The sequence below is a fragment of the Haemaphysalis longicornis genome, unplaced genomic scaffold (assembly GCF_048455015.1).
Source record: "Haemaphysalis longicornis isolate Haplotype H1 unplaced genomic scaffold, Haemaphysalis longicornis Haplotype H1 scaffold_6, whole genome shotgun sequence".
NCBI lineage: Eukaryota > Metazoa > Arthropoda > Arachnida > Ixodida > Ixodidae > Haemaphysalis > Haemaphysalis longicornis.
This window is the reverse complement of record NW_027526407.1, coordinates 161,105,801-161,249,979: the sequence shown is the minus strand read 5'-3', so window position 1 is coordinate 161,249,979 and position 144,179 is coordinate 161,105,801. Positions and strand designations below refer to the sequence as shown.

The 144,179-nt window shown below is 44.4% G+C and overlaps 2 protein-coding genes across 5 annotated transcripts in view; both read right to left on the bottom strand.

The window, feature by feature from the left end:
- The window catches only part of LOC144142029 (nose resistant to fluoxetine protein 6-like), a 77,937-nt gene extending 77,818 nt beyond the window's left edge, over positions 1-119 (bottom strand). For all 3 annotated transcript variants that reach the window (XM_077673452.1, XM_077673454.1, XM_077673453.1), the window contains exon 1: positions 1-119. This exon is cut by the window's left edge and continues 235 nt beyond it. The gene's annotated coding sequence lies outside the window, so the exon portion shown is untranslated.
- Positions 120-43,578: 43,459 nt separating this feature from the next.
- Positions 43,579-119,313, bottom strand: LOC144142028 (nose resistant to fluoxetine protein 6-like). Of its 2 annotated transcripts, XM_077673451.1 has the most exons (15): positions 118,936-119,313; positions 116,538-116,743; positions 109,588-109,696; positions 103,042-103,138; positions 96,524-96,672; positions 94,634-94,825; positions 93,664-93,751; positions 83,356-83,448; positions 64,000-64,168; positions 62,192-62,271; positions 54,968-55,057; positions 53,019-53,154; positions 46,983-47,163; positions 43,979-44,121; positions 43,579-43,715 (listed from the first exon to the last, which is right to left on the bottom strand). In XM_077673451.1, the coding sequence occupies exons 1-15, from the start codon at positions 119,156-119,158 to the stop codon at positions 43,602-43,604; spliced, it is 2,070 nt and encodes a 689-aa protein (XP_077529577.1). In that variant the 5' UTR covers positions 119,159-119,313; the 3' UTR covers positions 43,579-43,601. The 2 variants fall into 2 exon arrangements, 1 of the variants encoding a protein (XP_077529577.1); XR_013316800.1 differs by lacking the exon at positions 46,983-47,163.
- Positions 119,314-144,179: the final 24,866 nt, after the last annotated feature.

Below are 144,179 nucleotides of genomic sequence, written 5' to 3'. Positions count from 1 at the left end.
ACTGAAAAATACCGGTTGCACGGGATCATTCAGAGTTACACATTGCACAAAGTCTGTCCGAGAAAGAAACAGTCATGCACTAAGTGCACAAAACGTGATCCAGGCGAACCACATTTGTGAGCTCAGGTGGAATAAAATGCTTGGAAAGTGTCATGTCATCTAGGCCCTGCAGACAGGAAATATATGCGCCTAAACAAGAACCGGATTTCCTTGGATGGCTTGATCACCCTATTCTCCACCTGCAAGCAATCATGCTCTCGCCAAATATTTTCTGCTGTTCTGGCCTACCTCCATCTAGAGTGAGGATAGTGTACGACGGATACGTTTTGAACGTAAAGTACTTGGGCTGATCGTTTTTGTATGAAGTGTTTGAAGACTAACATTAAAATGTAGGAATAATTTAGGCTACATAAGCGTGAACCATCTCAAAAACGAGTTTCGGCATTGCTGTGCAATTAACAACGCCGCAGAATGGGTTTATTCTTAAAGTCCACAAATGCCGCACGCCGTCAGCAACCAAGCGGGTGCTAGCGCAGTGTTCGAAGACACGGCACTCACTTCTCGTGTCTTCAAGCCGGCTAGCTCCAAGCGGCAGCTAAGTCTCCCCGTGGACATCAGCGACATATACGGTTGAAGAAGTTTCACTGTTATTTGTACAGCCATGTGCTAACGCAGTTCAGAAATCCCCTGTCATTCCCCAGCATTCTACGTGCCTGCAAGCCTATACCCCTGTTGGCTGGATCGCAAATGATCATGTGGACGATCATTTGGATGGTGGATGGTGGACGATCATGTGGTAGTATATTGCTGCGACATTAGGTCTCGTAAGGGGTCGCATAAAGAAAGTGCCTGTTGCGGTATTCAGATGATCGTTGCCGAGGCAGATGAAGACAGAAAAAACCGTGTACCTCGCTGTTTTTGAAACTACACGGCTCTTCGAAACTCAATTTGTAAAGACTGGTTTGGTGAAAAGTTTATAGAGGGTAAAACGTTATCAGTTGGAACGACCAGCCCACAGAATAACGGGCTCTGAATCGCGACCAAGTTCACGTATCATGGGTGCGCACAGAAACTGGATTCAAAGCTACGGAACTATCACACAAGAAAAATGTAGCTATCAGAACAGAAAGGCAGCCATAAGCGCAGAAACAGGGTGGATGTTATATTAAAGTTGAAAAAATATGTTTTCCTTCGCCCTAGCAGAGCGTCCTGAAATGAAGATGCTGACAAGTGAGCAAGCTTGGTTAGCTCGTCTTGAAGTGGCCACTGAATGAAAACTTGCAAGATTCTCCAAGAAATGCACAGGCGTGATCCCGGCGAACCTTTGGAACCATGGCTGTTTGACATCAACTTGTCGCGAAGAGTGCACTTGAACGTTTTCTAGTATTAAGGGACTTCATTACGTCTATATGTCGAATGCTAATTGAACTGAATTGACTTGGTTTTCTACACTAAAAAAAATTCCTTGAGCACCCTTTACAACTCCGTTTCGCCTTTTCGGCTGCGGGTTGTCGGAGCTACTTGGAGCATATTTTGGCCACCGATTTGTTGCACGTGATATCATAAATTTTCTTAATTCATGAGGAATATGTCACGCATACATCGTACATTATATGCTCATTTTTATGAAAGAGAGCAGCTGAGAGGTGCCCGCAAACACACAAAAAAAAGGACTGCGCACAACCACTTCTTTACCACGGTTGGCCCTGCTGCCAGACGTAGTTAAAAAAATCACAAAGCACACATCGCGAAAGAAATATCAGGGTAAAACAAACCAGGAGAAAAAAAGCTATGAGATAATTTTGCCATCCCCGGCTATCCAAGTGAAAGCACCCTAAGCACAGTTGGCAAACCAAACATTATGGCTAGTCGAACGTTCCCTACTTCAAGAAATCTACTCTCGTTTTGTCAGTGACCGAAGTCGTCATTGAAGGCGAGGCGTGCATTTCCGCCTTTAAAGCTTGTTTCTGTCTTCTTTCTACCTAATATTCCCGACGCATAGTTCCCATTCTTCCATCGTTTCTTCGTGCAGCTTTGCGCGTTCGTACTCGAATTTTTCTTTTAAAACTTTAGTATTCCGAGTGACATCTAAGGATGCTCCAAAAAAAACTGGCCGCTTTTTTCGCTTGAACCGCGCTGTCCTCTTCGGAAAAACGGGACCAGCGTCCTCGCATCCTCTTTTTATTACCCGTCTAAACTGATAAACCGCCCCGGCTATAGCGAGAAGCTAGTGGGCATCAGCGAGATCGACGCCATAACCATTTCACACGGGAGGTCATTCACGTGGGTTGTCACGCGGACAGAAGGGGGAGACTCCCGGCTACAGTTAGTTCAGCTGCGGCGGAGGCGGTGAGTAGCAGGGTATATTTTAAAGTTAAATTCGTCAATCACCGCGGAAGTCGCCGAACTTGACCAATATGGCTTTCGTCATAGAACACTGTTTGAGAGTGCAGTCCGGCAGCTCTACCGCTGGCGCTGCACCTTTGGCAAGGGCCGTGCAACCGCATTCGCGTTTTACGACTGGCTTGAGATGTTGGAGAATGTTTGTCGTATTGCCGTAGCGATTATGTCATAGCATCGGGATAGAGACGGATGTGCTGGTTCAGCGTTTCTCTGGCTTTCGCTTTCTGATCCTTCAGTTTGGATAAATATTTTTTAGGTATTGTTAACATTTACTTTCGAGCATTTCAATTAAACCGTTTCCTTTTGTACACAACGTTACGCATTGGGTTACATTTGATTGCTTTAGTCAAGGTTATATTATGCTATGTTAGGTTAGGTTAATCAGCTGAGGCTACTATTAGCTAGGTAAAGCAAATATGGTGTTGTACACTAAGTAGTATAAAAACATTCCCCGCATTTCCCCGAGGGAAAGAATGTGAAAGTGCGAATGCACGAGTTGAATTTGCGCGGTTCGGTAATGTTCGCGAAAGAGAGATCACACACATACACACACACAACTACAAAGAAAGAAAGATGCATTTATTCACAGACACCTATTTGTGTTGTCGTTGTACTTGATTGCCATAGCGGATCTCAGCTTTGAAATTTCGTGTCAGTACTCCTTTAAGCGGGTGCATTAGCCCTTCTCACGCCCGATTCTTGGCCAATCCCCCACGTGGGGATTGGCCATTTAGAGCCGTTTAGAGCCGTTCACCATACCGTCTTAGGCTTCGTATTGTAGAAGTAGAATTGGGTTAGGAATGCCCAGGCTATTGGAGACTTAGTCAACTTGCACGTATGTTTATTTTGTCTAACGTGTAAGTTAGTTGCTCCGAATAATTTGTTCAATTTATTTAAGCAGAAACATAAAACGGCCAGTAACGGGAGAAACAAAACAAGAGGAGAGTTTGGAACCATGGTGCGGCTTATAACAGGCGTTTCTAGGAAAAGTCATCAGATGCAACACGATTCAGTACGCAATCCTGCTCACGGAAGTAGCAACTGGTGAGCGTTCCTGACAGTGCGTTGCAGTTTGAAGAGCCACAAAAACAACGTTAACCAAATGAACAGCTACACAACCACATTCATCATGGCGACCAGTTTTTCTTTGAAACACAGCTGGTGCGAGCACAAGCAAAACGGGCAGGGGACATATAGAAGCCCTTGAAAAGTGCAAATGCAGAAGCAGATCTTGAAAAAGAACGTCTGAAATTGGCCGAGAAAGCAGCAATTGAACTTCGAAAGACGGAATCAAAGCATCCTTCAGGTTCACCTGAACATTAGTGCGTTTAAAAATAAAAAGCTGAATATTAGTGCTTGGCATTCTGAATATACGGGAGGTTACTTGTGTGCGGCTATGGTCTATCTTCTTAATCTAAACATGCTTGGAATTGTTTACACAAATACCCACCATGGTTATTCGCTCGTTAAGTGTTGGGGTACGGAAAGTTGTTGGAATCTTGAAGATAGGGTGTTTGAGCAAAAACGCCTGTGTGTACGATATTTCGGCGCAGGATAAAGATCACCAGGTGGTCAAAATTATTCCGGGGCCTTCCACTATGGCGCGCCTCATCACCTGCGTTGCGTCGGCGCGTTGAACCTCACCATCAATCAATCAAGATAGGGTGTTTGAGTTCGGCCATAGCTTGCATAAAATATTGAAAAATCATTTTGTTGCTCTCTACAATGCAGGTCTCCAGTATATAGCGATGCTTCGGAGCATTGATTGGCAAATGTTATAATAGGATACTCAATTACGCGTAAAAAAATTGAACGCAAAACAAACAGAAACAAAAGTTTACTACACATGTACAAGAACTCTCTTGCCATAAATATTATACTCTAGTTCTCACAAAATACATGAACCGCGCTAGTACATAAAGAAGGCCCCATATAATATGCCTCATCGAAGCATACCACGGAGCCAGCAGCTTTTGTTTTGTGCACTAGGTATTGCAGTGGCCTTTATTATTATTACTTTCTCAAACTGATTTGCACGTGGTTACGGCATTTCCCGTACAATAAAATCGAACTTCTAAGATACGCCAACATTTGCCAATTGGTGTGGCGATCTTGTGTGCAACAGCAACTGGTCAAAAAAAAAATGTGAGATGGTGATCTTTAACCACGTCTGCACGAATCCTAACCAACAAGAGACTACGCAGAACATAATTTCCCGGACTGCCGGTGTTAAAATGCGGTTGCACCAGACGCACTGCAGTTTAGGTGGCTGCTGGACATCGGTAACAAAACTGACCATCCAGCACAAAACACAACAGGTAGCCATAGCTTTATATTGATATACCACAAAAAAACGAGTAAACGAAGAGCATTCATGGTTAATTGATACCACGATCAGGCTCTAAATCTGTCGAATAATACGAAAAAATGTACCTGAGAACAAATCTTCCTACCAATGTTTGGGAGAGTTATTCTATCTTACATTGATGCATACACCTCCTATAATATTGCCGTTGGTTAATGTGTATTGCGGCCTCGCCTTGTGGTTTCCCTTGCCGCTGTCTTTCCCGTTCGACTGTAGGCGTTTCTCATGATACAAGATTTCAAACTTTTTTGCGATAGGATGACCGCTGGTTTTGGGGTTATTCGCTCTGTTTTGCCACAATCGCTTCTCTTCACAGCTGCATTGCCATCGCCAACCCGCTTTTACACCTATTGACAATGTGAATACTGGAGAGCCAGAGATAAAATTCACTAATTTTGGTGGCAAGGGGGCTCCAAACTTGTTAGGGGAAGGGGTTTAGGGGGTAGCGTTTGACGAAGTGGGCTCTAGAATTGAGAGGGTGCTCGCCTTGCTGTGAGTACTCTGGGACGAGGCGATAGAAAATTCACCGCCGTATGTACCATGTCGATGAAATTTGAAAAAAGAGGGGTCACGTGGAAGGTAGTGGAATCCCTTGTTTGGCAGCCACCTTGTCGCACATACAGTGGCACCAACTTCTTAACAACTGGTTAGAAACCCCGACCCATGGTATAAAGTGTTTTCCCTCGATATGAACATTATTTTTTCTCCCAAGTTCATCTCTCTGTCCTTGGTACAAAAGCAGAACGAATAAGCAAATCTCTGTTTTGGCGGCGTCACTTGGTGGGGGTTTGAAAGGTGAAGTGCCATTTCTTGCATTTCACCTGGTTGCCCTTGGCGCGGCACCCCCCCAGCTCCCCCTTAATCGTGGCTCGCTAGTAATGGATATGGAGCCGTGTGGCTGCTGGTTAAAATAAATGGCGGATGGCTGCCAAAACAAGTTGAGAGGCGTATGTCTCCGTTTTTACGAAGCCGACCGCACCGCGGCATTTTCTAAACCGCAAAATTCAATTCAGCGAAGTTGCGTTCAGTTACCAAAAACCCCTCCAATTGATTTGCTGGAAATACTTGCCGGTTGGGCACTACCTGCGGCACTTTTGGCAAAACTGCTTTGCAATAGCTGAGTACCCACTCCTTCATTTGGGTAAAGTCGCTTTATTCTGCACCGCTTCTGCTCTTCCCCTTTAACCGCTGACCCTTGCCAGTAGCAATGCCTATTACACAAGTTCTGATAATGACGGTAAGGACGTTATCAGTCCACGTATGGTATGTCCATCATGGCGGTAGGAGATAATAATATGTGGATAACTTACGGTGAGGTGTGACGTGTGATAGATCCGATACGCGCTACAGGCCATGGTCTTTGTGCTTGGGTTCTCATGTCACGCACACCATGACGCATGGGACGCGAAATAATAACGAACAATATTACGTTTGCCCTCTAGAATAAAGCTACATCTTTGAACTCTTTACCTACCTTATTGGCTGGGAAGTGTTATCAATTGCCAGTAAAACAAACGAGTTTTTTCTTGCACATCTTGAACTTTGGTCGGCTTGGCTGGTCAATTTTCGACGCAGAGTGGAAGGGCACTTACTTTTTGTGTTCCCTTTCACCTCTTGTGTGGGGTATATCAGCAGGATTTTATTTTCAACTGAGTGCAGGCATAGGACTTTCACTACGGTGCACGCCTTTATTCCTAGTGGCTGGCTTCCCCGGAGAGGTAAGTCCACCCTAACGATGCTAAAGCAATCTTATGCACAAAAGAAGGTCTCTGACTGATCTATGGCACCATCTTTCATTTGAAACCCGCAAAATTAAAATGGTATATTTGATATTGCTTGAATTCAGCAGCTACGCAGGAGAAGTCTAAAGCCTGCTCGCTAAGACACAGAGGCCGAAATTTAGGCTTACTTAAGCAATAGATCAAGAAGACTGCGGCAGTGCTATGATCTAGCCACCAAACGCCACTAGGTGTAAAAAAAATACCCGCCCTCCACTAATTTTAACTTGAATGACGCTGCACTTCTATATGGGGCAACGTTTCACAGGAGTGGCGAACTTAAATTTCCTAGTACACAGTCGGCACCGAATGCACAAATGTTATCACCTTGGCCTTTTTCCTCTCCTTTTATTATTTTCATAAAAGGACGCTGCAGCACTTAACATCGAATTGGTGCAATGTATATGGGGGTAACGTTTGCTGTCCCAGCTATATCCTCGGGCAAAAATTATAACAATCTCTTCTCTATCCCCAGAAAACTTTCGAGGAGAAATTGCGCATAACCGTTCCCTCTCCACTCGGTCGCGGACAACGCAACAAAAGCTGCGCGTTCTCTCCAGGAGAGGGGGTGGCTCGTAGCGTTTTCTTCGGTGGCTTTGGCTATACCGCAAGACGGCCAGTTTTCTCCTTTTCTTCGGATGTGGAAAAGTGTATTCCCAGTCGAGTGCGACAAAAATGCAGGCATGGCTGCTAGCCGGGTGCTCGCCAGTGAGTGCTCAGTGTGGTAGGACGTTTTTAAAGCAATAAACGTTTGTTGTCGAGTTTTCTGGTCGAAAGGAAAGTAATTAGTTCGTCAGTCAAAACACAAAAGTAATCTCAAAGCCCTTCGTACCGGTTCAGGCAGCGACGAATTTTCTTTCTCCAATTCTAAAATTTGCGTATAAAATGCCCCTGAAAGTAATTCCAAGTGCCTGTACACGTTTCTAACTCAGAAATAGAAGTGAATAAATATAGCGCGTACACTGTAGAAACCTTCATTTAGGTACAGCGAGATGGCAAAAAGGAGTCATAAAGAAGTCCTCGAAGAACACATATTATAGTCATTATCCATATGCTCTCGGACCCGCGGTGAATTTCTCCCGCTGTTCAAAGGTAGCCACTGGACGGCGCTACGTTTAACAGAAAGAGCCCAGCCTTAAATAAGATTGAATTGGAATGAGGCTTCCCTTATAATGGGGACAACGTTTCACAGCTGCTAGTGAGGTGACGCGTCGTAAGTACTGAATGCAGAATATTGTATAGCACTTGCATTTTCGTTATTTCCATCGCACGACGACGATGATGATGCTTTTGACGTTTTATCCTTTACCGAAAAGCGTGTATTTGCCAAGGATAAATCATTCACTCTGCTCCGATGAGGAATGCCGGGCACTCCGTCTGCGAAGCAAAACTTTAACTCAGCGATTTGATTTCACACGCCTGAACACTAATCCGACCTCGAAAACACCAAACCACTATTCGCACCTTTGCTTACGAATTTATTCCGCACTGTTTAGCGAAGAATATATTTTACGAAACAAGATCGTCGGTCGCAACAAGAAAAACATTGTAATTCGTGGGGCTATAGCACGAATCGGTTTCTCCATAATGCATAATCCTATCCCAAGGGCACCAAGGAAAGAAACAGGTGTTTAACACACACTGCAGAGAATGGGAGTGTGTGAATCGAAGCCCTGGATGGTGCTGATTGGGCAGAAAAAGTCCCACAACGGAACAGAATTCCGGCACCCAGATTGGAGACCAATACCAGAAACTTACGTTTATGAAAAAAAATAGTGCGAAATAAAACATCGCCTAGTGTTTTTTTTTTATCTTCCAACTGTTACTGTAAACACCGTTTTGCAGACCGGCCAATAACTTTCGTTGTCCATAAAAATATGTTATAAGCGTGACCACACATTCCCCATTTTTGTAAGATCATGATAAAATGTCCCTGTAGGCCTTTTTGGGAGTCGGTACACGGTGGTCACCAGCAATTTGATGTGAATGACTACAACGCATGCAGAAGGGAAACGTTCATTTAGCTACAGGCAGGGGTGAAGAAGAGGGAGAAGAATTTTGGAGAATATACATTCTCGGAATCTGGCCGTCTCCCGTGCTAGCCCCAGGCCATGCCAGGCTTCCCTCAAAAAGATCCCAGCCGGTATGATCACTGCTATCAGTGCCTTCCCGCCCACTGCCTCTCCTTAACCAACTTCCCTTTTTGTTTTATTTCTCGAGATACTTTTCATGTTTTCTTTCCTTTTTTGTCAGTTTGATCACTTCCTGATTCGAACACTTTTGGAACACTCCGGTTTGAACTCCTGATTTGAACACTTTAGTTGGAACACTTCCAGGTTTGGGCAGTTTTTTCTGTTTATATTTCCCTTTAAACGCTTATTTTATATTCCTTAAATTTGTTTCTTTACATAATTTATTATTTCTCTCTGAGCGTCCTTTCCTGGCCAAATTCCCTGAGTGGGTTAGAGTCAAATCTTTTGGCACCACTACCACATCATTCCGCAGGTGGGTTCGCTGAAGTATCTTGGTGTTACATGCACGTCTGCTCTTGATTGGCATACACATAATACTTTTCAGTCACAAAAGCGGAGAGAGCATTTGGTCGCGTGAAAAGAGTATGTGGGAAACGAGCAGGAATGCACCGGGACACACTTTTGCTGTTGTACCGATCCTACGTCCGGCCAGTCATAGAGTTTGGGTGCGTGTGGTTTTATTTGCTATATCTAAAAACTGCGACACTTATACCTGTTGGAGTGGCAATTTTTCGATTTTGCCTTGGCATCCTCCCGTTAGCATCGACCGTATTTTGTACTTAGAGGCTCGCCTTCCTGAACTCACGATCCGATTTCTTTTGCTGACAATTCAACTCACCTGTGCATGTACGAAGCCATCTCTGGAGCTACTAAGCCTGTGTTTATTTGTGATCCGAGTTAAATTTTACATCTCCGTGGCCTACTCTTTCCTTTTAAGTGCTATTCGTTCAATCATGCCTGGATTGTATTTCTGTTAACCTATATGAAGTTATTCCGGTATCCGCAATTGAGCGAGACACTGAGTGTTTCTTTCAAAACCCCTTCCCTTCGGTTGCAAAACTTGTCCTTCGCTCGCTATTAGCCGCTATTTTAAATGAATATTTATCCAAGTATCCTGCTTCTTCTGTGATCATTACTGATGCATCTCAAAATGGCGAGAAATTTGGAATTGGTATTTTTTACAATCTCTAGATTGGAGTTATTCGTTTCGAATTCCGGATTACACACCCATTTTGATGGCCGAAGTTTAGGCAATAGCTCTTGCTCTATGCAAAGTACCGCAGATTGTATCAAAAATCATCATAACATCCGATTGAATGGCAGTTATATCGGCATTACATTCCCCTTCCGACTCTCTATTGTACCGCATACTAATATTTTTTGTTCCTACGCAAGTTAAGGAGGTACGCTTGTCTTGGGTCTCTGGCCACACGGACATCAGGGGCAAAAAGAGCAAGCGGACCATTTAGCCAATTTCGCTGCCAAAGTTCAAATTTAATTCGGAATTTCTAGTATGGCTGTATTTGCATCTTCAAGATTAACACGATATTTGCATTTAGGCGCTACTCGTTGAGACTCACTTTTACCATTTGAATAGTACCAACATATAAAGCTAGGGTGGAATGTTCATTTTTGTGGTTCTTGGCAATGCGAGGTGACCTTCACCGAGATGCGCTGCATGATTCCAAGGCTGTTCAGATCAGGCCTTTCAGCTCCGGAACTATGTTTGCTGTACCAGGTCCCTGAAACAATCGAACATTTTTTCTCGGCTGCCGCCATTTTCAACAGCTAGACAACTGCTTTTGAAGGGCCCAATTGAGCTTTTGCGGTTAACTTTTTAGATTACAATTATATTACCTATTGGCGCATCAAATTTGGGTTTTGCAAAAAGGGATATATATATTTGCGTTCAAAATTTTCTCACGGCTTCAGGTCGTTTTAATTGCTAATGGGTACTAATTAATGGGTTATTGGGATTTTATTGATAACGAAGTTTCTTTTTACAGCCTCTATCCTGAAATAATTTTGTATTTTGAAGTCCCCACGTATTCGACAACCGATTAACGTAATCAACAACCACGTATTTACCCACCTGGCCAAACCCCCCTTGTGGGTACGTGACATAATCTTTGAGGACATCTTCATCATCATCATCAAGGTGGTTATCAGCAATGTGCCTACGGACCCGCTTTAAAATCGTCGTGGTGTCCGTCGTTTGTGGAACGTAGCACCTCAATGGCAGCATGCCGCACGCCTTCCCCTACTCGGACGTGATGAAGTTCGAGAGGCAGAGAGAGAAAGTGTTAAACTGAAAATATTTACAAGGGGAAGTTTTGCCTCTCGACAGAGGGCACGGGCCTCGGAGGGGAGAAAAGGGAATTGAACAAAAAAAGAAATAGAAGAAAGGTACTGAAAGAGCAATGGAAAATTAAATATAAACAGGTTTTAAACGGCTATGTACAGACTATATACATACACACGCACTCACACAAACACGCACACACACGCACACAAAAAGGTTAACCGGGGGTGGATAATGGGTTCGGTCTGGCTATGACAGTTTATGGGCGGGTGTGGAGGCCCGACTCGTGGAGGTACGAGAGGAGCAGCAGCAGGCATCTCACTGCAGCATGAAGTCACCGAGTAAGCATGATGTCCTCTGCAGTGCTTAGGGGTAGCGCCAGCCTTCGGTATCCAGACACTAGTTTGTTCCATCAACCAGAGTACGCAGGGCAGGAGCAGAAGACGTGATCCAAAGTCTCGAGGTCGGGGCAGTGGGTACAGGTAAGTGTGGCTTCGCGACCCTGCCTGTGGAGGCGTGCTGCTATGATGTAGCAACCGGTGCAGAGACAGAAGGAAAGGGACCACTCTGTTTCGGATATCCCACTGGTGGGAAGGAGACGCGGGGCCTCATATTTGGCCACTCGCTTGCAGGAGTGGCGGGCGTAAAGAAGTAAATGACCCGGCAGGGCCTTTAAACCCTGTAAGTAGGTTAAACATTCCTTCGATTCATCGCACAGTCACTTAGAAACCAATAAAGGCTGCATAATAACAACGCGTGTAGAAAAGCGATCTAAGCAACCCGCAGTAACCGGAAGCCTTACCGGCAGAGCCAGCTGGGTTAAAAGAAAAAAAAAATATTAGCAAAAGGAGATTATTGGCACAGCTACAGAAAACCTCCAGCAGCATCTGACGCTAACTTATGAAGAAGAAGAATCTAAACAAATTCAGGGCTCCGTGAAGAACGTCGTGACCGTTCCGGTCTAGAAATTGGACGGCGACCGGGGTGACACCTTGAGCTTCGCTAAAAATTGAATAACACGAAAAGGCCTAGGGACACAGAAACGTACCGCCCCTTGTTCGGCCCACCGGAGCAAGGGCTTAATAGTTCTGAAGTCGGTTGTTAGGTAGAAAATAGGAAAATACAGTGTTTGTACCCGTGTCGTCACCCCAATATTTCCAGGCCTCACAGACCACAGGGCTGCCTGCCATTTGTGCTTTGAATCTTGGGGGAGCACACGATAAACAATTTTTCGGCTGAGCATAGCTATAAAAGTCGAGGATGGGCTCTAATACAACTTCAACGTCATTTTTGGCCAGCTTAGCTTGAAAGTATACATTTGGTCGTAGCTATAAACTTGAGCGCTCCAGTCGTCTAACGTTCCAACGCCCAGACGTCAGATGATCGCAAACTTAAGAATGCGTCTTGCCTATTCGTGCAGAACCACGCGTATAGGAAGCAAAACACACAAACGCTGGCTTCTATGAGTCAAGGCGTACGAGGCAACGTCGCCCGCGTGAAATTGCTTGCGCTCTCTCCCTCTTTTTTGTATGGTGCTCTGTGCCAAACCCTTGGAGGTAAGGAGTGCTTCCTGCTGCGGATTGAATCATAACCCCGGATACCAAAAAACCTACACCTGAAAGGTTCTACAATGCTTGGAAGATTCTTTAGACCATAAACCGCGCTCCTTCACCAGAGAAGGATCTTGCCACCCTAGTGTAGCGTTCGGACGCCACCTCTCCTGACTGACCAACTAAACCTCCCCTGCTCAGTTACCAGTAGCTGTAGAGCATCTATTCACGGCGATGGACAACAGCGATGTAGCAGAGGCGGGTAAGAATATTTTTCCCGGACAGGCCGCCTTCGAAACTTGACTCTGGCAATGTTCAACGCTCACACCTTGTAAGGGAAATTAAGCTGTGCTACTATAGGCGCTCTCCGACATTACGTGGGTTATATACGGTTAGGCGAAGTGAAAACAACCGGAGTATGGTTCATGTAGCTCACTAGCGGGCATATTCTGTGCTACAGTGAATCCTAAGAGAAGCGAGAACATGGGTTGTATTTTATTTCACACAGAAATAGCAGAAAAATTGGAAGCGCTTTTTGAGCATTAGTGATAGAGGCGGGTTTGTTGTGACTTTTCTTCTGCTAGCTTAACAAACGATGCAGGTTAAGGATAGTACAGGCCTATGCACCAACAACGAGCTATGATTGTGAAGCCGTACACAGCTTCTACAAGTACGAGGAACCAGCCACGAAGAAAACAACAACGCAGTTCCCGATCCTGATGGAAAATTTCAAAGCAAAAGTTTGCAAGAACCAAATGGGAGAAAGGTGAGAGGGAAACTTCGGAACCGTCAATTTGAACGGTAGACAAGATACACTGGTGGGGTTAGCAAAGGCGAATAACCTGAGGTTTATGAACACATCCTTCTACAAAGGCAAGAACGGGAAATGGACATAAAGAAGTTCTGGAGGTAGAACAACAAATGAAATTCACTTCACTTTAGGTGGCAAACCAGCTATCGAGAGTTGGTAACTAAGATTCTGAGCAGCGATCATAGGATAGTTGGATGCAAGCTAAGAGTGGATCTCAAATAGCAAAAACAAAACTTGTCAATGTAATAAACCCCACAGGGAGTCAGTCAGAGCCGGATTGTAGGATTTTAAAACAAATCTTCAAAACAAATTGGAGCTCCTGATAGAGCTCAGCGAGGTCCCTGAAGACAGGCTAGCTGACAACCTACATCGGCACTCTGTAAATAAACAGCAGCTGTGGGACACACAAGTGGGTACCAACATCGAAAACTAATTCATAAATCTTAGGAACTGTTTGCCAAGCATAAAAACATGATTGAGTCAAGTACAGCCGAATGGGTTGAAGTATCCGAGCAGTCCAAACTGATCAACAACTGTAAAACAAACGACATCCTTGCTTATAACATGGCAGTGGTCGAAAAAACGCTCCAAATAGGAAAAAGAGTGAAAGGAAGCTTAAGGAAAGTTAGCCATCCGCAAAGAGAGGATGTGCGCCGTCCGAGACGAGAAAAATAACAGTACGCACTACTTCGACTAGAAAATGAAGGAAGCAGGAACATCCTATAGCAGGCTGTATGGCAACGGGTGCTAGACCAGGGGAAGCTACTGAGAGCACGAGCTCAACTGGTGGTGCTTCAGTAGTAAAGGAAGTTATGAGGGCTTTCATCGGTGAAGACGGCATAAACGTAGGGGTTTTAAAAAGAAGGGAGGAGATATTGTACTGCAAAAGCATGCTATATCATTTATTTTTAATTATCAACCACTTAAAAGGTGCAGATACCTAGGAAAAACGCCAAAGTTTTTCTAATTATTAAAAGTGAGTTCCCAAGGACTTCAAGAACTGCAGATCCATCAGCGTACTCTTCGTTGTTTGCAAGGTTGCTTTAGGAAAGCGCACTCAATCGTGGATTCCATTCATGGTGTCAATCAATTGAGAGAAAAATCCGCAGAGTACACAAAACCCGCATATATTGCACCAATTCAATATAGGAAACCGCTTGATTCTCTACTCACTGCACCAGTGCTGCAAGCACGGAATAGAGGAAACCTACACAAGACGTCTAGGAGACATTTATAAGAAATGCATGGGCAGGATAACCCTACACAAGCAAAACGATAAATTTGCAGTGCGAAAGGGAGTTATATAGGGCGTTACAATTCCACCAAATCTTTTCACAGCCTGTACTAAGGGCGTTTTCGTAAGAATAAAGGCAAAAACATAGAAAAAAGATAAACCAAACAACTTTAAAATTTGAAGTGACCACAGCCAGTGTAGTTCAGTACTTCCACAGTATTTACTTTTTTAAGCGCTGGGGAAAATATATGGTTCTCTGTTTTTCTTTAGCTGTAACGTGCTCCTAGAAGCGTGACGGTAATGAGGGATATAATTTCAGAAGCGGGAAGGTTTTTTTTTTTGATGATTTGTTATCGATATCGTGCATTCCGGTAATGATTGTTGCACACTGTTTACACCGCTATTTTATTATGTAAAATCATTCAGCGTACAAGCTTTCGCTTTCTTTTGAAGTTGTTTTGAAGGCTTATATATTGATATACAATATATTTCCGCAGAAACGCCGTACAATCACACAGTTGATTTTGGCTAGTTGTGATTGATTTGCCTGAAATCAACCTTTATGTGCCGCCGATCGTCCTTTCGTAGGTACGATACTAGCTATTGCTTTAAAACGAACGCCCGAAGCAGGTCGGAAAACATCATTAAAATACTGCAATGTAAATATACGGAGAAGACTGATATATGAACTTAAAAGCAACATGCAGGAACGCATGTCAAAAAAAGGTTCATGTACAATAGGGAAAATAACCATAGGTACCAGAAGTGTTTTGTCGAGGCGACATTTGCAACAGTCACTAAAATCTGACACAAAATAAAAATGCTGTAGTTGGAAGTTCTCACGTGCGCATCTTTCATATGAGTAATGCCAATGATGAATATGAAGCTACCAGGATTACTGGTCCGCAAGGATCTGGCGTGAAGGTACCCGCTGCGTCATCGCGGACGCAATCGAATAGCTAAAAACAACATCTGAGACCTAGTGGCTTTGGTTCCCCATAGTCATAACGTTTGTGATACAAATTCTTTCCCAATATTTTGTACTCAGCATTTTTGAGCTACAATATTTCGCACAAAACCTGAAAACTGGTATAAAAACCCCGAGCGAGCTAGGTTCGTTTATTCTTTCAAAAGTGTTCGCCGGAGGATTGAACCTCGAGCCCCAACAAATAGAGGTCCCAGCATCTTGGCCACACTCATTTGAGACGCATTGGACACGTTCACGTTCTTTCATGAGCATTACAACATTACTAAAGCAAAGGTTTCAGAACTTACTAATGTGTTAATTTAACACACAAAAACCTAACATATAACAGGGACGCTGATCTTTAGGTTCTAGAAAAAAGCACCCACTAGAGCTGCAGTGCTATTCCCTGAAGGGGGTGTCAAACATTCAAACTAAAATTAAGAAGTGTGAGATGCCGGGTTCCCATTTGGCGCCAATTTTGCTCCTTCCTCCAGTTGGTGATGAAACAGGCTGAAGTCTTGAAGGCACTGGATGCTCAAAAGAATTGGCACTCATCGTTTGCGTTCTTTTTGGTTGGGTTCAATGATTGGCTGTAGCTAACTCTTTACATTGCATTTTGCTGGACAGAACTCCAGGACGACAATGCTTATGGTTAGAAAAATGACTGGATTAAGAGGCATTTCATGCTGCTGTTTTATTTGTATTTGTACTTCCCTAAAACTTAATTTCAAGGGCAAGCAAACGGGTATACGTTTACCGAGGAACGCTTCACTCGTACGTTTTGCTATCGGGAGAGACGATCGGAATCCAGCACTCACAGTCGAGGACAATACCCCCAAAAATCGCTGATAATATTTCAGTTGGAAAAACAACGGCTGGAATAAAATATCCCTAGACTTGTACATGTGACGGATGAATAAAACCAGCTACGTTTCAGACATCCTAAAATCTAGGCTAGAAGCTTTTGTTTACTAAGTCTAAATGCTTCGACGTCCAACACGTGTGGACGTCGTTCCCCATAAACGTGTCTCTATTGGGGTTTTTAGGACTGCCACTGCACGTATTGCGTTTTTGGGTCATTTGTCTTTGTCATGCTTGATTCCAAAATCCTGTAGTGTGCAGAAATACCCCCGGCAAAAAAGACAACCACAATTGAAGTTACTTGGGGTGTAGCGGATGAAACTGGACATGAACACCTTCAATTACCTTGGGACATTGAAACACACCGCGACCGAGGGCACGGCCCTGCCCGACATCGTTACGCTTGAAAGCTTCGTGTACTCCGTCAACCATTCTCGAGCCAAGAAGTGAAAGGTATTTGAGCGAGGCTATTCGCAAAATGTAGTGGGAAAGCTCAGTTTCTGGGAACAAAAACCTAATTTTCTCACCAACGTACACGTAATGCGACGTCGGTTCTTTCCGATGACCATAAACGTAGAGAAGCCGGGATATATATTGACAGTTACATAGCTTCTCTAAATACGGCTTCACTGTAGGTTGAACAATCAGGTGCGACGTGTACACCCAAAATCAAGACATGAGGGGCCTAGGAATGATGATATAATATACTCTTGCTTCGGTTCGTAAGAAATGCTTATAAAACAAGCTTAGACGAGGCAAACACATTGTGACATGAGTAAAGTTTGGTGTATGGGTAAGGTAGGGTGGTGTCTGCCGTGTACGAGATTGAAGATACGACGCAGTCAGAGAGATAGGTGATGACAAAATATCTTAAACCTTAAAGGACTTCACCATAATGACATTGCCGATGAGCCAGAACAAACGATAACTGAGTGAGAAATAAAATTAGCCACCACGAACGAAAAATCGCCGCACCATTCCTTATGGGGCCTTTTAAGTTCATGCCCTTCACTCATTAATACCGCCCGGCAGCTGAGTATCGCTTTCTGCGAATAGCGTGTTTACGTGTATTGGGTTTGTTGTCACGCCAACCAACGGCATTTGGTGTGCTAAGCGTAAGAAGAAACTCTGGAGGCTTCTTTGTTATTGGGCGCGATTTTGCGTCCACCCGGCCTGCGGGCCCAATGACGACGCCTACAAGCGCGTCGGTTACTCCATATTAGCTGAAAGCGATGTAAGCTTTCGAAGAAGGGTTTCCTGGCCTTCGTCTGAGAATCTGGTGGAGGGGGATCGTTGATATTTTAACGACCGCGCTTACCGCAACCAGAATCTCTGAACCGGACCGGAGTTTAAGGTCGGCCAAGGAGTCAAACATTGGGTCAAACAGAGAAAGAGGTCACCAGACGTTCTGTCTGTCATAGTTGCACTGCTCAAAGTTTCTGGACGAAGTTGAGTTCGTCACGTGTCTGAACCTGACGACTTGGCGGCTGGGATGCGTCGTTGTATAGACCGCCAGGCTTTGTTATGCGATCCACTTGTTAACGAAGGAAAGGAATTCTGGCGGCGCGGAGCAAACACGTAGACGAGCACGGTAAGACAATACTTTAAGACGTGCCACCCGAGAGCCGATTCTTGTGGTTAGGTCTGCGTTATGTTGGTTGGCTTCCATTTCTGTTATATTTGTGTTTTGCGGAATACTTCTGGGGTTCTGAATGAGAGCAAGAGAAGTGGGTGACGTGGATGTTTCGAATCCGCCTAGCTTTGTTTGTCACGATGGCGAATCAGTGGCCTAGTATGTGCTAACAAATGAGGCATCCTCGATCTCAAGTTGTGACGTCCATTTTGTGGGTGAGGTTTTTCCGGTATAACCGGCGAGTTTGATGTTTTGGGTGCAGAGAGAAGAGAGGAGAGGAGAGCGCCGAGCTCCCGCTCGATGCGGGCCTTCCGCGACCTCTTGTTGTCGATCAGTTGTAAATACGTAGTGTAAATTAGGTGTACATATTCTACATTCTGTGGTTGGTTAGATTTGACCATGGTGATCTATGTGCAGTCAGCAAACGAGCCAGCAATCGTCGTTTCATCGGATAATCTCTTCGACTATCGTCTTCGGCGGCCGATCCCAACCTTTGATAGTTAACTTGTGCCGTGACCAGGATCGGTCGACATAGCTTTCGGCAAAGGATGGGAAGGCTACGCCAAGGCTGGAGCGACATCTTGGTGAGAGGCTCCGGGGAGCAGACGCTCCAGGCTGCAGCGGCGACACGCGGACAGAGTCCGGGGTGACATCTTGGTGGCAGACCCCGGAGAGCAGAAGCTCCAGGCAGCAGGGGTGAGGACGACGCGACAACGGGAGAGGGCTGCATTCTCGAAGGCAGCACCAGGCGCGGCGTTCGAGGGTCCGAGTCTAAGTTCGGAAGCTGGGGCGACAACTTGGAGAGAGGCCCCACGGAGCAGACGCCCCAAACCAGCGAGGCGTCGCCAGGACCCGGAGAGAGCTCCATTCGCTGAGACGGCACCCGGATCCAACGGCGCGAGCTACACAGCATACCCACGAGCGACAGGATTGGAGACACCGCGACCTGCCGGACGCGGAGTTAGAAAAGGTGGCCCCTGATGTGTTTACTCCGCGTTCACCTTGGCCAGTATGCTAGCAGTATGTCGAGGCACCGAGCCGAAGGTTAGTGCCACTGTGCTAGAGATTGAGGAGCTGAGAGCTGAGTTACCTCTCAAAAATTCTCCGCACGTTTTAGAAAAAGCAAGGCTAGTGGGTAGCCAAGGCGGGGTAGCCCGTCCGAATGTATGGCTGAGGAGCGTACGCGCGACTACCTCTAGGAAAAGCCGCGATCACCTATGAGAAAGCGACTCTCCGTGGAGGAAATGCAATCGGAGAGAATGGCCGAAGGTCTGTCAGAGTCTGCTCTGTGTTCGTTCCTTCATGGGCTTTTGGAGCTCCTCGAAATAAGCACGGTGAGAAGGTGGTTGAGGTGGATGAAGCCACCGCAGTTGTTGAACAGCCCCTCAGAGTACCCGCCGAGTCGGATGAGATCAAAGGATCTCACTAGACAACTGCCCTAGATTCGGCATTTCCTCCTGTGTAAGCGGATAATGTAAAGCTCTCTGTTGCAGAGGCAGCACAAGCAAGTGTTGAGAGTAGCACCGCCCCGTGCACTAAAAAAGAGTCCGCGGCTTCACCGCGAAGAGCTTCTCGTAAATGAGCAGGCGCAGAGATCGAGCGAAGCTGTCGAAGGCAGTGCCGTCTCGGAGGGGGCAGAAACGGTGCAGGGGTCGTGGAACGGAGCGGAACGGTGCAACTGATTTTTGAGCTTGCGTGCGGAAAGCATAAATGCGCAGGCGGCCCGCGGCGTCGAGCGCAGAGGTCAATTGCGACGGGTCTGAAAACGCGGAAGGCGCCGGCACGTGTGCCGGCGTAGCTGCGACAACGTCGTAAGCGTTACCGTCAAGCAGGCTGTTCTTTTTCTCCCGGGAGCATAGGAGACCACGAGATACAACAGGGTTTGTTTAGAATGGGCTAGTAGTGCATCAAACCAACTCAGCTTCCATGCGATGGTCGGGGTGTGCCACCGTGAAATGTGGTGTTGGCGCTGAATAGTGTGTAGTGCTAGACAGGAAGGGTCAGCATTTTTTGGCGCACACTTAGCTGTGAGCATGTTTTGCTTTGTGTGTATTAGGATCGCAAAGGTGAGGATAATTGTTAGGTTTGCCGCTACTGCCATTCTCCTGCATTGTTGTTACTTTTTTATGCATGTGGTTGTTGCGTTTAGCTGCCGTCAGGTCTGTGATATGTGAGTAGGGTAGCTTGGCGGTTTTAACGCTGTCTGCTTGAGAAGTAGAACACCTGGTACAGCACAGTAGAGAGCTTACCTTGGGGTACGAGGACGATTGGCTCCCGTTATTTGCGCTCGTTGGCATGTGGTCATGGTGGGCCATGGAATGCTCGAGCGGTGACACACCCGTGTGGTGTTCGTGCGTGACGCACTGAAGCGTGGTCTGGGCACCGAGGTGACTTTAGGAACGCTGCAAGCGTAGAGTGTGTGAACCAGCATAGGGACAAACACTTTTCAGTTCCGTTGTGCATTCTTAGAAAAGATTCGTGCGCGAGAACGCAAACAGTTTTTGAACGTTTTTGAGACGTTTTGTAACTGCCACAGAAGTAGCAGGAATTCGTGCCTTTGGGTATGTATGTGAGTCTCTTTCTCTCGTTAAAGTGAAATGATGAATTTTGTTTTCGTTGTAATATGTATTTATTAATTCTAATTAAACTCTGTGACTTGACCTTTGTCCTCGGCGAAGGTGGAAATGGGGGAAGGGAGTTGTAGGATGGGGGTCAGTGATTGTACTGGCTAAATGTGGTCCTTTATGGCGGCTTCTCGAACACATACAAGAGAGTCGAGTACCATCTTCGTTTGTTCCGTAGACCCTTCGGGATGGGTCCTCTCCCGCAGCTTTTGGGGCCTAACTTGTGGAGGAATATGAGCATGTGTGGGGTTTATCTGGTCCTTCAAGGCAGGGTAGCTCTAAAGCAGACGGTAAAGGTCAGCGACTTTTTGGCTGTCAGTTGATCCGCACTGTTTGCAGGTGCCTTCGCTGGGGTGTAGACGAAAGCGTGCCATGGTGTGGGGCGTTACGCCAGTGTTCGTCCCAATACGTCGGAGTGTGACCGTTGCCCACCCGTTATAACCGGATGGGATAGGATCATCCTCTTCAGGTAGACGAAGTCGAAGCGCTGCACGTCGCTTAGCACGCGCTTTGGCAATAGCTTCCTCGTAGTCATACTCTTGGTCATTCCCTTCCTCTTCCAACTCGTCAGCCAGCAGGTCCAGAGATAGAGGTGTCGACGCTTGGAGAGCGAGGAAGACCTTCGTCGGTCACGACTGAGGTTTGTGGCAAATATCGGGGTTGGAATGTACATCTCGTGCTGCCTTGAGTGCCTCATCGTTGCCCGGTATCCCGTTATGGCCAGGGACCCAGCGAATTGTAATTGTGCGGCCGACTTTTCGAAGGTCTCTTGCGACTGCACAAATTTTTGCGGCCATCCGACTGCGCGTGAACTTTTTCCGCATTCTCTCACGGCTTCCTTGGAGTTCGTACAGAGCAGGAAAGTGGTTGTTACCTCAGGGGGGCTTAAGGCGGCAATTCTGTGCACTTCTTCCGTCGCTAGTAGTAAGGCCCCCAGTTCCACTTCGTTCACAGATGGGGTACCACGCAGAGCCTTGGCTTCTTTAGTGTTGGTCTTGTCGCAGTATCACGCTATAGCGATCTGATAATCTTGAAGAACGGCGTCAGTGTAAATCCTGCGCGCCCCTTCGTCGTCGTCGGTACGCTGGAGCTCTTTCAGGTGTGAAGTTGCGGCTCGTTGGCGGCGTGTCGGATGTACTGTGCCTGTGTTTTTGGGAATGGGCCGGTGATCAACAATGGCTATTCGTTTCCATGGTTCAGGCGGTTGAAATATCGGAATCTTCGTGTCCAGCGAGTGTACAATTCGGTGAAGAATCGCCCTGCTGGCTTGATTGCTTTCGAGGCGCAGTAGTTGTGAGGCTGCTAAGTTTTAAGCTCTGCTTTCAATGATGTTCACCTCTGAGGTAAAGTGGAGATTAAAACCATTGCAAAGCGAGGAAGACAAGAGACCACCCGCAATGCTCGCGGTTAAGGTATTCTACAGACTATCGTTGTTTTTTTAAGTCTATAGAAATTGTACCCGTACGTCCACTTTTGAACCAACGGGCCCTTTATCAAATTTCGAGGATCGCTTTCATTGGCGCCCACTTTTTTAAAGTAACTCGATGGATCAGGCCAAGGGTGCTTTTCCGTTTAGAGGTCAATTTCATATGCCACGTGATGGCTCCCCCATCCTCGTCTATGTGAAGACCGATAATCTAGACTGTAGGTCGTTCTTGAAATTTCTCTCAATTCATGGTGAGATTAAACTGCTCTTTATGTTTTGTTTGTGTAGCCGTTTTTTGCCACCACTACAAAAACATGGTCAGCTTAAACTGGCTCTTTATGTTTTGTTTGTGTAGCCGTTTGTTTGATACCACTACAAAAACAGTCTTCTCTGGAGATGGAGTAGTCCTACCTCTGGTAAGAAAAATTTTGCTTTTAAACCTTGCTGCATTGCTTGTTCTTGTTTGCACATCGCGCCTCCCTTCATCGAAAGCGGGATGTCATCTGCATATATCGTGAAACGTAAGCCTTCATTCTCATCCAGCACTGGGGGAAGGTAAGCCATGACTATAATAGCGTTGGGGATAAGACTGAACCTTGAGGTACTCCGACGCAGTTTGCTGTTTTGTGGTCGACTGTGTAACTAACTCGTTCTCGATAGTGGCGGTCCTGCCGGAAATCTTGCACAAAGGTGAGTGGCTTTCCGTCTAGTCGCCGGTTGCGTGCGCCTTGGATAACTGCCTCATGGAGTACCGAGTCGAATGCTTTTTTAACTTCGATGGCTACAACTAGACGGGGATCACATGATGGGATCGAGCTATAACATATTTGGACAGCATGTTTAAGCTGTCTAGCGTAAAAAAGTGCCTTCGGAACCCCGTTTGACGTGGGTTCAGTTGGCGTGTTGTTCCTAAATGCCATTAAATTCTTGCGAGAACCATTCTCTCCATCAGTTTTATAATATTAGATATCAATAAAATTGGCCTCAAATTTTGTATTTGAGTCAGTGCCTTGCAGGCTTTGGAATGGGTACAACCCAGGATTCCTTCCACTCATTAGGCAGCATAAAAGATTCCCAGATAGCATTAAAGAAGTCGAGGAGTTGCTCCTTGTGCGCTTCAGGCAAGTTGTGAAGGGCCGCGTAAGTACACCCATCCTGACCAGGTGTGCTCGTTATTTTGTTTTCTGAAGAGCGGATAGAGGCTCGAATATTGTAAACGGGTCATTTAGACAGGTGTTCATTTCGGGAGGCGTCATGCGTGGGATAACCGGCGCTCTTGGCTTCACCCCAAGAGGGGGTGGTGGAAAGAAATGTTGGCCGGCCTGGATCGCTAGATTGGTCCCTGTGATGCCCTGTCAACAAGCAATGTTCTGGCTCGCCGTTTTGTTTTTCTTACGTAATGCAGGTCGCGAAATGTTGCCCAGACCTTGCTTAGTCCGGTCTGCGCATTGAAGGAGGCGCAGTCCCAATGCCAGTTATTCCGGGAGAGCTGCAAGGAGTAGTGACGGGCCTTCGCAGTTGCTTGGTTAAGTCAAGATCGAAGCAGAGGTGTCAGCACTCTTTTGGGAAATTGCTGGAACGCTTGCAGACGGTTTGCCCATAGATTTAGCAAATGTAGGTCGGTGGTTAGTTGCACCGTCTTCACCAGATCCGATTTTGTGGATTCCTGCAGAGCAGTATCAATGCGTGTGTAGATAGGATCTGCAGGATCGGTTTCATTTGAAATGGTGCGAAACGTATCCCATTTTACGAAAGTGGTCTGTCATTTCTCTGGTATCACTTGCAATGCTTTGAGTGCTATTCTTATTGGCAGGTGGTCACTTTCGAGTGTGTCTGGTCTGGTCTGCCAAATGCCTCGAAGGTTAGGAGAAGCCCAAGTAAGGTCCGGTGTCGTGTCTTGCAGCGACGGGAATGCTGCTATGCGCGTAGGAACTTCAGGTACGTTCAAGAGTTCGAAACGTGTATGCCGCATAGCAGCAAGCAGCTGGGTTCCTCTGATTTTGTTGCGGCGACATCCCCATATGGCGCGCCAAGCGGTAAAGTCCCAACCACTAAGTACTGAGCGAACATGAAGGGTCTGCATGAGGGAGTTCACCCATGTTGCTTTTTTGCTGCTGCGCACGTCTTCAGTATACCGAAACGAATGTAACCGTCTGCCCCCTTAGCTCAGTCTTCAGCGGTACGCCTTCCCTATTCGGGTCACACATATGAATGGTGTCAAGCTGAGTTGACACTACCGACATGGCGACAACAACAGCAGCTTGACCGCTGCCGACATCTGGCTGCGACGTGTCACCGTTGTTGCCCCCTCTGTGCCTTTGTTAACAGGGTTTGTAAACACACTGAATCCTCCCAGCTTAATAGTAAGAGCTTTTGATTCTTGTAGAAGCAGAAATATTGGCTTCTCGTTTCTTGCGAAGCGTTGATTTAGTTCAGCGGATAGTGTTGGCAGCCCGCGGCAGTTCTATTGCATCACTGTCACAGGTTTAGTTGACCCGACCCGTGGCGCTTACTTGTCGGTCGCAGCATGAGGGTGCACAGCACTGGCGCCTTTGAGGGGCTCAGTGGTCATGGTTTTGCTCACGAAAGCAACCTTCGAATCGAGACGCATGCCCGCGACAAGGTGGGATTGGCCTGATAGGGCTTCGCAGAGGAGTTGAGGCAAAAGTTCTACAAGGGCAATCTCTATTCCTTCCGCAATAATGGTCTTAATGGTGGCTTGTATCTCGAAAGAGAATATGGCTCTAACTTCATTCAGTATTGATCGGCGTAAAAGCGAAAGTTGGTGACTGAAGTCCACCCGCGGTTGAAACGTGGTCTTGTGGTGATGAGACATTAAAGGCATGGAAGGGCGAAACAGGTTAGGCGGTTGAGTGGGTCCGGCAAAGAAGTCACTTTCCTGCACCGGTGTTTTAAGCTGCAAGCCAACGACGCTGTGGTTTGCTGTGATTGTGGTGACGGCAGCAGCCGTTGCCGTCATCATAGCGGAACTGATTTCAGCACTCGGTGCCCCCAAAGTGTCCATTTCGTCACCTTCTCCGAGGGGAACAGGCGCTGATGGTAATGGTGATGACATGTTAGAGTTCCGAGGGTTCTCACCTTATGACGAGGTAATAACATTTACATTCATTGGGTTGTCAGCCGCACAGCCCACACAGAAGCATGGCGGCGAAGTTGACGTGGTCGGTTAAAAGTCCTTGGTTTGGCTGACACCTTGCTACCCGGTGGCGTAGAGCAACTTCCGTGAACTGATTAGTGTTTTCTGGGGGTACAAAGCCCCCCCCCCCAAAAAAAAAAAAAATCTCACAAAGACGAAAAATGCAGAGCTTGATGCAAGCGCCCCTTGCTCCTTCATGCGCCACCTGGCGGATCAAGGATGAATTTTATATATATAAAAAACAATAATGATTTTATGCGTATGTGGTGGTATTTTGGCTCGCAATATTACGTCGTTTTCTTTCTCAGGGTTCGCACATGTGTGCTGAGTATAAAGAGAGATCGCTTTTGTGTGTCAACTTGTAGAAAGATTTCGCCTTTTTGGAGGCTAGTGTGTAGATTGTTGATGCTTTTTTGTTGTTAATTACTGTCTTCTGGGACAGTTTTAAGTTTACAATCTGTGCTTGAGTTCTCGTTTGGTGTTCGAGTGTGCGAAAGGCAAACCGTCTTGCCTGAGGATAATGAAGAGTAGGTTGTTGTATTTGCTTTTCAGTGTTGCAAGTGTCTTTTGGGACAATTAAGACTTTACGTTTTCTTCCTCCATAGCGTTTAAGCTACAGTATCTTTCAGCTACAGTGTAATATGTAGCAAGTGTTTTGAGTAAGTTTTTAGTCGTTATGCCTTGTGTTTTTAGAACCCACGGCCAGATTTTATGTTGTACGTACAGCTAGTGTACGGACAACGTTCTTGGTGGGAAGGTATTACGTACTGGCACCTCACTTATTAATTAATACCGCCCGGCAGCTAGGTATCGTTCGGTGGGCATAGCGTGTTTACCTGTATTGTGTTTGTTGTCACTCTGACCGAGCTACCTTTGGCATGAGAGGCGTACGAAGAAACCGCGAAGGCTTCTTTGTTATTCGCCGCATTTTTGTGTCCACCCGGTGAGCGTGCTAGGGGATGACACATACAAGCAGGTTGGTCACTCCATAATAGCTGAAAGCGATGTAAGCTTTCGAAGAAGGATTTCCTTGCGTTCGTCTGAGAATCCGGCGGAGGGGGGTCGTCGATATTTTAACGATCGCGCTTACCGCAACGAGAATCCCCGAACCGGACAGGAGCTGAAGGTGGGTCAAGGGGTCGAAACTCGGGTCAACCAGAGGAAGAGGTCACCAGACGTTCTGTCTGTGACGGTTGCACTGCTAAAAGTTACTGGGCGAAGTTCAGTACGTCACGCGTCTGAGCCTGGTGACTTGGCGGCTGGGATGCGTCGTTGGGTAGACGGCAAGGCTTTGTTAGGCACTCCACGTGTTAACAAAGGAAAGGAATTCTGGCGGCGCGGAGCACAAACTTAGGCATGCACGGTATGACAATACTGTGACGTGCCGCCCCAGAGCCGATTTCTTTCGTTAGGTCTACTTTATGTTAGTTGCTTTAAGTGCGTCGAACCAGAACCGAACCGAACCAAAAACCAGAACTCAACCGGTAATTTCGCCGGAACTGATCCCGAACCCGAACCGTTATTTTTTTAGCCGCAGAACAGGAACCGGAACCAAACCGAAAAAACGAAATAACGGTTACCGGTTAATGCCAAAACAGTTCGTCTCTCCATTGTTGATATTGCACAGTCAATGCAATTCAGGCCTTTTTTTCACGTACCATCAACTTCCTACCCACTGCCGCACTTTCCCCTTTAGACAATTGAACACTATCACGCTTGATTTAACAACACGGCAAATGAACGAGCACCATTGTAGGAAAGCTCTGTTGCTGCTGTAACCGCGAGCCTAGTGCAAGCTGACAAAACGAAATGTCATTCTCGGCAGCTTGCAGGGGATATAAAACCCGTTTGCTCTTCCTTAGCTAAGACTTTATTGGAGCAATCAGCCTGCAGGAGTGCTCCACTCCCCAACAGCGAAAACCCACACCCGATGTGTGCAAACGTTTTGAATTTCATCGTTTGTTTAAAAGGTACTCCACCTTCAAGTTGTTAATACATGACAAGTGTGACCGCAGGAGCTGCTCTGTGGCTAAGCCGTTTGCTGCTCACAGCAAGTGGTCTCGATCTCCCTTCACCACGAGCGTTTTTCTCAAGCTGATACAAATGGAGAACAACCGTGTATCGAGATTTTTATATACGTTTAATATTACCAGCTGGTTAGAATAAGTCAGCCGGGCTGCAACATAGGCTGTGCTTCGGGGCAGAGATATACCACGGGGCATCAAATGCGCGACTTTTTTTTGGGTGTTTACACGAAAAACAACAAAACAGAGAAGGGGAATCAGGGTATTTTAAAATATTATGCAAAATTAAGTAAAACCGAATAAGTAAAAAAAAGCACTAAAACGTGGATATTGCTCTATTCTTTTCTTTGCCCTGCCTTTCACAACCAAATGTGTCATCAATTCAAAGGAAGTGAGCTCCATGGTGAGTTTTTGAGGACAGTACAGTGGACAAGTTCTGTTTTTTTTACAGATACACGTAACAACAGATACGTTAGGGAAAACTGTTAAAGTGCGAATTTATTCCCTTGGCAAAAAACTCCAGCTCTCGACCTTGTCTTGGAAGCAGAAAGAGTAATAAAGCAGATGACACGTGCAGAAAGGCAGGCCGGTACCTCCCACTGTCCCATTCGACAAACAATCATCTCTTCTGCGCGTTCTGCAGTTTTGCTTCTTTCAGATATGCTTTATTTTTCAAAATTGCAGTTGTACTAACTGCCAAACTTGCTACATTACTTCTACTGCTAGTCGTTCCGGATAGAAGTACTGCTGTGGATGACCTAAAGAGCGCCTAGCGGAAAACGTCCCATCTCATGCTCCGCGCGTCAATTTTTTTTTTCATTTTGTAACAGCATAACCTGTTTTAATATTCCGCAATGTAGCAGATAGAACGATGGCCGGGGGTCAGGCGGTACGATGGCATACTGATTCTAATGCACGCATCCGGTATAGCTATCGCAAAAGGAATCGCAGTGGTCAGAGCAGTAATGCAGTGACTGATCGTTAACTAAAGCTTACTTTTGACGAAACTGTGGCTAACACATTCGATAAGGTGACAGCAAACAAATTATTTAGGGTGACCAAATATTCTATTTCAGTAGCAGTATTTATGCCCCTGTTGTAGGATTTTTCGGTTTTGTTACAAATATAAAAAATGTGCGCCATTTGTATTAGGCGCTGTTATTTGAACGCGTCAGTACGCATGCCTACATTTAAGGATTCAAGTTTAGCGTGATGGGAGATTCTATAGGGACGATAGCGATTTCAACAGAAAAGGAAAGGGCAGAAATATATCCCACCGTCATATGTCTTGGCGGTGGCTTTAGCTGCTAGGACACCATAAAGTCTGGGCGAGAAAGCAGCTGGTAAATCGTCGCGACTTAATCTTTTTTTCTAATATCTCGTAATTTTTAAACGTTTCCTTTGCCACTGCGCTACTGGACGTGGGGAACAGCAGCAATTTAATTTTTCTTTGTATTTTGATTTGATTGTCATTTTAAACTACTGAAGGTTTTTTGTTTCTGATTTTAGTGATAGTTCAACGCATCTAGCCGGTTCGCGGACCATTTAAAGCTCCCGAACCGGTTCGCAAACAGGTTCGTTACGTGATTTTGTAGAACGGGAACTGAACCGGAACGAAATGATCTCGCCTAAACCAGAACCGTAACCGAATCGGTATTTTTTTCGGTTCGGCACAGTGGTTGCTATGATTTCTGTTATATTTGTGTTTTCCGTGCTACCTTTGGGTTTCTGTATAACAGTGAGAGAGTTGGGTCACGTGACTACTTTACATCCCCCTGCCTTTGTCACGATGGCCAATGAGTGGCCTAGTATGGGCTAAACAATAAGCCATCCTTACCCCCAAGTTACGCCCCTTTTGTGGGTGGAGTTTTGTTGGTTAAACCAAGGAGTTTGATATTTTGGGGACAGAGAGGGGAGAGGAGAGCGCCGACCTCCCGCTCGGCACGGGTCTTGCTCGACCTCCTGTTTGCGATCACGACCTACGAGTTGGAAACAGGTAGTGTAAATAAAGTATACATATTGTACATTTTGCGTTTGCTTGGTGTGTACTGTCGTCAGCTATGTGCAGTCGTCCAACGAGCCAGCAATCGTCGTTTCATCAGATCATCTCTTCGATTATCGACTTCGGCGAGCGATCACACTCTTTGAAAGTTATCTGGGCCCACATGCCAAACGTAATACAAAACAACCTCCCGTTTGGCCGGGTACAAAGCGTGGGGGATTCGCGCACAGAAACCATCTCGAGAGTGAGTCTCCCTTGCGTCCTTTCACAGCCGCAGCACCACAATAACCCGTTCACTTTTGCGCATTCAGTATCGGGTTTGTCTCTTTGAACCACTCCTCGCCCAGAATCAAAGCTTCCACCTCCGGCTCCCTCCATCCTTCTGAAGATCAGGAAGGAAAAGTATTCCGCCGACGTTTCTCAGGGTGAAAACACTCACCGGCAGTGTCGATTCTTTTTGCTTCTGCTGGATAGGAAGGTTAGGAAAAAAATACGCCCAAAGTAAAAAGGGAAACACAGTACCCTTGCAGCCATTCGGCGCTACCATCTCTGAAGCGGCCCACAGAAAAGCCCGAGCCCGGACTGCTTTTACTTCTACAAGCACAACAAAGACATTGCGCCGCAAATAAACCTAAACAAGAATAACCCGCAAGGAAAGTGTCTTGACAAATTCACGTATTTGAGCAAAACCTTGGTGTACAAACAAAACAAGCTAATTACTTGTTGAGATAAAACAAACGCACAAAAAATTAATCCGCGCAAGCAGACTCCCCACAGACCATCAAAATACCCGCGTGCCAAAAGCAACAGAAAATATAAAGGCCAAGTAAAAGCATTATTCGCTAGCCCGCCCAAGGGGCAGAAAAGGAAAATAGCCGACAAATGCTTCACTGAGGTAAACAAAAACAAAGCATGGTAAAACTTCGTCGCAATCATTGAATGCGCAAAGTAGCCGCTACATAAACCGTGCTTGAGACTTCAATCAGTTTACACAGTTTTCCCTTCCTTGAATCGCTCGGTTGCAGCTTCGACGTGAAAGATCAAAGCGCGGTTTTTATACCAATCGCTGTTTCTATACCAATACCAATCGCGATATTTCTTGTTCGTGAGACAACCTGTGCTGTAAGCCCCCTACGCCATAACCACTCGTATGACAGGGAGCATAAACCTCCAGATGTATACACGCTAATTTCCGTGTTTGTCGTTATTCGTTCCAAAGCTTGCCGTGTTGATTTCCTCCGCCCATTCCTCGGCCTAACGTATCGTTGTGCTCTGACTCATTTACTGCTCCCGCAAGTAGAGTTCCCTAAAGTTCCATGCTGCACCATTGCGTCTTGATTTAAGGGGATCTTCAAATCTTGTCCATAACACTATGCGATGGTTCGCTGACGACTTCATTACTAGATTTGACGAAACAACGCTTCCCACGTGATAAGGCGCGTCGTAGTGTAGGGATCGATATTATTTTAATCATCTGATGATCCTTGACGCGAACCGAAATCGTGAGCAACATGCGTTCTAGCCTTTTGCCTCCATAACAAATGCTGGTTGGCGAATTGTGAACAAGAATGAGTACTGCTGCACATTGCCAAGAAGGCGCGCCAGCTTCTGCGGACGCGGATCAGTGCCGTTGTGGTGCATTTTGCTCGTAAGAGCCTCCGCCATCTGCATTAGCCCGCTGCTGCCGACAGCCTTGCTTGATAGAATTCCGTCGTGAAAATGTCCGAGGGAGCGTTTGCCACACGCCACCAAACGCGGGCATAATACTGAGGCCAGAAAAGTTTAGGACTTAATCTTTGACCGGTGCGACCGACTGATTTTACCTGATCACCTTTTCTAGGGTGATTATCTCCCAAAATCACACTTTGTTCCCCAGGACGGTGCGGTTTGAATGGCAGGCGGTAATCCTCTGCCCCACTAGCCGACCGCCAACCTGGGGTAGCAGTCTTTTCAACATGTGCGACACTGCCGCGGTGGCCATTTGCGGTTTTTCGAGAGATTTTAAATCACCTACGCAAACCCACTGTTACGAATGTGGGTGGGTAGACCTAATGATCAAGATAAATATAACGACAGCCGTCAGGAAAGAATTTGTGGTTTGTCCACAAATAATTTTGATTATTTGATTGGGATTTTTAACGCACCGGCGCAACGCAGGCGAGAAAAAGCGCCGTAGTGGAGGGCTACGGAATAATATTGACCAGCTGGTGTGCGGAAATCTCGTACACACGGATGTTTTTGCTTTTCACCTCCATTAAAAAAGCGATCTCCGCGGCCGGTAATTGAACCAGGGACATATTGCTCATCAGCACAACATCTTAGCCACTGGGCCACCGCGGCGGGTTTGCCCCCAAATGAAGAACAACCACACTAACTTGTCACTCTGCGGTAGCGCTGAAAGTTATGCTTCGGCCTATTTTAAACGACTTTGCAATCGCCGTGTTTTCGCGCGCTGCGCTACAAGTTTATGTCTAGCCATGCTGAGCGCTCGGGATGAGAATGTTTTCCCTGACAAAGGAATGAAGCAGAAAGCAACCACACATCCTCTCTGATGCGGCCACAACGCTGCACTGCTCACAGCGGTAAACCTTGTCGCCTTTGGAGATCGGAAAGTTGAGGGTGTAGTTTTCCCGGCGGAAAACTGCGCATTCGCTGCTTTTGGCGGCTAAGACCCGCCCCGCTTCGTCTTTCAATTATCTTATACTCGACTTCCTTCACTCTTCTACTCTCGTGATCACACGAGTGTCACAGCACCGTCACGAGTTTGCTCTATGAAGTGCACTTGAAATCCACGAAGCTGTAGAGTTGCTATAGTAAAATTTAGTTCATCACTGAGGTTTGGGGTTGCCCGTCATGTATGAGCGCAACGAAGATACAACGCAGACCATGCGATAGATGATGAAAAGATTATTCAAAAGTATTTTAAAAGAATTTTCGTTATAGACATTTAAGACAACATAAAACAACAGATAACGGAGTGACAAAAAATACACCGTTGCGTAAAACGTTTTCCCCGTATGATCCTTCATGGGGTTCAAGTATGAATTCGACCTCTTCTTCTAAACACATCCGCTGGAAGCGTCGTTAGCCTAGAAGGTATGGCGCTAGGTACGCAGGTGCCGTCGATGCTCAGTTGTGTTAGCATAGCTGGGTGTAGAGGAGGCCAAAAGGTTCTCAGCTTTGATAGTGCGCGGCAACAAGAAGTTGAAGGCATGGTGATGGTAGAACTTGACGTTTATAGGGAAAACGTTTCACGAAACAAAATACAATGCATGCATAAAAGGGGTTGACTCGACACAAACTCTCGGCGTAGTCGAAGGTACACATTACCTGCTAACGAGAATGGAGAGACTTGGTGGATCTTATTGTCAATCGTTGCTCGCTTTAGCCGATGACGCGTGCAGCCTGCGAAAAGTACGAGTCCGACCAGAGCCAATGGGGTTCTTCGCATATGCATTGCTTGGGCGACGCCCCGACCGGAGCCATCGTTCAGGTTATGGAAGCCGGATATCCGCGTGATTGCAAGAAATGACATCAGGTCCCGAAGTTCAGATTTTCTCCCAAGCAAACAGATAGCGCACAACGAAAAAAATCAATACAACCCGAAACAGCAAAGAGAAGCTTGCACGGGTGCACACCACGCGAATAAAAAGTGGTGCTGGATTCGTTAATTAGGGTCTACTGAGCTGTTGCCTATCACCCTCGAACAAAGATACCCGAAATTGTAAAAAAAAACTCCGCTTCTGGTGTACAGCCGTGCACAGGACAAAATTTTGCCAAACCACTGAACATTTAAATGTGCAAAAAGCTTAAGTATCTTGGGGACCACCGCGGCAGCGCGAGTTGCTTGTGCACACTCAAAACCACAGCTCCCGGCCAACTCGCTAAATTTTGCGCATTGAGTCGCAGGCTTGTATCCTTCCAACGGTGCTCACCCAATACCAGTGCACTAAATTTTTCAGGGCTTTGACCTCCGCTTCTTCCTTCCTTCAGACGGTAAGGGGAGTGCTCACTCAAGAAACAAAACACTGCAACTTCCGGCGACCATTTCTTTCGCTGCTGACGACTAGGAGGGAAGCGAACGAAACCCGCATAAGGGGAGGGAAGACAGAGCGCCTTTGGTTCCCGTTGTTGCTGATAATATTGCAGCATGTTGTAAGTGTTAACGCACAAATAACACGCCTTGGTACGAGGCCGCAGCAGAGAAGACATACATATAAAAGGCAGCGTTTCCAATATATATTAAGCCAATCCACAAACAGTGTGAGGGGACGAAGCATGAAAGCGGTAAGGGAAGGACGAGCCATTTGACACAAACAACGTGCTAGTCTCAGCGATGGTGGAATCCTCTGAAAAGGATGCGTGCGTCGAAGGGAAGGATGTGGGATAGGATGCAGTACAGGCGCGTCAGCGCTCTCCATTTGAAAGCCACAGTAAAACGGAGAACCGGAGTAAACTGTAAATACAACGCCGAAGAACTTCGTTGTTGAAGAATTGTAGGTCACGAGAAAGCTCATTTAAGGCTCTTGGTAGGAAATGGAAAAGAATGAAAGCGCTAATACAAAGAAAAGCAACTATACACACACAAAAGGCTGGAGTCACCAATGGTGTCAACCCTCAAAAAGTAGGCGTACGTCGCTTGCAAGGCCCTTCTATGTAAGCTGATCAAGTAGGGCCGCGCGCTATATTTGGAAACGAAGGTGAGATTGAGAAACGCAGCACCCGTTTTGCATCGCGGTAGTAGTTCCGTAGGTAGGGCAATGTTCGCTTCTACCAGGCATCCTCGCCCTGGGTATTCATTGGACTCAACTGGCGCAGCATAGTTTATAACCCCTCGCTCACGAGTATTGGCCAAAAGCTGTCTACCTCTCGACAAAATCACCGTCGGAGCAGTATGTTTCACCACAACATTCTGTCCCCCTTGAAAATGGCTTATGGGGACGGCTCCATCGACGTCTGCTCTTCCCATTGGAGAGGGCAATCCCATCGATCGCCCCTGCCCTCAGCACGAACTTAGACTCTGCATATTGCACGCCAAGGTACGGCCAGTAGTCACTGGTAATCGAAACGTACTAGTGACGTCCCCTGTTTCACCACTTATTCGACCCCGCAAATTCCCTTCGCTGTCACAGGCTTCCCCAGCATTTTGTTCTCGCCGACCTTGCTATCAAACGCTTTGACCTCTTTAGCGACTGAAAAACTGTTCACGGCGACATTCGAGATGGCATACCCACAGGTAAAACTAACAAAGAGCCGTCAGCGATATTGTGAAATTGTAAGAAAAGCGAGAGTGTGCTTGAGGACAGCATATCTTTGCCCTGCACTTAACGTTAGCTGGGTTATAAACGGCTACGATGCAACTACGTTCTGTGTAATTACACGCCCTATTACGTTTCGGGAAATATCTTTTGAAGCCGCATAATAAAACGGAAAATTCTTTGATTGCCCATGACTTACAACCTGCCGCGGAACATGTCCTAACAAAGATCAGAAACTGAACCACTTGTTTATAATTATGGCGAGATATGCCCTGTAGACTTTGTCGTCCGCCAGAACTGTTCTGCAGACGTCGTACCCGGAATTACTTTCCGTGACAAGAGTACTAAAATCTACGTTGCTGAGAACAGCATTATGCCTCAAGAACCTGATATATCATCCGAAATTATGCTGTCGCTGATTACGGCGGCACAAGTTTTCCAGTGAGGTTGCCGACAAGTTCGCGAAGATTCGTGCTCATTGGCTCAGATGCACATGCTTGCTATGAAGCCCTGGTTGAATGAAATATGGAGCTTTCCTTAAAAAATACTATTGGACTGCGCTGGTGGGCCAGAAAAAGCTAAGTTTAATGAACCTAATAATCTTTACTTTTCAAGCTTGGCAGGTTCCAGTCATTGTAAGACGGTCATTATGAAAGCTAACTCAAACATTGAATATCGCAAGCAAAAGACTTTTTTCAATCTATTCCTGAGGCTAGACCTAGACCTAGTCAGCGCCTTGTGCGATTGTGGATCGAAACATGTAATTGCATATCCTTTACAAAAAGTGCTGGGTGGATAATGGAAAAAAAAGAGGAAGATAACCAATGTTCTGAAAATATACACTGAGATTCTGACTTTAACCAAGTTCAGTGAGGGTTCGCCTCTAGACCGGAGACTGCGCCGAACAGGTGCTTAGAATGCCACTTACACCACTATAACTGATTCGTTGATAAAAAAGAGCTGTATAATGAAGAAAACTAAGTAGAAGCGTGCGACCCGGTTGCTATGTTTCTGCACTAAACTTATTATGTAGTATTTGCAGCTCGGGGGGATTGAAGACAAGCTCTAACACAAAAAACAGGGATTATATGCTTGCAGAACGAGATATTTGCGCCTACGTTTAGCGGCGCATTTTAAAGTAAAAATAACGGAATTCACGATTTGGTTACTCACGTAAAAAAAACCATCACAACGGACTGTACACACTATGTCGGTTGTAGCTGCGCAGCCGTCTGGCGCGTTGAGCTTGTCTGACACGACACTGGGCATACTCCGTAGGCGACTTCGCCTGACGTGACCCGAATTTTTAAACGTACCCTATGTTTGACGAAGCCATTACAATTACTGTGACAACAATTACCCAGTTGCAAATATGTAAAAACAGCGTGTGGACAGCTGTCGTTGAGCGGTTTCGTCCACGGTGTGTGAGAACAGAGGTAAACAAGGCAACAGAATACGTTTCATCGCTGCCTGCACACTTAATTAAGAGAGAGAGAGAGAAAGAGAGAGAAAAATCACTTTATTTTCCAAGCAAGTTGGCTAGGAACGCGTGGTGGCTGCCGGCCGAAGGTTGGTGGCGACGGTGGCAGCTCGGTCAACCAGAAGTAGCTGCACTACCGGTGGCGAGCTGCCCAGCGCGTCCTCCCACTGCTAGACGCTGGAGATGGGGGGGGGGGGGGGCGGGAGTTTGTTAAGAGGGCAGGCCCACATGGCGTGGGTTAGAGTGGCCAGGGAGTAACAGAGGGGACAGTTGGGTGAAGGGAACTCAGAGGGATAGATCTTGTGGACGAGGGACCGACTGGCGAGGGAGTTTGTCTGAAGGAGTCGCCATAGGCGCTCCTGATCGTTGTTGAGGGATGTGTGGGCAGGGGGATAGCGGCGGCGGGAGACGCGGTAATGCTCCGTGACCTCTTGGTACGAAAGCAGTCGATCGCGAGCCGACCGAGCACCATGGTAGGGAGCAGGAGCGAGCCCATCGCGGCTGGTGAGTTCTCGTACTGCTGTGTGGGCCGCCTCGTTGCTTCCCACCCCAGTGTGGGCCGGAGTCCAGACGACGTCGACTGGTTGATGAGGGGGATTTTGGAGGATAATTTTAAATGCCGTAGATGAAATGTTACCGCGAATGAAGCTTTGAACGGCCGTCTTCGAATCAGTGATTATAATTTGTGGTTGCGGCCTACTGATAAGGGCCAGGGCTATTGCTGCCTCTTCCGCCGTTGCTGGGTAAGGTGTCCGTACGGTAAGGGAAGTGACCTGGGGAGAGTTGGGGTGAGTGACCACTGCGAGAGCAAATCCTTCCGCGTGTCGGTACTACGCGGCGTCTATATACATGGTGGTGGGGGAGATGGGGTATTTATCTGAAAGGGCACGGGCGCGCTGGTATCTGCGCTCCTCGTGGTGCACTGGGTGCATGTTGTGTGGGAGTGGACGTATGCAGAGGAAGTCTCGGATGTCTCTAGGCAACCAAGCTTCGTTCTCTACCATTGCCGGGATGCCAATTCGTAAGCGGTGAAGAATGTGCCGCCCGGTGTTAGTGGTAGAGGGGCGGTGGAACTGATTAATACGATGGGCCTCTAGTAGCTCGCGGGCAGTATTGTATACTCCCAACGAGGTGAGTCTGGCAGTGGACGAGTAGAGGGGGATTTGTAATGCTGCCTTGTATGCCTTTCGGATGAGGCAGTCAATTTTGTCTATGTCGGAGGTGGTAAGCTTAAGGTAGAGGAGAGAGTCCGTGAACTAGACGGATTCGTTCTCTCTCCGTGAGCCCGTGGTGACGGCTAGGGATTCGTCGAATAATGCCAATTGTTTGATTTACTTGAGAGTTAAATAGGGATATGAATTTAGCGTTCCCTCGATTGCGTTGTATAATTAGCCGAGCACCTTAAGGGTTTCCACCTCTAGGATTATTCGGTTGCTGAGGGAAACTTGTATGTTGGGCGAATCACGACAAGACCGGGCAGGGACAATGAGCATGGCAGATTTTTCTGGAGAACAGGATAACCGAGCGAGTTCCGCCTCAGTGTTCACGATATGGGCACCCTGTTGAAAGATGGTTTCTATCTGAGCATCGCTACCACCAGGTACCCAAATCGTAATGTCGTCGGCATATAGACTGTATCGGATTCCAGGTACCGAATCTAACTTTTTGTTATGTTCAGGATTGCGAAATTGAACAAAAGAAGGGACAATACTGAAACGTCGGGTGTACCTATGGAAGGAAGTCGGGTGCGATCAGAATGGAGCTCGCTTACCTGGAGTGCGGCAGTGCGTGCTGTGAGAAAATCGCGTACGTAGTTGTAAGTGCGCTCTCTTGGGTGGATAGACTCTAGGCCTCTGAGGATTGCAATATGGGAGACTGTCGAATGCTTTTGTGAAATCGAGCACACGGATCACCGCTGCGTCGGGTTTAGGTGGATGGGAAATTATCTCTTGGTGTAGCTGCAGGAGGACAACCTGGGTGGACAGTTTAGGTCTAAACCCTAGGCCTGTAGGGCGAAAGGCCTCCGTGCTCGTGATGTGAGCGGTATGTCTGTTAAGAATTACGTGTTCTATTACCTTGCCCATACACACAGTGAGAGATATGGGTCGAAGGGGTTCGAGAGTAAGAGGTTTGCCTGGCTTAGGAATTAATGTTATGGAGGCATGTTTCCATTCTGGGAGAAGGGTGCCTTGAGACCAGTAATAATTAAAGTAAGCAGTTAGAGCCGTAATAGAAGGGTCGTCTAGGTTGCGAAGAAGTTTGTTGGTGACGCCATCTGCACCTGGTGCGGGTCCTGGCCGAATCAGTAGGAGGGTGATTCTCACTTCTTCTTCCGGGATGGGTGCGTCCAGTGTTTCGTTAGGCGAGCCGCGGTATGACGCGAGTGGAATCGAGGGACCGGTCGGGATGTAAAGCGTGCTCAATGTGCACAGGAGCAGTTCGTTATCCCCCGAGAATTTCTGTAATATAACTGTGAGGCGATTGCGTTATTCCGTCTTAGAGCCCGTTGGATCTAGAAGGTGCATTAAGAGGGACCAGGTGCCTTTCATGCCTAAGGTGCCTATAATGCCGTCACTGATTTCAAACCATCGGTTACGGGTAACCTCAGCCGAGTGTCTGAGAATTTCCGCTTCGAGACGAGTTACCCTAAGCCGAAGTTTCCTATTGTTTTTGCTTCCGCCATCGGCGCTGTATGCCGCAGTACCCTGCCCAAAGATGTTGTAGGTGTGGGTCGACCGTTTGCGCCGGAATGCATGGATCAAGGGGAGTACTGGTTTATCGGACATCAGCTACCATTTGCTGGACCCAGCGCTCGACACCTAGCGGTGAGATTTCTGGGTAGTCATGACCACGGCGCACCTCTCGGTATTTGTCCAAGTTCGGTAAGTGGGTCCTGCGGAGACGAGCATGACAATGTTTGCTTAAGGAGAGCGTGGTTTGAAAGATGAAATGATCGCTGCCTAGTGTGTGAGTCCGGTTGACCCAGGCTGTCTGAGGGGCGTTTAACGTGAGCGTGAGGTCTGGCGAGGAGTCGCTCTGAACGCTGTTACCCACACGCGTTGGGGTCTGCTGATCCGATTCAATCACAAACGGAGTGTCTGTATGTGATCTCAGAGGTGGTGTCCTCTGAGGCTGCTGTGGTGATTCCCCCAGGCGGTATGTGGCGCATTGAAATGCCCCGTGACAAGGAGTGCGTGGGGACCGGCGTCGCGTTTTGCTAAAGAGAGTAATTGGCGAAAGAGTGGTTGACTGATCTGGGAAAGCTCTAAAGGTTTAGTACGTACAGTTTGATGTCTCCACACTGCGGAGGGTATACCACCACTAAATCGTGAGGGATCGCGATGCTGTCAAATTGTATACGCTCTGCCGACACGTTGCGATGCACCACAACGGCAGTGGTTAGATCGCGCGTTCCTCGATAGGCCTTGTAGCCGGCAAGCGAGACTTTGGAGCTGCTTCCTGAAAAGTGATTACAATGGGGGGAGTTTCTTGGGCCTGTAAGAAGATCTGTAAGGCTCATCGCTTGTTACGATACCCCCTACAGTTCCACTGCCGGACCCGGAGAGTGTCCGTTTTACATTTCGTCGGTGAGTGCATCGCAATCCGGTAGAGGTGTCCGAGAGGGAGTAAGAGCGTTTACTGCGGCGAATAGTTCCCGGATGGTTGACTGCATTTCGGCGCGCCATGACTCAATGTTGCCTTGAATAGGGCCTATATTGGCGAGGAGTGTCTGGTGGAGGCAGATGAATTCAGCCTGTTGCGCCGCAAGGGCTTGAGTACATTTGCTCTCGACTTCAGCGATCTGGTCTTTCAATGCAGCGTCATGTTGGTGAACGGTCTCGAGGGCGGATGGGGCATCAGAGACTGCATTCCGTTTAACGGCAGTAGGGGAAGGAGGGGAGGGGTCATCACGCGAGGGGGAAGCATGTGTTCTGAGCATGTGATTCTCCTGACGGAGAGCTTCATTTTCTTTTTTTAGGGAGACAATTTCGGCTTTGATGGCCACAAGCTCGTTGAGGACTTCCGCGTATGCGACCGAGGGGGAAGAGGAAAATGGCCCGGTGCAGTGGGTGGATGGCGCTAAGCAGCTCACCTGGGGCGTCAAGAGATTGCTGGCTTGGTGGGTCGTCCCTACTGCGCTCTGCAGGGGTGGCCAGGTTGCAGCCACGGCTTGGGATCGATAGGACAGTACCGGTTCACGCCCGGTTTGTCTGGAGGAACCGGGCCTGGGGGGGTGACGTGTGGGGTCCTCTTTTCCATGGCCAAGTGGGGTAGTAGCGGACTGGAAAAGGTGCTGCGATGCGATCTGGGCGTAGGTGGGTGTTCGGCGATTGGGTTGATATCTCCTGGCGCAGTCAGATGAGCCGGTCAGATGGGTACCACCACACACGATGCGTTGGGCGTGACATGGGTGTTGCTCTGTGGGGTTGACTTGGCCGCACCGGGGGCAGCGGGGGGGCAACATGGTAGGGGGGAGACGTCCGGCCTGTGGCCTGAAGACCAGCACAGGGGCAGGCTTCGGTTTTTCGTCGAAATGGGCGGCAACGGTACGTCGTTGAGCGATATCGTATCCAGAAATGTACCCTTGTTCCGTGGAAAAGTATCTGCGCCATGTTCGACGTGTTCCGTCTTTTAGCGTCCAAAATTGGAAGGTCACGGTTGAACTCGCAAATACTCTTGTAGACTTTTTCTTCGTGTCGTCCTCTGGGATATAAATATTACTCCCGTGACTGTGTTGTACGGAGCGGCTACATGGGCCGAGACCGGGAAAGCCTGGTTCTTGATTTGAAGGGAGGCTATCGCCGCGTATGTTTTTGCGCGTTCTTCGGAGGGTGTGCTCACCAGGATATAATTGGCGATCCTGTGCGGTGGTATTTGGTCTGCGTGGCAGAGGGGGGGATCGGCCTGAGTCAGCACTGCATCGGAAATCGTAGCGGGTGGTAGCGCGGAGACATCGAGATCACCGCGCGGCCTGAGAACGATGTTGACATCCTCGGAGGACAGAGGGATTAGTGGAGGCGCCGTCGCTGCAGGGCGTCGATGACGTAAGGGCGAAGGCTTCTCCTTGCCGGCATTAGGCTTGGAGGCCGCAGGAAGGTCAGCCTGGCGATGGCGTGCTTGGAGTGAACGTTGGCGGCGGTGGATGTCCATTCAGTCAGGGTGATTGAACTCTTCCGGGTCCACATCCACCCCTCGACGAGATTCTCCATGGCGACGCCTCCGACGGGCTCCCGTGGTGGAGAGACCACGCCGGTTGAGGTGGCGAGCACGTCGGGGTCGAGCTAGGCCTAGTAGGTCTAGCTTTTGGAACACCGTGGTGGAACCTTCAGGCGCCGATGATTTAAAAAACTGAGGTCGAAATCACCAAAACGTAGTGTCAGGCGAACACTCACGTTGTCGGGGACTCGATGGTATGCCACTCAACGCGGTTGAAGGCAGTAGGTACGGTATGGGAAGAGGTTTTTCTGGAGTCGACGTGGATTGCGAGAGCATTCCGCGGCCCCCTAGTGAAGAAAAAAACTCTCGTTTAAGGTACCCGCTCTGTAGAAATCGGAGCAGTCATCGTTGCGTAACAAACTACACAATGAAGCTGTAGAATTGAAATTTGTGCTAAATAATTTGGTTTCTCGGTGAACATGAAATATCCCCTCCTCCAGCCCAAAGTTTGAAACGCCAAGCTTACTTGCGCGCGGAAATTAAATCACGAAATTCAACTGACAAGGCCGCTCCAATCAAAACCAAACCGCCATAAATCGAAGGGCAAACCGCGTGCGAAGCAACTTCCCAAATTTGCCGAAAAGGAATCCTACAAAAAAAGCTGAGCGCCCCATCCCTACAAATCGTCGTAGTTAGGCCATCGTCGTTATTAAACTGAGGGGATTTCTACTTTGTAATGTGAATGTTGGACCATGTGGAATAAGGGCTATTTAAACGCAAACTCCTAAACAAAAACACCGAAAGAAAAGGCTCGACTACCAAATGTAGTGATGACAAAAACATTACAAAGCTTTGCTCTGGAGTTTTTTCACACTTTGTATTCGCTTTTCTTGGATTTTATTATTAGTATGCCGAGGACAGCAATAAACGAAGCAATTATGACGCAACCGTGTATAAGTCAGCATCATTTCCCAAGTGAGCCAGGCTCGATTCCGATTTGGAAATCATTTTTTTTTCTTGTTTTAGTACCACCATTTTCCTGTGCGCACTTTCGTTGCGTACGTTTGGCTTTCCTGCTGTGTTTGTTGAACACGACACCACTTTAAGTAAGAGCGGGGAAGGTTGCCTTTTTTAGAACATTTGTTGCCGGACAAGCCCGACGGCCATTATAAAATACGCAATCATTCGAACAAAGCAAACGCATTTTTTCTACTTGCCCCTTCACAACACTTCGCTAAAAAAAGGAGTTCACGCATACCCAATTTTCTGACGAGGCTTTTTCACATTTTCCAGTGTGCTTTCCCGCGTTTTCGGCTTCTCTTGTACGCGAGGTGTTCACTTTGAAAGTCGGCGTAACTTAAATTCTGGCCCCCTGGTGCAGAACTGGGCGGCATGGCAAGGCGGGTAAGCCATGATGAAGGGTTTGTGCTACGTAGATTCCGAAATTTGCGTGACAGTTTGATTTATTTGCGCTGGTGCAGTAGCTATTTTTTAGAATGCTGAGACTAGCGATACGGCGAATAGTACGGTACGCATGTAGAAGCGTTCTACGTTTCCATTTGTTTAGGAAAGATGCAACAGGTACAAGCACAAAGAACGTTATACAAGCAATATGCAAAGCTTTGTCATGCACCTCTAGACCCCTCCGCACATTACGTCTTCGTTTCAACTCTTGAAAGGTGCCAGAACACTACCGTTTTCTCGTGTAATTTTACCAGGCGCTTCCCATCCCATTATGTCAGTTACCGGGCCCCGTCGTGTGCTATAGGCGTAAGCTAACCACCGTTTTCGCGTGAAATATAAAACCAGCCAGCAAGAGAGATTATAAACTAACCACCGCATCAACAGCAGGCGCGACAGCTTCTATAAAAACGTAGAAAAGAAGTCAACACTCGTCGTTTCAAAATACTCTAGCATAACACAGGGTGTACCTGCTTGGAATCCTTGTTGCTGTACAAGTTTTCTTGTTTGTGTTACAAGTACGATGAACATTTTACCGGCCTAAGACATCATCTGTAATGTTTCTGCGCCATGAACCTGCCAGAGCAAATGCTTATCAGAGGTGCGATTTAGCAAGTAGAGGACCGAAGAAAATGATCAGGCTACGATTTGTATGATGCCATTCTAAACACCAGTTTTATAAACATTTGGTTGCTTTATGAAGGTGGAGGTAATTGAAGCTGAAAACAACCAAAATTTCATTACCCAACTAGTCCCGCACGTTCTGCCAATATTTGACTCTGGAGTGTTGACCAGACAGAATGTCCGCGAAGGTCATACAAGTTTGCTTTGCTTCACTTTTTATGGTTGCATTTGAAGTACTTTAATCTGTAGAAAACTTTTTTAGGGAGTTTATCTTACTGCAGATGAAAACTTACAGAGCAGTTACTGTTTTATCATAAAGAACGCACACAAAACAGGCGACGTTGTGTCCCAATGCACTTTAATATTGCAGCAAAGCAATTTGCAGGGAGTTTTCACACTTCGATGATGCGCGAATTTCTCCTCACCTACTTTTTTCGAGCCACTATTACAGTTACTTGCTTCCAAGTATTAGCCTTTCGAGGCCGGAAATAGGCAGCTCAATTATCATGCACAATACAATGGATACAGCATACGACAATAGCAGGTGTCCAGCGAAGAAGTAGCTCTGAAAGACAAACACAAGCCACTTTTTAATACTTTGCGAATATAGCTGGCAAGAAAGTGCAGATTTCTGAAAATATTTAGGAAGAAGAGGCTTTATTGTGGCATTGAAGAAAGAGTAAATGCCTATTAAAAGAACCTGCCTAAAATTTCATTATACTGAAGTAGTCATAAATAATTCAGCGCTTGTAATAATGGAATGTTTACTTAAACCAAGGGCGCTTTACCACTGGGAAACCGCCTTTAAAATAAAATACCCAGACTCACCATGAGAAAAGAACTGTAGTAAATGCTGTCCTCCAGGTTGGCAAAGAATACAAGAAGGACAAATTCATGAATGACGTAAGTGGAGAAGGTGAGCTTGCTTAGCGACTCCAAAGCATGGCTGGCAAGGACGCAGGTGAAAATTCCTAAAAACGAAAAGATAAGAAGCGCGAAAGTGTGTTTAAAGAGGAGGCATAGGTTTTTAGGCATGCACAAAAACACTGTCCTGGGTACAAATCCTTTTAAAGACAATGACACTGCTACTTAAGGCTGTCTGCTCTTTTCGGGCGTTGAAAAAAACATGCACTTGTGAGAAGAGAAGGTCCAACGGGGATGCTGTGGATAGTAAGAAGAAATGGTGTGGCAAACCGATATACTATAGCTGAGGAGGGCTTTTACCCCGTTTGATGGAACTCTCTTAAACCTCGCACTAGTTGGCTTTTCATACCGCTTTAATTACACAATATGGCTGAAGAAAATACGCTACTTTCATGACATTGGACGATGACAGTGCAGCCATTATAGAGTAGCGGGTAAGATACTCAACAAGACAATTTTGCATTGATGTTGCACAAACTCGTTCCTGCCAATCAAAATTTCGGGAGCACCCTAACCATCTGATGAGAGAGCACGATGTCGGGGTAAAAACAAACTATTCCCAGCCTTCACAGTCGAAGCTGTTGGACGGAAGAGCAGCACTTTGTGCAAAAAAACGGACATTTTGGAGTTGTAGCGGTCAAGAAGGAAAGTATGTTGACTGGGTCAAACGTCTGCAAGAATATAGTGCACTGACGTTTTCAGTTTTCGGCACCGCCTCGCCGATTTTTATCGACGCCTTGCTACTGCTTTTTGTGGCCGAGTTAATGATGTGTCCCGGTTTTGAATAACCCACTGCAGCATCCGCGATTATGTTCTTCCGCCCAGAGATGTACGTGACCATATTTTCAGGTTGTAGAAGCCGTAAAACACCGGAGTGGAGGCGCACGTGTGGTTGTCCTAGCTGTGGCAGCAAACATGAGTCATGATGGATCGTGAAATAATCAATTGTAGGCTTTAGCGGTAGCGTGGAATTTTCTTATTTCTGAATAAATCGACAATACCTCTTTGCATCTCACGTACGCAATCCCTTAGTACTTGAAGTCAGCTTTACGTTCACGTGTACAGCGGCTAGGGTAATTTCATTTGCAGCGGCGCGGATTTTGGTCTTTTCACATGGATTGAATATATGCAGTATTGGTCGAAACGTTAGAGGAAGCAAAATGTCAAAGGACATTTATTAAAGTAGGACAATGGTCTAGAATTTTTTCTTCCATTAAAAAGTTCTCTAATGGCGAATTTACGGGGGCAAAGTTGTTTACGAAGTGCCGGAGGGTGAAAGAAATTGCGGTGAAACTCGAGGAAAATTCTTCTGGGCCGGTAGTGCAAATTCTGCCAGCGTAGGTATCTTCACGCGGCCGGGAATAGCACTGTTCTTGAACACCATATTTCTAACTTGGTATGCTTGGAGCTGCACAAATACCTTGAAGTTAAATTGTACACCAGGGAAGCGACTGAAGTCGGGACACCGAAAAGGAGTGTAATTTGTGTTACAAAATGTTAAGAAAATGTGTAGAAGTTGAACAGAGGGCGGGATTTTCTATTCGCTGTAAACGTTGTGCACTAAACACTGGAATGTATGAGGTTTATTGCAGACGGAATACACACATCGAACACAATAGCGTAGTCTTGCATTAGCAACGTTCATTTGGGGCAACCACCTCTTTGCATGGGCACTTGCGAATTTTCACGTGCCAGTGAATAAAACAAAAAAAGTATTTCACTATGACATATATCAAAGCGCAATTGAACTACCAGGGATGTGGTGGCCGTCTTTACGCGTTGCCTCATTGAACTGTTGTAGGTTCATACAAAACCTTTGAACCAATCTTTTGAAGCAGCCCATTCAGCAATATGCAACGAGCTTCATTATAGAAAACTGAATGCAGCCACATTAAGGAAAAGGAATAGTCATGCTAAAGTTGCTCGCACCCAGGCACTGTTAGATGAACAGTGTCCTTTGGTTTCAACGCGATAATATTGAGTCTTCAACCTACGCAAAACCTGGATCAAACCAATGTGCACCAACTTGGAGAACACGCGCTGACACAAAAAGCCAGGCAGTGATTTAGCGATAGTTTCGTCTATTAATCAAAGTATAGGCTGAACCATATAACAATAGGCATGTACATTGTATTTTTAGATGCCGCGACAAGAAGTAGGATACTAGTATATATAATTTCCGGAGAAACCTAATGTACTACTGTTGTTGTAGGCTATAGAGGGTACCCTGCTTATCAAAAACCTGATTGGTTGTTTTAGCCGTTTAGGTTTTTATCGCCGCAATGCGCTATATCCCCACATAATCAGCGGTATAAGGTGATGCCTTGACATTTCTTTCTTGCTTTCCATCGCACTTTAAACGACTCCAATTACCGCGTTTTGTATGCCTTCTTGTCATAGAGAAGAATAACACTTCTCGTTTGCACACTCCTCGGAATAAGCGAGAAGGTTGCGTCCTATAATACACGTGAATACTAAGATATCACCTCTTAGTTACCTGGAACTAGTTCATTCAAGCGTTACTGATGAATGTTCGAACTTAACCACAGCCTTCTATAAAATTCGCAGTCCACTACATATAGCTAAGACTTGGTCCACCATCGATTAGCACAAAGCCCAATATACAGAACCTACTTGATGGCCAACTACTATTGTCATAGGTTGTGTCATAAACATAGGAAGATCGCAAACTGCAGACTCCAAAACAACACGAATTATATAGCCATAAACAACAGCTCCATAAAATGTAAAATTGCCTTGGATTGAACATATTTTATGTATTTTGCTTTCCTAGTTGTGACTTACTAGAGAATATTCCCATCCAATAATTAAGTGGCTAAGCGGTACGCCATGCATTGGCCTCCTTACTATAACACCCTTTATATAATTTGCAACCGTATGCTCTTACCTCCACAGCCGGCTATGCAGGCGTACACAATCCATGCAATTCCTGCTGCCCACAAAGAGGACGCAATGGCGGAAAAAGTGCCATTCCAAAACGTTGGAGCTACCGGGTCACAGATCCAATACCCATAAATGCAAAACAGCAGAGCAAAAGCACACAAAATCCACCCGAGGTTCACGTAGCGCTGTGCAAGAAATACAAAAAAAAAGAACACCAAGTAACACATGAACCTAACCTCGGCTGAAAACACTGATATGTTGCGCCCCGTAGAGTATTCCGAATAGGTTATGCAACAGGTATCCTCCTCTCCACATTCTAGGCTATTGTTCTCATTGACCATTCCTGAACTGTGGTGTTGGTATTTCCAGCATCAGAAGTACCCAAACGACAGCTAAGATAACCAGATTTTGGGAAAGCGGGCAGGTTTAAGTTTTTTATGGTGTACAAATGATAAGTAGCACACCAAGGTTTGGTACATATATTTGGTGTATAAGGCGTATTCACAGGGCTTTGGGCCGCGCGGTGGCGCTACCTGCGCAGCGTCGACGACGCCATGTTTGAGGTGGCACCCCGCCGCGCAGGCAGCGCGTTTCCCGACGCCAAACGTGGTTTGCAGTGTGCTGCTGGCACGAACGTTCGTGTGGACGGTGTTTTAAATGGAGAGCATTTCTTTAACTCACGATGTCACCCGTTCTTGGCGTCCGTAGTTGTCCGCATCGCCAGCAGGTGCGCCCTGTCGGCGCGATCGTGGCGTGATAAAGGCGGTTGTCGGCGAGGCTGGAACGCGCTCATCGCCGCACTATCTCTTCAGCCCCGCTCCTCCTCGCCTACTCTCCGCTCGCATCGCGCGTTCTCTCCGCGGTCGGTTCGCGCCCAACAGGTGGGGGCGCGCGCGTCGCGGGATCAACAACATGTGTGGCGAGATCGTGACGTCAGCATCGCGCGCGCGTGGCGCGATCGTGGCGTGATAAAGGCGGCTGTCGGCGAGGCTGGAACGCACTCATCGCCGCGCTCTCTCGTCAGCAGTTGCCACAAGTGCAGCAACATTAACGTAACGCAAACTACTTAACGTCGTGCGCCCCCGGAAATGCTCTGCATTTGATCGTGCCCCTCGCGAGGGGGATGTTTCTTCCATCAGGAAAACGGCTACCACTGGCGGGAATCGAACCCGCGACCTTGGGCACAGCATTTCTTCCACCCGTCGTCTTGTCATCATTCACTCAGTTAGGACGGTGACGCTGCTGATCCCAGAAACGGCCGCCAAAGGGCTGCGCCCTAATATTTTTTTTCTGCGGTATTCGTGGGTTTGCGAATGCCTCGTCATACCAAAAAGCTAGCATTGTTCTCGCTTCGAAAATCCGGACTGCGGTGGTCTCCTACAACCGCAGACCCGGAGCAGGCCGCACGACAAAATAAAAAAACCGCGCCCTGTATTTTTTTTTCCTTCTGCTGTTTCGAAGCGACGGCTAGGGCAGTGCTTGAAGGCTGTCTGTCTTCATTCGACGAATTCCAAAAGACGTTATCGATAATATGGCTAATCAGTATTGAATCTGTTGGAACCCGTTTCATCCAGGTGGGCCCCGGGACGACGGGCGTCGGAGCTTTCACCTCACACCTCGTCACATGTTTGAAACATTCGCATGATTAAAATGTTCACAAATTAAGGTAGCCGGCGTACTTTATGGATGAGACGAACCATACTGCCCTCCCAGCCTCAACATGGGCTACTTCGAGTGTTGAGGTGAACGCACGCGTACATGCAATATCGCTTCCCAGGTAATTGCGGGCATCCAAATTGATCCAATTCTTCTTCGTCGCCTTCGACTATTCTCTAATGACAGAGCGTGTTACGTGATCAGACACTAAAGCTTGACGCTGGGTACACAGTTTGACTACTTCAAAAACAGCGCAGAGACTAAAAAGTTAACGTATGCAGGGACAAACTAGAGCAGCCCTTGTCACATGTCTCTGTCCTGCTTTCGATGTAGCTAAAGCTACGTGTTCCATAATTTTGTTCTGCTTATAATTTTCGCTTCCTCTTTACCGAAAGGAAAAGACTTGAAAATCATCGGTAGGATCTTTGTCGTCACCACCATACCTAATTGTATAACGTACTTACCTCGCGATGGCTTCCACCCAGACCGTGTGCGTAATTGTTCCGATTCATTGAGAGCTCAAATGGACGACCTTCGTGCACTCAACGCACAGAACACTGTCGCCACAGCACCTCACCGTCTCTCATACACCTCAAGAAGCGCGCAACATGCCTGGGTGGCACGGTAAAACCAGCTCCTCTCTCACACGCCACCACCACATCAAATATCCTCGTAACCTTGGGTAAAGGAATTTTCTCAACTCGCGCCACGGTCGCTTCAAGCAACGGAGGAAATAATAAAATCGACGCACGAGGATGACACCGAGATTGCGTGAAATCGCGAAAACGGACCGGGTTATGCACGCCGCTGGCCGCGCCTGTCAAACCATCGGACAGTTGCATTCGTCGCGCGAAATCATACTGTCTTCAAGCACTGCCCTGGCCTTCGCTTCGAAACAACAACAACAACTACAAAAAAAAACGGCGCACTTGATTTAGTCGTTCGGCCTGCTTCGGGTCTGCGGTTGTAGACGTGAACAGCGCACCCTGAATTTCGCAGCGAAAACAATGCTGGCAACTCGTTATGACCAGGCATTCTCAAACACACGAATCACGCAGAGAAAAACACCGTCCACACGAACGTTCTTGCCAGCACCACGCCGCAAACAACGTTTCGCGTCGGGAAACGCGCGGCGGAGTGCAACCTCAAATATGGCATCGCCGCCGCCGCGCAGGAAGCGCTGCCGCGCGGTCCAAGGTCCTGTGAATACACGCTATAGACTTGCAGCAAATACAGACATGTAGGAAATTCAAAACAAATCACAGCCCAAGAGAAGGGACAGACAGAAGAGTAACCGCAGAAGAGGCGCAGATTTCCCGGGTGTGATTCCCTACGTGCACCGTAGGTCGCACGGTTTGAACAATGATGGCAGTTGGTATGGTGTAACGGTGGTTTTTTTTCGCCCCGCGTAACGTGGAGGGAATGAGCGCTGCCGTACAAATAAAGGCTTCGTTGACAGGAAGAGCAGCAAAATCACGGTGGGGCACAGAGCATGAGCACAGATATGTGGACAGCCAAACCGGCGTTGTGCGCCCAGTTCCTGTGTCGTGGGATGCGTCATGCATAGGGCAGACTGGCAGGTGTGAAAATGTTGAATTGCGCGAGCATGCTCTCTCTTTCTACAGACGTCGGTGACCACATTTGCCCTCACGGTGCAACACGTGCGGCTGCCGCGTGGTGTTTGAGGAAACTGATATTTTCAAGAAGCACCCGGAGCAGTTACACCGAGGGATACTTGAAGCCTATCATATTAGCAAGAGGGGCTCAGAGTGCGTGAGCCACCCTTTAGTGGTGCTTGCTGTTTAGAGGTTCAGTTCATGGATAACGACGAATAAGTCGTTTCCCTTCTGTTTCTGTTTTTGTATTCAACTTTGACAAGTGCGGGGTTTTTTCCTTCGGTATAACTGTTTGTAGCGGTTTTTCAATAAATTTCGTTTAGAGTGAGTGCCTGTCCTGTGGTTATTATTATGTGTCTCTCTTGTTTCGCACTGTGATTACTTATGAGCACCCACCAACTCGACCAACTTGCAACTGTGGTACGGGTTGATCTTTTATTTTATATTATAGCCCTTTAGCTTTATGTTTATGTCCCTTGAAGCAAATCTCTGGTTCTTGGTTTCCCTTTTGCTGTACATTTAAAACTAAGAAGCACGTCTGCTATAGCAGTGCTTACAGGAAAATTGCGCCGAAGGTCACATTAGCCAAAATTATTTCGGGTGAACCACATAACATAAGACCATCTCGGAGAGGAGTAGATTGATTGATTGATGGGTTTAACGCGCCGACGCAACGCAGGTGATGAGGCGCGCCGCAGTGGAGGGTTTCGGGTTAATCTTTGAAATCTTGTACACACGGGCGTATTTGCCTTTCGCCTCCATCAGAAAAGCGGAAGGCGTGGCCGGGAATCGAACCCGCCACCTCGTGCTCAACAGCGTAACGCCTTAGCCCCTGATCCACCGTGGCGGGTTGGAGAGGAGTAGCCTGGCAGCCAACTAGCAAACAGTGTTTAATGTTAAAAAACGATATAATTAGCTCCGTTTTACACGACGCAGCACATATCGACAAATACACTAATTTGGCACAAATTTAAAGTGACCTTTCAGTTTTCTGCCGGATGCCTAAAATACAATGATTAATCTGATCATTCCAAGAGCGACACTGCAAGGTAACACAACTGTCTGTTGTGTCACCAATGTTTATCATCATCAACAACAAAAAAATTCAGGCCGTGCTCCTTTAAAAAGCCAAATACGTAGTAACATTCACGCAGCCATGACCAATAGAAGCCTCTGCCAAGCTCGCTCGTGCGAAGTTTCGCTGACCTCGTCTTGTTCCTCCACTTAATCCGTGCCTATATTGGGCCGATCTAACAACCTCATCCATGCGCACTTCTGCCTTGAAATTGAATAAGATGAAAATTTATTTATTTCTTGCGGCCGGTTCTTCAATCATCAATTAAGGTTGCTTGAGGATCTCCCGGGGCGTCTCGGACTGCCAAAAACTCCGCCAGTGCTTTTGTATTTTGTGTACAAAAAGCAAGGCCACTGCCATGGGGATGTTTGTCTCGCCATACATTCCTATCAGGCTCTCCTATTTCCCTTTTTTCACTTTCTCTTTTGAATTTACACACTAATGTCGTTCTTCGGCTGTGCTGTGTTGCCCCATCTGGATGTTTTGAATACAAATGTCATTTTCGCCAATCCCCCGGGGAGGGTATGCTCCAGGTAATGGGCCTCCACCACCGCACAGACAATGCGGATGAATGGAATCATGTCACTCGTAAATTACCTTATCCCATATGTCTGCTTACCTAAATGGTAACGCGTTTGTTAAGATTGAGGCTAGGTTCGAGCAGCACAAGCGTGTTCCTCGTAACATTAGCCGAACGTAACAACAACGCCACAACACATTGTCCATTTCACCGGTGGGCACTTTACGGTGCAGTTTCAAAAATGACGAGGCAGCCATAAAATAGTGGAGGCTGTTGAAAAAAGTACAGCATGCACCTTCTCCAGAACCCCCATAAAGGTCCTTAGGTCCTCGTATAAGCGCATTTGTTGTAACTCGTATTGTTGCTTGTTTTCTTGATATTCATCGAGGGGCACGTTGCAATTTTTATCTTTGAGACCCTCGTTTTGGTTATGTTGGTCATGTTGTTTTGGTCATGTTGGTCATCACAAACTGATACGGAACTGAAAGTAAAAGCGCCATATCTTGATTGTCTAGTGAATGTACCACTTTGATGCACGGGGTTCATATAAACTTCGCTGTTCGGACGATATTGAAGCCACTAGGGAATACGAATTGGAGAAAACATCCATGGTTATATCATGCGCCCTTCTGACATGTTTCTTAGGGCAGTTCCCTAATTAGGGAAATCAGTTATTACTACCTACGTCACCTATACCAGTTGGCAGCTTATTTTAGAACATAAGCCTTCAATCACATATTATCCTGCAAAAATATTTGCTGTTTTGTTGATGTACAAATGTGATAAGACTACTCCTTTTTCGTTGCCACTTATATAAAAATTTTAATTTGTTCCATAGGAAAAAGCGAGGTTCTTGTTGGGAGAGGTAATACTGAGGAAAGTTGGTTGCACCAATTGGCATGCCGTACAACTGAAGATTGAATAAAGACAATACAAATTGACGAACTACGGGGGGATGTGGGAATCCTGGTACATTGTATCCTTTCTACGCATAGTTTTGCCCTCACTGTCGAATACGGGTTGCTGTTCTGTGAATCTGTTTTGAAATTTTTTTATTTCTCATTCGGGACATATTTCATGTCTGCAGCAAAGAATTTTAATTTTTAGAGTGTTCCCTTTTTATATTTTTATAGCTAACCAGTAGAACTTGAGATTAAGGGAGTGTACACGTACCGTCCTTGGTGGGCGCATAGTCTTCTGCCCTTTGCTGAGAAAGAAGCCCATGAGCATACCGAGAAGGTATGGGCTACAGCGGAAGTAGGGCTTATTATACACATCTCTATAGTAGTCGAAGTCTCTGTCACTAAATCTGCAATAGGCCAATTAAAAGCGGTCGCCTGTGAGACACCCTTGTTTAGCAAGAGTTGAAGATAAAAGCTTGCAACTAGGAAGCTGAAATTACTGATGACGAAAATAACAAACACGGGGTTTGCATGCATATTACATTTACTGCCGCCGAAAGTGTTGTTCAGTGTGGGGAGACGACAGAAACCGTATACACAATAACAGCGAATAAAGTTATGAAATAAAATTGTTTTAAACTAATCTACAGAACCTAATCTCTATGATCAAAAGAAAATGGTGTTTGCTTAACATTTATTTTAATTTCTAAACACCAAATTATATATTCTCTCGGTTGTGTACAAAATTCGGTTGCACAAACGTGGTACCTGTTCAGGTAATTTTTAAAGGCAGCGCGCGGCACTTTTTGCATTTCTGATTCTTCAATGCTTTAAATTACGCTGAACGTGTGTATCTAGCACATAGATTAGGTAACCACAGCGGAACCAAGCCAAGCACTACGGCTGTACTGAAATTACAAAACTTTTACACTTGCTAGAAATATATATTTTTTTTGTTTCCAGGCCAAGCATGTCTCGGCTCTCCCGTTCATCACTCGATTTATATCCCTGCGGCTGACTCTTTCTTGTTACTTTAAAATGACATAAGCAAAAGAAAGGCCGAAAATTTAATAAATGCCTGCGCTGACACGTAAAAGAAGCAGTGATGGTCTGTTCAGGATCAAACTCTAATTATCGCGAACATTTCAGGTACGAAGAAAATACTGAAGTTGTCTATCGGCATCTTTTCAATGTCTGTTGAGGAAATACTGAGTTGTTATTGCTCAATATTTTGTTTTAAATTCCTTCATTCATGCACAAATATTTTGATCAATAGAATAGATTACAAGCGAGACTCAAATACAGAGGTAAGCATTTAGGAGGCAGCCTAGTAATGCGTCAGGCGTATTTGGATGGCGCAAGACAAAATGCCCAATCTATTCTTTTGAAACAAGTGTAAACGTATGTGACTGACTCTCAAAATATAAATTTGTCTCAGGTATGCGAATCCCAGTAAACTGGGCATTTTAAGAACACGAGAAGGTTAATAAATATTCAAACCTCTTTCTATACGTAGTGGGATTATGTGATACGCAATCCCAATAAAACGAACGAGTCAGATTACACCCTACAAGAAAAAAAGAGAAGGCACAAAGCTTCCCTTTCTTTAGTTTAAAAGCTTCAACATTTTGTCCATATTTCGTTAGCCCTCCTGATGATTTTATTATAATTCTGTACATTGCCTCCTCTCCAAAAATAAACTCTACACGTTGATGCAGTAGTGGCGTCGAATACACATTAAATTTTTTTCATGAACAATCATACAACAAGTGCTATTTAAAACGTTCTAGGCAATTATGTTTAGTGCAAGGGGTTACGAAATATTTTAATTATTAGTTCTCAACCATTACCCCAATGTGATTAATTGTAAAATATGTACCCGCTGGTACAAGTCGATCATAGCATGTATTCTCGTGGTTTGATTCATTATAGCCATGCACACTATTTTTATACCATTAAACTGGGCAATTCGACTTAGTGATCGGAAATTTCAAGAAAAGCACATTGCAGTCGCGTATATGTACTTTGCGTATGTTAAGCTTCTTAGGACTCGTTCTTGAAAAAAAATTAAAACATTTTTAAAAATTTATGTTCTTGGAAACAGGGGATACCCCGTTGAAGAATGGCATAAAAAATCCAGTTTTTACTCAGGATAACAATCGCTAGAAAGATTTCCGGCAAACACACTCGTGACTCAACAAATGAACCGGAAGGACTCACCGCACACTCATGACGCTTGAGTAGGCGGCTGAGAGTATTGTGGAGGCCATTGCAAGAGAAATGGTCATGACGGCTCCCAGTCGAGGTTTCCTGCAGTAATGGTATAATGAAGAACAAGGAGGATAAATGGCCGTTTGTTTTATGCAAAACTAAAGAAGCTGTTAAGTCCATCCCTTGGTGACGTGAAACTAAAATATTTACTCTCGAAAAAACTAGTTCGTCTTTTTGATGTGCCTTATAGATAGTGTGACTTAAAAAGAACACCTGTAAACAACTGATATTCTCACGCAACTAAAGATTACGGGTGCTTTGAAAGCATTAACAAAAGTCAAGGAAGCAGTACGAAAAGGGACGTGCAGAGAAGAGCATCGGCAAATGAAAAGCAGTGGCTGTCAATAGGGCATTAAGGTCCAATCGTATTCTTTCAAGAACCATCAAACTGGATGGAGATCATCTTTTATCTATGCTACAATCGACAGCGGCAAAACACATACGACAGCAGCCGAAACGTTTTAAGCCAGGGCAGGCGCCCCCGTAAACGACAGCAAAAGCCAACAAGCGTTCAGTTCTAACAAGTTACAATAGTAAGTCAGTAACTAGTAACGAAAGTAAAGAGGACACGTTCGCTGAAATATATTTTGATATTTCTTGTTTTCATTTAGTGTTTTTAAATAGATTGTAAAGCAAACAAAATTCACACGGGAACACACTGAGCACTTCGGGGCAGCTCAATGCACCAATGTTGATAACCTAGGCCTGAATGGTTTCCCTTCAGTGACAGGGCGCTTTCAAACAGGTTGCAACGCACTTTTATTGCAACCGAGTGCGTGGTACTCTCTTTTTCTTGAAATATATTTGTTTCTCTTAAAAAAACCGAAAAAATATTCTTTTGCTGGACTTATCTCTTACGGCCCGCATACTGACAGTCAAGGTGATCATCTAACCCACTTTGTTGAGCATGTTGTTGGATCCCTTATGGTAACGCGCTCCCCTCCATGGCTCCCCAGTTGTCGGGCGATAGCGGCGCGGCAAGAAAAATTTACGACGATGGTTTTTTGTAGCAGCAGGTAAATATATATCTCCTTTATTTCAGACTATATCCAGACGGAAGCGTATCAGAGTAACCTGCATGGAGGGACGTACCTATAACAAGTGCTTACCGCAATGTGGGTATGTGCCGTTGAGCAAGGCATAAACGTCATCCCTCTTACCGTTCTTGGTACCCCTTGGTGCAACTATGTGGAAGGTAGGCCGACCTAACCGTCCCACGAATGCTTCCCTCGCTACAAAATACCGCTCCCTCGCCGCCTCCGCTGTTCTTTGTTGTGCGACTTCTAGCACTACCTATTATTATTGGATAAGCGTTCCTCAAACATTCTCACTACATATAAATACAGGGTGTCGCATCTATCATGCACCAAGATTTTAAAAAAGAGCAGGAGCGTTACTCGAACAAAATCTAGTGTTTATTGCTTGCAGTGGTGTGGAGAAGCGCAAAGTAATTTTTTCATAATGAGGCTCAACTAATTGACTGCAAATAAATATAAATATAGAGAATTACTTTCGTTATCACTAAAATGTAAATGAGGCACTTGCATGTACCCGCGAGGGGCATCCAACTGCGGTATTTTCAGCAACGAACTAATTGCGTATTCTTATATTATCACTGATACAAAAACCCGCGAAATATGAAAAATGCCATGTGACGGCGCTTACGCGCGCGTTTTAGAGCAGCATCCCCAAATAATCTGATTGAAAGCAACTGCTTCGCCTGTCACCCGCCCGAAGACTGAAGAGACGGCGGATCACCTTGATAATGGCATGCATGGAAGGAGCAGAAACAGCAAGATTCGCGGGGAACGTGTGCAGATAAGGCCCAAACTCGGTGGTGATTTCTTCTGTCTTTCTTTTGTTTATTTATTTCATTTTTTGATATTTCATTCATTTATTTCATTCATACGGAATTAGTTCGTCGATGAAAATACGTAGTTACATGTCTTTCGTGGGGACCTACATGTGCCTGATTGACACTTTAGTGATTAGGACAGTACTTCTCGAGTTATATAAATATTTACATCTACTTATAATGGTCTCATTAACGAAAAAAATGCTGCCCGCTTCTTTTCAGTACTGCAAACAATATGCACTAGGTTTTCTTGGAGGTAGACGATTACAATCCATTACAATCGACGGTTACGATTTATTTATATGTGTATATATATGTATAAAACTTGGAAGATCGTAGAGAACACAAGCAAATAAAACTTCTTACAAGGTAAACACAACGATTGTTGCCAACGTTTCAGCAGACTTGCCTTCGTCATGGAAAGTCTTCTTGTACAAAGCCAAGTATTTTTGCTGAAATGTTGGCACCAATCATGATTTCTACCTTGTTCTTTCTACGTTGTTCGGTTTTATTTTCCTTATATATAAATATATATAAACATATATTTAGGTTTATTCGAGCGAACTTCTGCTTCCCTAGCAACTCAAAGAACACACAGGCGGCAAAGCAGCATTCACCAAAGTGACGTGCGAAGACGAGCGTCGACGGTTAGAATTCAGCGGCATCTGCTCTGCGGGAATTTATCACCCGGCGCGAGATCTTTTCGAATAGTGGAATTTTATCCAGAACACTGTAGATGAACTAACAATATTCTAGGCGTTTCACGTTATTTCGGAATGCTTTCCCTATCAGAAGAGATAACACATGCGGCACAGAAGTAAAGAACGGAACACGCGCCTCCATTGGCAAAGAGGCAGCCCCTAGAACAAGACCGGCGCAGCCGAGCCGCAAAAGCGACGCACAAATAAACAAACTCAATGCATGGTTCGCGGCATTACCACCCTCAAAGAGTGCATCGACACGAACCTTACATAAGGGACAGTGCAAACAAATACAAAAATAAAAGTCGTCATCGTGCGTAGAAAGGTTTTAAGCGAACCACATGGACGACTTCGGGCCGTGTACGTCGTCGTGATATTTGGGAATCACCGTCGGTGATCACCTTGAAGGTAATGTAGCCAGCACGTTGTAGAATACGTTAGCGTGCGAAATACTGTCGTCGAAGCTTCTCCCTGAGTCCTCTTTGTCGGATGGGAGTCCGAACCCACACACGATCCCCTGGTCGGTACACGGCGTCTGGGCGTCGGAGATTGTAGCGTCTCGCATCCACCAGATGCTGGTCCGTTGTGGGAACTCGAGCGAGCTGACGGGCCTCCTCCGCACGCTGAATGTGTCCTTGGACGTCGGCGTTGAGGTCATCATCTTTCACGTGGGGAAGCATGGCGTCAAGCACCGTAGTCGGCCGTCTTCCGTCCTCGCCCTCTTCCTGGCCAACGACCACGTGAAATTGACGAGTACCTATCTCAAACTGGCCGTGGACCAGCGCATTTCCAACGTTCGCCTTCGCCCTACCCAGCACCTCAACCAGACATCACGAAGCCAAAGACGACGCATTTGTATTCAAAGGAAACAAGTGTATTGGAGCAAACTTGCGCTTCCCTAACAACTCAAAGAATACACAGGCGGCGAAGCAGCAATCAACAAAGTGACGTGCCAAGAAAAGCGTCGACGGTTAAAATGCCGTGGCATGTGCTGTGCGGGAATTTATCACTAGGTGCGACGGTTCCTAGGATAGTCAAATTGTATCCAGAACACGGTACATGAACAAAGATTATGCTAGGATGTTCACGTTAGTTTGGAATGCTCTCCCTATCAGAAGAGATGACACATGTAACGCAGAAAAAACGAAACACGCGCCTCCCTTGGCACACAGACAACCCTGATAACACAGACCGTCGCTGCCGGGCGGCAAAAGCAAAACACAACTAAACAAACCCAATGCTGCAATATATATATATATATATTAATATATATATATATATATATATATATATATATATATATATATATATATATATATATATATATATATATATATATATATATATATATATATATATATATATATATATATATATATATATATATATATATATATAAATATATATATATATATATATATATATATATTTTGCACAGTTACTCAGTCTTATCGGATATCTTGTCCTGCACTGGTCAATCTCATTACAACCTGAACCAGCCAGGAACACTCCCATTACAATCATCATTTCGCCGACGAGCGTGGTTGTTTCGGGCTCCATCTTGGCTGGTCTCACACCAAAGCCGGTTGCACCGTTGCCTTGCAATACACGCTTCACCACGACTCCTGGCCGACATCTCTCAATATATATATATATATATATATATATATATATATATATATATATATAGTCACAGAACTTCTATGTGGTCAATACCCCGTAGCCGCAAAACCCTCAAATGAAGCCGAGGAGGAGGTGGCTGGCATTGACTGTCTTATGTGCGTCATGTACTATTAAGAGCAATAAGAAAAGGAACACAGGACCGCGTTGCTAAGAGCCTCGAACCAGACTCGAAGCGATACGCGGATGGCGCTGTGAAAACAATGGGGGAAAGGAGGGCGCTGTTCCATTAACTGTTGGCACTCTTACCACGCTGGCTTTTCTGCAAAGCAGCAGCTTTTGTCATTTCGCCGATAATACGGTTCGTTCGACAGCCGATAAGACGGTAATTGTCACAGTGGCGTAAAGCAATTCATTTTCTTTTCTTTCATTCATTCTTTTTTTTTTCGCAAACCACTTGATAGCACCGTTAGAGCAAGCTCGTCCAGAACAGATTGTTATCGACGCACCCAGTTGTCAGTGGCACCTTGAACAGTGGCGTCGCTCGAACCAGTGACGAGACAAACAGAATAAGAAAAAAATGCAAAGAATTATAGATAAATCGTCTGCCGTGCAACTTTATTGCCCAAAGTTCGTTCAGAAAAAAGTACGTCGCACACCACAGTGACCCACGCAAAGCAGTGCAATGTTATTTTGTTGCATCACGATGCCTCGAGTGCTCTTAAACAAAGGGAAGATATAATATAAATGTCTAAAAGAGGTTATACGCCGCGCAACGTTGCTCTCGTGACAGTCCGCCCACTGAAAACAGTCAAGCCAATTATCCCGGCTTACCGAAATGAAGGACGTATAAATGATGCGCCGCACCGTAGCAGACCCCGATCAACGACGAATGACCAAGACCTTTGCATCGTGGGTGCCATCAGCGACAAACCATTTCAAAGTGCAAAGAATGTTCGAGGTGCTCTTGGCCTGGCAAACGTGAGCGACAGCACTGTACGGCGAAGGATTAGAGAAGCAGGACTGTGAAGTCACATCGCCGCGCAGAAACCTCTGCTCACCACCGCCAATAAAAAAGTTCGCTGGCGCTTCGCTACTAACTACTGCAGCTGAAGTGAGAGCGAGTGGAAGTGTGTGGCCTTCTCTGACGACTACATGTTCGCGAGCCACTGGGACCACCAAAAGAAAGTGTGGCGGACCAAAAACACTCGCTTTTGTTCACAGAATATCCAGGAGGTGGCCGCCAGCACACGCGTGTGTGTGACGTCTGGGGGCGGATGGTTGTTATTTTTCCCAGCAGGACTTGTCTCCCGTTCACATATCGAAGGACGTGGCGCGCCTCTTGGAAGAGCGAGGGCTAATGCAACTTTAGTGGTGTATGAACGGCGCTGACATAAACATTAGAGAGCATGTTTGGGGCCGTATGAAAGTGAACCTTTCGAAGCTGTCCCTGGAATTGGCGAACTCCGACCAACTATGGGAAGCAATAAAACTTGAGTGGTTGCGTCTTCAACGGGGTACCGCATTCATCGAGGCTATCTACGCGTCTCTGCCTAAAGAATGGAGGCCGTCGTTAAAGTCAGCTGTGTAATGACGCGTTATTAAGCCACCAATGAACAAAAGGAAGGACAAGCACGAGCTTATATGACGCTATTGCCTTATTTCATTAGCTTTTTTTTATAAGCGGCAAGCACCAATAAACTTAATTTCTACTCACCCTTACCGCCCATTTTTTATGGCTTTACAAGCTTTAGCAGAAATCAATATTGAAATAAGGCCGGGTTTAGACTGTTGCCGCAACTGTCATAATAACGTTAAATAATGACGTCATTTCACCTCTCGGCCAATCGCACTGGGTCACATGCCGTTTTTTTACGTCCATAGATCACGATGTGGCCGTTGCGTCGGTCGTCTGAGCATGGCCTAAGTAGCAGCGTTACCGTTGTAAAGATTCGGCGCAAGATGTTACCAGTTGTGCCATATCTAACAGTGTTATCACTGTCTGCTAGCGATATGAAGGGCGGTAATGCGAACAGTTGTTAGAACAGCGACACCCTTTCCACTTTGTTTTCAACGGCGGCCGCGGCGCATCACCCATACCTGGGTACGAGGGTGTTTTCTCGACATTCCTGTGTTCCCTTTCATATTGCCAATAATAGTACGCAGTGTAAATAGATCGCTCCTCATCTACCGTGGTTCGTCTCATATCTGTCCTGCCGCCTCGTAACAATATATATCCACGGACAACTACATGGCTCTAGCTAAGCATACGCCAAAAGAAAATTTTGCTCCTTTCCGCAGCTTATCAAATAAAAATGTCCCAAAAAATTGGTAAATTTTAAAATTTTCGTTTGATGAGCCTGTTGCGAGATCAAATATTCCCCGGTTTGAGTAGCTTCAATAAAGTGTCCGTAACGTTGGGCGTTACAAATTGCCAAGAATGCCGTAGTTATTCTACCTCAACCATCGACCGCTTTTCGACGTTGTGAACTCTAAGGCAGGATGTTACCACCAAGTCCGCTCTTCTGATACTCTCCTTGCCCCTTTTATTTGTAAGGGTAGAACATTTGCGCAGCGATTATAATAACAAAGTTAAATGTCCTCAGATATCAGTCTTTCTGAAGCTGCATGCTTCACGCAAAATGCTTCACGTTACAGGCTTCGGTTGTTCCACTTGAAATCCGCCCAGTATGGTGACTAGCGTTCACTATAAAGGAGTTGCGGTTTTGTACCAAACTACTTCATTATAAACAAGATCAAGCAAATCCTTAAAGCACTCAATGTGTGGTTGTTGCAAACATTGCTGAGCAAACATTGAAAACATATGGAGCTTTTTTATCTCAATGCCAGCTGAAATGTAAGAGTTTTTTCTCCCTCTGCCAAGTTATAAGGGAGGGACTAAAGAACCACAGGAGACCGTGCATAACAGGGTCCCTAATCAATATTGGCCTATGAAATGCGGAGTAAATGCTTAAATATTCCCTCCACGGTACTTACTTGTACAGGGAATACAGGATAGGTGGAGATATCAGGTAAATCTGAAAGTCGGCGGCTGAGTACCATGTGTGAGCAAGGCACTGAAAAAAAATATGGTAGCGAAATTAGATTAGGGTCACAGTTGCTGTGATGAAGCACTAAGGAACGATTCGGAAGGCAGGAGTTGAATATTTTGCGCCACACTAGCACAATTTTCTAAATTATACCTCAGATATTACGCATCTATTCTTCCAGTCCCATTAAAAGAGAGGACGAAAGACTAAACTTTATTCCCAGGGATTTTAGTGCTTCTTCCACACATGATAACTGTGGAGCCGCACAGTAATCCTTTGTGATTCCGCACAATGTGATTTCCGTACGCATGATGACTGTTCATGGGAGTCACTTAGTTCCTGTGACCACGCTTCCTTTGTCATCAGCCACAGGTGATCCTCCGCAGCGTTACGTAAGATCCTCATTCAATCACGCTCCTTCTTTTGGAGAAGTTTACGGTGATGTAAATGGGTGGAGGTACCGATAGATGTGGCGGGTTTGGTTTAAATCAAAACTATTTTTTATGCATTGCAGAGCGCTTAAAGTTTGACACAATCCAAGAGCTTCTTAATGCTGGAGTTGTAACGTGCGGAGGAGCATTCAAATTCGGTAAAAACAAGTATGTATGTGATTTTATATATATCGCATATATATGGTTCGTTGTTTTTAGTAATTTGTGCTCGTGGTTCTGGTAGCGTCGACTTTCTTCACTGGTATAAGTAATTACGGTCTCGGATAGATGGTGACGTGAAGATTTGAATAAAAGGCGAGTGCATTCTGCCGTGCCAGGAAACCGTAGTTTGTTCGGTTATTGCGGTAAAAAAAGGCAGCAATGTGTATTCGGAAGCTAAAGTGGGCGTCGCACCGAATGGTTTATATGTTCTGACGAATAGTCTGCCGAAAAACACGTTTATTCAAAATATACAGATAACATAACTTTCTAAAAAACCTACACACAGAGATTATAAGATTGGAAAGGATTCAATCATTTTTACGTCACACAGAAGCTAACAAAACCATGATAGTTCGCAACTGTGAAGCTGTGCTCACGTTATTTCCCGTTTCTAAGTATCACTAACCTTGTCAATCCTGCACTTATTGTGCGCGGATTGCAAATATTTATTTACGTCACCTTTTTACAATGAATATGTCTACACTGGGAAGTGGTTGTTCGTTTTTAGTTACCAGTCCTACCATATCCTTTTGAAACTATTGGAACACACAAAGATTGCCTTCGGGCTGAAAGTATCTTTACATTTTGTAAACGCATGGTAGTTTCTTCTCAATAACCTACATATTCATTATATTGCTGAGCATTTTGGTTCCTCAACTGTGGCTTCCAATATTAATTTGGGTAGTCTACTTGCTGTCCTGGCCTGGAATGGCGCCCATTTGGACGTCTGTTCTTTAATGCACCTTGGTCACTCGGAAAAATGCTAAGACGTGGGTATCCTTTTGGTACACATGATACGCCTCCCCTTATTTCGCCACCACAATGCTGCCCCTCAAACGCCTGTAGTATTACCACTCCGTGACGCGTAGTTCCTCCATCCAACTTCATCTTCAAGAGCTACACACAACTCTAGTCTTCCAGAAAGTTACTTTTCGAACCATCTATTTCATCATATCAAAATTTGTAGTTAGTACATTTGTTCCAGCGACTGAACGAGTCTGTGACTCTTTGGCTGGGAAGAGTGCAGGGCTTGAAAAGTTCGTGTTTATACAAACACAGGCAGTCGGAAATAAGAAGCATTTTCTGCGTTTGTATGGCTCACCTGCTTATCTAGAAGGGCGAAGTTCTGCACGTACAGAGGATACGTCCACCAGCTTATGCGGCAGTTGGTCTCGAACGTCGCAAGGAAATCGCCCCAGCGAGGTCCATCGCCGAAGTGACGCATCAGGAATGCGCCGATTGCGACCACTACCATTACGACCGGCACAGTTCTAGGAGGTACAGGAGAGCGGCTCCCGGTTAAAATAAACGAAACTTTAAAAGAAATATAGCTTCCGCAACAAATTGAAGTGGGTTAAAACCATTATTCTCAGATTTGTGCCTATGTGGAGTTTATTTCCGAAACACCGACGCCAGAATGCACCAGAATCATTTAGTGCGTTTGCATACTTCTTATGGAATTCGCAAGCACCGAGAGTGCATTACGTGCTGTCTAAGGTGGGTTGCACATGTAGCTCAGTTCAGGCCGCGACACTGAATTACAGCTTTCTTTAAACAAACGCGTACCTCGTAGCAGCTACGATATTGTCATATACAGAATTCTACTTTTACACCAGCAGCCACCCTTTTACACTTTTTAGCACCTTTAGCCAAGAATTGGTGGCTGCGTTTAGTTTGAGTACTGCAACTGCAATTTAGAGACACCAGGTTCAACTCGAAGGCCCAGAATCACGCACTTTTTTCGTTATTTTCATGCTTAAGGTGCCGTGCGCCATGTTTGTAGGCTTAATTTCCACACGCAGAAATTGTGCCTGTCTATATTGAGTAATTAAGGCTTTGACACCAAAATCTTAAGCAGATTGTGAATTCTCTATTCCTGCCAATTTTTCAAGCTTCCAGAAACAGTTCGTTTTACTCGCAAAGGTTTCTACCACCATGGCCAAGCTATCTGTATGAAGCCACCGGTCTATGCTAAAATGTTGCGCCCTGTTCAACACTTCGAAACATTTTATTGCTAAATTCAATAGTTCCCAAATGTTACTGTTGAATCACATCGGCTCACTTATTCCAAAAGCATGTTGTTTATATGCAGATTGTTTACCTTAGCAGCCGGATTTACTTTCGTGTTTTTAACAAAAGCGGTGATAGAGATATGATATCATGTTTTACACAAAACGAGGATCCTACCAAAACGTTTTGCATAAAAAATTGTTCAAATGACAATATTTTTCTTCATCCACCAGCAATTTAATGGTCGCCTAAACTACCACCTTTGAATGAGATGGGTACTCTCAGACGTCAGCCTTTGCGTATTGACAATCACACTACAGTTGTAGTAGTACAGCGTCTCCAAATATACACCTAAAGGTTTCCATACAAGTTTGGTCGCACTGACAAAGACAAGGAGGAAGCGTTTGTACACACAGAACTGGTGTGTGTCTACTCGCTTTGTCCTTGTCTGTGTCAGTCCTCCAACAGACCCAAACCTGCGACCTGGAGAAAGTTTGTTGTTGATTTTCTTCGTGAAGTAGCGTGCAGTAACTAACTTCAGAAACTGTTGTAACGCGTCATTCAGCCCGTATCAATAATTATTATATACTCTTTGTTTCTCGCCCCAAATAAAAGAGTGTATTGAAAATCTGCTGGCAGATCAAACTGTCTTGTCATATATTCATCGCTAAACGAGTAGCTCATAAAGAAGAAGTCGGGAACTTCAGTTAGGCTTCAGTATTAAAAGGGCATTTGGAACGCCGTACTTGAAGTAGACGAAGTGCAGCTTTTTCCTGCACTTTGCCGTATTTTTATTTTTAGTTGGTGGACACATCCGGCACATTTCAAAAATTCAAATGCGCTCTAACACCCCTCTGGAGCGGCAAGTTGCTTTAAAACGTTTAGCACCTTGTTCACTTCAATATTAGTGCTTGGTCATTCCCTTTATATAACCGCAAAAGAAGTTAGAGGGGGGTACGAAACGGAATGACAAGATTATGGCAGTTGGTCGCACAGAGACATTTCTCAAGCTATCTTGGGGAATCTACTTGGTTATTCTACTTATCTTTTTAGCTTTTTCGCCTGTACAGTGCTCGCCAAACAATATACCAGAAAAAATCACTGGTATCGTTTCGATGGTGTTGAATGAGAAGTTGCAATAGCAAATTGATAGGCGCAGGCAATCCCGCTGGAGGAAGCCAAGAAATTATGGAGGATTAAAGTGTCTTAAGAAGGTGCGCGGTTTTTACTCAGACGGTACTGCACAACACCCGCTCCAACGAGGTACGGCGGAACATACCACACGGCTCTGGGAAAAACCTTGACATTCTACCTGCAAATGTGCGCTTCAAGATTGTTCCGGCTCCTGTTCCGTTTCCTTTTTGGTGTCGTCACACTATGTCTGCTCGCTGAGTTTTCTGCTTCTCGATGCACACTGCCCTCTCTGGCATACTACTCACGACCATTATGTTTTACAAAAAAGATTTCGCAAAATTAGACTGTCTTTTTGTAGCCGTGCAGTAAAAGTTCCGGTTGGCGGAATTTCTCTGTTTCCAGTTTATGAAAAGAAATAGTAGCAAGGAATAGGAAGCGAAGCGACGATCACAACAGTACTCCTTAGAATCCCCAGTAGCCCGAGAAGCAATATATTGCTAAATTTTAAATGTCAACGCGGCACAGCCACTAGCTCACCGTTTCTGGCTTGTACTGTATGAGAACATAAGTGAGCAACTCAAACATTACTTGCAGAATATAGTTATCACGCTTAGTAGCGCGGATACTGAATGGCAGCGGCGAGGAGGCACTTTTTGTAGCCCCGAAAGAAGCGAAGAAGACGAAGGGCATGACGACACACATGGCAAACCGAACAACAAGGAAGGCGGACAGGCGTAGCGAGTATTTGAGGCAGGTATTGACGGTATGTTAGGGGAGCTACCGACTTGGCGAGAACGTCGAGAAACGTCGATACCTCACAGCAAGTTCCCCCTGGAAGCCCTCCTGGAAGTCCTCCGCTGGGCGTAAACGCCAAGAATATTTTGCGTCAAGCTACGCCGGATCTCTCCGAGTCATTTAGAGGAGCAGTGTCGGCAAGGCGCTTGCATTTTCCAATCAACGAACCAATCCCGTCGCCCGGCAGCTGCGCTAGCAACTAGTGCCATACACTAGCCCACCGATGAAGCACAACGTCCATCGCACCGAGGGGCATCACCGAAGGCATGTCCCGGTGATGCGACAAAGAAATATTTTTTCTGTTGTGCTTTTTGTTATAAGGACTCTACCAACAATATAAGTGTTGCTTCCAAATTTGTATTTGAGTGTCTCTTTAATATTATTTACCTCTGTTAATCATCTAATCGTCTCGATCCCTCTCCGCCAGTTCAGTATAATCGTGCTCATAAACAAAACATTCTGATATATACCCGCCTTACTCGTAGGAAATCAGTCTCACTACGAAGGAAAAAATTGCGCCGCGAGAAATTTAATTACGGTCTTGGTCTTGGGTTAGCCGACATTTTGCAATAAAGTGGCAAGTACTTTGGTGCTCCTGAGTATCCAAAACACAGTGCAAACCTTACCTGAAACGTTATTCACGCTAAAGTTTACCCAAAAAGCACTCAAAAGGTGTACTTTTTATCTCGAAAATTATATGCAAATAGCATGACGTAATGTACTTGCACCCCGCTCGAATGTCTCCTAAAACTCTTCCGGTATTACGCTTCCGAAAATATTGGATCTAATAAATTATATTATTTATTATTTCTTATCAAGGAGTACATATAGAGGCTAAATGGGCCCGCCAAAGCCGACATGTGTGGTTGTGCCATGTCCCCCGGCCACAGCGGCATTCACTTCTGTCAAAAGCACTTATTGATAGCAATGACTGAATACAGAGAGAAAAGAGGAGAGAGAGGAAAGATTATACAAGCAGTAAAGGTATATAAAAAGACACAAACACAATAAATCAACCACGGTTATAGCTACATTCTTGATATTGTCCTCATCATCAAGGAGCAATTACAAGTCAAAGAACTAACCAAACGGTCACGGCGCACACATATACACTTCGGCAGCATTCCAATGCTAGAATAGCAGCACGCGAGTGTTTCCGCTCAGTTCAAGAGAAAATTTCACCAGGCCATTCAATAAAAATATCAGGTACCTAATACGGGCTTGCAGCCATACCGTAATGGGTACGGACCCTCGGCGTCGTATAGCAAGGTATGTGCCGGTGGGGTATAGGTTTAAGATAAGGAGTTCGGTAATGCCTACATCAGAATTTTGGTATGGTAAACCTCTTGCCTTAAATACACTGTGCGAATACGAAACGTGTGACATAAAAAACACTTTAGCCTATGGTATTAAAATACTAGTTATTTTTGCAGGTAGAGGTGGAACTGTAAAAATAGCCCATGCCCTTACGAAGAACACTGCAGCCTAATGTTTGAGGGAGCATTTAACAAACAGAGAGAGGCAGAAATAATTTTAAGTTGTACAATATATAGGCAGTACTTCTATGATTTTTACATATATAAGCCATGTGGGTGTGTTCCATGAAAGATCCCCATTAAAATATACACATAGGCATTTACCAGACCCAACACAGAAAATACGGTTGCATGAGCAAGATGCACAATTAAATGTGCGTATCGTAATAAAGCAGTCATTCGGTATGGTGTTCTGTAGATTACCGGAACAACATAGCCGACTTTTTCCAGGATAGCGTGTTATTATATTCGCTTTGAACTAATCGACTTATTTCTGGCATCGTCGTGAAGATTTTAGGGAGCGAGTGAGTGACCTGAGTTGCCAGATATCAGCAGGCTGTCATCAGGGTATTGATAAATTTTCTAGTTTTTAACGAAAGTAGCTAAATCATTGCGTACAAATTTAAAATATGAGGTGACAAGATGGACCATAGCGGCACACCTCTCTTAAGACTTATGGTATAGCTCAGCACTGATCCTAGTGCTTCATCAGCCGCATATGCACAAGAGATCAGGCTCTGTCAAAAACTGGATAAATGAGGACGATGACACATGATTGGGTATTAAATTCCGACTTGCACACCAAACTGATTCGTTTTGTTCCAATGAAAATGTTCTATTGAATATATTGGCTAGGTCGAAAGTAGCGGAACCAAAGTTACGTTCTATTACGTTTCTTTTTAGATGCGACGCATCTCTTTAACCGCATTGTCCCTCCGGCGTAGTTCGGCGGCGTCAGCATCCCTCCCCCATTCTCCTCGCCGCGGCAGCTGCGCGCTAGCGCCGCTCTCACCGCAGCGCCATCTGCGTGTTAGCGCTCGGCTGTGCTCGCTCCGTCGCCGTGCCAGCTGTGCGTGGGTGCGGGTTAACACATGCGCATGCGCTGCTCGGCGCTGCTCTCTCTCATTCCCTTCACCGTACATATAAACCCGGTAAATACGCAGCTCCGCTCAGTCGTTCCGCCGGCGCTCCTGCGATGGCATTCTCCGGTGACCACCGATGATTTGAAATGGAGACAACAGGCCTGATAACGCAATGGTCGGCGCAACCGTAACAAGCACCGGCCACCCCGATAAAAAATTTACAGCATCTTCCCGCGAGGGAAACCATGGGGTGGATGCGACGCATCGGGGGTGAACATGCTGCATAAATAGGACACACAACAACAGCAATGCACACGGTAACATAACGGAAATGCAACGGCGACCCCCGATGCGTTGCATCTACCCCATGGTTCCCCTCGAAGGAAGATGGTGTAAATTTTTGTTGAGAGAGGTTGATTACCTCAAAAACTCGTAAGCTGTGCTCCCCGTTCTCTGAGTCATAGAATGATTCTTGAAGTTCTTATGGACTTTGAGGTATATTTATTGTTTAGGTACCACACTTAACTAACAGCTATTCATTGTCACTGCATTCTATGGTGCCGAAAGTACGGTAATTTACTAGGATCAAGTTGCTATTGCTATTTAGGTGGAAAGTTTTTAGTTTCGCTTCACTTTCTTTTTCTGTGAAAAAAGTTTGGTCTGCAGATGTAGGCTTCACAAAACGCTTTGTAGACTATATTTTATTAAAAATTACCATACAAATTTGCACCTCACATACAGCAACCGTCTCCGCTGACTCAGGGATATGGCACTGACCTTTCATAGCTAGTGGTGTTAGCCGAAGCGGCTACGCTGGTTTAGCGCTCCAGGTTTTACCCTGAACCCTGCGCAGTGACAGTTATTTTGCATACAAGCATAAATACAACCAAGTAACTGCAAATGCCTGCAGCGAACTATTACTATAGAGAATACTAATTTGCTCCTCCCTAATATTCCGTCTTTCTTAAACCTTCTGAAGGTACATTGTCACTCTTCTACATCAGATATTTATCAATATTGTGTTCCTAGATTAGTGTTACAATGAACGACTTTGTGAGTGCTATTTCATGATTGAGTACAAAAAGTCTGCAGATTTACACTGGAGAGAGTACGTTGTTGCCTGAGTTATTGCATGGTTTGCCAAAGTTTTTCGTTACCATGTCTTGTAACTAGCCCTTACGTCTACACAAGTGTGTATGGGTATAACTATGTTGATATTGTATATTATTTTCTGTTATATAGTCAATCGAGCTGTCTCTCCCGTCGCTATTGTTTTCGTGAATGTGTTTCTACAGCGTTTGTTCCCTCCTGCCTAAAGCCTGGCAATCAGGCTAGAAGTCTGTCAATAAATCGATAGATAAATATTACCATAAATTCACGCTTTATTCTCATGGTCTCAATGTCTTCCCGACACGACTTCTGTGCCATAACTGGTGATGACTATAATCAAGCACTTTTTGGTTCAAGGAAAAATAAAGGCAAAGAGTGCCAAGAAAAGGGATTGAGAATGGTTGAAATTAGTGTACTTAAACCTATCAACAAGAATATACATAAAATTACCTAAAGGCAATGAAGGTAGCTGCTGTATTGGGCCGCTTGGTGAACTTACCTGATATGAGATGAGTTGTAATGATAATTGTGTTCAATGGCTCAATGGCTATGGGGCAGAGAGGGCCAGACAAGTTAACTTTTTTTATGTCTCTTTGACGCACGATGTATCGATTAGAAGCTGAATCGGTAAAATTGCTGTACAGGGCCACTGATTACTATGTAAAAAGTAACGATACAGCGGTTTAGAGGTTCTAACAGATTTAATTCATTCTAGCCAGGGTGACTCCTGTAGAAAGTTTTTACATTGAAAAAACAACCCCCTGAAATCCACGAAAAGGACCTCACAGGTATCGTCATCACTCAGAGATAGGTTGTAGTTATGACTCAGAATAAGATTAAAATCAAACAAAGGCTATATAGTAGGGTATACGGCCAGTTGTGAATATTCGAAGTACTAAATAGGGTATAAAAACCTAACACGTGAAAAATATCTAAAAGAGCGTTCCTGAGAAACTTCGGTATCGTCACCTAGAAGTAAAGATGGGTGTTTTCTGAAGTGTTCGCGTTGCGTTGTTCCGATTGCCTGGCGTGGGATTAGGGTTTGGAATACGATTAGGCGTCCTCCCCACACCTCATACTCAGGGGTCTTGGAGACCCAGTGAGCCGGTGTGAGCACGTCGGATGTGCGTGGCCTATCTGTAACCTGGCCAAGACAACGTTCGTAAGTCGGTTGTGTGTGTGGGTGGAGTATGCTCCCAAGTGTGGTTTATTGCGTGCAGTTGGTTGTCTGTGTGTTCACTCCAGTGTGCTTGCAATGTTTTTCGAAGGTGCCTGTTATGTTGCCGCTGTAGGGTACGATTGTTATTGTATTCCTAACTTCAGCAGTAATGCCCATGTGATCCTCAGCCTCATTACTATCCCAGAGCGACCTAGCAACCAGTAGATGGTACAATATTGTTGGAAAGCCTGTACACATATAAGGGCATTCAAAAGAATACTGAGATTTTTGCAGCATTTTTAAATGAAAACCTATGCTCAGCACACAGAAAATCGGAGTATGTAATGGATTGTAGGATGCACTGGAATTACCAATCATAGTTATGCGGACATTCAAATTGTGTCCGTTCTCAGCCTAGGACACAGGGGGCAGTTTTTGAGGCTTCAGTATAAAATTCGTGACAATGGTATTTCGGTTGCAAAGGCAAGTGCCGCAGGATCGTACTTCTGAGGAGCCCGTTTTTCATTTGTGTGAAGGATACGTCGCATAATAAAGGGCGAAGATTCCATTGCGCTCGAAATTCATCACAGAAATTTTAACGGTGTTCAACAAGGAGGCATCAAGCTCCGACACTTCTCCAACTATAAGAGAAGGGTGAACATATGGATGGTCGATTCAGCATGAGTTGAGATATCGATGTAGCATCAAGCTTTGACTTAAAAATATGTTGAGGCAGTTATGAGGTTTGAAATGCATAAAGCAGACCTCTATCTGCTCGCTGACCTTCTAGGTTTTATTTATTACACTCCACATATAGTCTTTCCATTTTTTTTTCTCATTGGCTTTCCCTCCAAAACTTTGGAGGCTACGCTCCCTTTTATTTTATTTTTCTAATTGGCTTTAACCTGTTATAGCAACGCTGGTACAGGTTTGTTCCCATTTTTATTTAATTTTTTTGTTTTATTTGGGAACGTTTATTTTCTAACATGGGCTAGTGCAGAATGCACCACATGCCATGCGGAGCCCCAGGTGAAGCCCTGGTTCCAGAATGTTGTGACATGTTTTTTTATACCCATGGACAACCCCGCCATAGTCCAATTGTGAATTTATGTGGATAATAAACGCACCTAGAAGAAATTGTTTGTCAGCACCATGAGAAGTGTGGGAGAGAGACTTGAGTATGGTCATAACCTCTAAGAATATGTATGTGTAAGTTTTGGGATATCAGGGATAATGTGAGCTTATCATCAATGACTACACCTAGAAACTCCTGTTTGATTTTTACTTAAACCGATATGCCATTGAGTTTGATGTGTGGATCCAGTCGAATGTCATGCCTCGTAGAAAAAAAACACAACTTCACATTCCTGGATTAAATTTAAAACCGTTTCTATCCACCCCGCCATCTATGTTAACGCAAGGCTCGACTTGGCGCTCGCAGACGGACAATTTACCAGGTTTGAAATAGTTTTACGTCGTCTACATAGATTTATCAGGTCATTGAGGGTGGCAATGCCTCCCTAAGAGAACTGGTTTACAATAAACAAAGTGCAGCTCAAAACTTCACCTTGTAGAACGCCATTTTCGGACGAAGGTCCCTAAAGTGTGCAGAAGTTTGAACTCTTACGCGAAAAATTCTGTGAGCCCAGTAACTGGAAAGCATTTATGATGTTACCCTACATGCCAAAAGACTTCATGTCGTAGAGAATTCTATACCGCCATACGGTATTGTACGCTTTTTCAAGACCGAAGAATACCGCCCTACGGAACTGCTTATGGGGGAAAGCACCTTTGATATATGACTTTATTGCAAAGAATTATTGGTGGTGGATCACCCCCCCCCCTGATGCGTGCCTGGAAGCCCTACAGAAGACCGCTGTACTTTAAATACACGAGTCCCTTTTTATCATCTTCAAAAAGAGCCTGCGCACGCAGCTTGACAAGGTTGTGGGTCGATAGTGGGCCGGAAAGAATGGGTCCTTCCAAAACTCTGAGAAAGCCCCCACTACGGACACCCTCCCAGCCTTTGGAATGCTCCCCTAAGGCCATATTTGTCGCATACGTGTAAAAGTGTTCCAGACGTGTTTTTGTGTAGGTGTCGTATTATTGTGTATGTGATGTCTGCGCCTGGAGCGAAAGGTTTACAAGTGCCGAGGGCTATCTTCAACATATGAAGAGAAAAGTAGCAGTTATATGAGGCGGGCGATTTATTATTATCGCGCAGTGACTGCTTTTATAATAAGTCTTCTGTATCATTAAAATGGTTATGTAGTGTACAGAACTGGACACGATTTCGAAGTGTTTTGCTAGTGCATTGGACTGGCATTTAGCTGTGTCCCCTTTCGAACTAACGGGGGCCAAGATCAGTTTTTTTTTAGTTTAAGCATGCGTGTACTAGGCTTGCGTCTGTCCTTGTATGAGTTAACGTATGATACGAACGTGCGCGAACTCTATCGTTTCCCTGTCATTGTGAGCATGCTCTCCAAATGCCTTTGCCCTTTTAAACAAAACATGGTTACTGACCGTGAGAAAACAATGGACACCCCACGCGTTGTTCGGGTCCTCTCGCGCCCTCCCGCCCTCCGAAAATCCCTATTCTTTCAAGGCTTTCTTTTGTTGCATGGAGCTCCGGAGACCTGGGCAATGAACTTTTCGCCGAAAATAATGGCGCGCGCCTTGGACATTTAGGCGACTTCTTCCACGTGTAGGTGTGTTATGGAGGTGTAGTCAAGTTTTGGGTTTTGTGTAAATGTACTCCAATTCGGTCTAGCTTCACAGAACCTTTTACGGGAAGGTAAACGGTTTTGGGCCTTTACCTATGTAAGCTGATACGCTTAGGAAGTGGTCACTACCGAATGAGTTAGTGCCAACTTGCCACGGATGATATGGAAAGAGAACTAAAGAGGCAGTAGCTAAGTCGTGGTGAGAATAAGTGTTTTGTCCTATATTATGGTAGGTCGGCTTGTTTTTGTGGACTAGACATGCTGCCAAATATTTTTACAATTTGTCGATAAATAGACCTCGGGCATCCTTGCAAGAAGAGCCCCAGAGTGGAATACGTGCGTTCAGGTCTACCAAAAGAATGAAAGCTTCGAGGTTCGTGGAGCGGACCTATAAGAGCTTCCAACTCAGTGTTCAAGAGCTGGAAATACGAAGGTATTTAACCAAAGCATAGTGGTATTATCGTAACGCTAATATGGTACGAATGGCAACCGACTGAAGGACAGTTTGAATTTTCATAGTGTTTCACGCGAAGGACTTTCGAGCGACGATTGCAACACCTGCGGAAGATATGCCGCCAGGATTCTTTTCGTTCGTCAATACCAATAGACTATTCAGGAAATTTGATCGTTTGGAATTTAAACATGGTTCTTGTAGGTACATGACACTTGTCTATTTTGATTGAAAATCTCGTACACATCATCACGATTGTTTGGAAGGCCTCTACAGTTATATTCAATTATGTTTTGTCTCCCCATTATTTATTTAAGATGTTATGTATTGTCTTTTTTGGCAAAGACTCTATAATGGTTCAGCTTTTCTGGGAGCTTTGGCATCGGGGCAAGTTCTTTGTGTAGCGCTGCTGTCAAGAATTTGCTGACCCAAGTCCTCAGAGTACCAGACGAAACGGGCTCCTTTGACAGCGCACCCTTCTGGGTGATTTTTATTGCAGCCTACAACGACATTGGTGTCCGTGGTGCCACGGCTGGCACAGTCGTAGTAGCAGGGCTTCGTGCCGCCTCCACCTGCTCCATTTCCCCGCGTGCTGTTTGGGCAGCTGTAAGAGGAACGGTGGATGCAGCAGCACTCTTAGGCATCCCAGTATGGGGTGCGGGCGGGGTTAAGGTCAGACTTGATGAACTGGGTACGCGTGGAAACCAAACGCCAGTCCGCCGCAGGTGAGCTGAGTCGGAGCGCCTACCATAGGAAACAAGGCAACATCTTTCGTGCCTGTGGAAAGGTAAGGTTCTCAGTGACCTTATCATTGATAATCTGCTTCTTCGGTTGGAACCATTCGCATGTTGGAGAGTAGGCCTAGTTGGGTGCCTCGCCCTTGGTCCCGGTGGTGGTTTCCAAAGGCGAGATTTGAGTTCGGTGGCCATACTGGGCACACTTTGCTCAGCTAAGTAGGCCACGGCAGGATTTTGTACCATGCCCAAACCTCTGTCACTTAAAATGGCGCCACAGGTTTTGTTTGAAGGCTTTAGGATTTTTCACCGGGCAAGGTATAGGATCAGGTGTTTGGTAGGGCTTTTGTCTACTTGGCGTATGGTAATGCGGCCAACTGCTGGCCCTCTACTTTGCGCTCCCTCGAGAAGGTCGGCGTCAGTTTTTTTCATCATGAGGTCAGAATCTGATATCAAGCCCTGTGATCTTTTAAAGCTTCTGCGGGGTGTCCTGCTGATCCCATGATCTGCCATTCATGTGTCTTAGGAGATTTGTTACCTGCTTCTGACCGGCACCAACAGTTCTCCCGTTGGACTGACATTTCTCCAGTTCTCTATTTCTTTATTTGTAGGACTCTCGAAATATGCCTTCTATGAACTTCGTCATCAAGAAAACGGACGATCCGACATCTGGCCTTTCTTTGTTAAGAGGTTCAATGATTAGGAGCGGGAGTATTTGCACGGTATTTTGGAAAGAAATGGTTGGACGAAAATGCTAGTTCAGTGCCGAATCTTTTCAAGGGTTCGATCATGTATGGGGGGTCTTCTTCACGCCACCATCATCATCAACAGCCTCCTTACACCTGCGGCAGGGTGAGACCTGTCCCATTTACATCCAACAGCTCCTGCCCTGCGCCGCTCGAGTCCAGTGTTGGCCACTTAATTTTCATCATTCTTCTTTCCTTCATGTTTGTTTGTTTGTTTGTTTGTTTGTTTGTTTGTTTGTTTGTTTATTTGCCATGTTATTGGCCATCTCCTTATGTAGGACTATCTCTCGGTACCCATTCTGTTACCCCAATTGCCCACCGGTGTCGGCCGTCTCACTACATGGTCTGCCCAAGTAAATTTATTTTTGTTCACTTGAACAATGATATCATCTACAAGAGTGGGTTACCTAATTTAGAAGCTCGTTTTCTATCCCTAAACGTTACTCGCAATATTATTCATTCAATAAACCGTTTAAATGATCTAAGTTTGCTTTAAATTTGGTTCTTAAAGAACCAAGTCTCAGCATCGTACGACATCCCTTGCAGTATGCGCTGGTTGTATAATTTTTGTTATGAGAGGCAGAGGTACCTTACTTTTCATTATTTGGGGGCGCTTGCCGAGTGCTCGCCACCCAATCGGTATTTTATGCCGGATTTCTCTCTCTTGGTTATCGTCAGCGTATCTCCTTTGTCCCAGGCATTTATTTGCTTTTTACGTCTTTTACTTCTTCTAGTGCTTCGTTTGCTAAGCTCAACGGGGCACTTCTGGCATGCTTGTTCCTCATTTCCTTAGGTTTGTTTTTTAGTAGTTTTAGCACAACGTCTTTCCTTCTGACTGTAGCTCCTCAGGCAGTTTTTTCAGGTGTTCTGCAGTCCCAGTTAGCAATGATACGTCCCCCGAAATCCTCCACTGACTCACATTATTGCCGTTTATCGTTATTCTGCTGTTGTATCAGTGAAGCTTCCTCAGTACTCCCTCAAGACATGCGGTGAACAGTTTCCGCGAGATGGTGTCTGCCCATCTAATTTCCTTTCTAAACAGGAATTTATCGCATTGCCAGTGAAGTGTTATCCTGCCCTCGAATTCCCTATACCTGTCATCTAGAAGACTTTATAACCTCCTCCATTGTTGCTTTTAGCAAGGCGGCACTTTCTACTGGTAGGAACGTTTTCTCACAGTCGATGAATAAAAAGTAAAGGCTTCAATGTAGTCAGTGGATTTATAAGCACTTCATTTGCAACATCGAGCTGCTGCATGGTTTAGAAATTTCCGTATACCCAGCCTGCTCTCTTGGCTGTTGGGAATCGAGGTTGTCTCTAACGCGGTAACGATTACTTCGCTAAATAGCTTGTAGGCAACGGAGAGTATGCTGACTGGTCAGCAATTGTTAACGTCCTTTGCGTGCACCTTATTTTATTAACAATTATGTTAGAGCTTTTCCGGCTACGGGGACATTACGAGTCCATAACTTTCCGAAAATAGCTTCTCCACTATCATATCTCCTCCCTACCTCAAAAGACACATGGCTATGCTGTCATCGCGTGCAGATTTTTCTCTTTTCGTCTCCTTGAGAGCCTTTCCCAATTCCTGTACAGTGACTAATGGGCCATCCCAAGTTAATCTTGCACTCCCCGTAGTTTCCCCTGATCACTGGCATACAGTCTGGTGGTATCAGTGGCATACAGTCTGGTGGTGTAGCGTTTTGCTACCTTTATTATCTCGTTCATCTCCTCCGTAATGTTAGCCTGTTCATTTCTAAGTGCGTACATGCTGCGTTTTGTGACGGCTGGCTGCCTCAAAGTTGATTTGAAACTTTCTCCAATTTAAAGTGTCTCCTACATCTCTGCCATGTTATATGCACGAATGTCGTTGATTTTACCTATGTTAATTATCTTTGACAGCTGCCTACTCTATTTGACACACCACACGTGGCATCTTTATGTTGTTGCTTTTTTCAGGTAGTTCATTCCTTCTTTTAGTCATTTTTTTATTTCCGTTCCTAGGTGTTGCTTCTCCCATGGCGTGTCCGCTTCCCTTATGCCCCTGGTTTTTGGGGTGAATCGTGGTATCATAACCAAAACCAGGGGCAGTGGGGAAGTTGACACGCTGTGGGAGAAGCACCGTGTAGGAACGGAACTACAAATCTGACTAAGAACATGAATAAACTACTTCAGAAAAGTAAGCACATGAGGATGTCAAGTGTGTTGTCCAGGCCTTCGTTGTGTCTAGGATTACGTTATACTCTACGCCCTGCTTGAACCCACAGAGCTCGACAAAATAAACAACGTGATCAGGAAGGCGTACAAGCAAGCCACGGGTCTCCAAGCAAGCACTTTAGCCGAACGGCTACTCCAACTTGGCATCCAAAACTTGGCCGAGGAGTTAAAACAGGCGCACCGGTCGAGCCAAAGACTAAGATTAGGAGCCACCAAAGCGGGGAGGGTCATTCTCTCATGCCTGGCGCTGTCGTGCTCTCATGCCTGGCACCTGGGTGTTAGCCGTACTCTAGCGAGGATTCGTCAGAAGCACTATTGGCCCAAATTGTTGCACACAGTTCAGCACTATGTAAAGACCTGCCGCAACTGCCAGAGTAGGAAGACTCCACCTCTGAAACCGGCAGGGCTTCTTGAACCGATCAAGCCACCTAGCGCCTTTTCAACAAGTCGGCATGGACTTGCTGGGGCTATTTTTAACGTCGACGAAGGGTAATCGATGGATCGTGGTTGCGACTGACTACCTCACATGGTATGCGGAGACAGCGGCTGTCGTACGAGCAACCTTGGCTGAGTTAGCACAGTTTTTTGTGCACAACGTCGTTTTGAGGCATGGGGCACCACAGGTCGTCATAACAGACAGAGGTACAGCTTTCACGGCGGTCCTCATGCAGTCCGTTATGATGCTGACGCACACCACCCACAGACAGACAACTGCATACCATCAGCTGACCAACTACTTGACGGAAAGACTAAACAGGACCCTCGCCGACATGCTTCCCATGTATGTAGACGTCGAGCACAAAACCTGGGACGAAATTTTGCCTTACGCCACGTCCGCCTACAATACGGCGGTTCAGGAGACCACAGCAATTACTCCTTTCAAATTAGTTTACGGCCGTACTGTTACTACTACCTTAGATTCCATGCTACCGGTTCATGAAGACAAAGAGAACATCGACCTTGATAACTTCGTGCAAAAAGCGGAGGAAGCATGCAATGTTGCACGGCAGCGGATCCAACATCAGCAGCGCACCGACGCAGCTCGCTACAATCAGCACAGGCGGTTGGTGTTTTACGAGCCCGGACACGCTGTCTGGGTTTGGACACCAGTGCGCGCGCGGATGTTGAGAAAAACTACTGCGTCGGTACTTTGGCCCGTATAAGGTCATGAGGCGCCTAAATGACGTAAAATTACGAAGTTATACCGGACAGTAGCGCTTCTCCCTCGCGACGCAGGACAACTTCCGAGGTCGTACATGTCGTGCGAATGAAGCCTTACTATGACAGAAACTGACCTCACCTTCATCAACAAGAGCGATAAATTTTGGCTGACGCCAAAACTGTCGTGTTACGACAACCCGCTGCGCCATCTCGTTTTGGCTATAATCCTCTACAGCCACAGCCTAGCATCGAGACGATGCTATCTTAGAAGAGGGGGCAATGTCACGGCCCATCGATTGAGCGACAGCCTACTCTGAAGACTATCAATGTCGCCAATCCAACCACAACACGAAACCAGATGCGCGTGTTCTGGCGCATGGAAGTGAAAGAAGAGGAAACTCGTTTGTGTGTGCCGCTTGGTACTGGCATCGCCATTAGCTCTGGGATTTAAGCCTAATTCTGGCATTAAACTAATTGCTTACGAGTAGCGAACCCCTACAATACGCTACAATATTATATCATCAATAAAAAGCTGCGTGATCCTTATTTTTGTCTAAGAATTGCGCAAGGCCGCAATGACGTCAACATCAACGTTTCTAATGATCAGCCATTATAATGTTGCACATTATGTTTCTATCGACCGAACACGCCTGGAGGATATCTAATGTCAATACGCATCATTCGTATCGCCATAAGGGTGTTTGCTTCGTTTTTTCGATAAACATGAATCAGATACTATGAATTATCACACATATTCGCCTAAGTAAAATAATATAGATGCAACAATTATAACCCCATGTGTTTCTTGACCACATTTTTTAAAGAATATGTGGACGCCTTTCAATCGGCAAAAGTGCAAAATGACTGCGTTATTGGATTTGCACTGCTCAGTCCATACACTGTCCCGCGCTACCCAACAGCTCGGCTTGTACTCTTCCCACCGCACCCTATAGAATTCATGTTTTGTGTGACCGTACCCTGTGTATTATATTCCCACGCTTCTCGGCACCGCTACCGTGGTTTGTTAAAAATCGCGGGCCATCTCCACTAACGGTAAACCTAAGGAGCGGCTGAACATGCAGTGTTTAAACATATTGAAACGTTGTGGGTCTGTTGCACGGCGGGTGCTGATCGGGCACCTGAGAAACGCCGGTGGAAGGAGTCATCCCGATCTTGGTGACGCGGTGGCACGCTCTTTTGCGTTGAACCAGATATAAGCAATTTGCTTTCCCCATCTGCACCAGTTTGGGGCAGTGCTGATGAAATGCCCATGCGTCGCTTTGGGAGGTCCTCATCGGTGATCAAAAATGCCCCGGAACCAGGTAAATATAAATTTTCTTGCTTCAACCGACCACCAGACCCGATCAGGTCTAGCGGCGTTAGGCGATGGGTATATAAGGGTAAGACACATGATAACCCGTCAACAAAGAGCTTGTGTATGTGCTTGACAATTGCTGTAGCAAAGAGGGAGGTTTCTAGAAATCTTTAAATCATGTTAGTTTATTTTAAACGTGAATACATTTTTATCTTAGTACGCGTTACTTTGTAATGCGAGGTGGTGGAAAACTAATGCCCAGTTTTTAGTATCGTCACTACAGGAGACGACGACGGCAAGCGACGCCCATAGCTCGAGCCTTAAGGTGGTGCGCCCCTAAAATCGGCCTAGTTTTCTCGGACGCCCCCAATCTGTTATCGCCTTACACGCAAAACGCTCAGACTGGTCAAAACCGGCTTATGAATAACGTGCGCCCGCCAGTAGTTTTTGTGACACAGCCACATGATTGCAAAGATCGCGAAATGTTCATAGATGCGGGAAGCACTTCAGAATGATACATAACACGAGAACAACACCAGATTTCACACGGGTACCTCCGGGACCTTGCTCAAACGGGCACCTCAACCATAAGGAACTCGAGGCTTATGCAAGTTAACCCAAAAGTGCGGACTTTGAAATTTGCAAAATTTCTCTATTCATTCTGGCCGGTTTTTCTGAGAGTTGATCATGCGTATTTGGCATTGCCAATTACTTTTATACCTTAGGCCAAAATCTGGAAACTTGTTTTTGCCTCCGGTCACCTGGTTTTAGGTGCTTGTGTTTATTTTGTTTTTTAAATTCACCCTATTAGTGATTGCACATGCTTTCTAGGAACACCCATGTCTCTCTTTTACTCTTTAGAACATAAAAGCAGTGAGAGCGTCACTTCGGCAAGAATAACGCATGTTTCCTTAACATGTTCATTTCTCTGTCTATAATGAATAGTTGGGGGTATGCTCTACGTGCACAGCTACATGAGACGTAGGATTCAAAAACGAGGAACGGAAATACTGTAGAAGGAAATAAAAACTTTAGCACAATTGAAAAGGCCTGCATGTGGGATGCGGAAAAGTTGGTCAGTGGGAATGGTAATGCCCCGGGAAAGGGAGTTGTGTGGAGCTGCAGCAAATTTCTGGCTGCTTTTACAAATATAATTCACAGTTAATAAACAGGCATTTGGGAATGGCTTTACTTCAGACATTTTCAAACCTAACGTTTGTACAAAAAAGGACGACAATGTGTCTAGATTTAGAATCTACTGTTTGCCAGGCAGCCCTCATCAGGCGAACACCAACGACTTGGATGCGGCATGCTACTGCTGAGGCTGGGTCATCGCATGCAGAGATTAGACATGAACCTGTAGAATATCTGTATTTGCAGCCGCCTGAACGCCTCGCAGCTAGAAAATAAGACATGCGTGTAGGCTGGTCTTTATTTGAATGTGTTTGAGCCCGAAAGATGCCCGCGCTCAGACAATTTGCGTACCTAAATGAACACTGAAACTTCTTAGCAGTGCGAATCAACCCGCCCGACCATTAGATTTCACTGCCAGGAATACCGGTGCCTACTACTACAGGTGTGCGTAAACCGTTGACACGCAAATTTCTGTGAAACCCGCAAGAAAGAAACCGCGATCTCTTCAATTTTCCTTATTATGCACCATATGCAGCGTTCTAAGGGGATCATTTTTGCATAGATGTCCTATGTTTTTGTCGCTGCTTAACATGACGGCTTATTCCTAGCATTTCCTGTTACGATCCGCCGTTGCCCGCGCTGCGCACCCATCTGTTTCCTGCCTAAGCCTGTAGAAATATTTTGGCTTTTCTTTTGTGTTTCTGGTGTGCGCGTAATTCGAATGACGAACTGAATTCTTGCCTTTAAGCCACACACTCGACGACATTGGTCTATTGCTTCAAAAACGCCCTACCAGCCTGAGAGCGCACTTGCCAAAAGGCAGCTATGCGTGATTTTTTGTTTCACCAGACCGGAAATAACCCCTATTTGCTACGGAGAAAAGGATAAAGCTCCTCAACCTCTGACATGCCGAATGCCACCGAAGAGAACGCTACAACCCGCTTCCGTCTCAGGGAGAGAGCGCACTGCTATCATTGCGTTTCCGCGGTTGAGTTGAACGGAAACGATTATGCGCGATTTCTTATAGCGCTTAGTTTCAGCGATAGTGAACAAGTTTTCATAATTTTTGCAGGTGGTGATGGCTTCGACAAAAAAGACTTTACCTAAAAATACATTTTGAGTAGTCGAAAGTAAGTGCTGCAGGGTCGATATACTTCTTGGCTGTTGAGTAAGTTCCGCCAGTCGTGTTTACCGCTGCCGGACAAAAGCGTTCATCGCTAAACATATGCTTGCTCGACATATTTTTTCGGCCATGATCTAGTCACAATCCCGGCGAATTTTGAAGTACAGGCCACACAGTGCTATCATTTTAATACTAGTCCTTATTCGAGATTTTGTTTTGATGCGGGGAGTTCATTTTCAGAGTCTTACCTTAGGTATCGGCGGATGTAACACAGCAACCAATTCATCTGGCCTCCAGTTTTGTGAAGCTGCCTCAAAGTAGAATAAGCGAGCACCAACCCCCTGCAAAACAACCAAAAGAGACTAATTAAGGTTTCTTTGTAAAGAGAAATTTTTGTGGTAGCACTAAATGCACAAATGCGAACCAGTTTGACTCAAAATTTGCTTCAACACAAGCTATTACTATACGCCGCTCACGACTATGATGCTATGTGGTTCTTTCAAGCGAATGCCATTGTTTCGCCGGCACCCTCAGAGGACAGTGAAAATTAACTGCAGGTAGTGCGCATCTAAAGAGTCAAGTATTCAAAATAAAATACACTAACTTGAACATCACCAGTAAACATTCCTAAGATCATAATATTTCCTCCAAGCGGACGGAGCAGTAGTTTTATTGACCGGTGCCTAAAACGCTTGGTTAAAACTTTGATTTGTTTAATATCATGCTGGGAATTTGATTTCACCGTTTTACGTTTTGCTTTGGTGTATTTATGTCTGCTCCGTGGGCTTGAAGGTTCTCCGAAGTGGCGCACGCGTGATAAATTAAAAAAACACCGGAACCACATTTCTTTCTGAAGGAAAGACGAAGACGAGAGCTCTGTTGATTACCCAAAAACTGTTATGGTGATGGAAAACACACTTTTCTAGCACTACTTCCTATCAGTTCTTGTTGGCGTGACCTGCGCTAACGAGAACTGTAAGCTACCCAGAGTCGACAGCAGGCAGCTGGAAGATAATCTGAGCTCCATTCTGTGGATGTGAAAGGAACGAATATCAAATCCAATGTGTGAACGTGCACGAGAGGATACATCAATCGGTTCGTAAACGTCCAGTGATCGTCACTCCAGAGCATGTAAATTGGCCTCTAGTTAGGAAGACATGACTCGAAATCTTGGGAAACGCAGCTTCACCGGATCTGCCGCGTGTGTTCTTCCAAGAGCTAAGGCTCGCGGGCAACATCAACTTTCGGCGCATACAACCCAAACCGCGTCGATACCAGACTATATTGGCTATTTTAATACGAAAATCACGACCAGATAAAGCCTACAGAATTCCTGACACCGATGATGAAAGCTTTGAGCGATCACCACGAAAGAGCAAATACGTGGATCTACTCCGTAAAGAGAAGCCAGGGCGCTATGGACACTGAAATTGGAGTGCAAGATTTCTGAGATCTTGGCCACAGTGCTAAGGAAGAGATCGTAGAAGGGAAAAAAAGAAAAAAGAAACAAAGAAAGAAATGAAGAAGGAATGGACGAAAGAAAGGAAGAAAGAAGAAACCATCCCTGCGACGTTATTTCAGGAGGCGGGCAATCGCAATGGCTGTGACACTCGTAAAAATGAACAGGAATGCACAAGTTTCGGTCGGCAGTCAGCGTTTGCGCCATTACAAAGCCTGCCTCGCTATGTGACCTTACTGATACGACAGAGGTTAACAAACAGGACTGCTTATCAGGCATCCATGTCTATTTATATCGGTCGTAGCTGCCCGGCGCTATAGCAGAGTCCTTTCATATGGGGAAGAAGTGGCAACACGACATGTTGCCTCATGCTGAGGCTATCCGGCGAGCAGCACGGCTGACTAAAATGCCTCTAGAGCATGAAATGTCCACGGAAAGGCATGGTGGCCCAAGCTGCGGCCACGAAGACACGTCCCTCGGTGCAAAGCTGAGGCGCCTCGGGACAGACAGCCCGTCGTTATGGTTTAGGCCACATTGACCTGAGGAGCGCTGGCCGCATTTCAGCAAGGTAGCACAATGGTATCAATGGAAGAATTTTATTTTGTTTTCAAAGATTATCCCGAGTTTTATGCGCACGAACTGCCCAATTCTCTAGGAGCTGCGGCATCGTCCGTTTATAGCAGACGCTCCACTTTTAGGGGCGAAGGTCCTCTTGCTCCGGCCCTGTCCAGTCCCTCGTTGCGCCGTGTACATGCCGCTGATGATTATTGTGGCAGGATGCCCCTAGGGATTGGCCAACCAAAGATTGTACGAAAAGGTCAAAACGTTCAACGCGTTCAATGTTATTCAACAAGGAGGAGAGGAAGAAGAAGAGGTTGTGGTTCGTCGTCTGCGAGCTCAAGACACGTACCAGGGGTGCGCGACACAAGTCGCTCTGCAGAAGGCGACGGCGAAAGGGGGTAAAATGTCACACACCAAATTCGCCAACTTACCCATGGAGATTTTCATCGACCCAAACAAGCCTTAATGATCACCACAAATATCTTCGTCGTCGACGGGCTTGTCCACAGAGTGGTAGGAAGTTTCAAGCTTTGCAAGCGAGGAGTGGTGGTCTTGAGGCGGTGGCGCCCGGTTTCAATCCCACGACTCTCTGGCCACTACAGGAGGTACGTGGCGCTCTTCCCACTGCGCTACAAACCGAGACGCGAGCATGTCTACGAGAGCGCCTTATGTCCTTCACTCGTTCAGATGGTGCGCACCGTCAAGAAGACCCATAACAACGTGTCGAGTGCGATTACAACGGCGGTGCCCGGTATTGATCCCAGGTCTCTCTAGCCACGAAGGGTGGTACGTGTCGGTCTTCCCACTGCACTACAAACCGAGACGCGAGCATGGCTGCGAACGCGCCTTATGTCCTTCACTCATTCAGATGGTGCGCGCCGTCAAGGAGACGTACAACAACGTGTCGAGTCTTTATATGATGTGTGGGCGAATGTTTCACGGTTTTACCGACAAGCATTTTAGCTTCGCCCCTCTCATCATCATTCACTTCGTGAAGTTGGCGTGATTTTTTTTTCCGTGCGTATACCCACATGTGTATGAGTTGCCGGGTTTTGTCCCATTCTGAATGCATTCTCCCTTTAAACACTTCTTATCATCCTACTGCACTGTAGATTACATTATGTATTTTTCGGAACGTCAAAGAATCAACTGCTCAGTGGCCCTCATGCTGGATGCGCTGAGGTTCAAATGATTTGTCGAGTCGGAAGGAATCGGAAACAGTGAGAGTCGTATTCCAAAAGAACGTTGCATCCAGAGGCCAACAAGGCAGGATCGATTTGCGATATGGTTCACGCTTACGAACAACCATCCATCCGGTGCCATCAGTCCCCAGGTTAGTTAAACTGACTTGCTCTTCTCTCAAGAACAGCGACCGTGTCATTGTGGCGAAGCACAACGTAAAAACGAGTTCAAATATAGCACGCGCTGTGCCAGTTAAGAAAATTGGCTCAGCTATCCAACGGTGATGTTCAGCATGTCGATAAAAAATTGGGCGTTCGAGGTATCGCTTCGATTAGCTAAGACTGCCCAAAAGGGGCAAAGGAGGCCACACAGCGGAATCAAGCTACTCCTGTCCGAGAAGGCAGGGGGGACGCAAATCAGGCAGCCTGATTCCGATAAGTCTTTCCATCCAGGCACTGTAGAGGATTATGGTAAGGAGGTTTCGAACAAACGTTGCAGAAGCTCAGCTGGGCGTAGACCTCCTTATTCTACACTGTCTCAGGCAGGTACTACCTATCATTAAAATAACCACGTGGTGGAATCTGTGCAGTGCAGATTTCTGAAAGGCGAACGGAAACCGCACATGGATTTTGAGAAAAAATCACATCTCCAAGGTTCAACCTGTTCCTTAAAGCGTCCTGCGCCATGCTATTTCTCATTCGAGCACAAATACTGGAATCGACTGTTACTTTAGTTAACTACAGCAGAAACATGGCTTAGCAGTTGATCATGACCTACTAAAAATGCTGTGGACGAGATCCACGAACTGATCCTATTATTGCACAAAACTGATTCTACGATTCCTCTCGCTCAAAACCAGCCTCAACTGAAAACGCGCTCTGCTTTTATGACTTTACAAGCCTGGAATGACTTTGTCGTTAGAAGAAAAGCGGCTCACCTTGGTTGAAAAGGAGCCTAGCGGCTACACATTGGAATACCTGAAGCCTTACATATCCGAACAGGGAGGTAGTAGCCATCGCCACAGTGTTAAAAAAAGAGGGTTATAATAACGGTGTGTATACTCGATCAGTCTGTCACATTTTTGTCCGCCCTCAGAGATGTATACGATGAACAGGATACATCTCGACAGAATTATTATACTAATAGGTGCGGATTTTATTGCTTTCCGATAAAATTAGGGACTGCAGGATTTTTTTTACTTACGAAAAGGGGCGGACTTAACGGACTCATACCACTCAACCACGGCACGCTGACTTGTACAGTGACACTCCTAAGGAATTCTGCGATTCTAGAAATCCCATGGGCCTTCAAATATTGGGCATATTGGTCGGTGTACCCAAATCTTAAGCGTAATCAATACTCTCTGGACGTATTCCTCTCGACGTATACACAACAAAGTCTAAAACACCAAAACAGTAAAAACGGGTTATGCTTTGTGAACTACGTCCACGTGCGAATCTACAAGTAATGCGTTTTGTGGAAGCAAACGGTAAATACACAAAAATTTGAAAGCTCTGCCGTCAAGATCCTGTTTCCCATAAATATGAGCTCGATCACTCGGGAATATGCGTGCGAGCTCAGCAACTCTGACTTCTGCTCTACATGACCCTGTAAACAGCAATAACCATAACAAACTTGCACTAATCTGAGACAATACGCCAGACCCCTGAAACGGCTGCATAAGCATGAGTTCTGTGGACACTGTACGATTTTACAATCGAATAAATGGTTGGTAGAAGTCGTTCCTGCTGAGCTATAGACTTGCTCCTCTTTACGCTGGGTGTAACAGCTTAGAGACCGAAAGAAACTTTTGCGAACACTGTCTTTCCATAACGCATAATAAATAGCTTCCTACGTCTACTTCCTGTGAACAACCATTCCGGCATAAGGAATTAAACAATGGTACATCTTCACTATATTGTTCTGAGTCGCCATCGCGCCGAAGAACTTTTAGAAAGCACAAACAAAATCCTTATACCTATACAAAGTGTGACCGGCTTGCCTACACACACCATGTGTGCTTCTCGAGCCACTTCTCAACACAAATAAAAGAAACGTAGGTCGGTGAAATTGTTAATATTGGTAAAGTCTTGGACGGAGTTGCGGCCCTTTTCCCATCTGTTACCTTAACAGCAGAAAAGGCTTTCGAGTGCGCGTTCTACCGATACCTCACTTACAAATATAAAAAGAACACGCATTTGCGCCTAATAATAAAGCGAGTTCGAATTACAAATTACTACCGTGAATTGCTTCTTATAATCGCGGGAGAAATAAAGCAGTTAAAAAATTGTGGGTCTTGGGCACCTCATTTTTATCGCGTCAGCCTTCGGTAACGCCTCAGTGATGACTATCATTTGGATTATGCGTAACAGACGTCTGGGCGGAGCGTTATTTCGTTTGTTGGAAAAAAAGTTCGCTCCTTGTAATCTCCTAAAGTTGTAGTGAGACGACTGTTCCAACTTAGATATGATCTTGCGAGGGTTCTATTGGGGACAATTGTAATGCGCGCGTATATTAGAAATCGTGTCGGCGGACCTTCTTCAATAATTTTGCAGTGCTCCGTAAATATGAACTAGCGCTCAAGCGGATAATACTGGTACGACAATAAAACTTGTGCGATATTCTTGGGTGACAAATACCTCGATCCACCCTTCGGATGAACAACCTGTTAATTTGATGGCCGATATTTAATTCAGTATTATACACAACGTTTAAAACGAGTATTGACGCAGGCATTCCTGTGCTTGTTTTAGACACTAGCCTGCTTGTGAACAGTCATCTCAGATCAGTTCTGAGCAAAAGGTTAGACCGTCGTTAACGTTAAGTGGCGGTGCTGGGCTACGTTGATGCTAATTCGTCTCTGTCACAGCTTTTCTGTTCTTGATTGCTTTGCGCAACATCTTTGCTTTTAATGACAAACAGTCAAGAAACCGAGCGGGACGTTTCTAAGAAACAAAGAATATACACCATTTTCATTTTTTGCAATACAAACCTAGTGGTGCCTTTTACCAAGAGTCCGACACCACTATTCTACTAGCACTCACTTCCTATAGGCTCCATAACAATAGCAGATTTTCCTAAAGCCAGCTGTCCATTGCATTCCAAAACAGCAGGTCAAAGAAAACAGATTCTGACCAAAGAATGAAATTGCACACTCTGCAACGCCCTATAAGCTTCGTATGTTGCGCCGGCTCTAGGTGACACTAGGGGAATGAATGGTTGCACGAACATCAGCGTAAGTGCAGGGCATGTCTTATAATGAAGAGGCTCCTGAGTATTCTTAGAATTGACAGCTATGTGGACCTAAACAAAGTACCTGCGAAGGCAGAATTCGCATGTGTAGAAGAAGGCTTGAAACAGAGAATATCTCTGTTCAACCTCCAGATAGAAGAATTCGCCGATATATTATCCACCCGATGGGATCTCTTGCGGATTAAGACTAGGTAAAGATGCAGACTGCGTGTTTACCACTATCGGCGTGAGTGTGCTTCCAAAGATTAAACGTGCCGACAAACCTTCTTCCATAAATGTAGATATGTGTTAACTCGCCCGTGGCCATGCAATAGCGCTCTTCGGGGCTCCGGAGGTTCCTGACTTGTAGGTAAATACGATGTACATTGGGTAGCTTGAAAGAAAGTTCCAGGGCACTCTGCACAAATATTGTCAGAAAGATGCCTGCCCCTTTTGATATGTGTCCATTCCAATATTCTTCACTCTCGTTATTTATCTCCGCTTAGTCAGGAGCGAAACAATGTGTAACGTGGCTCCAGTAAAGCAAAAGCTGCAATATGCGATAATGGATCACTTGTTCGTAAAAAAAGACGACGCATGTCTAAGGTATGGGTGCTGCATGGGGAAAGAGATTGGGGCATTATTCGCCGTTTTTCTCGGAAGCTGAAAACACCTATTCAAAGGATACCAACTGGATCGGCCATAACGCAAACCTCCGAGAGACACCTTCGGCATAGCAGGGGACCCAAATTGAGGCGACTCATAATTTCGCTCAACAGAGAAAATGAGTTCTTAACAATATCAGCATGTTTCTTTGGCCTAATTTTTGATCCATAATTTACAAAGAGCAAGAACCTAAATTTTGCAGTGTCGTCTATTTCATGAATTTAAAATCTTGCCTAGGTCGTGTGGCCTTTATACATTGCCTGTAACCCCCCCCCCCCCGACATTTTAGCTTTCCGTTGCCCTTTCCGGTTTACCTTCCTCCGTAAACTTTTCCCATGCCCTCCGATACCCTAATTGCCACAGCACGACATCGATTCTCACTCGAAAAATCCGGTTTTATTACTACCCCGCCCCCCTATTCCAAAACGCATAATGATCTATATCACAGTTCGGTATGAGAACACGAAAGACTGTCAGGTAGCGCGCTCTTAGGCTACAAATAAACGATTTTTTGTGCGGTAAACCACCTGAATGTGTCCCAAAAGGTGTTCTACATGTGTTTCAGAAAGTGCCTGGAAATACCTGAACATATAGATATGAAATTTTGTATACCCAAAACAATACTAAGCGCAAGAGATTACTTTTCGGCACAGCAGGAAGCAACCATTTGTTTCTCGTTGCGATATTCCCAAATATTCACTTTTATGCGGTGTGAATGCAGTCCTCGATTGACACATTTCATGTTAAAAATAAACATCATCATTTCCAACAAAAAGAACAGCCTTTTGAGGTCCACTGCAGCACGAAGGCGTCCCCTATTCACCTCCACCCGCTTTTGTCCTGTGCGGCCCAAGTCCAATCCTTCCCTCAACGTTTTCGTATATCATTTCTTCATCCAGTTACCGGCCTTCCCTTCTTCTAGTCGCTCCTCTAGGTGTCTGGTCTGTTACCCTTGAATGTCGCCAATTTAAAGTTGAGGAGGCTGCCTGTGCGGATGTAGAGGTTCTTCGCACCCTCTGCTGTACCACTGGCCTAACAGCCGCTGTGTGTATCTGTTCTTCAGCGGCTGGTGCTCAGGTCCAAGATTTGGGTTTGTCACTTCTGAGGGGGCTGTCCCAACGGCTGCCCAGGATGCCGGAACCTTCTCTGGTGAGAAAATGCTGCTTGTGTCCCAAAGATATTTCCTAGCATAGTTGCGCCTGTCTAGTTTTACCCCTGAGGTTTCCAAGATGGTTTTTACTTCGGCACCAGGCATTATCAACTCTCGCGATAGTTTGCCAAAAAACAGGAAAAGTAAACACAAAAAGAACAGCAAGACCAAAAAATAACCGAACGAAAAGAAAAAAGGAGGGTTTCATCGCGTGTGTGCGATATAAGAAATCGGCTTCTAATATGGCCAGTCACACACACGGACGCTGCTACAGAAACATTTTGCGTCCACATACAAAAAAAGGTTAAAATTGTTTCGTCGCTACTGTTTTAGGGCCTTACATGGTCTGGGGTGAAGAAAAACTGAGCGAAGGAAAAACTTAGAAGCCACTAGGGCTGCTCTCCTGAGAAGAAACAGGCCGGAGTGAAGCACTTTGATATACCATAATTACTGAGTGGCACTTTGGTTTATTGTATATTTTAGAGGCGTTTCGTTGAGGCAGAAAAAAGGAATAAATGCTGGTAGCGTTTGCCATACAAAAACCGAGATGTAAAAGTAGGAAAAAAAGCGCCCAGTTGTACTTTAACATGCTTAAAAGATGGGTACGAAGCCGCATTTAGTGGCAGCAACAGTCTGCACCTTTTACAAGTAGGCCGTCTGTTCCCTGAACATTAGAAGTTTAACATCAGCTACTGAAAGGCTCTGGACGTGAAGACATTCATTAAGGGCAGCGCCAAAAAAATGGCTAATGTTTGAAATCTTCAAGGTTCGTCAATTTTTTTTGTTTCTCTTTGGATGCAGAATGCAGTACTTATAAATGTCAAAACTGCCTCACTAAGCATGAGTTTGCGCCAGCTACCTACGCAAACCATGTGGCACCAAACATGGACTTTAAAAGAGCCCTTCAAGCTCATGTATTACACGACAGCTTTTTCGCTTGCTCTGCTGTTTCTCCACATGAAATCCTCGCTTTGTACACCCGTCTTCTGAAATATTGTATGGTTTAGAAAGTGTCATTTGCTTTGACTTAAAACAAAAAGGTTCTTTATAAAAACAGCATGTGAGCATTGCATCTGCGCTATTCCGGTTTCAAAACCTCGTGAATGACTACAAAATGCTGTCATTTCCGAAATCAGAAGGCAAAAATATTTTGACCTATTTTTGAAAAAAAAACGAAGATAACAGCTCACAGAAACATCCTATGCAATCCCAGGAGTAGAAAAAAATTTTACTACTTCCTAAACCACTCGAAGTAAAAAAAAAAATGAGAAGAGCCTTGAAGCAATCACCTGCATTACTCAAAAACGTTTCCAAATACCTCTTACTGTTGCATCGCACGTCGTCCAATAAATTCCGACTGCAACGTTTCATTTATTTTAACTTCTTTAGAGGCACAACAACTTGAATCGAATTTTACATTTACCAAGGAACTTAGTATTGATGGTCTTGGCCCCATAAATGAACCGCGCTAGCATGAAAGAGTGGCGAAACATTTTAATAATGACGTTTTAGCTCCGCAATTAAATTTACAGTGTGCCTACTCACAACACTACCCATGTAAAACCCATACTAGGTGGGGATAAAATGATGGAGGAATACTCGAACGAAACTGAAAGGCACAATAAAGGTGCGCGTGGTGTAATTAAAAAAGCGCCCTCGCGTGAAAAAACAATCATGAGTTAAACCTAGTTTACGTTTTTACGATGTTTACACGCTGAACTATGCTTTTATTCGACTTCGTCGGACATACGACAACGGCAAACATTTTGCGCAATGATACCAAACTTTACAAGAAACAACACAGGTGTACAGTGCAGAAGACATTGACCATAAGACGAAGCGAAATCAAGCCCTCAAGACGGTGTAAGCGAAATTAGCATTGCAATAACAAAGTGGCGTATCCCAAAAGCTACCCGACCCTTACGACGCCTGCGTTCTCCTTTTGCGTGAAGTCGTCGCGATCACATCTTTTGTATTCACACGTTTTACACCTGTGATAATGTAGAAAAGGTGCCCCGTATTGTCACACATCAAAACATGATATGTTTTTTTGAAACATCTCATTTTTTTTACCCTATTGTCTGCCATATTTGCTTAGCAAAGCCAAGTGGCGGGCTTTGAAAACGTGTCGCAGAATATATTCTAGCGGTCAGTGCACCGTCATCTCAATTGTGGCTATTGTACATAACATTTTATTTCGCAGGTATAGTCATGGAGGAGCGGTTCCAAATTTAAATTCGGTGATCCAGAGTGTTCTTTTATAAACACTAAGAAAGGCAGGAAAACCACACGGTAATCACAGCTTACCCAATGAAGAAGAATGTGTCTATCGCAAGTGGTGCTCGATTGGCAAGTTTTTTCTTGAAGTCCATGCGGTACACGTCGTCCACGTTACCTACGCAAAAAAACACTGAATGTTTAAAATTCACTAGTAAGTGGCTTGTGAAATTTACTCTAAAATTATTGTCAACCAGAGGAATCTGTGACTTTTCATACTACATGAATGAAATTTCCGCATGGCGAAAGCCTAGGCATTGTGTCGTGCTCCCTTTGCTCCCACGCCCTTTGCTCCCAGTGGTAGTTACGTAAGCTGGTTGTTGTGCGACCGGACCATGTTCTTTATAAAACACCTTGGGGTTCTTTTTTACCACCAGCTTCGTATATTTGGCTTATTTACAAGCTTTCGCAGAAAATGTAGCGGGGGATGTGTTGGTTTGCTGGTTTGAGAATTATTTAGCTAGAGTACGTCTTGATAAAGAGCCCTTCACTTACCATTTGCCGGGTGGCAGAATCAAGGCACAGACAGACAGACAGACAGACAGACAGACAGACAGACAGACAGACACACAGACAAGAAATTTTTCGGTTATGGGTAGCTGAAGAAACGCTATCGGCTCCGAAGATTCTGCGTTTTCCTCAGCAGCATGAAGTTCAGGATGCGCCAGTCACCCGGGTTTTCTAAGTTACACAGCATATCCTCCAGCAGTAAATCATAGATTAGGTTCCTAGATGCAAAAACTGAGAAAAAGTCTCAGAATTCGGATATATAATTTTGTTCGGTCGTGAATATGATATTCGAGGCTCTCCTAAAATCGAATGCTCTAAGTACAAACATACTTGATTTTAAATTTATTTACCTATTCACCATAAAAATATGTTAGTTCTTTTAAAAGCAATGTTGGTTCTTTTACCTCATAGATGCGTTAGACCAATGAAATACCCGTGCGGTGGTAATTCGATTTTACCAAGCTACAAGAATAAAGAATGAAATGCGTACGAAACAGTCCCAAAGCTTTGGCTGTGGTTGGGTTGTGGACGCATATGACCCACGCCAACGAAAAGAACCGCATGCCATGCAGAACACGGATGGAACCGCTTTCTCGGCTGTCGCTCCCAAACACCTTTTTCGCATTTTGGAGCAGAGAGAAGCAAAGAAGTGCCTTCTTTGCGAAGTTCATTGGCTTCAGTTCTGAAAAGGCAGCATAAAATAAAATATACATAACACTGTCGTTTCAACAACACTTTTACAGCTCACAAGGCCGTATTTTTGGGCTGCCAATAATGCGGATAGCAAATGTAAATTACGCGTTTCTTTCATACATAATAAACACTTTGTTAGTCTTCTGCCTGGAAGTGAATGAAAGGCCCAAGTTACGAAATGACCTAGCATGAAGTAAGAAGTGCAGCTTTTTGTAGGGGAAAGACTGTACTTTTAAACTTGTAAGGTATCACCCATTTTCCTTTTTTGAAATAGTAGCATAATCAGACAACAGTTTTGTGAGCACTCTAGAGCTAACTTTACGTTTTAAAATGCTGTAAATGTGATATTAAAAGAACATACACTGGAAGATTGTTCGAGAATATATTTTCTGCCGCTGAACACAGGATATAAAGGGCGTATTCCAGCGTACGTGGGGGAAGCCAGTTGTTTTTAACATACTTTCTTGATGCTTCTCAAAATTGTTTCCCTCTCTCAGTACACGTTAATGATCGCGCTGTTTTTGTACCTTACAGGTAAATTTGTTGTGTGTGGTAGATGAAGAAAGAAAATATCACTTTTAAAATGTACCCACGCGAAATGTGAACATATATAATGTAATAGCTGTAGTTCGTGCAAAAACCTCCCTGCTCCGACCTTAAAAAATCTCTTTTCAATTTATTATGTCGGTTGTGTTTGCTATATCACCAGAATCATCCATTTCTGGTATACCTCATTATGATCAACAGAAATGAAGATCGGTATAGCAATTACGGAACTCAAAATACTGCTGCACTGCCTTGAGAAAGCGTCACTACATAAAGTGCGTTTTATTTACTTGATCTACTGCACCTCCTGTTTTCTGTAGACGTGTCGTCTGCCATTGAGCGACACAGTTGTACTTCTAGGCGTCGCAAATCAACCACTTCGGTTTTATGTTACCGCATACTTTTTGGTGGAAACCTTATAACAGAAATCTCCTCTGGAAAAACGGCGCTCGTAACACTGGCGCATTCAACCCAACCGACACTTTTCCCCACGCAGCTGTATTGTCTCACAAACTTGCTCTCAGAATGCACAGAAAGAGCTCGTTCGTTACAGTACCTTGCAATATTTCTCAATTTGTTTTAGTTTTATTTCAGTTTACTGTTGCTCTTGAAATTTTACCGAGCATACGGAAAGGACCAGGTGCAGCCGTGTTTTAATAACAAACAGATTGCTTTCTTGCGAAATCGTAACTAAACTTTTTAGGCCACAAGTAGGACCACCACGTGAAGAGACACAACCGAAACAATCCCATGCATCAAAGAACACAGAATCAATGAAGAAATGCGTCAAAACAGAGTACTGCGTAAGCCATTTTGGCCGGCTTCTAATAAAATTAAGGATAAACCAGCCGTTTCGTATATTCCGCACACTCTTATCCGTTGTAGTTCTGGACACATCAAGCAGAATTGTCGCGGATTCATACCTAGCTGGAATAATCATTCATGGCTTGCACAACCCGCTCGCACACTTCTGCGCCAAGAGCGTTGTTCTCCGGCACACCTCGGTTGTTAGTAGCCTAAGTAAAGCTTAACGTCCCCACCAAACCCTTATTTGCTGTACCCGTCAAGATAAGAAAATATTCGGTTCCACAGGATGAATAGCTGGTAGGAATGCAGAGAAAGAACATGCGTGAGCACGAACCTGGAGGCCCAATGCGAGGAACAGAGTTTTCCACGTGGGGCACGTGAACTGGTGCGGGAGCAGTTTCGCCCATGCTCACGCTCTTCCTTCTCTTGCAATCAAACAGTGTTGCTCCTACAACTACTGCTGCCACAATTGCCAAAAAAACCCTGTTGGAAGGACAATCATTTGGCAACGACTCTTGCACAGGTTTATCACAGGCACAATGCCTTTATTGTACATTATGTTCCACAAAAATGTTTGTAGTAAAGTGTTGAACGTACACATAAAAGACTGGTATAGGTAACTTCCGAAACATTCAACTTCTTTTCTAGCACAAGGGGTATTTTATGCTTTTTTGTTAGCTACATAAATTCCCACTGAACGTGGTAAATTTTCCCCACAAGCCAAACGAGCATAAACTAATTCTTTTTGGAATAAAGACGGAGTTGCAGGTTCGCTTCGACCGTATTATGTGAGAATATTGTACTAATAGCGTATTATAATTACTGCCATATTATCTTCATTATACATAATTCTATTGTTACGAAGATCACAGTATTAGTCGTATTACAACCATCATTATTTATTCATTCATTATTTCTCAGCCTAAGACACTTGTTAGGGTTATCAATACTTCAGTGGCACATTGAGCAAGAATGATTGAAAATAAACATTTTGAAACTAAATAAACAAACAAATAAACAAATAAATGTACATGAAGTGCTCAGAAAGAATGGTCACTGGCGAGCTTGCTTTTTGAACAAAAATGCGACTAGCACACAGTTGCATGACAGATACAGCATAGACTACTGACAGCGTCCCACAAAAGAAAGAAGATAACGGTGAAACAATAACCCACACAACCCGCTGAATAGTTAAAGGCGAGCGTACGGAGTGAGAGGGCACACAAACGTTTAAAATACAGCAAAGTAAGGATTCATGCCTGTTGCAACAACAAGTTCAGAACAATGCAGGATACAAGGAATCTAGGAGATAACAGCAGTGCGTTCGAGAATTCAATGTAAACTGTAGGTTCAATTGCCTACCGCTTTACGCAAAAAACTTGTGCGGGTGGTACGGCCGTATGCGGTGGGTGGTACGGACAGTGTCACGGACAAGGAGCGCGTATAACGTCGTATTAACGGCGTGCAGAGCGCAATACACCTTTCTAGCTTAGCGTGTTTAAAACAAAGAAGTTACATCTGGAAACTGCAAACTAAACATTTTATTTCAAACTCTGTTGAGACAAATTGCTTGCTAAGAACTGAGAACGCTGCAGTGATGGTTCTCAATTCCATTTTGGGCTGGCGAGAATAAGGCTAGAAATAACAATGCTGATATGAAGCAATGCGGGCCTATAAAAAGGGCCACAAGACTACTTGTGTGTTTTCCTGTCGCTAAAGCTTCACACAGCCTCTAAACATTTCCAGGGAGCAGCCGAACGATGCATTTGAATTAACAATAAAGCGAGAACGCTCAGGGCTCTTCAAGTTTGAAATCGCGAATTTTGTTGCACTCTCAGCACAGAAAACGGTAACACCTTCTTCAATTACCAAGAAAATAAATTACTTTCAAATAAATGTAACTAGCACTGACAGCTCAACTTATAGTGAGGGTATAAAAATGGTAAATTTCGGTCAAGGAGAATTTCGTGCAAGGGACACGCGGCCTGCAAGACTAGCAAGAAAATCCGTGACTAGTAAAGCTCGGCTACTCTTTTAACGTCCCGAGGCCACTGCTTGAACTTTCTAGTGACCAAATGCATTTGTACTTGTTCTGAATTTCCCACGTATAATTAGAGCATCATAATAAAATAAAATGCAATTACGTATCTCGTAATACACGACGTTTGAAGTTTATATTTGCTGATCATTGATCACATGTTTTGTTCCGAAAAAAAAAAAACGGGCACGATAAAAAGACAGAGGAAAGCAAGAGAATAAAATTATTATGGAAAATTATCTCGGGGTTTTTTACCTAACCCTAGTCTTCTTGCACTAAAAGTGTGTTCCGTTGCCTACAAAAGTACTTTTGATGGTGTAATTACTGGAATATTAAATAAAAAGCACCAAAGTAGATTGCACTAGAGAACACAGGTGTTCAAGCTGGAAACTACTCCTCTTCAATTAAAGTGTCAAACACAGAAAGCAGAGAAAAGACAAGTACGAGCATGATCTGGCACCCAATATACTGATCCCAAAAAAGAAATATTTGTGAAAGTAGGGAGAGCGTGCGCTCAGTGCGAGAGAGAGGCGAAACAAATATGATGACCTAACCAACACTCCTACGAAGTACACACACACCATAGGCCACAGGACTTGTATTGGATTGTAGAATAATTTCCCATCTGCACATTTATTTTTTTACAGCAGCATGCTCCTTCTCACTACAGCATTTATGTATCACAGGGTACCGGAGTGTCTGGTGAATGCCGACGAATTCTCCTTTCTGGTGTGGAATGCCTTTGTAAATTTCGTACATAACTGTGTTCAATGGCGGTGCAAAATGCCCAACGTCATCGACTTTTTCAGGCACAAATATTTTATCACGGCAGGGAAACCGGCTAAACCTAGAATGAAAGTCCCCATCCATATCACAGAAAAGGGGGCACACGCATCAATCAATACAGAATAGTTCAGAGTTATAAAATGTTTTACTTAAACTGAATCTGCTCGTATTGCGAATTGTGGGGTGCCATAGTGGGCTAACGAGGCGTAGAATAAGCGACACAGACAAAGCGCTGACTAGCAACCATGGTTTAGTGCGTGCAAGCACCCTAACGGCATAGGTCAAATCCAATTATAATAAAAAGGTGGAAAATAAAAAAAAACCATAGATGTCTTGGAAACACAGCTATAACCCAGATAGTAGAAAAGGTAAGTCTTGTTCTATAGTGAAAAATTGCTATTTTATACACATGCCGGAGTGCTTTGCTTATCCACATGTCGCTCCCTAAGTGATGCCAAAAATTTCATGGATATCAGATGTGTGGTGGTTGCATATTGTGCAATATTACGACACTGATAACATTTGGCATTGTTACATAAAGGTGACAGTCCCTAGCTCCACGGCGGCAAACATTTGCTTTTACTGCGTACGCGCTACCCTGGCGGCGAATAACAATGCACGTTTATATCTGACCAACGTAGTTTCCGTGGGATGACAGGGGGGCTGCGTATACAGGGTTCTTATTTGTCCGACTTTTTTGTGCGAAATTTTGGAGGATGTGTTTTGGAATATAATTTTCAACCCAATTTCGCTGTTTTTGGAGAGTATATCTCAAATTTTCAATTTTCCGCTTTTCGGACTTTATTCCGCTTCCATATAATAGACCAAATTATGTGTGAACCGATATTTTGACACAGAATCACAGAATCATTGGAGAAAACGTTTATGGTGTCAAAGGTTTGAATGGCCGACACATATATATGCACCCAAGTACGAACAGTTGCAGACTTTGTCCAGTTGCAGTTACAAACCTGAACGTTTTGCGTGACACAGTCATTGACTCTGTTTATTACTACCTTGAATTCTCTGAAAAAAATTTGTAGCCCGTGATAGTCCGCTCCTTTCGATTTATATTTCTAACATACAACATGCGCGTCCCACTTTTGTGCTACAAAATTGGTAGAGTGAGATTCCCCAACGCAGGCCGTGAAATCACCGGTTTTTTGTTTTGTGCTGTTTTTTGTGTTAATTCGTAAACCCGGATCCATAAGTATATAACACATTGACGGCCAGTCATAGTCCTTGTGCTTGTGTTTTGTTTTATGTGGTACGTTTTTACTGTCATTGTTTAATCTAGGACAGAGGCTGCTCATTTTCATGCACGGGGAACTAAGACCTGTTTTTTGTTTTTATGAAACCTCCAGCACAAAAAAAACCCACAGCCCTGCTGAATCTCACATTTTAGGATTCTCTGTTATGTACCGATATGTTCCTTTCTTGTTTGTTCCCGTAGCATGGATGCAGTGATACTCAATAAAAACTGAAGCTGAATACGACATACTTATATTCTTGTAATTTCAGCATCAAATGCTGTTTGCTGATTGCGGGGCTCACCAATTAACTGCCAACTTGAAATATATTGTAGCCACCCATATATTAGGCAATGTGGCAATATCCCGAATTCATACGCAGAGGCTTTTTGCAAGCGGGATCCGAAACGCCAAAACACATTCTCGTTGCGCGGCTTGAATGAGATGTCGAAGACATAAGCATTGCTCTCAGGCAAATTCCTCGTCAATACTGGCATTTTAGTTGATCTCGAAACACATAAGAATAGGATAAACTGAACATTTTGTTGGTCTTTGTTAGACAGTTGTTACAGAACTAAAAAATTCGTCCACTCAGAGACACACTTTCGCCCCCTTAGTCTGCTCTGAATCCGCCGTCGCGGTTTGGTTGACGTGGACTGAAAGCAGAATATTTAAAATCGGTGTTTGACCGAAGCGTTTACAAATGCCCTCCCTGAGAAAGAATACGCATCCTTTGTGACTGATTTGGTAGAGCGAAGATATTACTGCAGCATTTTCAGTAGACTTTCTTCGAAAACCTCGCCGCGTTCTAAAAATTAACTTCACACTGCCGGTCTCAACTTGTGCTAACATCTTCACATAAGAATTTTCGTAGCAGCGAATATTACGGCTTTTTCACGTATATTGAAAATGCAAAACGTTTTAGGACATTTAAAAAAGAAAGTATTGCTAAGTAAGGCTTCCCCACAAGGAAACTCTCGTGAACTTAGGAGAGCAATGTTTGAGAGTAACTTTTTCAAGAAGGTTCTCATGTGGCGTTGTAATGTCCCCTGTTCCAACACTATAAATCTGAAGGGGCAGTCGAACTTCTGAGATTTTCACACTTGAAAACCTAGAGTGTGTCCTTATCAAGTTCTCGTATCACAGCCGCTGGTTGGCAAATAGGGATCCTTCACGTAGCCACGTTGCTCTAGACTCTAAGTTTGCTGGGTTGTCTTGAGTAACCGCAACTCATTTTCCTTCACTATTTCATTCTGCACATCAGTGGATGATAGCACAAAGCCACCTTCCTTTTCGTACTCGAGGAGACGAAATTATGGTGTACGCGACAAGGCTGCTGTACACTTCAGTAGGTGTGGGCTCCCCTTTTTGTGGAAGATAAGAAGAATTTCAAAGGCTTTCTGCTTGCAACGACCCACTCTTTCTTCTTTCGCCTTGCGTGCTGCAGTTCTCACGATGCCGAAAAGCTGCGCCCTGTATAGGTTCGGGCTGACAGAGAATGTCGGCCACATAATAAGTATCTTCTTACAAAGAGTATGTAAGGTGGGCTCCCGCGAATCCACAGCGGCCCTGCTGACAATGGGCGGGAATCTTTTTTTCGGCAGCTCACTACAGAAACAGTAACCCATTTAAATATAAACTTACAAGCGAATAAGCCTCTTTTCGTAAGCGTGACATGCAGAATCTCCCAATCATGCAACCGAATCTCGGACAACCAGAATGGGACGGTTCAAGAAGAGCGCTAATTCTCGTAAAGCCATACCGGCGTAACTCTGCTGCGCACTGTAGCCAGTTTCAATGTGATACGAAATAGAATCAGCATAGTATCATTTGATAATATGCTTAGAGGGCCCGTGCCAAATCTATGAAGCTTCAGGCATCAGTCAGTGTTTCGATTTCTCTGAAGCAAAGTGTATGTGATACAGCACGAAAGAAAAATGGCTGCCTTTTCAATGAACAACTGCAGCTGTCTTCTTTGAGGACATTGTAGCGACTTTTTCGGAAAATTATTTCCCGCATTTTGTGGTAACTACCGTCCTTTTCCCTTCCCGTTGCCTTGCAGGTCGGTAATCAGGCCCCTTGCAAGCAACAACACTAGCTTAGTTAGCAATGCGTGTGCGTGTCTCCTACTTTGCGTCGTGTTTGTTCACCCTCCCTCCTAATGTCTTACCATGCACCAATAATCTTTCGTGGGCCAAATTCCCGATATCGCACGTGAAAATGTTCAACTTCCAGGCGGTCAATTATTTTACTTTAACCCTGATTGATTTCACACACATAACAATCATATTCATCCGACCGTGGCCACCTGCGATTTTTTTCTGCCTGCCGTCATCAGTATGCACATAATCCTTTGCGCCTGTATTTCCTAATTTATCCCGAACAAAAAACGTTTCTTAAAAGCCACAGTGCATGTCTTTGGTATCATATGTTGCTTTTGTTTTCCGCTTTATTATAACATGCCAGGTAAGTCCACGATGAATGTCTTTTTTTCGTTAGGAGCGCTATACGCGTCAAGTGGTTTTATCCAAAACAATCAAGGACGCAAAAAACTAATATTAAATCTGGTACAAAAATTGTTACATATAGATATTCATTATTTCAACCGAACTAAGTCAGGACGATAAGGTTTGGAACTGCCCACAGATGCTTCCTGATTAACTATGTCAAAGGGAGAACTTAGGTGTGTTAATTTTTAATATAGCACAGTTACATTGAGTCCGCATACCTTATTCCTATGCAACAAGTCTCAAAATTAGAGAATTTATTAGAGCTTACGCAACCATTATAGCAGCAATATCCTTCCGCAGAGGTTTTATAGTCTTTCGGCATACTGCAGAAGTCACGTTCGCAGAGCATCCTGATTCACGTAAGGCTGGAAAAAATGCAAATTTTCATGAAAATAAACCATCATAATTTGTTGAATGCAAATACTCCAGACAGGTTACTTAAAACTAACTGAACTGAGCTGAAATAGACTGGGTCAATTTTGTCAACTATCCCCACTTGAACCCGTGTGCAAATCTTCGTCTAACCGAAAGACAAGACAGAAAGATTGTACATAAAAACACCCCAATGGCAATATATACCCAATATTAAAAAAACATCGCAGTAAGCGGTCGGAAATCGTAATTGTTTCATACTGGTTCACAGAAGACAAACCGGAAGAAAACACTGCTGATTGGTTGGGCCCACCTTTCTGTCCTTGACTGATCATGTAAACGTACCGCATAATGAAAATAGCCTTCTGGACCAAGTAAAAAAGTGTCACTTTTAGTTTTATTGCATTCGTTTGCCCCGCATCTTATCAGGCGTGACGCAAAAAATGGACGAATCACAAGAACAGAAAAAGGCGGGCGCTAACTTTCAACAAATATAGTTCAAGTAGCTTGGTCATATATTCCCCGAAATGAGAAACAAGACACCCAAAAGAAGCGAATCATCCACCACACATTTTTTTGCGCAAACATGGTAAGCCTCGTAAAGTTAACATTTCATATAGCCCAATTGAGGGTGTGCTGAAAGAGTCTGACCTAATATGCAACTTTTTTGCGCATTGAACATTTTACGTCTTACCTGACTTTTTCCCCTTTGTGAGGGTTTTATGGAAATACATGTAAAATCACACGTGCTTTAATGAAAAATAAAATCCCATCACCACTTTTATTAGGGTAACAACCTTGCTCTCTGAGCTATTTATTTAAAACTCCGGCCAGTCTGCCCTACGCCGTCCTTGCCACATGAGAGCGACGTCTGATGGATGATATTTTCTGCCTAATTGGTGGTTCAGCTTTGCCTGTTATGTCGCTTTACCTTCTCCTAAATCTTTCTTGTCTTGTCACCTAAACTAAACACCAGGACGAGTGAAACACGTTGTCCAAAGTAACAAAACGCTGGGTGGGCCTACAAGGATAATAAAATATTACGCCCACCTCCCCTCTCGGGAACCCTGGTGTGATGCGACGCTGAAGGGGGTTCCATTGTGCGTTTCCGTTGGGTCGATTACTCGAATTGCGTGAGCATCGTCGGGTAATGCGAGAGAGAGAGAGAGAGAGAGAGAGAGAGAGATAGAGAGAGGGAGAGAGAGAGAGAACCTTCGTAGCGCGGACGACCGTCGACTGAGAGACCGGCCGGAGCGTGGCACTCCGCGTAATGTGCAGCGCGCCCGAAGGAGAGGAGACCGCGGAGAGAGAGGGCGCTGCACATGCGCACAGCGCGCTTGCGCCGCGCGCAGCGCCGCCCACCAGCGGAGTGAGAGTGCGCGCCGCACTGCGCGCGCCACAGATGTTGGGGGGGAGGACGCGCTATCACGGCGAGAGGAGGAGTTGCGCAGCGGTGCGGACAACAACAACGGACGCACGTAGGAAGGACAGGGCCACCGGCAAGATATGCTCTCAGCGTCGCATCTAAAAATCTTCACCTACAATCCAACATTGAATGCAATAAAAATAACACCCACAGAGGAGGGTTTCACACGCTCCATTGTTTATCCTCTTCTAAATTTGAATGTGACTGACTGTATGACAAGCAGACCATTTAACGATTTACGTAAAGCTAGTACTCCACGTAGTGCTACAGCCTGTTAATTACATTTCGATTGTTTTAAATCAGTAATATTAAATCTTCGTTGAAGTTTTGCGTCTATGCTTTCATTCTTCAAAATGTTTTATAGACGAAGAGAGTTAATTGCGCCTCAATAGAGGCAAAAATTATCAATTTGCTTGTACGTGAAGGACATAGAAATATGTTACATCTTTTAAATGTGCATACCAGGTTCAGTCCTCTGAGGAGCCGTGCAAATGTTAGTGTAGGCTTCCAAATAAATGTTGTTTACACATTCATAAAGCTGCGATTTATCTAAAGCAGGCAGAAAAACTGCTACGCGTGCAAAAATCATCTTAACTGATCTTATAATCCCACTACTATTTTCTTTCTCGCCAAAAATAAAACCAGAGAACACTAACGCACACGCATCGTTTAAAAGCGTAAAAGATGATACACAAAAGGACGTCATCCATTCGCAGCACCACTAAACAAAAGTGGCAATATTACTTGAAGGGGGTGAAATTATTGAAAATGTGATAAGGTACTCTAGTATTATCGAACTACCCGCAACATTCAAATCGGTGGCTTGGAAAAAAATCATAATATATGTTCTAATGAAGCACCAGCACTGGCAAGCGTTTTGGTAATAACCTCCCAACAGGCCATCCTCACTTTCAATGGTTACGTGTTTTGCACCACATAATATTTTTATGCCTGCAGAAACATTTGCTTTAAATCCAATAATGTTCCTGCCCTCCAAATATAATATCGATTTCACGTAGAGAGTATTGTTGCTATGTGACGGTTTTATTTTTTGGATTTAGTTGTTGAACATATTCTAGCATGTAGGTGTTTTAAAAATCGGACTTTTGGTGCATTTATTTCTCGACGCACATCCGCTCCAGGAATATTGACAAGTGCAGCTGTAAGTGAGGTTGTTACTTTTTATAACGTTCGTCAAGCTTGCCTTGAGCCAATGAAGCCCTAATCGGTCGGAACGCTTTGAAATGCATACAACTTACTTTGCTACCACCGTTGGAATGACAGCGGGCATCCAGATGATTACCAAATCCTGGCGAGATAAGGTTTATATAGCTACAATTCTCTCTTAAATAAACGTCGGTGTATTGACAACCTATCGAAAATTTTTACGAGGTAACGGTCGCCTCTGTTCGCCTGCAATGTTGACACAAACATGAAGGTTTGTGCTGCGATTTCCTTAACTTTGGAACAAAAAGGGTACCTGCCGGCTTGTTCAGAAAATCAACGAAGATACTTTCGCACTTACAAATATATCCAACATTTTTCACGTTTATGACTAACGTAGAACGGCGGCGTCAACTGCTGTACGCAGGGCAAATCGTTCGGAGCCAAATGCGATGGAAGTTAAAGGAAATCTCCGTCGCCTATTTACGACTCGCACACATAGTTTACTAACACCGCATACTAGATATAACTAACATCTCTATGGTTCATGGTTCTTCCAATGCTTTTGGTCGTATGTTGAGCAGATTTCCCAAGGTTCCAAAATCAGGCTCACGACTGTTTGTTCAAGTTTCGTCACGGTTATAGGTTTTTGTAGTTTTGCCTTCGTTACTCTGTACGTGTGTGCCCGTGTTTGTGACCTGCCGTTTACAATTATTCACCGCACTCAGACGGGCTACCTCTTGGTGTAGAGTAGAAAGTTTCAAAGTGACCCGCCACAAGGACAGACACGCTCGTGCACAATCTAAGCAGAACCAGAAGAAAACTACGAAGAGGGCTTCGCAAGTGTGATTTCGGAAAGTTCGGAAACTGAAACTTTTCACACCAGATGAAAAACGACAATAGACCTTTTCTGAAAACCGTTCTTGTATTGGCAGTCATGAACCATCCAAATACGGACTTTTATGAACGCTTGTGTTACAGTTGGTGACCTTCATAAATTAACGACAAAAGAGGATTTCTGACCTCCTGGTACCTTATTTGGCTCCTTCCTATCCGGATCTGTCATCACTATTTTTGTTTTGGTAACGGAAAGGGGCGCCACTGCCCTAAATTGTGCAAGAACGTAGAAATGGGGCGCCATTTCTCCACTGGCGAATTTTGTTTTTAATTTCTTTGTAGCGATAGAAATGCCTGCTTTGTATTAGTTTTAGGCAAAATAAATCCAAAATTGCGACATTCTTGCATTGTTTGCCAGTGAGCAGGGTAGAAATTTGCCCAAAAAATTTTTGAAGGCACTCATTTATAGATGCAAAAGCTATGTATGTAGTTGTCATGGTGAGAATGAACGGTGGCTTTCAAATACGGCCACTTTAACAATCAAAAGAACGTTTTCAGTGTTTTCCTTCTTTATTCTAAAAAGTAAATGCTATTTTTGCGTTTGCAACATTGGCGGCTGCCTTACAGCTGCAAAATAAAAAAGGAAATTCAGTAACAGCAGCACATCATAGGTCAGTGTGTCGTCAATATCAGCGTATATCAAAATGTTTTCATTATTGAGTTACTTTTTACAAAATGTCGGATAATAGAAGTCCAAATTTGATTTTTAAAGAGGACTTCAGTGTGCATGCAACAACCTACTTGCAATCTGAGTAAAATGCTCTCAAGTTGCTTGCTGAAGTGGTTGCTATAATTGTTGTCCGGGGCACGTTGAAAACGCATGTGTTATTATTCAATCGGCTTTGATGCTCGAGGATATTGCACACGTGCCCGCTCAGCGTGTTGCATGTGTAAATTACCTATTTTGTGAAAGCTCTGAAACCTTCAGTACAAAAAGCCACGAGTAAAAAAAACCAACACAGGATGGAAGCGCAAAGAGTATATAATTCATTTACGAGAACTAAACACGTTCAGGCTGCCTATATAAACAAACAAATATTAAATGTTCGTAATTCAAACCGCAACGTACATCTGTGGAGCACATACTTTTTGCGAAGGCAATGCTAACCCTCCTTCATTAGGCGTGACTGATGCTGCACTCACGCAATTTTCTTGTTTTGCACACTATTGCAATTTAAACTGCACTTACCAAATTCCATATATTCTCCACTTTGGATGCTGATGTTAACGTGTCGTTTTTGAAGCTTCAGTAGCGTTTGCAGTGGCATGGACAAGCCCGTGCTGTGAGATCTCATATAACACAGAGCTTCGGCTTCATATTGGGAGCCAGGCGAGAACGTGTGAATTCAATTTGATTTAAACGTTACTGTCACTGATGTTATAACATAGCATCTTCCTCCGTCACCTACAGAAAATGCCTTGAAAATTGTTTTACAAAAGAATGCGATAACCAAAGTTTGGTTACTGATATTTTTATGATTTTTTACCTAATGTTTTCACCCTAAAAATTGCGCCCTTCTGAAATTCTCTTTTGATGCGCCTGCAGAGGCGTATGTGAAAGCAAACACATTTAACACTATTACTTAGAATAACCATTACGTGTACGAGTACTTTTTTGGTTATTTTATTTTTTGGTGCTATTGTCACACAGGTCAGTGCCTACGCAACAAAAGTACGTTTTGACGACTACTGACATAAGGCTTCTGAGCAAGCTCGCTGCAAAACCCCATCAACAAGTTTTTCTGTGGCTCTAAAACCTCCACTATTTCGTCACGATATTTCCGCTATATACAATCAAAACCCATGAAAGACGTTCAAAGTTAACAATAACCTAACATTAAACACTTCAATAGGAAAGTATGCTAATGTAAAATATTCGAGAGAGTTGTTGTGTACATATTTCAAAAGCAAAAGTGTTCGGATATCACAGATTTATTAACATAATCGCAAAGGTCTCACGATAAGAGATATTTCACGAAGCTACTTTATGTATCTTACATATTACCGACGTCTACGATTTCAAATGGGTTTATTATATCGTTGAAACCTAATCAGATACCGCTTGTTAACTTTTACTGGGACATAAAAAAATTACGGTGAAGTCGAAACTTTTTTCACAATGCATTCAACTTCATAGGCGACCTTCCAATTTCCCCTTTTTATCTGGAAACGTTTGTTCGGGCGCTGCGGATATCTCAATATGTTAACAGAGATGGCGCAAGCAATGTCTGCAGCAAACAGCTGATAAGGTCTCTGTTCCAACGCTAAGCTTACCCTACGCGCCTAACGTGGTTATGAACAAAACATTTACGGTGTACGAGCCCGATGGTCTGGTAACGTAATTCTGTCAGATGCTTACATCGTGCACAGAGGTGTGGTGAACGCAGCCGAAAATGAGGAGAAGAGGAGCCCAGAGAAGCTCTTAAACGACAGCAACATTGATCAGCTCAAGAACGCTTGTCTCGGAGCAGAGGTGAATGCTAAACAGGCAACAATCGCGCAGTTTTGTCTTCCTGTATAAAAAAATTGTTCTTTTTTCTGCGACATGTTTTGTCTTTATACGTAAAATCTCCTATTCAGTAGATCTGTTGCGTTCATTACATTTTTTTTTCAGTGACCTGGCCAGATATTTTCGGAATTTCGGTTTACAACACTCCGAATATATGCGAATTCCAAGCTGATTATAAAACCTACAGTTGACGACGGGTCACTGTACATCTGAATTCAAGAGGCGATGCTGACGGCAGGTGAATATAGCCTCTGCAAAAATATATAAAAATTATGCTTTAATAACACCTCATTTTTTGGCAGCAGTGTAATTGAAAAAAAGTAGCTGTGGGGTTTATTTGTCGATCAGAAACTGTTACCCACTGAAGTCGTGTTTGAATCCTCTGGTCTACATGCCAAAAAATCTGCACAATTATGCCACATTTTCAAGTGCTGTTACGTACTTACACAATACGGATATCTTTCCGGCGTCATCTTCGCTGCACGTCGATGGCAGACATACCGCAAACGTTAAGTCCACACCTCCAAAATGGTCACACAGTGGTCTGAGTTGTACCTGAGAAGGTAAAAAAATATTGCATCTCTATGACGACGGGGCGCCGTTCGTCGCAAGCATTGAATACACCGTTTTCATTCTTGTTGTTCCATTGGGTTCGCTACATTATGTTTAGAACTCCTGCAGCCCCATATATATATATATATATATATATATATATATATATATATATATATAGTAAGGAAATGAGGGGCTCGTTGAGGAAATACAGAAATATAGGTCGGCAGTCTACAATGCCAAAGGAGGCATAGGGGTGTGGTTAGGCTCTTTTCTTTTTCACTACGGGTAATTAGGTAAACATTTTTTTTAAATATACAGAAGAAAGAAAGAAAAACACGTGCCCAGAGTTGGGACTGAACCCACGCCTTTTGATTATATGTCAAATGCCGAATTGGTAAGGCATTCGACATGTAATCGAAAGGCGTGGGTTCGGACCCCACTCTGGGCGCGTGTTTTTCTTTCTATCTTCTGTATATTTAAAAAAAAATGTTTACCTAATTACCCGAGTGAAAAAGAAAAGAGCCTAACCACACCCCTATGCCTCCTTTGGCATTGTAGACTGCCGACCTATATTTCTATATATATATATATATATATGTATATATATATATATATATATATATATATATACATAAAATCCAGGGAGTAATAGAACTTTGAAGATGGTAGAGAACACAAGAGAAGAAAAACTTCGAACAAGGTAAAAGCACGATTGTGGCCTACGTTTCAGCAAAGAGAACCTTCTTTCCTCAGGGATATATATAAATAAATATATATATATATATATATATATATATATATATATATTGTGAGCGTTATTTGTTTTCTTGTTTGCATCAGACGACTAATGAAAATGATTGATATTCGCCAGTGAGACCAATCTCTCACCTGTACATACCAATTAAAATCAACATTTGTGCATAGTCATCATTGCCGGCCCTTCTTCCGCGTTGTCACAGAGTTCCCTTCGAGATGAGTAGAGGCGTGCTTTCGAACTACCCTGTCCTTGTGCCAGTGTGCTTTCGCATTACCAGTGGTGTAGTTTGCGTTCAACCGTGCCTTCTACATGACACGGCCGCGACTCTGGAGCTTCGTTCCGGACGCTTCGTGACGCCTGCCGTCCCCCCTCTGCCTCCCTCCCACTCGCCCGATGGATCTAGAAGGAACGCAGAATGCCGCCGCTTCTGCCCCGGCATAGATGGTGACCCGCCGCTAGCGCGAACCTCTCTTCTTCGCTGGCATCTGCGGTGACGACATCGACGAGTGGCTTGAGCAGTACAACCGAGTTAGTCAATTTATTGGGTTGAATGCCCAATTTAGGCTACGGACCGTCGGGTTATACTTAGCAGATGTTGCCATGACGTGGTACAGAAATAACGAAGGCGGCATTTCTTGCTGGACTGACTTCACATAAAGAGCTGCGTCGAATATTCGGCGCGCGGTAGTGGGTGTAGAGGTCATATTGCTGCTGCCCAGGGTGTTTGAAGTGCCTCTTGTGTCAACTATATTCCGTGCCGTATTGCGACACCGGAGTTAACGTGTCCCGTTTCCCGCTAAGAGACGTTTCTTCAGTCATCCGGAAGCTTCACATTCCTGAGTGCGGAATTGCTTTTTTCGCACAGGCCTCCATTCTTCTTAGTCGGATACCTATGAACGAGTCTTACTTAACTGGCAGTACAAGCAGTCGTGCAGATTGCGGGGTGAAATTCGTAGAACCATAAGAAAATGCACGGTACATTTCTGCAGGCAAAGCGGTTTTCTGAGATTACAGTGACGTCTGGGGCCCTTTGTGGTAGTTTCTGCTCTGCTGCTCTCGACACTTAAATTTGTGGTCCAAAATTTCTAGACGCTGCTTACATGCCCGCTCAGGGTTTTTTCGGTGTCACCTATAATTTCCGAAGAGCTGGAAGCCATCGTTGCAGACTTGCATGGGTGGAGAAGTTTGTAAAAAGTTAACACCGTGTCGCATAGAGATAGTGTGAAGAGGATACCCTGTAACGTCGATTTGTAGTTATCTGGATTACTGTGAAATGCTTAAGCTTTCTGACGGGCTCCTAGACCTAGTAGTATGCAGCAATGGAAGTTTCAGCAGCTTCAAAGATGTTGACACCGATCAGGTCATATGGAGACAGGCGAGCCTGGCTAGTTTATTGTGTCTTCCAGCTCGTCCCTTGTATACCCCCGAAGACAACAGTGTCTTCCGTCGTGCAGCACAACACCGCTGCACTGTTTAGCACCTTGTCTCCATATTTAGCGCCCAACCACTCTCCTTCGAGCCAGTCGGTGGCGTCATGTGAACTGCGTCCGTTTGCGGTTTGTCTTTATCGGTTCCACTTGTATTATGAATTGTCACAATATATTTTGGGCGTAAAAAGGGATATATATTTGTACTGAAGCTTTTCTTTCTGCTTCACGTCACTTGAATTGCTGAAGTGTAATAATTATCGGTAATTCAGGTTTTAGTCCTGAAGAAGTTTCATTCTACGGCCTTGGTCTTTCAGGTAATAAATTATATTTTGAGGGCCTCGCAAATTTCTGAAATTGACTTAGCCCTGGCCAATAACATGTTCATTTAGGTTCCAAAAACGTTCAGAGTATCATCAGCATCATGATTATTGAGATTTCTTTTTTTTGCTTCTCGTGGACTGCCTCGACTACTTGAAGTATGCTCACCTCGGCCAGCGAGCGTCCTTTTCCTCACAATGCCACAGGTCTCCGACTACGATAAGTGGTAGAACTAACATCACAGAGAAGGCCTGCATGCAAAATTTAAGTATTTGTTTTGTTTACGAACCCATTAATATTGTCTTCCTTTGGACACTTCAGTTGCCCACGTCTGTATAACAGACTGTGGTGAGGCGTACTAGCTGGCCAACACAGTGGTTGTTTCGGATTGATTCCATGAAATACTTTCGCGGAGTCTTGATGATCACGGCCAGTAGCGGGCACGAGGCACAGAAAGAAAACTACAAAAATATCATGAATATACCATTGCGTTAATTCTATGCAAGGGTGTACGAGGGCAACGAGATCACAACAATGGTAACAATGATTTGGCATGTCAACTGCCGGTGTTTAGTGCGTTTTCATCTATTTCGCAGGCACATGGACGTAGCTTTATCATGGCTTCTTGCCGGGCCCTCTAAAGGTTTGGATTTATGTTTTACACTGAGGGGATTATTGTAGCGGGAGCTGCACTGGCCGAGGTAGAGCAGTTTCTCGTGGCTCCTGGAGAGCCGGGCTGCGCATGCTAGAGGAGCAGTGACGTCCGCACAGAATGTTGCTCGCTGCCCGGCGTCTCTCAGACACCTCAAGCGCCCAGCGTCCTCACCGCCCTCCGTTCAACACGTGGCGGCCCGAGGCACCTCATGATCATGCTAGGCGTGGAAGGGTATGAAACCGAAGTCTCTTGCGCTGCAGCATTAGTGACGCTGAGGCGGAGCCGCTTGATAAATATACATGTTTCACATTAAACTTCCACCGCGTGTGTGTGTCATTGGAGCAGCGTAAGCATGATAATGAAACTAATCCTAGACCAAAAGGAAAGCTAAGACTAACCAGCTGAACCTTAGCTGACGCTACGTATATCCTGGCATAGCCAAGCTAAACCACTGCTATTTTTTTGTTTCTCCAAATTTGCTAAATCGGTGATATGCTGTCATGGCACACAGTCATTGTTTCCCTAAAGGAGTGCCATAGGATTGGGACGGGCGATACCATGGTCCAGCACTATTTCTCCTATCCCAATCATTCCCTTTGCGCTAGGAAGCTGCTGTCTTTGGTTTATTGAAAACTACTACAAATGCTCAATTTAGGAACCTTGTCAATTTTTGTACCAATTTTGAGGCTGAACGGTGCCTTGTATGCTGTCGTCTTGACTGCTTTTATTTGATTTCTTCGGCACAGGAAGGTTTCTTGTCCCTTTGGCTTACCATATCCGGTCATGGTAAGTGCCTGTACGTTTTTTTTCTTCCTTCCCTTAACCCAGCTTAATCTTGTCAAATTATAAAAGTATACTTCCAAGTATGCGATTGGGAATTCCGCTCTGCCACATTTCTGTAAGGCCGTGCGAGGGTGTTAACGCGACAGCCTATACTTTCTCGTTCTGCGATAACGCGCCGCGTTTGTTCTCCGGTAGTGAACCAAGTGCTGTTTATTGGCAGCCCGGTTCCCTCTTTAATCTGGTAACCCTTCTTTTGTATTGCATGACAATCTTGCAATCATTATACAATATAAAAGTTACCACTAATGAAAGAAGAAGCCAACCACTGGAGATAAAATTAGGCGCTCGCCAAAATGCCGGCAAGCAAATCCACGCGTCAAACAGATGTTGAGTTGCATACGGCGCATAAATACTTCGCAGCAACGCTGCCTTCTCCCAAAAAAAAGATTTCATTACCAGGAGGGTCCCGCATGCTAATTAGTCATGCGGCAGTTACACAAGCTACATCATCTCATCACAAGAATTAAATCACAAGGCAATATATTATTATCTCGAAAAGAGAAGAACACGACTTGCCAGGGCATCAGAAGAGTTCTTGGCGTTTCTGTTCTTCTATTTTAATTGCATGCATACCTCGCTATCGGCGACAAATCAGGACCGCTGAGGAATAAATCTAGAAATTCAAACGAAAAGTTTAAAACTATCCCTGCCGCGTCACATTTCAAAAGATTTCTGTGACCAGCGGAATGCCCAACAAGCACAACGAACCTTACTACAGAACCGATATAACGTGTGCCAGTCTGACTTCTCGCGCATGTAATCCTGTGAGACAAAAAACGAAAGCAAAGAAACAAATGCATACAAAGAGACGCGGAAAAAAAGGCGGTTGAAATAACTTTTAGGGAAGGCAAACAACGAAAGACAAGAATGCGGTTAAAAGCACATGCTGCTCCAAACATTCTTACTAATTATCGCGCAGATTTTGCCTTTAAGTGCTGTTAGCAAAACTAAGTACCCAGCGTAATTTTTACGGCAACGTTTTTTTTTTCGTCTGACAACGTAACTGTTTTAAGGAGATCTTTCAACTTTTTTGGGCATCGAAATACATATTGCCGTACCCAGCTTCATTATGTGGCCGCCAAGCACATTGGTCGATAAATAATATAACAACTTGCATAAACAGACGCTATATATATCTTTTTAATTCTGAGTAGGTCGTGTTTGAGGTAGTTCCTGGTCGTATCTCAGGCCTACCTTAGTTTAATGAGCAAAGGGTTATTACGTCAATCTTTTGCGCTCATTTTTAATGGCGGCAGTGTCCATTTCGTCCGGAGGGGGGCTTTATAACCATGGCCTACGTTGCGGGTCCTGTAAACGGCAGGGTCGGCAGAGGATGCGACTACGATGGGGCGAAAAACGAATTTTACTGTGTAGGCGCTGCGTCTGCTGAAATCCTGTCGTAATTGTCAGCAGTACCAGTGCTCTACCTTCACCAGTGAAGTTGTCGCAAAATTATATCGCTGCCATATCCGATTGGTGCTTGAATTGGCAAATGGAACTTAACACTACTAAATGCAAAGTTTTGCATGTTTCACGGTCGACGCTTTCTTCCCCCGCTTACTACCTCAATAACACGCCGCTCGAAAACGTTACATCATATCGGTGCTTAGGTGTAAATATTTGTGATAATCTAACCTGGTCTTTGCATGTTGAGAATTTAATTAACAGGGCTAATCGCATGTTAGGCTACTTACGCCGCAACTTTCGTTCCACACCGGTCTCATTAAAAACACTGTTCTACAAAACATTAGTTAGGTCAAAACTTGAATACGCAGCTTCTATTTAAAACCCCAGCTCTGAAACTCTCATTAAATCTTTAGAACTAGTCCAGAGCAACGCCGCTCGTTTCATTCTTCATAATTACAGCAGAGCAGCTAGTTTTACATCTATGAAAAATTCCATGCAATTACCTCATCTGGCTACTCGTCGCAAATACAGTAGACTTTCCTTGTTCAATAAAATGTATTATCACAACTCTATTTTACGCACAGCTGTCATTTCCCCACCTTCGTATGTTTCGTCCCGCACTGACCACCCTCAAAAAGTAGGCATTATGACATGCCTCACTAACACTTGTTTTCAATCATTATTTCCTTGTACATCGAACGAATGAAACCACCTTCCCCGACCAATTGCTGGCATTCAAGATAACGAACGCTTCCGCACTGCATTATTAACAATGTAACAGATGTTAAGTATACATGTTCAGTTGTTGTTGCTGCTGTACTTTGTTTTATTTCTTTGTTGTATTGCTCCCACTACATGAACGCCCACTCCCCTCTGTTAAGCACTTGGCCTTGAGGGTGAACTAAATAAATAAATAAATAAATAAATAAATAAATAAATAAATGTGGCCTATATAGTCTTGTTTCCGGTTGGCAGGAACGACCACCTTCCACGCACGCTTTATGAGCGCAGCGGATACCGGACAGCCAGCTGTACAGAAACACAAAACATTCAGCAAGCGCATTCGCGTAATGCTGCTATGTGCGCCTCAATACAGATATCATGCTCTGGTGAAGAACAGTGTTTGCAAGTAATCACCAACAAAAATAGGTTGTGCATGTTGCTCGGGCATTGTGATCGAGCTCGACTCATAACACTTTTATCGAAGTAGCTGAATAAAACTGTCTAATTGTTAGGGTTTTTTCCCACACGAGCCATGCGACTTCTTTCTTAAAGAATAGGTTGTTAGGACATAACAATGTCACGATTTGTACCACAATGTTCTCAAGAAAATGTTTGTAAGAGCAGAGGTTGCTCTAGAGCGTCCTGCGGAATTGCCTCTTCGTGTGAGGCTGCGTAAAACTGAGAATTACAAAGCGAGATTTGGCATACCTTTTCGAAAACGTGGTGCTCAGGTGCCAAACGAAGAGTTGCAAGGCAGTAGGTACTGGAGAAATTGGGCTCCGGGGCTGAGTTATTGTTTTTGTTCTGAGTAGGTGTACTCGCTGGTAGGGCATCAATGCATTCGGAATAAAAGCCCAGAAAGGTGTGGCTACCTTTCAGCACGCCGCTTTCGGGCTTGGCAGAGCTGTCGAACACTGCGAGATTCATAGGTTTGGTTTTGAATGATAAGTACTTTTTTAATGCAATCGTGTACTACAACGGCCGTCAACCATACACGGTATGAATAGACTATTATCCACGACGCCACAAGGCATTTTCACCAGCAAAAACAAGGTTATCAACGGCACAAGCCCTAACTGCAGGATATTATATCATAGCACAGAGTTACGGATAACTCAAACTTTTTTGCTTCCGCCCGTCGCGTGGATTGACATCATATTAGTGGTACGATATCTCTTGCTGTAAAATTGCAGTAAAAAACTCGCACAGAGGGCGCCATTGCGGAGAGTTGCTGGCTTCGTATAATGCCGCAATAGCAAATATGCTGATTTTATCTGGCAGCTATGAATGATTTGCTTCATGAATTCTCCGTCAAAACATGTTTCGCAGTATTTACCTGATGATGTTTGTCTCCAGATTCCCTCGCCTAGTTGATGCTTTTAACCTCCTTTGTGCTCCAAAAATAAACCGCACATTTCTGGGTTCTTTTCGTGTATAAATGTGTGCTAAGATAGTTTATTCCAATCTCAGCGAAAGCAGCTGATTTCTTTGAACGGAGCCGTTAAAGTTTGAGCTCTTCCGTGACCAACGTTAACAGAAATCGGCGACGTAGAGAAGCGGAAACGGTAGGCCAAGAAGTGTGAGGGAAAGTGTCAAGAAGAAAACAAACCCGTCAGCCGGTATTGGCAGTGCCCGCCTGAAAAAGCACCATTAGGAAGGTCCCGGAAATTCCAACCGTGACGTTTATGTGCACAACCGGCAAATTGACTACTGACCAACACTAATTACCTAGAGGTAAGGGGTCAGAAGCTGCGGAGAACAAAAGTGTGTGCAGCCTATCGTAAATGAAAAAAAAACGCTTTCTGTGGTCAGAATGGAGCCTGGGTCCTTTGTGTTATAAAACCGGCGTCAGTAAAATTGTCGTATCATTGCATTCGCATGGCCTAGGAATTTATTTTAGAGGTAGATGGGGCGTGGCTTTGGACTTTAGCACCGTAAAAGTAGAATTTGGCTTCGGAAAATATAATTGTGAAATGTGGACATTGGCAGGGTAGAATTTGGACTGTGATTCAAATTAGTTTGCGAAAAAGAGGATTTTTTAACCAGTTTCTCATAAGTAATAGAATGGCGGACCCAAGAGAAGCAGTTAGAGCTGGTAAAGCGAACCAGCTCCGCTATTTGAAGTGTCTGCGCATCTCACATGTGAAGGTTGCCGACTTTTTTTTAATTAGGATTGCTATGACTTTTTTCATCATGACACTATCTCCTTTTATCCTATGACATCTCGCAGCCGTTTGAGACATCGGGCCATCGTATTAACGTGTTTTCTACCAACTATCGTCTCTATATTTGCAGGATTACAATATCGCGACGTTCGCGCTTGTGTAGCCAGGAATATGTTTTGTAAAAGCTCCTCTTGGGGCTTTGGCGTGAATGTGATTTTTGGACCGTGAATTTTTTAGCTAAGACAAGCTAAGACAATAAAGATGCGATGCGAGCCATTGCCATTCCTGAGCACCCATTATCCACCAAGCGTTCAGCCTGTTCTCCTAGCACGTGGTGCGTACCGCTAAGGACCGGCGTGTCTCTTATCGTGGACTCTTCACTACCGCCTCTTTCTCTACGCCTGTCCTCCCTCGTACGAACGTTTAGGAAATTGGAAGCGCACAGAGAGCTTTTACTTTAAAACGTGACTTTCCAAAACCATGTCGTGCCTACACACATCCCCCTAAGTTTATAGCCTACTTCAGCATGCTGCTTATGTGGTGGACATGCCACAAGAACCCATATCGGCCGATTTACCCCATAAATCGTGATACCAAAATGCCTTCACAAAAACGATTGGAGGCCACTTTGCGTATCAGTAGGCTGACCTTCAGAAAGCAGTTATAAAAGCTTCTTTGATTACACGGCTACCTAGGTCGCTAATCAGTTTATACAGTGAGCCATCAACGTGAAATATGCCGCAGCATCGCTCCCAGAATGCATAATTATGCACCATTACTTCAAATAATATTTGGTTACTGTCTTCGCCAAGTGAGCAAAATCACACATCCCTGGGGAAGAATCGAAAAATATTTCAAGGGTATCCGCTTGCTTGGAAATAGTGCTAAACACAGGCTAAAAGAACAACATAGTCTCGAAGTAAGTAAAGCAGGTATCTTACTTTTTAAGGCCCATTCCGTTCCCTCCTCGAGTTGATGCAGATAGAGGTTGAAGTCTGCGAGGCATGGTTGGCTTAAATCCTTGAACGCTGAGGCTGGACGCTCTTTGAGTGCGTGGTAGTAAAGGGGCCTCATGGGCTGTTTTTTTGCAGATGTGGTCGCATCTAAATTAATATAAAGTAAAGCTACAACGATGTACACAAACATATTTGAGATGCCTGGCATGCTTTTCTTGTTAAATTAGGCGTAGTCAAATATATATTCTCGGGGCTGCAAAATACGGCCAAGGTGTTAATGAAAGCAGGCTTCAAAATGATAGTATTGTGTCCAACGCGATCCACTGATTCTAGCACTCGCAAAAATGAAAGAGAACACTCACGTCGATTCTAAAACGCAGGACACTGCAATGAATAAACCGGAAACGTACGAGGTCGGCCATCCAGCGTGCCGAGGACCGTGGCGTGCCTCAAAAATACCGGATACCATTGGCATCGCCTAATGGCTGTAACATTCGTTATCTAGAAAGAAAAACCGTTTGTGATTTTTAAACCTAGCCGTCGAAGTGAGTGCTTCGGACGTATGGCGAATGTGTTTCCTTTGCACTCCGACTTGTGATGGAAAGCTGTTTGTTCTCGATGTGTTTGCAACCTGTATATCAAAATCAGAACTGATGTTCACTTTTAAAAGCAAAGATACTTTGCCAAATACTTTGGTGAATAATTTTCCAAGTGCTATCGTTTTCCTTACGCCCGAATGGAATATTTTGTCTACAACCTTCTTTCGCATCGGCTTTATTCAACCGCATCTTGGAGTTCCTCGCTCGCTGCTTATAGGCCGCATGCTTGCACGGGGCAACAGTTCTTTGACTCCCTCTTTTCTTTAAAAAAACATTTCTCCGAATGTTTCAGAGACTAACAAGGTGAACCAAGGGGTACATCTGCACTAGGCGGCCGCTGCCACCGAAGAGACGATAATAGGAAGGTACACGACGAAATGGTTAACTTGCTACAAGCTTTGCACACTGCGCATACAGTGTGGAAAATTTGTGACGGGGCATTTACCCATTCCTGGCCTCCGCTGTAGCTTCACTGTCTTGATCAAACGATGCGGAACAGCGGGTAAACAAAACATCCTGACAACGTGTGAATACGTGGAGAAGGGCGAGATCACACGTGCCAGTGATATCTTGCGGTGCCTTAAAATTCCTCTCATTCACACAGGAAGAATTCTACTTTCTCAAAGAAGCATATTCATACCCATGCAGCGTGCAAAGGAGCAACGAGCTCAAGAAGTGTTATACGGCAAAACGCAGATCCGTGACTTCACGTAGCGGTGTCCTAACAAAACTGTGTTATATTTCTAATGAAGTGGCAAGTTGCCTATTGTGTCGTGTGTCTCACTATAATCCTGTTCTTTTTTGCGCAGCAAATCTTTACTATGTCATACATCATTCACAGTGATATCTTGTGAGAGAACTACTTAAAAGCCGAAATCATTCTAAGTAAAAAATGAAAAAGGAAGCTCACACTAATGCGATATATCTGAAGATAGGGAAGCTGTACGCAACATTTACGACTATCATGGGTGGTCGCCGTTAGCGAACTACGCAATATTTACGAGAAATAATTTCCATACATCTGCAATTCAAGTAGGTCACAGTTAAAAACGGGAACCTGTAGAGTTGGTCGGACTACATGCACAGTTCATGTAGGCACGCTACCGTGACAGGGATCATTTGGATGGTTTTCCGTGCGAGTGCGGTTAAATACGATGATGAATGATTGTTGCTGAATTGGATTTAGATATATTGTTGGTGGTGACTCTTGCGCCTGGATACTTCCAGGAGTTCAAGATAGACTACAGATGGCTTAGGGCAGGACGTAAGTTTCCTCGGTAGCCAAGGCGTGAAGATATTTCCGCTCGACTTCAATATGACCAAAAAAACCCATGATTTTTTTTCTATCTCGTACAGAGCGGTGTACTTGCTTTTGGGTCGTCAATGGTCTCTTGAATGTTTTGCGCTTGTAGTAAGACGGCTGCCAGAACATCGGTTACTGCCTTGAGCAGTGCAGTAATTACTCCACAAAAAAGGCATTGCTGTTGAAGTAGCTTATCAGTTGTGTAAGTGCAGTCGGTAGTCACTCCAAAGCCAGGGACAGCCATAGTGTTCTCACGCTGAGGGCGGCATTTTGAAGAAAAGGGCAGTCAAAATAAAGGTTAAAATAGCTGGCTTCTTTATAGCTGAAGCCTCAAGTGAACTCGGTCCTCTGTTTTGCAGCAGATGGTCGTCCTCCAGGCTTAAACTGCCCCAAAAGATATCCGAAAAATGACGGAAGCGAGACCCCAAGCACGGCTGCCCAAAACATGGATAATAACTTGAATGACAGAGCGACTTTGTTAGCGATGATGATCATGATTGGCGATGTCCCGAGCGGTGTATTTATCACTTGCTTTGTTGCAGATTGCACGGTATATACATTCGGGTATTTGATGTATTATTTTTCTGTTCGTCATTTCTGTCAAGGTTTGTAAATCCATTCAAAGCCTCAATTTTTCTCTTTCTAAAACAAGCGACCAGAAAAAATAAGCATTACTTTTCCTCGGTTTTACCATTTTTGCTATTCATAATCTAAGCAATATTTTCTATTTATTTCAAACATAATTTATTCAGTATTGCCAAGAAATATGAATCATTCAAGGTTAACAAGTACCATTTTTTCGGGTTTGAGATTCTTTTGAAAAGGTGTATATACACGCATCACACGCATTCTTCGCTGTTTGAGCAGCGGCATTTTAGTCCTGTCGTAGCCTTTGATAGCGATCAATTCTGGCATCCCTCAGCTGTCGATTCGATTTGATGGTGGTTTATTTAACACAAAGAAGCAACATACAAGGGTATATACAGGAGGAGGTCACGAAGTCAAAGACTGCAGGGGGACCTCCTATAAAACAAGCATGAACAAGTAAAAGGTTTAACAAACAGTGGTTAGTGTATTATGATTAAACAGACAAAACAGATATTACAAAACTTAGATTGCACAATAAAAGTAAAAAAGCAAACAAACCATGTGATAAACGCAAGCAAAATGAACTCAAATTGACTGAACATGAGCACGTAAGCTATTTTTGAAAGAAAAAATACTTGAAGCACTATTTGTCAAGTGTGGCAAACAGTTCCATTCGTAAGCAGCAGAAAAATGAACAGCTTGTTTACGATAATTAGTTTGAGCTTTGGGAAGTAAAACATTGTTATGAAGGAAAAACGAGTGCAGCTCTGAAGTGGAAGCTGGTAAGCAGTGATAATTTCGATAGGAAGCCTACCGCTGAAGAATTTTAATTCTATGGTGTAAAGAGAATACTTAACCAAATTAAAAACCGATAAAATGTTATGTGCACGAAGCAGCGGTAAAGAACTGCAACGGAAATGACTATGAGTAATAATCCGTATGGCTTGATTCTGGATATGTTGCAAGGGGGATAGGTGCGTCTGGTATGTATTGCCCCAAGATGATATGCAATAACTAATGTGACTATAAATGAAAGCTTAGTACACTGAAATTAGAGTCTTCATCCCACAATAAGGACAACCCTAATAAATATTCGTATTTCATATGCTACCTTTTTTAGTTAACAAAGAGATGTTTTTTTGGAATTTGAGATGTTTATCAAGATCAACACCTAAAAAAGTGGCGTAGTCCTAGCAAAGATGTAGAGCACCATTTAGGCTGATGGAAGAGTTTTCTGGGGTTATTTGTGTTGTGATCTAAAAATAATAAATGGAGATTTGGACGAGTTAATGGTTAACATGTTTTCCCGACACAATGCAGCTGAATTATTACTCTCAGCATTAAGCTTCACAATTAGCGATTTTAAATGGATCTCAGTTGTAAAGATATGGTATTGTCAGCATAAACTCCACCAGTTGAAATTTAAGGCATTGGGGGAGATCATTGATAAAGATTAAAAATAAAAGAGGACCAGGAAGAGATCCCTGTGGTACGCCTATATTTGTTTATTGGAATTCGGAGGAAGTACCAGAGATGCATACGGTTTGTTTCCTATCAAATAAATAACTTTTTATTTGCGTTAGAGCAGGGCCTGTAATTCCACTTGCATTCAATTTTTTAAACAGAATGGTATGCTTCAGAGAGTCGAAAGCCTTAGACAGGTCAATAAACAGCGCACCAACCAGATATCCCACATCAATGGTGTCTTTAAATTTATCAGTTAGAAATATTAAAGCAAGTTCAGTGGAATACCCAGCCCTGAACCTGAATTGATTGGCCGATAGTATGTTAAATTTTGAAATATAACTTGTGAGCCTCAGAACAAGTAGCTTTTCGATAATTTTGCTAAAGAAAGATAATACCGCTATGGGGCGGTAGTTTGATATATGAAGTCTCTCACCTTTCTTATACACCGGTGTTAGCTTGGTGTTTTTAAAACGGATGGGTCTTAATATTTACAATGTGGGCGACTGCTCCAGAGACGAGATGAGCAATCAACTTGATATTTGAAGGCCTAAAGTTGTCTAATCCCGGACCCGTGTCGTTCAAATTGTGAATAACCCTATACACTTCTTCAGGCGAAGTGGGTAAAAGAAAAAAAACTGTGAGGCAAACGTGGAAAATTTGTGTTCAGCGATTCAGGCGGAACTGGTCGGTTGGGTGTGAAAGAATCCAGAAAAGCGTTTGCGATTTCAGATGGGTTTGTCAAATGTACTGTTGTCTGAATGTATTTTTGTTACGGAAAGATTCACCGATGTTTTATTTAGGAAGCAGTTTATAACTTTCCATTGCTTTCGCACGTCATTCCCCGAACTGGTGATTTCGCTCTCATAGAAAATTTTTTTAGCGTCTTTGAGCAGCTTGCACAATACTTTAGAGTATGTTTTGTAGCGAGCTAGCCGACGCGAGTTAAATGGTTGTTTTTTTATTTTTCTTATAAAGATTGCCTTTCTTTCTAAGACATTTCAAGAGACTACCTGTTAACCATGGAATATGTGGAGCCGCAAATCCTTTTTTGCAGTTGGCCGATCCAGCTGGCCGAGGGGGCCGCTGGGGCCCACGGGCTCCTGGCCGCCACCTGAGGAAGAGGAGAAGTTGTACATCCTCCTTTCGAAGTGGATTCAAATTAAAGTTATTCTCCATCTCTCTTTGCAGTTGACAGTGGTACATGATATTTGAAGAGCATTCGACAACGTAGAGGCGAATAGCTGGAATGCTTTTTCAACGTCGTCCTGCAGTAGAAATGCTGGCCAGTCAGTTTTTCAGGTTTCTCCAAGAAATAAGGGCGCGTTTAGACTCTGCTTAGTGAACAGCATACCCTCGTTCCCGGAGAACATGTTTATTTGAACAAATATGGGGTAATGGTCTGTTATTTGGACCTCAATCACTCCTGAAGAGGGTACAGGAACGAGATTAGATAAGGCGTGGTCGATCAACGTGTTAGGTCCAGTGGTAGAACATCGAGTTGGAAGTGTTATAAGACATTCGAAACCGTAGCCGTTTAGAACGTTAGTGTATTCGACGTAAGAAAGAGTTGTATAGTCAAGTAGGTTGACGTTTATGTCACCCAAAATAACGACGTTTTTCTTTTCTGATGATAACATGTGCAGGACACCATTTAACGGTGTACAGAAATCAGCAAGACATGATGAGCGCGAACGATAAATGCAACCGATAACTAATTGCTTAGTATCTTTCAGCAAGAATGCATCAGGAAATTCAATACAAACAGATTCGCACTTATGTAAGTCCAGTGTCAAGTCATAGCGCCGGCGATAAGATAAAAAAGATGCAAACAAATTGCTGCCCACCATTGCTGTCGTTCCTTTTAAAGCAGTCATGGCCGCCTACTGCGCTCTGGACCTTTCTTTCACTCCACTGTAGGCAACTCAATAAATGTGATGAACTGTCATGCGGTGAGTTCCAGACTACACGAGTCCAGGGAAGTCCACGACGCATGAAATATATCAAGGAATTTTTTTCCTTTCATTGTGAGTGATCCTACGGGACTGAAAATATATTGAAAATGTAGTTTGCCTGCCGTGTAACTATAATTTATTGCATCGAAGCTTTAGTGCATTTGGGACAGAAGCGAGGACAGCAGCGCTTTATGTAATCAAGGGTAATGGCAATTTCCGGAGTCAGGTACACGCTTCGGCAATACGGGCAAGTGAAACGCCCGAAGGCGTATGGGAGACGCCTGAAGTTGACGCCAATATTAGGCGTGAATACGGGGCGCTAGCTACAAATGTGGAGTGTCAGAAACGGGCAATCAACATGTCCGTTAACAAATACTTAAGACATACACCTATGTAAACTTGAGCATTAAATTTTTTTCTGCTTTTTATGGATTACTGAATAAGATTGCATGGGTGGGCGGTTTTCCGGTAGGAATGCTCCTCTTTGTTGTTCGATCCGTAAAGCGTAATACTGGCTGCGCGACTGAAATTATAGCAGCGTGGCATTACCTCATTGCTTCGCAAGTGCTTTTTCAGAAAAATATACTTTTAGCAAGCCACATGGCTGACCTCAAGAAGCTTTTCCTTTACAAATTCGTTTTTGTCGCCGTGAAAAAACATACCATGACGTGTATGTGAAACCCGTAATTGTATCGGTTTTGTACTACGTGGTCAAAAAATGCCTCTAATTAGGCAGTAATATCTTCAGCATAACTAGAGGAAGGGACAACTTGGACAATAAATAATATGGTGTATTTTTAGCGTACTTGCGATAGCCCTAGATTGGCCATTACCCCAATTTTTAATATTTTCAGGTATGTACCGTTAAAGTGTGACCGTATCTTAGAAGCCTTAATACAAATGAGAGCTATTCTAGTATCTTCTTTAGGATATTTTACGTAAATACAGACGCTGAACAAAATTATTAGAACGGGCAGACTCGTCGCATTTACCCGAATTTTGAGGTACATTAGTGTGCACAAATTTCTTCAAAAGTGGTTTATTAAGGCAAAGAAAAAAAAACCTAACGTCCCGTCGTTTAAAGAACGCGATGGTAGAAAAGCACACCTTTCCCCTAAAGGATTCCTTCGCTGTTTTATGGGTTGTGGCGATTCACAGAGTTTTGGTGAGGAGACCGTCGCCATCGATGACAGCAATACTGCTTCGGATTAAATCCCAGCAGCATCTACCCGGTGATGATACCGCAGTCGGATAAATTTCAGCTTCGTAACGCGATAGACCCAGATTCGATTCAGATCACAGGAAGCATTCTTCTTTGGTGGCGCCTCATGTACCTGCGGATATCACCATCATCGTTTTCTTACACTAGCTGGAAGAAGTTTTATCCCAGAAAGCTCAGCTTTAAAACCAAAAGAAGGTAGAATGCAGGGGGTTGTTTGACGTATTAACAAGACCACACAAAAAAAGAAAAAAAGAATAATGCTCTAATCAGCGTCTTGCCCTGTTTCTCTTGGGTGCATTCTTCTCGTAATCTCGTTAGCAGCATCGTGCAAATAAACAAATGATCTAGAGCACCAAGACGACGTCGGTATAGGGATTACCTATGTGTTTTTGTTGAAGGAGGAACTGAAGGCGTGTTGTAATCGTACTTGGTCTAAAAATCCTACGGACTGCTCATGCACTCGGTAGCTGTCGTAGCTTGTATTTCTTAAAACAGAGTACTTTCACAAATAGGTATTTTAGATGGGCACGACCTTCATTAAAATATACTTTAGCACAGCGAGTAAGCTCTAGAGGTAGAGACATCCAAACTGATTTCAGCTGGCCGATTTCAAAAAGCAAATTAAATGCACATCTTGAGGACAAAAGAAAGTTTGTTATCCTCCAGTGACGCCTATGGCAGTACGGGCCAATGAGTGCTTCAATTTTGTAAGCCATCGCTAGGTGGTATTGGCAGTATCATGCCACGGGTGTTTTATTAAGAAAAATAGGCCTATATATGTCAACAGAGTAATAAACGTTATCACCACGAAGGAAGACGAAATTACTAGTCTACAATTTGTACCCTTTTTGTGGGCAGTCGAAATCAAGTGGGGAACAAAGCAGGGTTGTTTCTGCTGACATAACTAAGAAGAGATTGCAGCTCTCCTTCTGGTGTTTGCGCTGTTATTTCTTAAACTCTCATCTAAATTGATTTTAGGGTTCGGCTGAAAATGCTTGGAGTGTTCCATAGCGAGATCTTGTTTCCTACGCGCTTTGATTTTGAAGAGAAGAGGTTTCAGTATTTTGTAACGGGGATAGAAGACTGGAGCATGCGCCTTGCTAGAATCAACCCATCAGGCTTTTCGGATAACGGCACAGCACGTTTCAGGTGTGCAATAAAACGTTTTTGGGAAAACATTCTTCTACAGATTGCTCTATACAGCACTGGGTTGGTTGAATGTAGGGTTGAACGCGCCAAAATACACGTGGGCTGGGATGCGCACAGTAGTTGAGGGCTGCGGAAGCATTTTCACCACGTAATATTTATACAAGCGCCAAAACATTGCCATAACGGGGTTGTCATTCTTATTAAAACCATGATTACATAGCCACAACGCAGCTGGTACACTGACATAAAGGAAGAGAACTAGACACACACGATCGAGAGTTACTTTTCTGCCCGTGCTCCAGCTGCGCTCCCGTCCCCTAATCATGTTCCACCTGAACGCTCAAAAAGCCACTTTAGTGCATTTGATTATGATCGATATTTTATTACAATGCCACCAAGATGGCCGCGGGCATCGATGGCAAAATGTATAGTTAATATTGTCCCTGGTAGGAAGGTATTAAAAGCTAAAAAACGGCCAGGCAGAATTTTGGTGGCTTGTAAGAAGGTCTAATATTGCAGCTCTCTCAAAAACTAAAAACTGCACTAGCAATAAACATGAGATTTTCTGCTATAAATTAAGACCCGCGTAGTAGCATCCGCTGTTGGAAACCCTTGAAAGTGCTTGCGTTGTTTTTCTCATGCTGTGCATAGAGTGATGAGGAGAATTACGAATAGGCCCTCTCTACCCCTGCACCCTATGCGTTTTCGAATTCCACTGAGCAGGTGGGAGCATGTGCATGTGTGTGAGTGATCCGCAATATTGATGAAGCAATTTTTATGTGTCTGTTGGGTAACTTTGTAGTGTATAGGCAAAGTGAGGTTTTATTCATCATCATTATCAACATCATCGTCAACCAATCTACTCCCTCTGCAGGGCAAAGGTTGCTCCTAATAATCTCCCAATATCATGGTCCTGTGCTAACTGTTACCAATTTATCCACGCAAACGTGTTGATCTCATCAGCCCATCTAACTTTCGGCCACCCGCCACGCTTGCCTTCTCCACGGATCCACTCTGTTACCCGTAATGACCAACGGTTATCTTTCCTTGGCATTACATTGCGTGCCCACGTCCATTTCTTCGTATTTCTACTAATATGTGTACAAAACGGTTTGTTCTCTGAACCACCCCTCTCTCTTCTTGTCCCTAATTGTTACACCTATACATCTTCCGTTCCGTTGCTCGCTGAGTAATTCTCAATTTAAGTTGAACCCTCTTAGCCCCCAATTGCAGACGTTCCAAGCTGACTCGGTGGTGAAGTGGAGGTCACCACTGTTCAGCAAGTTATTTGTTGATAAGACTGAAAGTTTACTGAGAAGTATATTTTATAGTTCGTGCCATTTGTGTTATATGTCACCTGACATGCCGTGACGACAAACTACTTTTAAACATATATGCAGGTTTCTCTGCTGTGAAACATTTGCATCGTTTCCTTCTCCACTTAGGTGCCCACACATGCAGACGAATGAGGCCGTATGAGAAGACAGCAATTATACATCGTTAGGTTCCAAGAACACAGAACTCCATCGCTTCCCTGGTGTAAAAAATAAAACTGCTCAGTACCAACACTTCGCTCATATTCTCATGTAGGTAGTTAAGGATGAAGGATCCATGCATTATTCAAGGAACCCAAGAATTGTAGCTTGTTGTTTGTCTGTTTTTTTTTGTTTGCGTGCTTGCTCGTTTCCGTAGTCACTGCTTTGTTGATTGAGACAGCTCATTTTCACACTTGATGCACAAGATGCTTAGACGGCGAAATTTCAATTGATTTTTATAGGTGTGGAACCAATATGACTGACTTTTTAGTTCTCTGTGAAAACATCATCTATTAGGGAAAAGTTTTAAGGGCAGCGAGCAAATATGTTATCTTGCGAGCAACCGCTGGTAGATGACATTCAAAGCCAAAGAATGTGCAGCTTTACCGAGATACATCACTGTTCAATTTTTAGGATCTTAGGTAGACTTCACGTGTAAATACATGGCCATCCAGGAGATAACGCATATTGAAAAATTAACAGGATACGCAGAGCCCCCGCAGCTCACCCAGTCCACCCAATGGCCACCCAATACAGAAAAGGGCGTAAAAAGTAGCGTTTTGATGATTTATTTGAGGAGGGGCGAATGACAGGCTCTATCTTGGTTGTGGAGGAGTTTAGTAAATTCCTGGCGTCTTTAAAAAAACTGCAACATAATTCTTTCAAGTCTCAGCAACAAAAACTGCGTGGTCGGCACCATCGAAAGACCAATGACAAGTTTCCGCCCGGGAAAAAATTCTTGCCAACTTTCACTGTTGCGGAACTTGCCGATTTGAATCAAGAATGTAGGGGCACATCTTTTTTCTGGAAGGATATATTCTGTTCGGAAGAAGAATTATTTCTTTACAGGTAAATTTTGTAGCCCTGCTTAACACACTGTGTGAACACCGCTAGTCAGTATCACCAGGTCGGATCTACTTAATCTACTAGGCCAGCAGAAGCTGTGCGTTACAAGACGCATCGATATGGCCGCACTCTCGCTTGTCCGCCTTAGACTATATAAAGTGTAATTTGAGAGTTACGGACATTTTGTCTCGGTGAATATTACAAGCAATGATGTGAAAAGCTTTAGGAGATTTCCACGTATCTGTAGCTTTCTACGATGGTGAGCCTCAGTTATCAGTGGCAGACTTGGTGCGTTACAAGGAAATGAGGTTTGATTTGAGTTGAGATGGAAATTTGATGTGGATGAGATCTCATCATCATCATCATCAACAACGGTCTATCTGCACCAACTGCAGGGCGAAGCCCCCCCCCCCCATTATTCTCCACTTATATCAGCCGCGTGCTAACTGCGACCAATTGTTCCCCGCAAACATATTGACCTCAGCTGCTCATCTAACTTTCTGCCGCCACCTGCCGCGCTTTCTTCCTCTAGGAATCCACTCTATTACCCTTAATGACCTACGGTTATCTTACCTTTCCATTACATCCCCAGCCCTGCTCCATTTATTCTCCCTAATATCTAGTAATATGTCCTTAACACGCATTTGTTCACTGACCAACTCCGCTCTCTTCATCTTCCTTATCGTTACACCTATCATCTTCCGTTTCATGGCTCCCTGAGTCCTTCTCAATTTAAGTTGAACCCTCTTAGTGAGCCTCCAAGTTTCTGCCCTGTAGGCGAGCGCAGGTAAGATTCAGCTGTCATATGCTTTCTTCTTCAAGAACACTAGTAGGCTGCAATTCGTTATCTGAGAATGCCTGCCAAATGCACTCCATTCCATTCTTAGGCTTCTGATTATCTCTGTCTCATGCCTGGAATAAAGGGTCACAACTGCGCCCAAGTACATATGTTCGCTCACCACTACCACTGCCTCGCCACCGATCTCAAACTGATGTGTTTTCTCGATACTATGGATCAATATTTTGGTTTTCTGCATGTTGATTTTCAGGCCCACGGTTCTACTCTGTCCAGTGGGGAAAGCATGCTTTGCAACTCGTCCCGAGAGTTATTTAGCAAGGCAACGTCATCAGCAAATCTGAGGTTACTGAGATATTCTCCATTAACCATTACTCTCACCTCTTCTAAATTCAATGTTCTGTATACTTATTGTAAATCTGCTGCGAATAACATTATAGAGATTGTTTCCCTTGTCTGACCCGCTTCTTTAGAGGTATTTTACGGCTCTCCTTATGGAGGATGATGGCAGTCGTTTGACCCATTGCAAATGTTCTCTAGTATTCTTAAAGAATGCTCGTCTACACACTGGTTAGGAAAAGCCTGAATGAATGCTGAGGTTTCTACCCAATCAAATATTCTCATAATCTATGAAGGCTATATATAGTGGTTCATTATACTCCGCGCCCTTCTCTATCACATCATTGATTGTGTGAATATAGTCCATTGTTGAATAGCCTTGCGAAACCAGGCTTTTTATTCACGTTGACTAATTTGTGGTGGCAAAAGTTCAGTTCGCGATTATCTTGTTAAGTACCTTGTAGATGGCTGACACTAAGCTGATCGGCGTATATGTTTTCCAGTCTTTCGTGTCCCCGTTCTTATAAATGAGGATGAAGTTTGCGTTCTTCCAAGATTCTGGTACACTCGCGGTGATTACATGTACATGTTTGCTAGTTTTACAAGTACACTTTTCCCACCATTAATCAAGAGGTCTCTTGTTATCTGATCTTCGCCAAAGAGTTCCTTACTTTTAATATCGTAACTGGTGGGATGTCTCTCCTCTTAAGTACTTTCTGTTTGGGCATTATCGGTAATGTGCCGGGTACTGTACCGAGCTATATAGAACCCCTCGGCTATTGTGGCTATTTTATCCCTATTTGTCTATTTGTAATGACACTTACTTGCTTGTCTTTAAGTGCATACATATGATTGTTCCCCACGCCCAGAAGCCTATTCACTGCTTTCAGGCTGCCTCTAATCTTACAGCACGTTCCAGACTCTCCATATTATACTTCCGTATGTCAGCTGTCTTACACTTTTTAATTAACTACCAAAGCTCAGGTAGTTCTGCTCTGTCATCTGGGGTGAAGAGAGAGAGAGAGACAAAAGACTTGTCATGCTTAGCAGTTTGCTATTTCGATCTTTCTTCTCCTTGCAAAATTTTACAGTATTGCGGATAGCCAACGTGCCCTCAACTTGTATTGCACACTCCGAGATATTGTGTATAAGATTGTCGATGGCTTCCTGTGTCGTGCATCGCGATCCTGAATTATTCCACTTTGCGTCTTACTTTTAGCTCATTGATAGGCTTGTTTCAAACTAGCTTGTTTGTTTCCCTCAAATCGTATAATATAAAGTGTATTTCATTCTTATGCTCACCATTCGGGCTTCCCAAAGTCCACTTCCGACTCTCCCGTTTGCAGAGGAAGGTATTCCTGACGCGTAGAACTTTCTGTTCTGCAGACTCGACTTGAAGCGCTCCTGCTATATCTAAAGCCCAGATAATAGTTCCCAATTTCCTTGTCACCTGCCTGTGTCTCGCCTACTTAAGCATTGAAGTCTCCCATAAGTACGGTACACTGTGCTTTTATTTCACCAGTTGCCAATTACACACCTTCATAGAAGTGTGCAATGAGCTGGTAGCCGTGGCTGGATGTTGGTGCGTAGCTCTGTACCACCTTGAGTTTGCACCTCCTATTAGGCCTAATTACAAGACCGCCTACCATTTCGGTAATGCTATAGTATTCGTCCATGTAGCCAGCTATAATTTGTGGACTACAATTCCCAATCTCGGTTTTTTTCCACTAAACCAAAATAACATGGGACGTGCCCTTTTTCCAGCACCACAAAGGCTTTACCTGTCCTGCTAACCTCACTGAGCCTTGTGAAATCCTATTTATTGCCCTCTAAAAATATTGCTAAAATCAAAAGCCATTTTGTTCTTTTCCTGCCAGAGCTTGTATCCTCACGATCTCTAGAAATCAGATAAAATTAGAGAATTTTATATCTCCGCAGAATATGAAGATTCCTCGTGTTTCGAACAAAAAAATTGTGTTTAAAAACTAAATACGTTAGGTTACCTGGCCAAGGCCAAACTGCCGAATCAATTCTAGTACACTGCTGTACTCTTCAAAATGCAGGTACTGTGAAATAGCCATTTCTGAATCATCTAATGAATACGCTGGTATTATGTTCAGCACCAGGTTTAATTAGGACAGACTCGGTAGCGTGTATGCATCTTCTTTTCATTTTTTCACTACAGCCATGAATCGAAGTTTGTTTTCTAGCTGCTCCTATGGTTAACGCCTCGTAGTAAATCCCATAGCTTCAGGTGCTTCGCCGTCTCCTTTACTCATTTGTCCTTGAAGGCGTCTCTTCTGCTTCATTGAAAGATTTTCTCCTTATTGACAATCTCAAATTCCTTCGTGGTTTAGGGTTAGGATAGATGGTCGTGGCCGCTGGTTAGGGTCTGTTCATTTGATTTCGCCATAACCGCTCATCTTCAGACCTGCCTTGCTGTCCCCAACCAGACGGTTACATCTGGAGCGAATATGATTGGGCATTGCGGCACCGCTACGAACATGTGGAGCTCAAACCCTTTCGTCTTTCTGCTACTGGCCCTTCTTGGATGCCTGGTGCCCAGTTCCGGTTCCCCTGAAGACGCTCATTTTTGCAACGTTGGACTGTGGACAGCATCAATCGCGGAAACCGGGCCATGCTTTGACATGGCTGGCAATGCGTGATGGAATTGCCCCCTGCGCAGCTTCAGCAATGTACTCCCCGATCGGTCACGGCCCTCAGTGACGTCATGGACAGATCGCCCCTATAAATGGGACGGCAACTTCAACAGCAGCATTGGGCACGGCGGCACCGCTAGGAACATGTGGTGCTCAAACCCTTTTATCTTTCTGCTAAAGGTGAGAAAGCGCTCTGTAAATGCTATCGTAGTAACGACCAATTCCTGTTAGTGCTTCGTTTGTCTTCGTTGTGTGCCTATGTCGCCCCGTTCAGTTATCTTTTATTGTTGCTGGCAGGCGATGCAGAAAGCAATCCTGGTCCAGACATGGCCGAATTGTTGGCAGAAATCTGCAAACTCTCTGTAGATATAAAGAGTATTAGGAGTGACAACACATCTACTCAGGAATCTTTGCTGGGTATCCATGGCAAGCTAGATAAATTAACCCAACTAGAAGAAAGATTCTTATCCCTCGAGGAGCGAATATCGCACCTTGAAAGCAGCATAAACCATCTCTCACGCCAAAATAACTATCTTGAAAACCAAAGTCTACGCTCAAACATAATTATCTATGGTTTACCGGAACCGGACGACGAAACTGCGGCTAGCCTTTTGAATGAAGTATCGTGTAATCTTGTGCAAAAAACACTAGGTATTACGGTTTCCGGCTTTAAAAGAATACATCGTCTAGGGACTAAGAAGACGGAAAACACCCCCAGTTATCCTAAAACTGCTTGAATGTAGAGATAAAGTAAAAATATTTAAAAATTGTCCCAAACACTAAGGGTCGGATATATCGGTAAGTGAAGACTTTTCGGGAAGGATCCGTAACGTAAGAAAAAACTTTGGGGCAGTGGCAAGCGTAACCATGACAGAGCAAGAGAAGGTAAAATTGGTTTTTGACAAACTTAAGGTTAATGACTAACTTTTCATTTAGGGTGATGAAATTGGCGACAAAGTTCCTCTAAGCAAACCACACACAAAAAACGTGAACGAGTAATTCATTGCGAGACTTCATCAGACCTGGTGGTCGTCAGTATAATGCAAGGAGTCTTGTTAATAAGGTATCTGATCTCGAAGCTTTCCTGTTTGAACATGACCCCCATGTTATCACAGTCAAGGAAACATGGCTCTGTGCCGATACTCCTAACTCGACCATTTTTCCACCTGGCTACACAATATTACGCAACGACAGAGGCTCTAGAGGTGGTGGCGTACCCATTTTGGTAAAAAACCATACACTCACCACCCCTCTCCCTGATGTAAGTGGCGCAGAAGCACTCTGGTGCAAAATTAAACCTAGTAATTCCGCACTTTGTGTGGACACAATGTACCGACCACCCAATTCGAGCATTGACTACCTTAAAAAAATGTCAGAATATATGCAGCACCATTTCCACCCATCGGATAAAATTATACTTACTGGTGACTTTTCTCTGACTGGGATAACATGGCAGGCCACAAATTGTGAATCGTCAGATAATGCTCTTGAACAGGCTTTGTAATACATGGAGTTCATTATCAACTTAAAACAACTCGTTCTTGAACCAACATGGGTAACGCCCCACTCGCAGAACATTCTCTATTTAACGTTCGTAAACGATAACTTCACCAACACAGAAATAGAGTGGGAAATTATTGATGGTATATCAGACCACAACGCAACAAATATTCTCTCGTCTTGAATTCGGCATTGCGCACAGAATAAGAGATAGCATGGGTATACGATTGAGCAAATGCAGGCGATGTCAGTATTATGGATGCTTTAGCCTTAACGCATTCCACTTTCACCAGCTGCTTTTGCGAACATTCTGTATCACCGGATGCCCTCTGGAAATTCTTTAAAAGTACTGTTGAATGCTGCGTATCGACATATGTTCCCACACAAGTAAAACGAGTCAGGAAAAATAACCCTTGGATTACACGAAACATCATTTTTTTAAAGCGTAAAATCTGTCGGCTGTGCAAGTTAAAAAATAAATGTGCTTTGCCCTTCCATGTGCCAAAAATAAAGGAACTTTCCTTCAAATAAAAACTGTCATCAAAGGAGAGACGCGCGAATGTACTAATGTAACATCAACAAACTTCATGACGTGCTGCCCCCAGAAGTTCTGGCGCTACTTCAATGCTAAGAAAAATATTCAGAATAGGATGCCGCCCAGTGAAGCATTAGATAAAGCTAACATGTTTAATAAATTCTTCCAGTCGGTATTTACCGTACACGACGGAAACCGCCCGCAAATAAGCCAGCCATCTCAAGCTACAAACCGCAAAAGAGATGAAATTACCTTAACTGAATCCAGAATATTTTCTCTATTGGTAATTTCAATCCTAAGAAATCATGTGGCCCCGACAATATACATAATGCTGTTTTGGTAACGTACATGGAGTGTGTTTCAAAGTATTTACTCTTAATATACAAAAGGCCACTAGATTTGGGTTTGCTCCCTATTAATTGGAAAATAGCTAATGTTGCACCAGTACCTAAGTCTGGTAAAAGCTCTGATCCCTCAAACTACCGACCCATTTCTTTACCTTGTGCATCAGGAAAAATCTTAGAGCACGTAGTTCTCAAGCACATAATTGCCTACTCTTAAGAACATGGACTAATCAATCCAAATTAACACCACTTTCGAAAAGGCTTATCCACGGTAACTCAACTCACAGAAACATTACACGATCTAGCTTTGACTCTAGATAACCGATGACAAACAGACATAATCTTTCTCAAACTCAATCAGTTACTCTGATAAAAACGTGCACGAAATAAAGATTGTTTGCTGCTCTTTGTCTGTTTTCTGTGAACACAACTTTATACCTCAGCGAATCACTTTTGTAAACCTTATTGTTTACTTTGTTCCCTACGGTGTAGTGAGCTTGGTATGCGTCCTCTGTAGGTTTTTTCAAGCATAGACAAACATTTTTAGACAACAGTGTGAAGCCAATGGACAAAACGCATAAAACTAAGTACGCCTGTATTTCCCCAGAGCCAGGGTTCAAAGAAGAAGCGGAAGAAGTACTCTAGACAATCTAAAACTGGTTTAGCTCTGTGCCTGCGGACACGCTCCGAAATTGTGCTGCTGTCCGTTGTCTGCGGAGCCTTGAACCTGAATGGCATGTTGCACGCCTTCCTCTACTCAGACGTGATGAATGTCGACGGTTCACTGGAAAACGCGGCCATGGTGGGTAAAAAGCCCCCTCTTCCCGGTCGAGTAGTGCACGGCATGTTGCTGGCGGACGCCACGCTGGGCACATGCATTTCTGCGCTGCTCGCCTGCACCAGTGTTATGCAACGAATGGACGTCCTAAGGACCACCCTAGGTCTCAGCCGTGCAAGGATCGGTTACAACCTTGTCCTCCTTGTCGTGCTCTTTTGCCGGGTTCTGACAGGCCATTATGACCTGCCGAGGGACTTGTTCCCCAGCGGGACCTATGCTGCAGGCGAAAGCATCATGGGCCTGGGCTACGATATCGCCTACAAGGTGGCCGAGCGAACAACCCTGCCTCCTCGAAGGAACATGAAGACCTATCACTGCGTCGCCATCGTTCTCTGGTCATTGTGGATGATATTGGACTTGCTCGTATTATATCGACTGGAGAAGTATCGCGATCAGCAGGTCTCCTCACGGAGTGCGATGACACCATTTCAGGCCATGAAAGCGGACGTCATGCGCAGCTGACTTTTGCCGGTTTTCTTGATCCTGTATGTAGACGTTTTATATAGTAAATTTTGATCTATCATAAAGGTCTTGGCGAATTGTAATAAGCGTCGCCTGATTCACAAGAGGCTTCGACAGCTGCCTCATGCGAAAATATTACCATATTTCACCAGCAATAAAAAAATGTCGGATATGACGTATTTCCGTTTACTTCACTTATTTTATTCGTCGGCAGCACATCACGTCTTCTTACTGTTTTTTTTTTCTTTTAAAGGTCCTCGTAAAGGACATACGTGAATAAACACGTGAAACAACTATGGGCTTTTTAATCAGGCAGGCTCAAAGGCTGGCCATTAATTAATGTTCTTGTTTCTCGTTTCTTACTACGGTGCCTGCTATATCGGATGAGGTATATTTTAATTCCCTTTTCAACTACTTTTGTAAAGAGATCTGAGAAAACATAACTAAAGTTTCTTATTTTTAACCCCCCAGTTTCTAGTTGTCAGAACAAAAATAAAAATACCGGGCGGTGTAAATATACCAACTCTGGCTCCTCCTCATTTTGTGGTACACTTTGGTACGCTGCAGAAGAGACCGGTATTCATAAGCACTTAATAGACATAGAGTCAAGGATACCGTGTTTCCTATTTATGTGTTTCGGTTGAAAAGCAGTGCTGCAGACTTAAAAAACATTTTTCTGGGGTAGAGTTAACAAGAAGAATTCTGAGGGCCATGCACGCACACAGTTCGGGCGCATTTCAAACACCCGCCCTGTGTGCGCTTTTATTTCCTTAGAGGTATATGTGAGCGTTTAGTATTTTATTTTGTTCATTTTACAATCCACATTCCAGACAAAGCTGTTGTGCTATTGTACTTTGTAGGTATCACAGGTTACTAGGGTGTAATTCGTTATGAAACGGATGTTAGGGGTACTTCATGGAAAAACAGTTTTAAAAAAGCCTTTTTCTGTGGTTTGTTTGCAATATGAAACCTCACACTCTTGTTTTTGGTCACTTTCGAATCCAAAATCCTCATCTAGCACATGACAACACAACTGCAGGGAGTACTTGTTTCTGGTATTTAGGAGTAAGAAGCTCTCCCACCATTAGGAAAGAAGGCATGGTTCGAAGCAGTAGTCCATTTCTTAAAGCTCCGCACCCCCCCTTCGACACAAAGGGTTATCGCATAATGTAAGTTTACGTCATTTTTATGATCACCAATCGCGCTCATCCACGTCCACTTGTGGTTCTGACGTTTGCAGAAGAAGGTATTCATGATGCGTAGATTATTCCAATATGTGAACTCGACTTCTAGGTCTCCCCTGCTATTTCAACAGCCCAGGTAATATTTCCCAACTGCCTTGTCACTGGTCTGATTCTTGCCTGCATTGGCATTGAAGTCTCCCATAATTCCGGTATACTGTGTTTTTGCTATAGCTATTGGCGATTCCACATCCTCATAGAAGCGTTCAATTAGCTGGTCGTCGTGGCTGGATGTAGGTGCGTAGCCTTGTACCCCCTTGAGTTTCTCTCATTAGTCCTAATTACAAGACCGGCTACCCTTTCGTTAATGCTATAGTATTCGTCTATGTTTCGATTTATGATTTATGAACCCACTCCCGCTTTCCTTTTTGTCCACTAGACCACGGTGACATAGGACGTGTCCATTTATCAGCACCTAAAAAGAATAACCTGTCCTCCTAACCTCATCGAGCCCAATGACATCCCATTTAATGTGATCTAAAAATAGCCCTAAAAAGGCGTTCTTGTTCTTTTCCTACCACAGATCCTCTCATGATATCTTGAAGTCAGATAAAATTACCGACTTCAATGTCTCTGCACAGTATAAAATATTCCTGATATTCCAAAATAAAAAATGTGTTTGAAAAATAAACCCGTTAGCGTATCTGGGCAAGGCAAAACTATCGAATCAATTCCTGTACACTGCTATACTTATCAAGATGCCGGTACTGTGAAATAGCCTTCTAGAAATCCTTAAATGAATATCTTGGTATTAGGTTGGTTCAGCGCAAGGTTTTATTGAGATCGACTCGACAGCGTGTTTGCGTCTTCTTTCTATCGGTTCACCACAGCCGTGATTTGGAGTTTCTTTTCTAGCGACTGTTAAGGTTATTGCCTCGAAGTAAATCTCATATCTTCGGGTGCTTCGTAGCCTCCTTTGCTGATTTGTCCTTGAAGCCATCGCTTCTGCTGAAATTGAAGGTTGTTCTCCTGATTAACGCTCTGAAATTCCTTCGCGGTATGTTGGCTGCAAGGTAAGGTCTGTTCAATTGTTACGCCGCGCCCACTCCTCTTCAGACCTTCATTACCATCACCATGCGATGGGTTACATCTGGGGCAAACGTAGCTAATTGAGAGAGGAAGAAAACTATTTTTTAGTTGAAGACGGGCTGTCATCTTGTTGGGAGGAGAGGGATTAAATGATGGTGTAAGACGAAGCAGGCACTAGAATTGCGACAGCCTTGTTGCTTCGTGAATCGTCTAGGAGGGATTGTTGAGAGTCCATTAGAGTATATTAGGCATCAATAAAATTTTTAAAAAGATGTGTAGTGGGTAGTTAGCCTGATAATTGGGTGGGCAGTCTTGAGATGGCCTCTACAGCCTTACTAACTTCGTAACAACACGTTGGACGGCATTGCCCTAGTGTTGTGACTGTGTCTTATCAATATTACTTTTTTCCTCTGCTTCCTATTTTTGGTTCCTGTTACTAAGGCAGAGATTCTTCAACAGTCGCCTTTGCGGTGTTTTTTCAATGTAGTGATTGAAAGGTTTTAGCACATGGTCCCATCTGCGGACAAAAAATCTGGCTGAATCATGAGGTCAAGACATCTGGCTGCTTGGGTAAAGTTTAGGACAGGTGACTCTGACAGCTCAATGTGAGTTGTCTTTTGTGTGTTCCACCCGAACGGCCAAACCGGCTACGCGCATTGACTAGCCAGAATCATGAAAGTGAGAGTATTCCATACACCTCTTTTATTGAGATACAGGTAGTGCGTACATGCACAACTTTTTGTTCCAGTGCTCTTCGGAGACATATTTATGCGTCATTTTCTTTCCAAGTCTGTTTTAGACGGGCACTTCTGCTACGATGCATGACAAAAAGTCATTATGACATGATTTATTCCACCGCCAGACCGATCATGGAGTTCCTAAACAAACCTTATTTGCCGAACATTTGAGTAGAAATGATCCACGGAAGCGTATTTTGAGAAACCTCCCGGAAATAAAAAGTCGCGAATGGCTATCTTTCGAATTCAGAAGCTCAGCCCTATTTCATCAGGCCAGAAAAGACGAATATAAGCTCACTTTATCAATAGTTGAACACGACTGCGGCAGTATTCAAATCTAGCTACTAAGCGGTGTTAGAAAAAACCAAAATCGCCGTGCCTTCAGCGAGTTGGAAGTAAATGACGGTATACTTTCAATGCGAACCACGTACGTACAAGCTCCTGTTGTGCTAGATGCTCAGTGGTCCTGAGGGAGGAGCTAATGCACGAAGTTGTTTACTGTGGAAGTTTTTCTCTCGCTAGCATCATGATAATAATGGTGATAATGACGACGACGACTTTGATGATGATCATTTTCATGGTGTTTCCAGTTCTCACTTTTAAGGTGGGATTGGCCCAAGAGTAATCATTCACTGTGGTTATTTGCGATATTCAGTTCCGAGATAGGTACAAACGGGGCACCCCCCGTGCGCAGATAAACGCTGTTTCGCACGTTTACTTTGTGCGCCTCAATTCCAATCCCTTCCAAATGACGCTAAGCCACTTTTGTTTACAAAAGTATGGCGCAGAAAAGAGATAAATTTATTTCACAATTCGAAAATGTGAGGTAATGAACAACGAAATTGGTATAGCGGAGGCGCGAACGCAAATGATTCGCTCAAAACAAAAAGGAGAGCAGAATAGCTGTTTTACACTTACATCAAAGAATAGAAATGTCAAAAGAGAACCAATAGATGGCACTGGGAGAGCACCGAAAATTTGTGGCTTCTAACCACAAGAGAACATAACGTCGTAGTTCGGACTGGAGTCCAAACTTAATCAGTTACTCTGATAAAAACGTGCATGAAATAAAGATTGTTTGCTGTTCTTTGTCTGTTTTCTGTAAACACAACTTCATACCTCGGCGAATCACTTTTGTAAACCTTATCGTGTACGTTGTTAGCGGAACGGTGCTTTCCCCACTTTGTAGTGAGCTTGGTATGCTTCCTCTGTAGGTTTTTTCAAGCATAAACAAACATTTCTAGACAAAAATGTGAAGCCAATAGACAAAACGCAAAAAACTAAGTACGCCTGCATTTCCCTACAGCCAGGGCTCAAAGAAGAAGCGGAAGAAGTACTCTGGACAATCTAAAACTGGTTTAGCTATGTGCCTGCGGACGCGCACCGAAATCGTGCTGCTCTCCGTTTTCTGCGGAGCCTTGAACCTGAATGGCATGTTGCACGCCTTCCTCTACTCAGACGTGATGAATGTCGACGATTCACTGGAAAACGCGGCCATGGTGGATGAAAAGCCCCCTCTTCCCGGTCGAGTAGTGCACGCCATGTTGCTGGCGGACGCCACGCTGGGCACATGCATTTCTGCGCTGCTCGCCTGCACCAGTGTTATGCAACGAATGGACGTCCTAAGGACCACCCTAGGTCTCGCCCGGGCAAGGATCGGTTACAACCTCGTCCTCCTTGTCGTGCTCTTTTGCCGGGTTCTGACAGGCCATTATGACCTGCCGAGGGACTTGTTCCCCAGGGGGACCTATGCTGCTGGCGGAAGCATCATGGGCATGGGCTACGATGTCGCCTACAAGGTGGCCGAGCGAACAACCCTGCCTCCTCGAAGGAACATGAAGACCGATCACTGCGTCGCCATCATTCTCTGGTCATTGTGGATGATATTGGACTTGCTCGTATTATATCGACTGGAGAAGTATCGCGATCAGCAGGTCTCCTCACGGCGTGTGATGACACCATTTCAGGCCAAGAAAGCGGACGTCATGCCTAGCTAAATTTTGTCGGTTTTCTTGATCCTTTATGTAGACGTTTTATATTGTAACTTTTGATGTATCATAATGGTCTTGGCGAATTTGAAGTAAGCTTTGCCTGATTCTCAAGAGGCTTCGACAGCAGCCTCATGCGAAAATATCACCATATTTCACCAGCAATAAAAAAATGTCGTATATGACGTATTTCTGTTTACTTCACCTAGGTTATTCGTCGGGAGCATATCACGCCTTGTTACTGTTTTTTTCCTTTTAAAGGTTTTTGTAAAGGACATACGTGAATAAAGACGTAAAACAACTATGGGCTTTTTATTCAGGCAGTCTCAAAGGCTAGCCATTATTTATTGTTCTTGTTTGTCGTTTCTTACTACGGTGCCTACTATATCGGATGAGGTAAATTTTAATCCCCTTTTCAACTACTTTTGTAAATAGGTCTCAGAAAACGTAACTAAAGTTTCCTATTTATACCCCCCAAGTTTCTAGTTGTCAGAACAAAAACTAATAAAAATATCGGGCGGTGTAAATAAACCAACTCTGGCTGCTCCACTTTTTGTAGTACGTTTTCCTACGCTGCAGAAGAGGCCGGTATCGATAAGCACTTAACAGACATGAAGTCAAGGATACCGTGTTTCCTACTTATGTGTTTCGGTTGAAAAGCAGAGCTGCTGACTCAAAAACGTTTTTTTCTGGGGTAGAGTTAACAAGAAGAATACTGCGGCCATGCACGCACACAGTTCGGGCGCATTTCAAACACCCGCCCTCTGTGCGCTGTGTATTTCCTTCGAGTTATAAGTGAGCGTTTAGTATTTTATTGTGTTCATTTTACAATCAACATTCCAGACAAAGCTATTGTAGTATTGTACGTTGTAGGTATAACAGGTTACTAAGGTGTAATTCGTTCTGAAACGAATATTAGGGGTACTTCATGGAAAAAAAGTTAAAAAAAAGCATTTTTCTGTGGTTTGTTTGCAATACGAAACGTCACACTCTTGTTTTGGTCACTTTCGAATCCAAAATCATTATCTAGCACATGACAAAACAACCTTAGGGAGTACTTGTTTCTGCAATTTAAGAGTAAGAAGCGCTTCCACCATTAGGAAAGCAGGCATGGTTCAAAGCAGTAGCCCATTCCTAAAGCTCCGCACCCCCAATTCAACACAAGGGTTATCGCATAATGTAATTTTACGCCCTTTTTATGATCACCAGTCGGGCTCATCCACGTCCACTTTTGGCTCTGACGTTTCCAGGAGAAGGTATTCATGATGCGTAGATTATTCCGTTATGTGAACTCGACTTCTAGGTCTTCCCTGCTATTTCTACAGCCCAGACAATATTTCCCAACTGCCTTGTCACTGGCCTGATTCTTGCCTGCATCGGCATTGAAGTCTCCCATAATTCCGGTATATTGTGTTTTTACTATAGCTATTGGCGATTTCACATCCTCATAGAAGTGTTCAATTAGCTGGTCGTCGTGGCTGGATGTAGGTGCGTAGCCTTGTACGCCCTTGAGTTTTCCTTATTAGTCCTGATTACAAGACCGGCTACCCTTTCGTTAAAGCTATAGTATTCGTCTATGTTTCCATTTATTATTTATGAACCCACTCCCGCTTGCCTTTTTGTCCACTAGACCACGGTGACATAGGACGTGTCCTTTTTTCAGCACCTAAACAGAATAACCGGTCCTCGTAACCTCCCCGAGCCCAATGGCATCCCTAATAATGTGATCTAAAAATAGCCCTAAAAAGGCGTTCTTGTTCTTTTCCTACCACAGCTGCTCTCACAATATCCTGAAGTCAGATAAAATTACCGACTTCGATGTCTCTGCACAGTATGAAATATTCCTCATATTCCAAAGTAAAAATGTGTTTTAAAAACTAAACGCTTTAGGATTTCTGGGCAAGGCAAAACTATCGAATCAATTCCTGTACACTGCTGTACTTTTCAAGATGCAGGTACTGTGAAATAGCCTTCTTGAAATCCTTAAATGAATATCTTGGTATTAGGTTCCCCGAAAGGTTTTATTGAGATCGACTCGACAGCGTGTTTGCGTCTTCTTTCTATCGGTTCAACACAGCCGTGATTTGGAGTTTCTTTTC

What these genes read in the sequence shown, in the direction of transcription:
- LOC144142028 (XM_077673451.1), bottom strand. Translation starts at nt 119,158, where the DNA reads ATGCCAGGCATCTCAAATATGTTTGTGTACATCGTTGTAGCTTTACTT. An exon ending in GACACATTCTTCTTCATTGG is followed by an intron (nt 83,449 to 93,663) that starts GTAAGCTGTGAT and finishes GTTGTTTTGCAG; the next exon opens with GGGGTTGGTGCTCGCTTATT. An exon ending in TCAAGCGTCATGAGTGTGCG is followed by an intron (nt 53,155 to 54,967) that starts GTGAGTCCTTCC and finishes GGCCTATTGCAG; the next exon opens with ATTTAGTGACAGAGACTTCG.